General features: G+C 37.4%; 1 protein-coding gene and 2 long non-coding RNA genes across 15 annotated transcripts; 1 reads left to right on the top strand and 2 right to left on the bottom strand.

The window, feature by feature from the left end:
* Nucleotides 1–20,035: 20,035 nt before the first annotated feature.
* On the bottom strand, nt 20,036–88,556 carry LOC147579298 (uncharacterized). Of its 7 annotated transcripts, none has more exons than XR_015253790.1 (8): nt 81,433–88,556; nt 69,342–70,682; nt 34,345–34,531; nt 33,564–33,637; nt 26,217–28,354; nt 24,849–24,957; nt 22,154–24,049; nt 20,036–21,149 (listed from the first exon to the last, which is right to left on the bottom strand). It is a non-coding gene; the product is annotated as an uncharacterized LOC147579298 (long non-coding RNA). The 7 variants fall into 7 exon arrangements; XR_015253789.1 differs by having other exon boundaries at nt 24,849–24,974; XR_015253787.1 differs by having other exon boundaries at nt 22,154–28,354; nt 81,433–81,565; nt 83,436–88,556.
* Nucleotides 88,557–106,685: 18,129 nt separating this feature from the next.
* MGST1 (microsomal glutathione S-transferase 1) lies at nt 106,686–122,544 on the bottom strand. Of its 7 annotated transcripts, none has more exons than XM_086713998.1 (5): nt 122,376–122,544; nt 119,385–119,495; nt 116,233–116,379; nt 113,916–114,010; nt 106,686–107,291 (listed from the first exon to the last, which is right to left on the bottom strand). In XM_086713998.1, exons 3-5 carry the CDS (start codon nt 116,356–116,358, stop codon nt 107,045–107,047), a joined length of 468 nt encoding a protein of 155 aa, XP_086570124.1. In that variant the 5' UTR covers nt 116,359–116,379; nt 119,385–119,495; nt 122,376–122,544; the 3' UTR covers nt 106,686–107,044. The 7 variants fall into 7 exon arrangements, with proteins under 7 accessions (XP_086570124.1, XP_086570122.1, XP_086570121.1 ...); XM_086713996.1 differs by having other exon boundaries at nt 119,380–119,495; XM_086713995.1 differs by having other exon boundaries at nt 122,345–122,477.
* LOC147579299 (uncharacterized) lies at nt 122,516–130,129 on the top strand. Its single transcript, XR_015253792.1, has 2 exons — nt 122,516–123,553; nt 129,951–130,129. It is a non-coding gene; the product is annotated as an uncharacterized LOC147579299 (long non-coding RNA).
* Nucleotides 130,130–144,179: the final 14,050 nt, after the last annotated feature.

The raw sequence follows: 144,179 nt of genomic DNA on the forward strand, positions 1-144,179 counted from the left end.
TTAATAGTTTCTTTCAAAAAGCAGGTTTTTATTTTAATGAAATTTAATTATCATTCCTTCTTTTAAATTTTCTGTGTCCTATCAAAGGAATTTTGCCTAATCTAATGCTACAGAGATTTATTCATATATTTTCTTCTAGTAGTTTCAAAGTTTTAACTCTTACATTTACTTTGTGATCCATTTTGTGTCTTGATTTTTGTTCATAAAATCATGGGGGTTTTAGGTATTTTAAAATATTTAAACTATTATGTAGCAGGATTATATGAGAAATCTGTGCTTTCTGTTCAATTTTGATGTGAACCTAAAGTTGCTCTAAAAAAAAAAGTCTAAAGGAAATCCTGCCATTTGCAACAATATGAATAAACCTGGAAGACATTATCTTAAGTGAAATAAGCCATACATAGAAAGACAAATACTTTATGATCTCACTTATATGTAGAATGTAAAAATGTGAAACTTACAGAACCAGAGAATAGAATGGTGCTTACCAAGGATTGGGGAATAGGGCTAATATTGGTTAAGGGTACAAACTTTTAGTTATAAAATAAGTTGTGGGGATCTAATGTACAGCATAACGACTATAGTTAATAATACTATATTGTATTCTTAAAATTTATCAAGAAAGAAATCCTAAGTGTTCTCACCACACACACACACACACACACACACACACACACACACACACAAAGATTTTAAAAAGGTAACTGTGAGGTAATAGATATGTTAATTAACTTGATCATGGTAATCATTTTGCCTTATATATATATATTTATATATATATAGTTACAAGATAATTATGATTATATTATATAATCATAATATGTATATAATATATATAATCATGTTATCCATCTTAAAAATCACATTGTATGGCCTAAATATATGAAATTTTAATTTGTCAATCATACCTCAATAAAGCTGGAAACAATGTTCAGTAATGTCTGTTAAAAAATTTGTGGTACATTATGAAACACTATATGCCAACAAATTGGACAAACTGGAAGAAATGGATAAATTCTTAAAAATATATAAACTACCAAAACAAACAGGAAGAAATAGGAAACTTGAATAGACTGTTAACCAGTAAAGAAATTGAATCAGTAATCAAAAATATCCCAACAAACAAAAAGTCCAGGACCAGATTGCTTCACAGGGTAATTTTACCAAACATTTAAAGAAGAGTTAATATCTATCCTCCTCAAACTATTCCCAAAAATAGAAATGGAAGGAAAAATTCCAAATTTATTCCATGAGGGCTGCATTACCCTGATACTAAAACCAGACAGTGACACCGCTAAGAAAACTACAGGCCAATTCCCTGATGAACATGGATGCAAAAAATCTCAATAAAATACTGGCAAACTGAATCCAACAATACATTTAAACAATCATTCACCACAATTAAGTGGGATTTATTCCTGGGCTGCAAGGGTGGTTCAATATTCACAAATCAATCAATGTGAAACACCACATTAATAAAAGAAAGAATAAGAACCATATGATCCTTTCAATAGATGCATATAAAGCATTTGGCAAAGTACAACATCCATTTATGATAAAAACTCTCAGCAAAGTAGGGTTAGAGGGAACATACCTCAACTTCATAAAGCCCATTTATGAAAAGCCCACAGCTAATATCATCCTCAATGGGGAAAAACTCAGAACTTTCCTTCTATAGTCAGGAACAAGACAGGGATGTACACTTTCACCACTGTTATTTAACATAATACTGGAAATCCTAGCCACAGCAATCAGACAACACAAAGAAATAAAAGGCATCCAAAGGAAGAAGTCAAACTTTCACTATTGGCAGATGACATGATACTCTATATAGAAAACCAAAAGACTCCACCAAGAAATTGCTAGAACTGATATACAAATTCAGCAAAGTCACAGGATACAAAATCAATGTACAGAAATCTGTTGCATTCCTATACACCAATAATGAAGCAACAGAAAAAGAAATCAAGGAATTGATCCAATTTATAATTGCACCAAAAACCATAAGATACCTAGAAATAAACCTAACAAAAGAAGTAAAAGATCTGTACTCTGAAAACTATAAAACATTGATTAAAAAAAAAATTGAAGTGGACACAAAGCAATGGAAAAACATTCTATGCTCATGGATTGGAAGAACAAATATTGTGAAAATGTCTATATTACCCAAAGCAATCTACACATTCAATGAAATTCCTATAAAAATACCACTAGCACTTTTCACAGAACTAGAACAAACAATCCTAAAATTTGTATAGGCCCACAAAAGACCCCAAGTAGTCAAAGCAATCTTGAAAAAGAAAAGCAAAGCTGGAGGAATCACTATTCCAGACTTCAAGTTATATTACAAAGCTGTAGTGTTCAGGACAGTATGGTACTGGCACAAAAACACACACATAGATCAGTAGAACAGAATAGAAAATCCAGAAAGGAACCCACAAGTATATGCCCAACTAAGGTTCAACAAAGCAGCAAAGAATATCCAATGGAAAAAAGACAGTATCTTCAGCAAATGGCTTTGTGAAAACTGGAAAGTAACATGCAAAAGAATGAAACTGGACCAGTTTCTTACACCATACACAAAAATAAATTCAAACTGGGAGAAGACCTAAATGTGACACAGGAAACCATCCATCAAAATCCTGCAAGAAAACACAGGCAGTAACTTCTTTGACATCAGCCATAACAACTTCCTACTAGATATATCTCCTGAGGCAAGGAAAACAAAAGCAAAATAAACTATTAAGACTTCATTGAAATAAAACGTTTCTGCACAGCAAAGGAAACAATCAACAAAACTGAAAAGTAACCTTCAGAATGGGAGGAGATATTTACAAATGACATATGTAATAGTATTCAAAATATACAAAGAACTTATAAAACTCAACACCTGAAAAAACAAATAATCCAGTTAAAAAATGGGCAGAAGACATGAGTAGACATTTTTCCAAAGAAAGTGTACAGATGGTCGACAGACACATGAAAAAATGTTCCACATCACTCACCATCAGGGAAATACAAGTCAAAACTACAATGAGATATCTCCTCACACCAGTCAGAATGGCTAAAACTAATAACACAGGAAACAACATATGTTGCAAGGATGCAGAGAAAGGGGAACCCTCTTACACAGTTGATGGGAATGCTGCTCTGGAATTTCCAGACTACAGCCTCTCTGGAAAACTGAAATTCCCCCAAAAAGTTAAAAATAGAGCTTCCCTACATCTCAGCAATTGCACTACTAGGTATTTACCCAAAGGATACAAAAATAATAATTCAAAGGGAAATATGTAACCCAATGTTTATAGCAGCATTATCAACAATAGCCAAATTTGGGAAGAGTCCAAATGTCCACTGACTGATGAATGGATAAAGATGATGTGCTATATATGCAATGGAATATTACTCAGCCATAGAAAGAATAAAATCTTGCCATTTGCAATGACATGGATGGAGCTAGAGAATATTACGCTAAGTGAAATAAGTCATAAAAAGACAAATAACATACGATTTCACTCACGAGTGGAATTTAAGAAAAAAAACAGATGAATATGGTAGGGAGGAAGAGAGAGAGGCAAATCATAAAATAAACTCTATAGACAACATACGGATGGTTATCAGGGGGGAGGCTGGCAGAGAGATGGGTTAAATAGGTGATGGGTTTATCAAGGGCACTTATGATGAGCACTGAGTGTTTTATAAGGGTGATGAATCACTAAATTCTACTCCTGAAACCAATATTACACTATATGTTAACTAACTGGAATTTTTTTAAAAATTTTTTTTAATGTTTATTTATTTCTGAGACAGAGAGAGTCAGAGCATGAGTGAGGGAGGGGCAGAGAGAGAGGGAGACACAGAATCAGAAGCAGGCTCCAGGCTCTGAGCTGTCAGCACAGAGCCCGATGCGGCGCTCGAACTTACAAACCATGAGGTCATGACCTGAGCCGAAGTCGGTCTCTCAACCAACTGAGCCACCCAGGCACCCCTACTAACTGGAATTTAAATAAGAATTTGGGAGTGAGGTGGGGAGGAAACTTGGAAGGAAAAAAATGTGATATATACATATAATGGAATACTATTTGGCCAGAAAAAGAAATGAAATACTAATATATGCAACAACATGAATAAACACCAAAAAATTGCTAAGTAAAAAACCCAGACACAAAAGGTCACATATTGTATGATTCCCCTTATATCTACTTATATTCCATGAAAACATCCAGAACAGGTGAAGTCTGTAAAGAAAGAATGCTGATCAATGTTTATCAATGTTTGTGAGGGGTTGGGCGCAGGGGTGAATGGGGAAAACTGTTTAATGATACAGTGTTTTCTTTTGGAACAATGGAAATGTTTTGGAACTAGATAGAAGTGGTACATTCACAATGCACAACACTGTGAATGTACTAAATGTTACTGAGTTGTTCACTTTAAAATGAGAAATTTTATGTTATGTGTATTTCACCACAATAAATTCTTTGAATGTTTATTTATTTATTTTTGAGAGAGAGAGAGACAGAGAGAAAGAGAGAGAGAGAATGAGTGGGAGGGGAGCAGTGAGAGAGGGAGAGACACAGAATCCTAATGCAGGGCTCAAACTCATGAACCTGAGTTGATCATGACCTAAGTGGAAATCAAGAGTCAGACACTTCACTAACTGAGCCACCCAGGCATCACTATCACTGCAATAAATTTTTAAAAATTTAAGAATCAAGGTGAATTCCTTATAAGCTTAATTCTTTTTAATGTGGCCAAATCTATAAATTTATAAATTTTTAGATATTATCATTTAACATCTATTTTATATTTAAAGTATCTTTCCAACCTTCTGAAATTTGCAAAAACAAAACAAAACAAAACAAAACCCAATCACCAGAATTTTCTTCTACTAGCTTTATGGTTTAACCAGTCTGAAACATATTTTGATATAAAATATGTAATAAAATATAAATATAGTAACAGCAGGCCTTCACAGGGAAAGAATCATGTGGGTTTGGAAAAAGTGTTTTGGAATGGAAAATATAACCGCAAGGCTATGAGTTAATGAGAAACAAGAGAGTATCCAATTGTCCTGTATCATAAAAATGAGAAGAATTTGTTTTCATTTTGTTTTATGTTGGGCTTTGAAATGAGTGAAACATAAAGGAAGGCTAAAACCTGATTTTCAGAAGACACCTACAAATGGACAGTTTAGGAAATGAAATGTTTGATATTCAATTTTTATGTTTATAATGCTGCATTGTCAATCCCATTTATTTCCCCAAAGAATCCTTAACCTTGGCTAACACCAAAAGCTCTTGAAAGCAGATGAGCAAGGTGAGTTCCATCTCCAGGACAATGTAGTGGAACAAGGTAGCAAAATGACCTGGGGGCTGAAATACCTCATAAGAAGCAGAAATCTCAGTAGGATGTATTCTCTCACACTGGACTTTCTACTGGACATAAAATAAGGGTTCAAGTTCATCTTTCTTAGATTTTTAAGAGGCAGTATGACTTTAGCTAATAGCTGAGCATTAGGTATAGACAAGAATGAAGACATTTCTAATCTATTCTACAATTATGATTGTTCAAATGCACTTTAATAGAAAAGTAATTTAGTAAGTTTGTCAGGGGAAAAAAAACACCCTCAAGTATATGCTTGAAAGAAACTTGTTTGTAGTAGCCTTTTTGAAATCGCTAAAATTTAAGTTAGGGAAGATCCAATTTGTATTATGCAGATAGGAAAAACAAACTCAAAACCAAAAATTATTTCATGCATTTAACTCATTTTGGAATGAAATTTCATAAGTTTACTTGTCACTTTTTAGGTTATAAAAAAACAGATGCTATTTTTGAACTCTATGTGTTCAAAGAGAATGGCTGATAATCTACTTTGCTAAGGACAATAAATTTTATCTCATGATCAGAAAAAATCAGGAGGACATTTTTACCGATTTTACCAAACCAGCAGGATTAACTTCCAACTAATCTTTCTGTTTTAGCAAAACCACATATAAAAGTGAATGAATATAAGATTTTAAAATAATTCCTTAGATATGAGTAATATCTTAATTCCAAGAGCTCAAAGCAATTTGCTTTCTGTTCTTTTTCAGTCAAGAAACACTTCTGTGAAGACGATATGCATTACGTGAGAGATAAATATGTATTTTCACTCTCATTTTATAAATAGGAAAATTAAAACTTGATAGACTAAGTTGAGATTAAGTTTTGAGATTAAAACTTGATTTTGAGATTAAAAATTTGAGATTAAGTTTTGGCTCAAGATTACAAAGCTAAACTCAGATCTCCTGACTTCCTGACTTAATCTCTCTCCAAAGACTACTTACTCTCTGAGCAATGCAGAAATCCCCTTATCTCCTGCTGGATTTCAGTGAATGACCTTGTCAGGTCAGGCAGGTACCATGTTGTATTCCCAAAACTAGTTTCTTTTTTGCTTCCATATTTCCATCTGTCTGGAATGTTCCTTACCCCTTTATGTATTCAAATACATCCTTCATGTCCCATCTCATCTAAAAATTATCCTTGGACTAAGGAGACTCAATTTCAGTTGGTTTAACCCACAAAACGAATATATTTAACCAATAGGTTTAACCAATCATGACCATGATTCTGCTGTAGATATCAGCACCTTTCAGAAGAAAATACCCAGTTAGTTTGTCCTCTTTGAGGGCAGAAACCATGTCTTAGTCATCTTTGTTCATTTAGTACCTATATAAGGCCAGATACAGTAGACAATGAGAGTAAATCTTACTGAGAAGATTGCTATATGTAGCCATGTTGATATATTTTATATATATATATATATGTATCAACTTATACTAATGACATATTAATAACTTAGATTAATTAACCTGCATACCTTATACTAACTATTCTATTAATAACTTCTGAAACATATTAATATGTTTAAATGACAGAGCACAGTACTGATTTAGTTGATGGCAAATAAAGCTGGCAATGACCTCACAACCACTATTGGCTCCCTATCCATGCTGCAATGTCTTTGATGTCTGTCAACTAGATTATGATTTTTTTTTTTTTTTTTTTTTTTTTTTTTAGATTATGATGTTTAAAAATATGAGGAGTCTTTTTATTGGTGCTCTTTACATCACACCATTCTTAGTCTCTAGCTGCAATCACTATGGTTATTCCCCTTTGCACTCTTGGCTTATTCTTCACCATTTACTCATATATTACCAGGTCCTCATAGGGTTTGGAACATGGTTATGAGAGTGGGGGGTGGGTGATGGCAGATGTAGGATGGCAACTGAGTGATCAGCTTCCTCTTTCTAGCCATGGCCACATTCCCTTTTAACATGTCTCCAACTCTTTCCTGAACTTCCAGACAGACATGTTTTCTAGATGGCTATGGGCTTTCTGCTTTACTAAATCATTTTACCTGTGGCTCTCTAGGTACTTAACAATGAATCAGGCACATAGTAGATGCTCAGTAAATACTAATTAATTCATCAGCCACCTGGAAAGGGAGTGCAGCAGAGGCACTTCTGAAATACCAGAAGAGCCAACGTGACTGATCTCAATAAGAATTACTATTCATCCCAAGAATCAGCAAAAGAACTGCTATTGCCAATAATGCTCTTAACTAACACAAGCCCAATCCAGCAAGCCATATTGGTATTTAGTCCAGTTGCCATCTATTCCCCTCTTGTCAAAGGAGGATAAGAAATGCCTTTTAGTTAAAATAACAGGACCATAGACTTCCTACTTTTCCATCTTCTTGGTTCACTGGAATAAGCAAAACAGAAATGTAATGCTATTGACAACAGAGATATGTAAGAGATTGTGAGATCATCAAAGAACTGGGATTCATTTATCTATGAATAATTAAGAATATGTATTAAAAATATGTATTAGGAGGAGGAGCCAAGATAGCAGAACAGCATGGAAGTTTTTTGTGTGTCTCGCATCCATGAAATACAGCCAGACCAACACTAAACCATCCTACACACCTAGAAACCTGATTGGAGGATTAACACAACAATCTGCACAACCTGAACCACAGAATTCAGCAGGTATGCAGAGCGGAGGAGTGAACTTGGGGAGCAAGAAGCCGCGAAAGGTAGGGAACCGCTTTTGAGGGCAGAGAGAGGACGGAGACTGGGGAGGCGGGAGAATACAGGAAAAGCACCCCTCCTGAAAAGCAGTTGGAGAATAAGTGGAAAATTGGAAACAGCTGCAGGCACCACACTAAAAAGGGAGAAAGGAGAAAGGAGAAAGGAGAGGGCTTAAATTCCATTAAGACTCTAAACAAGGGGAGAGCAAAGGCTGCAACTCCACAGCTCGATACCTGGTGGTGCTCTGGTGGGAAGGGCAAATCCCCAGGAACAAAGTGGAGTCCGGGAGGTTCTTGGGCCACATGGGGAAAAGCGGTTCCACTGCTGGAAGGACATTTGGTAGAGACTGTTGAAGCCACCTGGTCCCAGCAGACTCCAGAGGGAGGCCACATTCGCTGGTGCTGGAACAAGGTCGTTAAGCGTGAAGCCTGGTGCCAGATGTCTGCTGTGATTTTCCATAATCCCTGAAATACTGCTGCTACACTATCTCGCAAACTTTTTCTGAGGCGGGCTGGCACCTGGCTGCCGTCTCGGGGCACCGGCAGCAGCAAGCGTTCCTGGCTGCAGCTGACATTTGGCCATTGCTCATTCGGCCATTGCTCGGTGAGACCCTCCTGCAGAGGGGCGGACCAGGTCAAAGCCGCAGTCCTTCAGAAGTAAGGGGCCGGGGAAAACAGCCACATCTGAGACAAAACTCAGGAGTGAGGTACTGCCTGAGGCCTGATCACGGAGAGTGGAAAAGCGGGATGTAGATGAGAGCTGAAGACAGAGGATGGCTGCGCGATTGCTGATCCAGGAGAACAGACTGGGTGGCTGGATGGCGCCATTTTTCACCACTCCCGCACATGCGCATGCGCATGCGCACGCGCACTGAGGAGCACCACAAGAATCCACCCCAGTAGGCTAGCAGCACCATCTAGTGGAGAACGGAGCTATTACACAGAGCCCCACCCAACTGGGCCAACTTCCCTCTTCAAGAACACAAGTCTCACCACCAGCTTAATTTATGGACTATAAAGAGCTACGTAGACTGATTTCTAGGGGAAAACGAAGCAATTTCAGTCCTACTTCAATCTGTTAGCAGGTTCATCTATTCAATTTTTTTTCTTTTTTTTTCCTTTTTCTCTTTTGCAATCTTTTCTTTTTCTTGAATACAGAAAGAGAAGAAATTCATTTTTATTTTTAATGTTTATTAAAAATATCTTTCTTTAATTTATATTACTATATTTTTTTACTTTTGTGTAAATTTTTCCAAATTCTACTTTACTTCCATCATTTTATTTTAGTATACTTCAGTGTACTCACCTTTTCAAATTTTCAAACAATTTCCTTTTTTCTTTCTTTTTCTTTTTCCTCTTTTTCATTTCTTTTCTTTCTCTTGAATGCAGAAAGAGAAAAACTTCATTTTTACTTTCAATTTCTATTAAAAATATTTTTAATTTTTATTACTATATTTTTTGGCTGTTATGTAAATTTTTTCAAATTCTATTTTACTTCCATCATTTTATTTTAGTCTACTACAGTGTATTCACTTTTTCAAATTTTCAAACACTTTCTTTTTTTTCTTTTCTTTTTTATCTTTTTTCTTTTTCATTTCTTTTCATTTTTCTTAAATACAGAAAACGAAAAAATTCATATTGATTTCTAATTTCTATTAAAATATTTTTCTTTAATTTTTTTCTACTATATTCTTTACTTTTGTGTATATTTTTTCCAATCCTATTTTACCTTCATCATCTCATTTTAGTTTACTTCAGGGTATTCATTTTTCAAATTCTCAAACGATTTCCTTTTTTTTTCTCCCTCCCCCCCCCTTTTTTCCCCTCTAATCTGTCAAACCAATTTCAACACCCAGACCAAAACACACCTAGGATCTAGCATCACCTATTCGATTTTGTGTGTGCGTGTTTTTAATTTCTAATTTTAATATTTTTTTAATTTTAATTTTTTTATTTCACTTTTTCTACCTCATCAATTCCTTTTCTCCCTTCAAAATGACAAAACGAAAAATATACCCCAAAAGAAAGAGTACGAAGAAACTACAGCCAGGGTTTTAACCAACACAGATACAAGCAAGATGTCTGAACCAGAATTTAGAATCATGACAATAAGAATATTAGCTGGAGTCAAAAATAGATTAGAATCCCTTTCTGCAGAGATAAAAGAAGTAAAAAATAGCCAGAATGAAATTAAAAATGCTATAACTGAGCTGCAATCATGGATGGATGCAGCAGCGGCAAGGATGGATGAGGTAGAACAGAGAATCAGCGATACAGAGGACAAACTTAGAGAATAACAAAGCAGAAAAAAAGAGGCAAAAGAGCACGATTTAAGAATTTGATAAATCAGTGACTCATTAAAAAGGAACAACATCACAGAGCGCCTGGGTGGCTCAGTCAGTGAAGTGGCTGACTTCTGCTCAGGTCATGATCTCACAGTCCGTGAGTTCGAGCCGTGGGTCGGGCTCTGTGCTGATAGCTCGGAGCCTGGAGCCTGCTTGTGTTTCTTTGTCTCCCTCTTTCTCTGCCCCTCCCGCATTTGCTCTCTGTCTCTCTCTGCCTTTCAAAAATGAATAAATGTTAAAAAAAAATTAAAAAAAAAAAAAAAAGGAACAACATCAGAATCATAGGGGTCCCAGAAGAGGAAGAGAGAGAAATAGGTGTAGAAGGGTTATGTGAGCAAATCATAGCAGAAAACTTTCCTAACCTGGGGAAAGACACAGACCTCAAAATCCAGGAAACACAGAGGACCCCCATTAGATTCAACAAAAACCAACCATCAACAAGGCATATCATAGTCAAATTCACAAAACGCTCAGGTAAGGAGAGAATCATGAAAGCAGCAAGGGAAAAAAAGTCCCTAACCTACAAGGGAAGACAGATCAGGTTTGCAGCAGACCTAACCACAGAAACTTGGAAGGCCAGAAAGGAGTGGCAGGAAATATTCAGTATGCTGAATCAGAAAAATATGCAGCCAAGAATTCTTTATCCAGCAAGACTGTCATTCAAAGTGTCATATACTAGGGGCACCTGGGTGGCGCAGTCAGTTAAGCGTCCGACTTCAGCCAGGTCACAATCTTGCGGTCCGTGAGTTCGAGCCCCGCGTCAGGCTCTGGGCTGATGGCTCGGAGCCTGGAGCCTGTTTCCGATTCTGTGTCTCCCTCTCTCTCTGCCCCTCCCCTGTTCATGCTCTGTCTCTCTCTGTCCCAAAAATAAATAAACGTTGAAAAAAAAAATTTAAAACAAAGTGGTATATACCAAAAGCAACAAAGATTAGAAAGGACCAGAGAACATCAAAAGAAACTCCAACTCTACAAGCATCATAATGGCAACAAATTCATATCTTTCAGTACTCAGTCTAAATGTCAATGGACTCAATGCTCCCATCAAAAGACGTAGGGTAACAGAATGGATAAGAAAACAAGATCAATCTATATGCTGTTTACTAGAGACCCACTTTAGACCTAAAGACACCTTCAGACTGAAAATGAGGGGATGGAGAACCATCTATTATGCTAATGGTCAACAAAAGAAAGCCAGAGTAGCCATAATTATATCAGGCAATCTAGACTTTAAAATAAAAACCATATTAAGAGATGCAGAAGGGCATTATATCATAATCAAGGGGTCTATCCACAAAGAAGACCTAACGACTGTAAACATTTATGCACCAAATGTGGAAACACCCAAATATATAACTCAATCACAAACATAAAGAAACTCATCTATAGTAATACCATAATAGTAGGAGACTTCAACACCCCACTCACAGCAATGGACAGATCATCTAATAAAAAAATCAACAAGGAAACAATGGCTTTGAATGACACACTGGACCAGATGGACTTAGTAGATATATTCGGAACATGTCATCCTAAAGCAGCAGAATATACATTCTTCTCCAGTGCACATGGAACATTCTCCAGAATAGACCATATACTGGGACACAAATCAGCCCTATGTAAGTACAAAAAGATCGAGATCATACCATGCATATTTTCAGGCCACAATGCTATGAAACTTGAAATCAACAAGAAAAAATTTGGAACGGTAACAAATACTTGGAGACTGAAGAACATTCTACTAAGGAATGAATGGGCTTAAAGAGGGAATTAAAAAGTATATGGAAGTCAATGAAAATGATAACACCACAACCCAAAACCTCTGGGACGCAGCAAAGGCAGTCATAAGAGGAAAGTATATAGCAATCCAGGCCTTCCTAAAGAAGGAAGAAAGATCTCAGATACACAACCTAGCTTTAGGCCTTAAGGAGCTGGAAAAAGAACAGCAAATAAAACCCAAAACCAGCAGAAGACAGGAAATAATAAAGATTAGAGCATAAATTAATGCTATTGAAACAAACAAACAAACAAACAAAAAAACCCAGTAGAACAGATCAATGAAACCAGAAGCTGGTTCTTTGAAAGAATTAACAAAATTAATAAGCCACTAACCAGTTTGATCAAAAAGAAAAAGGAAAGGACCCAAATAAATAAAATCAAGAATGAAAGAGGAGAGATCACAACCAACACAGCAGAAATAAAAACAATAATAAGAGAATATTATAAGCAATTATATGCCAATAAAATGGTAATCTGGAAGAAATGGACAAATTCCTAGAAACATACACACTACCAAAACAGAAACAGGAAGAAATAGAAAATTTGAACAGACCCATAACCAGTAAGGAAATCGAATTAGTAATCAAAAATCTGCCAAAAAACAAGAGTCCAGGGCCAGATGGCTTTCCAGGGCATTCTACCAAACATTTAAGGAAGAGTTAACACCTATTCTCTTGAAACTGTTCCAAAAAATAGAAATGGAAGGAAAACTTCCAAACTCTTTCTATGAAGCCAGCATTACCCTGATTCCAAAACCAGACAGAGACCCAACTAAAAAGGAAAACTATAGACTAATTTCCCTGATGAACATGGATACAAAAATCCTCAACAAGATATTAGCCAACTGGATCCAACAATACACTAAAAAAATTATTCACCACACCAAGTGGGATTTATACCTGGGCTGCAGTGCTGGTTCAATATCTGCAAAACAATTAATGTGATTCATCACATCAATAAAAGAAAGGACAAGAACCATACGATCCTCTCAATAGATGCAGAGAAAGCATTTGACAAAATACAGCATCCTTTCTTGATAAAAACCCTCAAGAAAGTAGGGATAGAAGGAGCATACCCCCAGATCATAAAAGCCATATATGAACAATCCAATGCTAATATCATCCTCAAAGGGGAAAAACTGACAGCTTTCCCCCTAAGGTCAGGAACAAGACAGGGATGCCCATTCTCACCACTGCTATTCAACATAGTATTGGAAGTCTTAGCCTCTGTAATCAGACAACATAAAGAAATAAAAGGCATCCAAATCAGACAGGAGGAGGTCAAACTTTCACTCTGCGCAGATGACATGATAGTCTATATGGAAAACCCAAAAGATTTCACCAAAAAACTGCTAGAATTGATTCATGAATTCAGCAAAGTTGCAGAATATAAATCAACGCACAGAAATCAGTTGCATTCCTATACACCAATAATGAAGCAACAGAAAGTGAAATCAAGGAATTGATCCCATTTACAGTTGCACAAAAAACCATAAAAGACCTAGGAATAAATTGAATCAAAGAGGTGAAAAATCTATACACTGAAAACTATAGAAATCTTATGAAAGAAATTGAAGAAGACACACACACACACACACACACACACACACACACACACACAAAGATTCCATGCTCCTGGATAGAAAGAACAAATATTGTTAAAATGTTGATACTACCCAAAGCAATCTACATTTTCAATGCAATCCCTATCAAACTAACACCAGCATTCTTCACAGAGCTAGAATAAATAATCCTAAAATTTGTATGAAACCAGAAAAGACCCCGAATAGCCAAAGCAATCTTGAAAAAGAATACAAAAGCAGGAGGCATCACAATCCTTGACTTTAAGCTATACTACAAAGCTGTAATCATTAAGACAGTATGGTACTGACATAAGAACAGACACTGATCAATGGAACAGAATAGAGAACACACAAATGGACACACAAACTTATGGCCAACGAATCTTTGACAAAACAGGAAAGAATATCCAATGGAATAAAGAGAGTGTTTTCAGCAAGTGGTGCTGGGAAAACTGGACAGCGACATGCAGAAGAATGAACCTGGACCACTTTCTTACACCATACACAAAAATAAACTCAAACTGGATGAAAAACCTCAATGTAAGACAAGAAGCCATCAAAATCGTCTAGAAGAAAGCAGGCAAAAACCTCTTTGATCTTGCCTGCAGCAATGTCTTACTCAACATGTCTCCAGAGGAAAGGGAAACAAAAACAAAAATGAATTACTGGGACCTCATCAAAATAAAAAGCTTTTGCACAGCGAAGGAAACAATCAGCAAAACTAAAAGGCAACCGACAGAATGGGAGAAGATATTTGCAAATGACACATCAGATAAAGGGTTAGTATCCAAAGTCTAGAAAGAACTTCTCAAACTCAACACCCAAAAAACAAATAATCCAGTGAAGAAATGGGCAAAAGACATGAATAGACACTTCTCCAAGGAAGATACCCAGATGGTCAACTGACACATGAAAAAATGCTCAACATCCCTCATCATCAGGGAAATACAAATCAAAACCACAATGCAATACCACCTTATACCTGTCAGAATAGCTAACACTAACACCTCAGGCAACAACAGCTGTTGGCGAGGATGCAGAGAAAGAGGATCTCTTTTGCATTGTTGGTGGGAATGCAAGCTGGTACAGTCGCTCTGAAAAACAGTATGGAGGTTCCTCAAAAAACTAAAAATAGAAGTAGCCTATGACCCAGCAATTGCACTACTAGGCATTTATCCACGGGATACAGGTGTGCTGTTTCAAAGGGACACATGCATCCCACGTGTATAGCAGCACTGTCAACAATAGCCAAAGTATGGAAAGAACCCAAATGTCCATCGATGGATGCATGGATAAAGAAGATGTGGTATATATACACAATGGAGTATTACCCAGCAATCAAAAAGAATGAAATCTTGCCATTTGCAACTATGTGGATGGAACTGGAAGGTGTTATGCTAAGTGAAATTAGTCAGTCAGAGAAAGACAAAAATCATAAGACTTCACTTCTATGAGGACTTTAAGAGACAAAACAGATGAACATAAGGGAAGGGAAACAAAAATAATATAAAAACAAGCAGGGGGACAAAACAGAAGAGACTCTAAATATGGAGAACAAACTGAGGGTTGCTGGAAGGGTTGTGGGGGGGGATGGGCTAAATGGGTAAGCGGCTTTACGGAATCTACTTCTGAAATCATTGTTTCACTATATGCTAACTAATTTGGATGTATTAGTTTAAAAAATAAAATTAAAAAAATTTTCAATGGCAAAAAAATATATATATTAAAACATGGCAGATCCCCAATAGCATAGAGACTCAAGCACTTGCATTTTAAAAATCATGTTCATCAGCTTTAATTTATAAAGCAAAGCTTTCAAACTGAGAATTAATTGATTCTCTTACTCTTCCTTTTCACTGTTCATTAAAAAAAAATAGGTGTGGTACTCTCTCACTTATTTTTTTCCTCTCACCCATTTTTATTAACATTATTTAACATTCGTTGAACAACTCACGTATATACTAGTCCCTGTTAGGGATATAGAATTGGTCTTCTGTTTTACATTGTCTTGCAAAGGCACCTTCTGAAACATGATTTGCTACTGTAATGCACAAATGGAACATGATTGTACCCTTTGTTTCACCTTAAGCCAAAAGCAGCTCAAGTTAAATGCCAAGCTTCCCTGAGTTACAAATTTAGAATCTCTCTGAGGTGCTTGTTCACATGGTGCATTAGCCTACTGCACTGGTTGATTAGCAATGCTCTCTCAGAGTGGTATATTGACTTCCATGTGCGCTTATCATTTATCATACTTATGTTCATTTTATTCTTATCCCAATAATGACAGCTTTCATGTAAAATGAAAGGAGAAAATAAGATTAATACCTTCTTAGGACACCTTTCACACCATGCACAAATACGCAGGCTTCTGAATCAAACACATCTTCTCTGAATTTGTATTTTTGTATCATTATTATTATTATTATTACTCTCATTCAAACATGATCTGAAGATAACCATTTGTCATTTCTTCAGGAATGGTCGAGCAATAAAAGTGGCAGAGGAGTATAGAAAGCAAGAGAAAGGGGATAGAGAGGTTATATGATGTGCATGTTCAGTAAGGAGAAAAGCAATGACAACGGAAAATCAGACCAGTCGTCTGAGACAATACTCATTTTTAAACTTAATCATTTGAGAGTTTATTGAAGACATGTATTCAGCTTTGGAGCAATTTTGAAAGTCTGTGTTGGTGTTGATATCCAAGAGCTGCAGCAAGTTTGAATGAATTCCAACAACTGTAAACTTTTTTTTATAGGTACTTCTATCAGTTCAGAATTAACAGGATAAATGACAGCTGATTAATGCACCCTATCCTCTAGAAAAATTTAAAATTAAAAATATCCCTACTCCTGGAACTGCAAAGATACCTTTGCATGTTCTGTCACTTTATGACATTTTGTCTTTTTTGCTATTGGGCATGAAATGGTTAAAGAGGGAAAAAATTGAGTAGTTGCAGCAAGTGGGGTCAAGAAGTAAGTGGATTTTTACTGATGTTGTACAGGAATGTCATAGTGTTTATATTTACAGTCAATGAAGGGTGCCTTTCCAAATGGAACTTCCTCAGGAAGTGATCTTTTCCGTGGAAGGTTGCAGAACAAATCTCTCACTCTGTCTCAGTATGGCACAGAATGGTCAGTTTAGACACAGAGCTGCTGAGCAAGCAAAACTCCCATAGGAATAATAGGACAAAGGCTGCTGCTTAAAATTAATCTGAGGCCATTGCATTCTCAGTGATTAGACTTGTTTGCAAATAGCAATGCAGAGCATGAAACAAGGACATGACCAAACAAAACACAGATGACCTAGTGAATTGCGTGGGAGACAGGCACGTCAGCATCACCAGAAAACTGAGGAACTGACCAGAAATATATAGAAGGGCTCTTCCTAGTTCCTTAGAGAGGAGCACTAAAAATGGGTATCAGAAGCCTAGTGTATTACTTTGAGAATTGTATATGTTTATGTTTAACTTAAGTCCCAGTCTATGCCTGCAATTCTCATTCCCGAATGTGTGGGCCAACATTTTAACTTTCTCTGGTTGTGTTCCTAACGCCCTTTATTTGGAACAGGGCTTCTTAACCTCAGCACTATTGACATTTTGGACCAGACAATTCTTTATTGTGGGTGGAATGCCCTCTACGATGTAGGATGTCTAGCAGCATTCCAGACTGCTACCCATTTTATGCCAGTACCAGCCCCACGGTGGGGACAATAATAATGTCTCCAGACATTGACAAATGTTCTGGGGCAGGAGTGATGTGGAGACAAAATTGCTCCCTTTGAGAATCACTGACTTGGAGAGATATATAAACCTTATACTAAAGTCAAGGTTCTGGCTAACAGATTTAAAAATTGTCTAGTAGAATTATGGATTGGAGTCTTGGCCAGGTTTATTTCTGACTGGATATGCTCCATGTAAAAGGCAGGGACTGATTTTGCTGGAAGAATTTTTTGCTCTGAAGGAGTTCTTTTTGCCTCCATGGAAAGACTAACCTACAAAATGCAAGGAGCTAAGGAACTGATTCAAGGATTTCCAGATGTCTTTAGAGCTGGGCTCAATATCAGCATTCCACCTCTTATTGGAAGAAGGCAAAAGGTTTTCTGATTTGGTTTTGGTTTGTTTTGGAGTTTTTGGGTTGTTTTTTTTTTTTTTTTTTTTTTTTTTTTTTTTGAGCCTCTTCTTTTACTGTCAGTAAAGTACAAAGCCAATGGAAATAAACTGTTTCAACTACTTACCTATTAAAGGAGCACTTTAAAAGCTCATTCACTACCTAAGCATATTCATTTGGATATCTTTAGTCATCCATGGTCATATATGATTTTATTATCCCTCAATATGGATAACAACAAATATTGAAAAAAAATATCTCCAAAGGAATTTGTCATTTCAGGAAAAAGAGTTTATTAAATTAGTAGCTGATATATCAGCACTTTGGAGGGTGGAAATGATGTCTGATACTAACTTCAGCCACTAACACTCACCATTTTTCAGCTCAGCCGAGTAACCAGGTGTGCAGGTGTTTACCCAAATTATTTAAAACTCTTGATTTCTGAACATTAAGGAGGTCTTGTTCAAAACAGGTGGTCTCATCATTAGTGGGACTTGTCGTTTGGTCAGTACTGCTAATTAACAAATATTCACTTTTGACCCTCAATTTTTTTTTCTGATTGTGAAGATCAGAAAAAAAGCTGTTTTATAAATATATTTTATTGGCCAAATGAAGAGTTGACTGACAGAGTACACACATTTTATGCATTTATAATTCCTTGAGGGATTATAGCAGTTTATGCAAGAATGTACATAATGTATATAATCTCAGAGGAAAGTCATGTATATTCACTTGGGGAGAGGTAAGGAAGGGATTAGCAGAGGGTAAGGTGAAGGCAAGTAATGGGTTTGGGGAACACCAGGAAGTTGATGATTGGCGCATTGGAGAGATCGTGTATGAGTGTGTTTGAGGTCTACAGTTGGTAAGTATTCCGTTTGTTGCATCTGCCTATAACTTCAGAGATGGATCAAGATGCCTCCATAGCACTTTCTTCAACAACATTAGTGAGTTGTCAAGGAAGATTAAAATATGTAGGTCTATATTCTGGTCAATTCATTAATCACTCAGAATAAGATTTTTCTGCTACTATCTATAGTAACTTTTCTATAAAATTAGATAATGTTAAATTTCTGGACCTGAAAGCTGAACTTTTGTTGTAAATACATCTTTATGTAGACTCTGCACTATTCACTGAAATTAAATGGCACTTTTTTTTTGCTTTGTAGCTGAAAGTCCTCATATTTTCCTCATGCTCAAAAATCATAGCATTAAAATACCCAGTGTTAGTGCAATAAGATTATTTCATATACAGAAATACAGAAATACCATACAGATTATTAAGTATAATTCAGTACAATAATTTTAACAGAACTGGTTAGTTTATCGATTGATAAAAATATTAATAATGTAAACAGATGGGGGTGTTTCAATTCTAATATTCCATAGTCTAAGATTACCAACTGAGAAAATAATTATTCCCCTAAAAAATGGCTTGTGCTCACATTGCATAATTCTGCTGTTCTCCATTGTCTTCAATATTGGCCACCGCCAGAGGCAAGTGTTAGACAAGACAGACAAATGGTCTGATCTAGAATGGCAAATTCTATGTTTCCTTAATACGGTCTCCTGGAATGACAGCAGTTATGTATTTTTAAGTCTGCTCTTCCATTATGGCGATAAATGGTTATTTAAATACAGTCAGGTTCAAATTATACTAGTGGAAAATGCAGTAGGGAAAAGTATCAAAGACAAAGAACTTTTAAATAAATCTCATCTCTCCTCCCACCATATGAGTTAATTTCTATGCCAGATGGCAGATGTTTATGCTGGTACTTAAAAGAAGTAAAAATTAAATGGATCTCAAAACTTAATTGTTTTTAGTTTAGAAATGTTCTCAAATAAAGGGAGGTTGGTAGAAATTTTACTTAAAATGATCCCCCAATCTCAGGATCTTAGTACATAATTGTAATTTGGAAAAAACTGGGTAGCTTTCAAGTAATTGATTATTTTTTCAGTCCATTATTGAATTTTGCTATTATTTTTCAGGTAATTTTAAAAAATGCAACCAGTTATTTTTTTCTAGAAGTGATTGCTAAAAATCTTCAAAGGACTATATTTAAATGTATAGTGATTCAATTAGCTCTTTAAAATCGAGCCATAAATGAGGTTTTTAGACACTCTCAATCATCATCTGTCAGTCTAAGTCACAAAGTTACCTATCCAAGGCTATTTTATTTTGATGTGGATTAACACAACACAAATAACAGAGAGTCTTCCTGAAACAAGTAATTGCTACATGATTAAGTCCTGTTTACCCAGACAGAACTGATCAGCTTAACAACAAGAAGGCTTTTCTTTTCTCAAAAGGTTAGTATTATGGAGAAAAATTATGTTATTATAACATCGACATTTATTGCTCAAAATAGCAAACTTAACCTAAGTGTTATATAGAGATTTTCTTTCCTTTTCTGCAAATACATTGACCCTATCAGAAATAAACACTGCCTTCTTAATCTAAAATGCAGAATAAAATTTATGGCAGATATTTCTGGAAATCTCAACTGAAGGACAGCTATAAGCTCAAATAACTCTAGTAATCACTTGATTTTTTTGTGTTCAGTAAACTCCCCCAAACATTTCCTTTTGTACTAGAATAATGGCCATTTTGTATTTGGCCAAAACAAACAAACAAACAAACAAACAAACAAACAAAAATGACCAAAAAATAGTATTTTGATTAGTAAATTATAATGAAACTTTCTGTAATATTCTTGAATATCTGTATTCTGAACAATCAATTAAGCAAGTCTCAATTGAGCCCCAAAGTTAAGTTTACTGTTTTACTCTGTACAATAATATGATTTCTGTGTAAGCAGAAATATAAAACAACTTTTTTCTTCCATTTTTTATAATGTGTGTGTGTGTGTGTGTGTGGCCACAAAGAAGCTTTTAGAAAAAAAATAGTTTCATCATCCAAGGCTAAGTTTAAGCTTTGTTTTCAGTTATTTATAAAGCCTAAAAGAAATTCCTGTTGATTTTATTTGAGGCAGAGTTACGGATTGCATAATTGATGAAGGTAGCCTGGTCTGAGGATCTGTGTGGTGCTGACTTCTCAAATGTGCAGCACCTCTTTACAAGGAAGACTTCAACTCCAACCAATTTTGCCCATATTTTACTTGGGAGCTGGCATTCTTAACAGAGTCCTCTTCAGTCTTCAACATGTAGGACACAAACCCTCTTGCAAGGGTCCGGTCTAGCTGCTTTCTCAGATTATCATAGACCTACTAGGGGACAACAGGTGAATCCATGAAATTCTAGAATGGCACCTATGGAAAAGAACATTATGCATTTATGTAAAAGAGGCTGCTAGTGAAGGTGCAGTGACAAAGATACTCCAAAATACAATCACTCAAAAAGAAAATAGAACTTTATTTCTTTCACATGTAACAGTGCAGCGATAGGGGACAAGTTTCTAACACATAAAAAGCTTTACTTTATCTAGATTCCTTCTGCCTCATTTTCTAGCATTCCCTAAGTGTTGCTCATCTCACATGAGTGAAGATGGCTCACCACCACCCCTGAAAAGATGAAAGAGATAGAAGGTACCAGTTTCATTGTTGAAGAAATGAGCTAGACATTGAACATATTATCTATCTGCTAGCCAGATGGAGAAATGTAGTCCCTAACAAGACAGCCGTGTGCCCTGCTAAAACTGGAGGATGGGGATAGGCATTGTGTTCCTACAGGAAAGAAGAAGTGAGTAGATATTAGGGGGCAATTAACAATCTGTACTTAAGCATTTAATAGATAGCTTATAATATAATGCTTTTGATTAATTTATCTTCCAACATATTTTTCCTGAGTGCCTACTTTGTATACAGCACTTCACTAGGGCCCGCAAGGGATTTTAAATATATACCAATTTTTACTCAAAAGGAAGGTCTGATATTTTTAGGGAAATCAGCTATATACACAAATTCCATCAATAATAATATGAATTATAATGCTGCTGATAACGGAACATATGAAGGATGCTAAATGAGTGGCGTGGAAGATGTGTGCTATTCGTATTCAGTGTTCATTTCCTGCTGGAAGACGGAATGAGAGGCATTAGCTGGCTCATGGGTGCCCACTCTTGTTTTGCACTTTTCACCCAATAACAAGGGCCCAATACAAATAAGGGCATTTCATACCATGAGACCCATAATTTCTATCTTTAAAAATTATATGTATCTATGTATAAATTTATGTGTATCCATATCTGTATATAAATTAACAAAGAGCCTGCTATTTTTCTAAATTCTGACGTAGATGTTATGCCTATACTCACCTTTTAGTTAAACAGCATCCGTTCGTATTGTTAGTGAGGTTGAATCAATCAACTGCATTCTCTAATGATGGAAGCAGATGGAAATAGAATGAGCTTCTGAATCTTCCTCAAGGGCATTGTAGAGGATGCTGCACCCTTGACTGAAAATTGCTCAATTTTGCAATAGAGTTGGCCAATGTAGACATAGTCTTATATTTTCACTAATTTTGAATTAATACTCTAGAAACCAGCAGCTGACAATGAGCCTGAACAGTTGGTTTCACACCTGAGGCCTCTTTTAAAAGACCATTCTCATCACAGTCAAACAACAGGAGGATATATTAGAGGGGAAATTAGCGCATTTTCTCTAAGACTACTTAAGTAGAGTTTCTCTTGAACTAATTAAGATTCGATTCTATTTCGGAAACTAATGTCTAAAGCAGACATTCTGTTTGGGAGTTATTAATAAACGAAAGCAGGAGGTTCCAGAACACTCGAAATGGTACATTTTTGCCTGGTGGATGTTCAATAAAAGCGCTTGTTGGAAACAATTAAGTAGAGAATGGCATTTTAAACGTATTAGCAAATGTTCAAGATGAATGATTATGGTATATAAAATTATTAATGGGAACTAAGAACTTTGAAAAAGTAGAATGAGTGACACTCTTGACTATTGAAAACATCCCTGATGCTCTCCACATTAAGCTTGTAGACTCTTAGAATTTTTAGATGTGTGGAGGGAACAAAGGACAGCAACCTGACTTTTTATTTTTTTTTCCAGACTATATTGGCTATAATATGAATTCTGTTTCCAATTTGAAAGGAAAAATATTTAAATATACGTATGAAATTTACATACTGGATGTGATGATTCATGCAGCCCAATTCAAAAAGATCAGCTGGTCTAAACCAGAAAATGCTAATGTAGCATGGAGGAAAATATTTTTGCCTGGCAACTTCAATAAGTGCTCACAAGTTGTCTGAGTTGCACTCTGCATTTTCATATAATAAATTGCTACACGTGTAAGTACTGGGCCAGAAAGCACTGTCTTGCCTTTCGCACAATGCATCTTTCACGGAGACCTGAAGGTGGATGTTACATTTACCTTCCAGTGATAACCATGCTACGTGAGGTTAGTGACTGCCAAAGCCCTTAGATTTGTATTTCACATCATATGACAACCCTCATTTTTTTTTCAAATAAAAGAAACTTCTGTGGTGTTTCCTGTCATTTTATTTTAATAGCAGAAATAGGCATTCACGAAAGCCATCTGCCACCCACTATGAAGTCTCAGGGTCAGACTGCCTTTTACAAGTTGCATGGAACTGAGATTATCAGGGGACAGGAATGATAGTTATCAGTGCTACAAAATTGTGGGAAATGTTAAATTCTTAGAAAAAAGGGAGGAAACATCAAAATGCTCAATTTTCAAGATTTTAGGGCAGGCATGTTTTTTAGTGCCTGATACAAAAGAGGGGGTGTGTCAAGAGAAAGAAAAATAAAGAGTTCGTTATTGGACTCCTTTATCTTTGTTACCAGTTTCCATCCAGAGGAAAAATTTGTCTAATTGGGATTCTTGTAGTTTTCTGAGGCGGCTCATTCTGTTCCATGCTGATACAAACAATATCCTCCGCTGTAGCCATTTTAGACGACTCATTTTTCTTTCGTTCAAACGGTTCATGTCTAATGACCTCAAACTAGAAATTTTTTCTTCTTCACTGTGGTATCAAAACCGTTCTTAAACCAAGGTTGATGAATTTAAGACTAGATGACAAAAGTAAGCTGTACCAATTTCTTTGTCATGGCAAAGTTTCAATAATAACCTTCTCTTTATGCAAAACTGTTCTGTCAAAGTCCAATTACATACAGTAGAATCCTTCACTTTTCATCAGAATCATTATGCTTGACCTAGACAGCTGTTTAAAAAAATTCAGGGTTCTGTGAGAGGAATAGTAGTACAAAAACCTCAAACCATTCACAAATCCATTCCTTCTTTTCCCAGGGCACAAAAATACACTACCTACTGCCGGGTTCAGTATGGCCATGTGCCTATTTGCCAATAACTATGCGCAGAAAATGCAAATGGTATGTGTGTGTGCGTGCGTGTGTGTGTTTAAATATAATTACTGTACTAATCAGCTTATTATACAAATTAATAATTCTTGAATAATCAAGCAATTGAGTCTTTAAATAAGTACAGATATTTCCATAAAATAAATGTTCATTTTTACCTCCAGAGAAACTTCAATACTTAAAAAAAGAATAAGAAAAGTAAGACCTATAAGTTATGTCTTAACTGAGAAACAACATGCAAGCCAGAGAATATGAACGACAGGCCTAAAGCGAAAAGGCTGAAGGGGTGGGAGATGTAAAATTTTGGGGAACATAGCCCATCACACTTTCTGTACTAATAGCCCCAATCCATTTAAATGTTAACTAGTTAAATTTAGACCTTAAAATACAGGATGTGAGCAGAGTTGAATCTGGTTGGTCACACATTCCCATAAGATGTATGCCCTTCAGAATAAAGTGAATTAGAGAAATGGTTTCATATTCTTCACCTTGTGTTTCGTAAATGTTTTGAATTCAAAGGGATTCTATTTAAGAACAAGCCCCTACTGGTCTGTGGAGCGATTCTTCCCTGTCCGAGCACACACCATACCACCCCCCTTCAGGTGGCCACTATCCATATTGAAGTCAATAAAGGAAACTTACAGTCTCACATCTAGGATGCATCTGGAAAACGGGCTGCTCATACACACCATTCTTTGCCGAGAGGCAGTCTTGGTACAGAGTACGGTATTTCTAGTTTGCTGTTCCAAGTCTGTAGAACACACAGCCCTGCTGGTGTCAGGTAAACATGTGCACAGGGGGAAATGAGGCAAGGGTTCTTAGAAAGCAGGCAGATTGGAAAGCAAAAGGACTTTCTCTTTGAGAATTCCCTTCTCTTTATTTGTAGAGGTTATCCAACAATTTATTGAATTGCAACACATTACACCCGAGAGGACTACAAAGCTGTAGGATATAGAGGGGCCCCAAGATGGAAGGCTGCTCGGTGTCACAGTCACTACATAAAGCCTTGTACTGACTCAGGAACACGGGACTGACTGTCATTTGAGCAGAAATGCGTACCTATTAGGTTCAGGTTCTAAACTGTTGAAATTATGTGTCAGGGTAATGCCCGTGAGTGCCTGTGAGTAGGAAGCCAGGGCATACAAACTCCATGGCTCAGGAAGGAACCTTACTCTACACGTAATTCCAACAACTGGTAGCTTGTTGGTGGGCATGACACTTGCCCTGAAGCAAAATACACACAGCCCTTGCTTAATTATTATCATAGACTCTTGGATTTAAATTTTTAATCATACTACGATCTGAAGCCAAATCACTCTGGGGCAAAAGAAATCATTTACCAGAGAAAGTACCCATTTTACCAAAGAGGGAAAAAAACCTTTTCTCTAGAGGCTACCAGTCAGGAAAAAAAAACAAAACAGGAAAATATTAATCATGAAAGCTTTTCTTGTTTATGGCATTCGATAGATTAAAGTAGGAAGAATAGTGTGATGCGAGAAATGTTACTTTGCATTTCTACCGCATTAAGTGTTTCATGATAACCACTATCGAGCATTCACTAGGTGCCAGGCTGCATGAGAAGTATTTTTACACAGATTCTTTTACATAATTCTCATGACCTATAAAGTAAATAGTATTTTTATACCCACTTTACAGATGAAACTTGTAAGTCACAGTCACATAGTCAGTAAGCCATGAAACTGGCATTTGAACCCAGGACAATTCATTGAAATAACTTATCATCCCCTTAGCTTCGGTTGTCTCCAAAGCAACCCCACTTTATTTTCCTTGTTTTTTTTTTCTATTACTTTATCACTTCTATTTTGCTTTACTGTTAGTTAATTTGTGTAACATTCACTTCATCCACTTATTGTGTATCTTCCTCTGCATCTTCTCATAAATTTTCTCCACCATGCAAGTAGGTTAAATATATGATTTAAGGGTTGCTTGGAAAGCTTCTTGCTTTATACTATCTCCTTTAATGGCCTGCTATGGAACCTAGAAATTTACCTTTTAAGAACAGTTACCTGTTAAGAATAGTTTGTTAATGGGGCGCCTGGGCGGCTCAGTCGGTTAAGCGTCCGACTTCAGCTCAGGTCACGATCTCACGGTCCGTGAGTTTGAGCCCCACGTCGGGCTCTGGGCCGATGGCTCAGAGCCTGGAGCCTGCTTCCGATTCTGTGTCTCCCTCTCTCTCTGCCCTTCCCCCGTTCATGCTGTGTCTCTCTCTGTCTCAAAAATAAATAAACATTAAAAAAAATAAATAAATAAAATAAATAAATTCGTTAAAAAAAGAATAGTTTGTTAAAGTTCAGGTACGGCATCACCAGACATCTGTTAAAACACAAAAACCCCTCTGAGTGTTCATTCACTCACTTCATCACCCACTCCATAAACAACTTATTTGAAAAACAAACAAAAAAACCCAAGCCATTGCAATTTAATCGGAATTTAAATGTGAAATCATTTACCAAAGATGGAGTATAAAGAATGGGTTAAAAGTGAATAGGGTGGAGGCGATTAACAACAAAAACAACACCCAGAGCATGAGCTATTTCTCCAAAGAAGGTTACCCTGAACCCACTGCCATCCTAGGAAGTATTAGGCAGCCTCAAACAGTGAGGGAAGTCACACTAAAGAAGAGATGCCTGGGCGGAACAGAGACCACTTAAGGTTGGGAGCAGAGCTCTCACAAGGAAGGTGGGAGTAGGTAAGAGAAAATGTTTAGTAGTTTTTCATTTTGTCTAGGCCTACTTAAGTTCTTGGCAGCCCATATCACCTTGTCCTGCATGAACTCTACCTCTCTAACTGACCATATGGCTCCTCGAGTTCTCTCAATTTCTCATTCTGTCAGGAGAAAATGTCCATGCCATGCTTTTTGACTCACAGTTTCATTGAATGATAATGATAGCTCAAGTAGACATTTAGTTTTTCATCCAAACCGTTGTAAGGGGACACTACAAGAAACCACGGCTATCCTAGGCAACCCAGACATGTGTCTTCCTATTATAACCTTTATTGAGAATACACTGTAGCAAGCACTATACTAGATTCCTTACATGGACTGTCTCAATTAATCTCCACATCAACCCTAGATATGAAGTGTCCTCTATCATCTTCCTGAAACTACTGAGGAAACTGAAACATAGAAGGATTGTATAACATTTCCAATCCATTTAGCTCTATTTCCATAATACAAGTGGGTAAAAAATGTGATATTCAGATCCATAAGGTATGCCTCTTCCATAGCCCATGTCAATCCTCGTTGCTGTTTGAGATTGTTGAAGCAAAGCCACTATAGAGACCTTCCCCATAAAGACAGACATGACCCAAGGCCATATTTGAAGTAAATTTCCACTGGGCTTTACATGTACCATCAAGGTCATGAGGGCAAAAGATGTAGTTGAGAAGCTGAGTTCCAGAATTCTTTGAGATATTCTAGCAGAAACCTGAAGCACATCCTGAATCAGATAAGATTCTCTACCTTGATCTGACCCTTGATCTGACATTTCCTTCCCACCTCTTCATTCCTGACCTTGGTTGAATCAAAAAATAAAAGTTGGCCGTACGTACTATTGTTGAATTAACCTCAAGTAATAAACATTAGACAGAAACGTTTTTGATCTCATTTTCTTTTTCCTTTACTATACTATGCCACATTAGAGAGCCCCATGCAACAGGTAATTCAGACATCCCAAAACTCATGGGATGAGTAAGAAGTTTCTTAGATGTTGGTGTTCTCATCCCCATGCTTCTTTGGGTTTAAAATTCCAAGAGGTGGGGAATCTTCTGGAGTTTACTATTCATAATTTGAGAGGGAAGCGAATGAAAGAGAAGTTAACTGATTAATTTTGGAAAAACAAATAATGCCCTATTGTCATAAAGCTTTAATAGACTTTTGCAGTTTTAAGCGTTTTATAATTTGATAACAATATGTAAGCCAGAGTTGTCCCTAAAGCTCAGTAGTGCTCCAGGTATAAAATGCTGTCCCAAATTGCCTGGACCTGTTTGGATTTCTGTTAGAATTCCCAGCTTTCTCACTCTAGCTCAGCAGGATAGGTCATATAGCTTCCCTAACAAGCCACTACTTACCACTGAACATGGAGACTTCGAGATGTACTTAACCTTGATGGAGGGAAACCTTGTATCTAATAAAGAGGAATAAAAATCCCGAATTACTGCAAAGCACTGCAGCGGGCAAGCTGCAATTCCAGTCATATGAAACCTCTGTTTACAGTAAAATGATGATATGAATCACAATGACTCTCATATAAGGACTCAACTGCCTACCTAGTCATATTCCATATATTTATAATATATAATTTCATTTTCATACAAGCTTATTATACATATTAAAGCAATACTTTTCCTTGTACAGCCAAGATTCATTGATAAAACAATGAAGTGAACTAACACCCTTCCTAAATAAAGTTTCACCAATAGCACCGTATGTTAATGGACCTATTTCATTGTTAATGTGACTGACTGCTTATTGATTCTTGCAGGAATCCAGCAAGGGCTTCAGAGTACAATTTAGTTTGGAGAGCTCTGGGTCCAACATCTATGCTCAATTACAACTTTCAGAAGAGGAGATCAATAAAATTTAAATTGCTTATGGTAATCACAACTTCAAATCATTGCGATCAGCATAAGCAATCTGCTGACCCCAGCCAAGCTCCTAAATTGAAACTTGTAATGAGTGGTCATTTAGTTTGGGTCCATTCATATTATTTTGGAGGCAGGTGATGAACAATTAAAGATCAGCCAGCACCTTCTCTGCACAACATTCCCATCTTTATTCCCAAAGTATTAATATGCAGTAACCCTCGGGTTCACGCTTTTGCACTGCTTTAATGGGTATTCTGTATGAATAAGCAATTATATTTTCTATTAAACAATTTCAGTGTAATTGAATTAGCAGTTATAATATTGCTAGGGCAAGCAAAAGCTTTCCTAGGGAAAAATTAAGTGATATTGGGTAGTGCAAATTAATTTATAGAACTGAAAAATGTAACCAATTAAATAGAATTGCCTTTGCTCCCCCCCCTCCTCCAAAATACAATTAAGCAGCACATTGTTTCAAAGAATATGTTTCAGAGCAATTTGTTTTCAATCATAATAGCTGTTTTTCATTCATTATGAAAAGCTGTCTATTATAATGAAAATTTCATAGGCAGTTTTCCTTGACAAAGCAGGTTGCAAGTTTAAACAAAGATAGCCTGCAGATTACTTCCTTGATAAGGAGTCACCTTAGAATTACATTTTAATAAATCATTGAAAATAAATCTTCTGCATTACAGCACGAAGGTTTAGAGAAAGAAAAAGCAAATAGAGAGAAACTAATCAATGAAAATCTCCTGCTGCCAATATAATAACAGATGGACAAATGCGAATATATAAACTGTATTACACTCACACACACAGCCAAAAAGAAAAATGTAAGATAAATATCACGGAAGTCAACTGTCACAAATGAGACTTGAGTAATAACCCCATCTTTACTATTCATCATCTACTGTGCCTCCTCCAAGCACTTTGCTGAATAATAAACTAGGGTATTTAGGGCACATTTTTTGCAACCTAATAAGGTGGCCATCTTTAGATTACTACTACTAAGGTTCAAAGCATCTTACCAAGTTTTTCAAAACAAAGTAAAATGTAAACATATACATCTATGTAATGCATATACATAATACATACAACATATGATATGTACATATGTATTTGAAGGGAATTTAAAACTATAGCTGGAATCATTGTAAATATTTAATAAGTATACATTAGTTAAGAATTTTGTAGTAAAACTATTTAGTAATACCAATGTCATTTCTTTTATTCATGCTCAGCTCTGAAAAGACCGGCACAGAAGCCATAAGTCTCTCAACATGAATTCCATAAAAAGAATGGTTTAGATTCTTTAGAATTCTTTGGATTCTTTGGCTAGAACTTACAAGATTTTTATGCAGGGAATGACAAGTCAGGTCTTTAACTTGGGTGAAGTGAAGACTGACTGGAGGGCAGAGCGGACCAGAGGGAGGTAGGGCTTTAGTGACTCCTGCATTAGTCCAGGTTAGAAGGTGGGCATTTGAATTAAGGAACAAGTGGAGAAGGAAATGAATGCCATCAGTTTTCGGAAGCTGAACTGACAGAATTTCACATTTGATTGGCTGTGGAGAGGGAGAGGACTTGAGAATAGCTTGAGGTTTCCATTTTGGAAAACGTGGAAGGCTAATAATGCTATTTATGAGTTAGAGAACGTAGATGAAGAAGTATGTAGGGGAGGTGATAAAGTTCATGTGTTAATTAAGAGTATTTCCAAAATACTGAGTTAGATTAATGTTCTTTCTGGGCCCTTTGCCTCTAGTGAGGTAGTGGTGATTGAAAATGGCATTTATTGCAGAAATAGCTACCGATGTTCCTTAGGTAAGTTTATCTTTGCATATTCCCATTTATTTTTTATTTAGTATGTAGGTTAGGCCCATTGTCTGAGAGGGTATGGCTTCTGCACCTGAATAGAATTTTTTTTTTTTTTGCAACTGACTGAAATAGCTATCTTTGGGTTAGTACCAAGGCTTAAAGGCATACTAATAATTTTCTCAAAAAAGATGGAAAATATAAGTATATTTTTAAATTCAGCCTCTGAATCTGATAAACATAGTGAATAGTGGTTTGAGGCTGCAAAAATTTTATCTAACATTCAGAAAATATTTGTCAAAAATTTATATTCATTTATTTTTAATTATTATTTTTTATTTCATTTTCTTTAGAGAGAGTGAGTGCAGGTAGGGGAGAGGGGGAGAGGGAGAGAGAGAGAGAAAGGGAGAGAGAGAATCTCAAGCAGACTCCATGGTCAGCATGGAGCCTGAAGCAGGGCTTGATCCCACAATGCTGGGGTAAAAAACTGAGCCAAAATCAAGAGTCGGAGGCTCAACCAACTGAGCCACCCAGGCACCCGTATATTCACTTAAAAGATGTAGAAATCAAAATTCTCTAATTGGGGAAAATTAGTAATGCCAAGTGTTTCCACAGTTCGTAAACAAAAAAAAAAAATTTAACAAATGGTAGTTATTTTTTATTTTATTTTGTTTTATTTTAATTTTTTTTAATTTTTAAAGTTTTTAAAATTTATTTATTTTGAGAGAAGGAGAGAGAAAAGTGCACGCATGCAAATGGGGAAGGGGCAGAGAGAGAGGGAGAAAGAAAATCCCAAGCAGTCTCCACTCTCTCAGCACAGAGACCGACGTGGGGCTGGATCCCACAACCCTGGGATCATGACCTGAGCCTAAATCAAGAGTTGGATGATCAATTGACTGAGGCACCCCAGTAGTTTTTTTTTTTTTTTTTTAAATATGAAGACATTCTGGAGCCTGGCACAATATTTGGCATATAACAGAAACTCAATAAATGTGAAATAAATCTGTTTATATTTGAAATGTAAATAGTGGCTTATATATTTTAAGTAGTCCATATCTTGAGGCAGTTGTTCATATATTTTAGCATCAAACTATTTTGATGCTAAATAACTCAATTATTTAGTTATTTTCACATTGACTAATTTTGGCATTTTTTATTTATTAAATAATTATTAATTAACTATTTAAATATGTATTAATATTAATTAAATATTATTTATTTTAATAATTTAAGGCATTTTGCCATTTAATAGTTCAATATAACTTTCCATACACTCATAAACACACTCCCAAATAATTCACCTATCATCTATTTTGTTTTAATAACTTACTGCTGAGGGGCTGGCTCCTGAGTGGCTCAGTTGGTTAAGCATCCGACTTCGACTCAGGTCATGATCTCATGGCCCGTGAGTTTGAGCCCTGCTTGGGGCTCTGTGCTGACAGCTCAGAGCCTGGAGTCTGCCTTGGATTCTGGGCGTCCCTCTCTGCCCCTCCCCCTCTCGTGTTGTGCCTGTCTCTTAAAAATAAATAAACAGTAAACAAAATTTATAAAAAAAATAAAATAACTTACTGATGAGATTTTTATGGTTATACAATATTAATAATATGGTTCATATTTCAATTTTTTGAAATAGATAATTGCAAAATATATAAATTTCCCAGGGAAATTCTTTCCATGGGTTTCATGACCATTAACTTAAACTTAACTTTCTTATATTGATTTCTGAAATTCAAGATCTGATGAAACACAGCAATATATAGCAGAGTATTTCCCTTTCTACACAAGGTTACCCTGTCTATCCATGCTTATGCATAGATTACTTTACTTGATGAGGCTTCTTGGTTCGGATGTTTCCTCTCATTCTGTAGCATCATCTGCTTTATCCCCTGAAGACACCCCTGTACTATTCAGCATTTCCATGCACCCAATCCTTAATAAAACATAACTTAAAACTTCAGTGCACTTTATCCAACATTTATTAAATACCTGCCAAGTGCTATGATAGGTGAAAAAAAAGCTGAATTAAATTCCTTCATGTATCATTTCTTCTTCCTTGGTGATATCAGTGGTTAAGAGTGATTGCTCTGAATAATCCAGTGGGTCCTTTACTCTGTGACTTCTAAACCTCATTTTCCTCATTTTAAATGGAGATTGTAATAGTACCCGCATCATAAATTTGTTGCGGGGAAAAAAGCAATATTGATAAACTATTTGCAACCGTCCCTGAAACATAGTATGTGCTCAGTTAATGTTGGCTATTACTCTCCTTTGCATGGATCAATTTTCAAACCAGTAGAATAGATTATTATGGAATTATGTACATTTACTACACTTATATCTAATTATAATCCTCAAAATTCTATGGAAAATGTCTTCCTATAGACATTTTCAAAATTTTAATTCCAATATATTTATATATACTTACTAATCATTTCTTGCACACCAGACAGTGGTGATGCAAATATCAAAGTAAGATTTGTTTCCAGTATGGGATTAGGTTCAATAAACTGTTTTCATTCACATCTTTCCTAATGTAAGATATCTGGCTGCAGTCTTTCCTGGTTCTCTTCAAATCTCCCAGGTCTTTGTCTATTCAAATTTATTGAACATTTTTCACATTAACTACAAATTTCATCAATGATTCAATTTTGACACCTTGAACTTCTCCTTTTCACACTCTTACCTAAGGAGTGCTTTTACTTATATGGTGGCCATGTCTTCCAGCAGGAAAATTATGTCTAAAATGATTCATCTTTGATCTCTTCTTCCTGTATACTTTTACAGGCTGTTTTGTGCTACCAAAAATCAAATATATGGGACAGCACAGTGATAGTTGACCTTTTTGATTTCTACTTATACAACTTATTATCCATGTGACTTTAGTCAACTTATTTGACATCTTTCTGTTTTGCTCATCTTTCTAATGAGAATAATTGCACTCACCTTTTGAAGTCTTAAGATACATTGAGATAGTGAAGTACAGTGCTTTCTGCAATGCCTTTGATACCTAAGTGTCCCTGAAAAGAGAATTCGAGATTAAATTATTGTTATTTAACTATTTAGTATATTGTTCTTGTGAAGCTTCCATAATTTTCTACATAAAATGTGTGAAACATATACACTCTCACCTTTAAAATCTTATTTAACAATTTAATTTTCCTATCAGAAAAAAAAATCAGTTTTTAGGAGTAGTACCTGGGGAGTGCAGATGGTTGGACAACAGATTATTGATTTCGGCTCAGGTCATAATCTCACAGTTTGTGTGTTTGAGCCCAACATCAGGCTCACACTGCAACATGGAGCCTGCTTGGGATTCTCTCTCTGTCTCTGCCTCTCCCCCAGTCTCTTGTGCACACACACTCTCTCTCCCTCTCTCTCAAGATAAATAAACAAATATTAAAAAAGAAAAGAAAAGAAAAAATCAGTTTCTAAATGAAATAATTTATCCCAGTACACTCTTCGTAAGTTGCAGCCTAGGCAGTGGGAAACCACATTGTGTTTATATATTGGAATCTGAATTTCAGTCCCAGTTCTGCCACTGATTGTGTTCAGTAGGTAAGCCACTTAATTTCTCTGGGCTGAGGTATTCTCATATGGAAGACAGATGGATTTCTAAAGTTTCTTATAACTCTATTCTTATAACTCCTTTCAAAAGTTAAAGCTTATGTTATGAGGTGAATTGGGTCCCTTCAGAACCCATATTTGAAGTCTTGATTTCCGGTACTTCAGAATGTAACCTTATTTGGAGACAGGGTTATTGCAGATGTAATGGTAAGATGATGTCATATCGCAGTGGAGTAGGCCCCTGATCCAATATGATTGGTGTCCTCATAAAAGGGGAAAACTGGAGACAGAAATGCACCCAGGGAAACTGTCATGTGAAGACGAAGGCAGAGATCAGGCCAATATTTCTGCAAGTCAAGAAACATCAAAGATTGTCAAACTACCAGAAGCAAGGGGAGAGGCACAAAACAGATTCTTCCTCACAGGCCTCAGAAGAGACCAATCCTATGGATGCCTTGAACTTGGACTTAGAGCCTCCAAAACTGTGAGACAGCACATTTCTATTGTTTAAGCAATCATTTTCTGGTACTTTGTTATGACAGCCTTGGGAAACTAATAAATCGTATTCCGTAATTAACTAAAAAATGCTGAGTGTCAATTATGATATAAATATATATGCATATATGTGTATCTGTATGTCTGTATAAATAATATAAAATACACTATCGGAAGCTTTGTTTGATTTATTGTATCAAGTAGACTGTTGATTGAAATATTGAGCAATTAAACATTGAATTCAATTACTGAACATTAGAGTTTCAAATTGAGAAAGATATATTTTAAGGAAAAGCTTCAAAATTATAATGGCTTTTTATATCAGAAAGGTCCCTAAATATATTTCCTCCTCTTTGAAGTCTAAGAGGATGTTGCTATCTCTAAATTGCCTCTCTCAGTTTTTAACAACTCCCTAAATGGGTTTCCTGAGCAAGTAAGAAGAGTAGAAGCTTTCCCGGTCAGCAGTCAGCATTCTTGGTTCATATCACACTGGTTAGTGCTTCTGAGGTATTTTGATTTTCTTATGAGACTGCTTTTCCCATTTGCCCTGCATGTCTTTCTGTTGCCTTTTATGAGAATGTGAGCCCTGTGAACTTAAGGTTCGGAGCACTTTCATCCAATCTGAGAACTATCAATTTGACCATTGCCTAAATAATAACCTGCTATGTATCCTTTCATCCTAAAGAAAGACCATAATTGATAATTTGGGCACATTCTATCACAAACCTTCTTCCACAAAGTAACGAGGGGACCACTTCTAATTCAAAAGATTTCAATATAGGCCAGGAAATTATAATGCCCTGTCATTCACTGAAACATAGTCATAGATGCTTTTGTTAGGGGAATATCTTAGGAATATTTTTAAAAGATTTTTTTAGTTTTTATAAGTTTATCATAATGATTAAGAAGACCGGCTCTGGGGGTGCCTGTGTGGCTCAGTCGGTTAAGTGTCCAACTTTGGCTCAGGTCATGATCTCACAGTTCGTGAGTTCGAGTCGCGCGTCAGGCTGTGTACTGACAGCTCAGAGCCTGGAGCCTGCTTCGGATTCTGTGTCTCCCTCTCTCTCTGCCCCTCCCCTGCTCATGCTCTGTCTCTCTCTGTCTCAAAAATAAATAAAAACAAAAAAAAGAACATCAGCTCTGGGGTTAGACCTAGACTGGTTTCAAATCCCAATTTTACCACTTTAATAGCTTGTGGCCCTGGGATCGTGATGTAACCTTCATAAACACATCTCATTCCTACGACTAATACCAACCTTGAAAAGTTATTGTGAGGATTAATGAGATAGTACTTAACACAGCACTTAGAGCATAGTACTGACTACCAAAGGCTCAGTAAAGGTTCTCTGTTGGGTTCTTCTTAGCAGTGACAGTAACATCAACAGCATTGCCAGGTTTCAGTCATTATGAACAATGGAAAATTTCAATGGGGCAGACTGAGTGCCTCCTAGGTGATTACAGGCAACTAAATAGGTTCATTTGTATGGCCACTTCTTATAGATACAATCTAACTTTGGCCTCTGAATATTAGGACGTAAATCTGAAAGCGTTCAGTCCTATGTGACATGGGTTATCTACATAAACATAGGGTTCTCTGTGAGAAAGACTGATGTAGGACACGGAGATATAATAGAAAATAAGGACATAGACTGTAAATGATTGCTTTTAATTGAGTATGTCATCGGAAGGCAAAGTAAAAACTTTGAAACTCTCTACAAGTCTCGGGATTTTATACACTGCCCACGTTTAGTTCCTCTGTCAGACCTGCCATTTTATGTGTAATATAATACTGCTTAAGGTTATCAATCTTTAAAAAAGTATACCATTGCTTTATAGCCACTCCTGCTTTGCAATACAAATGACATAATTACTTGTTCTGGCTGGAGGGGGTCCAGTTCCTCTAGTTCATTTTTTAAATGCAAATCTTATTAAGTATTTTATCCTAAAATGGCTAATGCAAAAAGGGCAGTCCTAGACTAAGATGGACAACATGCCTAAAAAATAAATACTAGGCAAGTAATGAAACCTGAATTAAATCAGCGTAGTGGAAACCAAATTGATTACTTATTGAAATATGTTAACATGGTGTAATGGGTAACTGCCAAAGTCAGATATACAATAATATTACATGAATCATTGTCAGATAATCACAAAGGTTTATAAGAGCAATAAGAAATTTTAAAATCTTTTCTGCCGAAATCTAGAGGCTCATAAAAAAAATTACAGATAGTGATCTGTATATTATGTAGTTCAGTTAAAGAGATCCTTTTGTTTTTAAGGTTCTCTTTTTGGTTTTCTTCAAAATTCATAAGCTTGTTGTCAAATAGAATAATGGGCAGTTTTTCTATAAAATCTTGCAAGAAACTTTTAAGAATGCTAAATGCATTGTCTCTGCTCAATTCATTTTAAGATTTCAGCTATGCAACAAAGTCTTTTTGAAAATTCTTTTTTTATTTTGAAATGTGGAATACACATTAAAAGTATATATTGTATATTTTTGTGTGTACAGTTTAAAGAATTAAAAAAAAAAGAAACACCCAATGTACACACCACTGTCCTAATCTAAAAAAATATAGTTTCTGTCCTTGGAGCTACCTGGAACAATGCCTTTGAAGAGATTGCTTTCATTGAAGCTATTCTGAAAATAATTGAATTAAATTGTTTGGTTGCTTTAAATGTATCCATTGGTTTCTAGAATGTATCCATTAGTACTTATAGGCTTTTTTTTTTTAACCCAATTGTTTAAATGTCTAGTTTCACACAAACGATTTGCAATGTAATTTAAAAAATTGAAATGTAATACTTCATACATTTGTTCAGTGTTTAACAATTAGAGAGCATTTCACAGCTATTGTTACTCTCCAAGTTGTTAACTTAAAAGATATTATACCTGAACAGCTCTTATTCATTTCACAACGTTTAAATAGCAGTAGGGAAAAGCTGGAGCAGAAAATCCATCCAAACTCAGATAATTGTACTACCTTTAAATTTTAAATTTGATCCTTTACGCCTCAGTTTCCCCTAAGATACATTTGAAAACACACTGCCTGCCAGGATTGACAAGGTATTTGAGTATTTTGTTTGCCTGATCAAAGAGAGCTCAACAAAGAAGGGAAAGCCCATTGACTCCTGCTGGGAAGAAAGTGACTTCATTAGCACATCATAGGGGTGCCCCTTTGAAAGTGTGTTAAACTGTGTTAACAGTTTGGTTTAGAGGTGGGAGTGTGACTGGTTTAAACTTGTCTCATTAATAGACTAGTGTGATTCTGAGTTGGATTTTGCAAGCCTGTTACAGTATTGCCCCATTGCTCTCCCTAGAATTCCTTACAATTTCTACTTCTCCGCGGCTGACTGTTATCAAGGCTCTGTTCTTGAGTGATTTCTAGCCCTAGGACTCTTCCTTTGTTTCAGTCATCAAGAACTGTTAGCAGCTCATTTTCCCAAAGAAGGGCCATTTCGATGTATTCTGTTGTTTCAGCAGCCCTTTGTCTTCCCCTGGAAGAAGAAATGAACCCCCATGCTTTCCAGAGAGGCTGGCACTCAGAGAAGCATATTGCTTTATGTGATGAGAGATGTAGGAGGAGGCCCAAGTGACTGGACACACACACCCTAAGGGTTATCCGTGCAACCAATAATTAAGTTCTTAGAGGCTGATTACTTTCTGTTGCTTAGATGCAAAGCAAACAGAAGTGTCGTACACAGGATAAAAGCCAAAGAGCTGAGTATGTGTAAACCTCTTTTGGAAGATTTATTACATGTCACAATGTGGCTATAACTTATTCTCATCTGTCCCTCTTGGCACTTACCAACAGTGATGAAAATGGAGAGTCTTTACTCAGGGAACTCTTGACTGCATTACTATTAAATTATTTGCATATTAGTAGCACAGAGGAATCCTGGGATGGCATTTTTCCAAGTTTCATTACCCTAACCCTCACCACTCAAAAAGAGTTCCCACAATCCCAATGAGGTGGAGAGAAAGCAGTGGAGCTATTTGCCTTCTGAGTATTTTCACCGTTAACTAATGAAGAATTGCAGGTAAATGACACTAACTGAAAGAATGGAAGGATGGAGGGATAGATGGATGGATAGAAGGCCCCAACAGTTTATTAACAAAGCAAAGTGGTTCTTTGGAGGGGGTTGGGGGGGCATTTAAATGAATGAGCACAATTGTATTGCAAAGCCACAGAGCCCCCTATTGGTAATACAATATAGTTTATCTTGGTTACTGCCGTTCTGTTTTGATGAACAGTTTCATCATGGAGTATTTGTTATGTCACAGACAGGCAGATGATCATGAATCAATCTTTCTCCATCCAATCGCGTGCCTTTTGCTAACTACAAAATGTCCACCTGCATATGCACTACGGTATACTCACCTCAACGACTAGACTTACAAAAACTTCAGCACAGACCCCATAGCATCATGATTTTCTCCATCTTACTAGGTTTAAAATTACCAGTATTTTTATGAGTTATTTTTAACAGTGTTAGCTTGACTTTTAAAGACCTAACCTTCCCCTACCTCACTTACAAATGAGATCTAATTTAAAGTGAATTTCTGCCTTTCAGACCAATTAGGGTAATGTTTCCTGCTTTCCTCTTTCATTTAGAATCTTCCACCTTGTTCTTCTATCAACACATTAATGCATTTCATTAGCAGAATGGAGATAGTTTGGGATAGGATTGGAGAGAACTAAAGGTCTTCTAAAATCCTTAGTAGCTTCCCCAAACAACCCCAAGTTAAATAATCACTTAATTATTTAAATGACAAGAGAATTAGCAAATGTGTGTTTGAAAACATCAACTCAATATTATTTGCATTGATCTATACCACAGACTTTAAATTTTAAGTGTATTTACTAGGGAAATGCGGCCTCCAGACAAGTGCCCTGAATCTGCTCTCAACTACATTGTTGCTCCGAATCTCCATCAACATGAAAATTCTGGAGCCATTGTTTTGTTTTTTTCTACCCTGACATGTCTCTTTATTTCCTCGTGTGCATTACAGCAGCAAAGTCTTAATCCTGCTCATGCTTAGCTGAGGGCAGAATTAACCCTATTCCCTACATCTATCCCATTTCATCATGCTTTGATCCAATTAGTCTTTAACTCAAAACTTACTCTTCTTAGAAATTCTTCCTCATCGAACCCTAATCCTTGATTTACCCACAAATTCATATGATCTCTTCCTTGTTAATTATACAAATTCTAGAATATTACAGCAAAAATTTGTTAATTAACTGAAGCACAACAGAATGCCTAGATAAAATATTTATGTTCCCGTCACTTTTTCAGTCTTTTCTGAATTCTCATAATCTTGTACCCTATAAATACTGTTGTTCCCTAATTTGTTGTTTTAAAATTTTTCCTTTCTTTGGTCTTGTATAATCTTCCTTGAAAACATCAACCACTCTTATAGCCTCTTTTAACTATTGCCGATATACAGATAATTCCCAATGCCTCCTCAATATTTTCATCAGGATATACCAGAATTCCCTTCAACTCAATAAATCTATTTATTCAGCATTTATTAAGAGACTTCTGGTTCAGGCCATGATAGAGTACCTAGTTTTGTAATTAAATTCCCACCATAAACAACTAAAAAACTTAGAAAACTATATATGAGGGAACTGTTTTTAGGCATTTGATAGCAATTGGGACAAGGCTACAACCCATGAAAAAAGTCAGGCTCATGGGTGAGCACCATTACCACCTGTCAGAACCTTGGACATCTGAGTTGACCTTATTCTGAGACTGCTTACAGGATGTCTGGCTGAGAGCAGGGGCTGGGAAAGACTATAGAGTGCTTGACGGAGTCAGTTCTGTTATGCCAAGATTAGGGCTCTTGCTGGGAAAGCCTGAAATCCTGACATATGATGATCATCTGAATGTATGTGCCCAAACATTTGGCCTCCTCAAATCCTCTAAATACTTAGATCCTATACAGGTGGCCTTTTCTGCATGTGGGGAAACACTGTAGAGTCCTCTCTCCCACAAGGAAACAAGGTCAGCTTCAGGATTTTCCCCACTATCTTCTTTTCTGCATGTCAGGCCAAACTTTGATTTAAGTCATAGCAAAAGCAAGTCAAAGATCTACTGGGCTTGATTAGTGAGGAAAGAGACTATACTTAAAAAAAGAAAGAACGAAAGAAAAGAAAGGAAAAAGATATTCAATAATTAGCCAGCATTGATGGCGAAAAGCCTGTGCAGAGTACTCACAACTGAATTTTGAAGGTTCTTGATCAAGAGGACAGGACATAACACTAAAAAAAGGAGAGTTTATTAATTCTCCCAGGGTATGACTTTAACACTTGGCAAGGACTTCAGAGAATGATGCAAATTTGTTGCTTTATAGTGGCTTTCAGAAGTTTAGAGAAAGTGATGGCCCATGATAATTGAAGTTGCAATGCTTGAACTGCCATGTGAGACAATGGGGAAAAGGATAAAAAGTCTCAGGGAGGTGGGCAGGCTAGAATGGCTATATTATGTGAGACCAGAAGACCCACCAGAGGATTATGTTCCACAGAAACATAATTATGTTCCAGATTATGTTCCAGAGAAAATGTCATTCAGCAATGCCATCAGGAATCCACTGGTGTGAGGGATACCAGAATCAATAATAAGTTCAGTGGTGGCTCTGTTCCTCAGGCCAAGGTAGATTCTAGAAAATGCTGTCACAGAACTTAGTTTGTAAATGATAAGGTTTTATAAAACACATGAGCTTCTGGGAGTGGAAGACAGATTCTGCAAAGATTCTGGGACCTGCCACTTTAGCAAATTTCTAGTGCTCAATCATAAGGGCTATCCCAGGAAAATCGCACCAACGTAAAGGCTATTTACTGTATCTTTCATCACCCACCACAAAGAACCACAATACCCAATTGGCCTCTTTGGGTTCTGGAAGCAGCACACATTCCACATCTAAGAATACTCTGGCCCATGTAGTGAACTGATAGACTTGAATGGGGTCTGGAATGGAAAAGGACTCTACAGCAAGTCCAGGCTGCAGTAAATAAAACCGGCAGTTTGGGACCTAAAATCCAGCAGACTTTATGATTTTGGAGGTTTCAGCAGTGTAAAATATGCAGTATGGATTTTATGACAAATTCCAGTAGGAAAATCACAATTCAAGCCGCTAGAGAAGTCATGCCATCTGCAGCAAAAATACAAAACAAAACAAAACTATGTTCCTTTAAAAAAGCAGCTTCTGGTATGCCGCAAGATTCTTAGTTTATCCATTTGTTTAAAATTTCCTATGAGCTCAATTATATTGGACCCACCAAGTCATGTAATCAAGTGGTCCCAGCAGCAATCCATCACAAATTGAAACTGCATGTACTAAGCAAAACCAGAAGGCATAAGTAAGCTATGTGAACAGGTTGCTCAGAACCACATGTCACTCACCATGGTTGTTTCACCATGTTTCCTTCAGTTTATTCATACTTATGGCCATGTGAAAGATTCTACCTAATCAGCTGAAGGAGGGAAACAAAGCCCAGTGGATGGGTTGACTAGGTTAATGGAAGGATTGGCTCAGTATGTGGTATAAGCTGAAAATGATATGCCTGCTCTATAGTTATTCTTAGAGGTGGCCTTGAAAGATATTGGTGAGGCAAAATTTTCCCAATAGGTGGAACTTTTAATGCTGTTTATGTCTATGCATGCTTTGGTAAAATAAAAGTGTTCTGAGTGGAAAATGGCTTAGCTAGCTTGCCAAGGAACTTATAGAAATAAATTGAAAGATCAATAACAAGAGAGTCTGGAGAAAAGGTTTCTGAAGGATATATAAAAATAGGTATAAGGTGAATATTTTTTTAATAAAAGCTAATGCCCACAGAAAACCAACTATGGAACAGGCACTGAAAAACCGAGCAGACAAGATAATTCAGAAAGTTGTCTTAAGTCAGCCTTTGTCATTAGCCACTTAGAACTAGCTAAAAAGGCACCCGGAAGGATTGACCACAGTAGCAAAGACTTAGATTATGTATGGGACTAATAGCATGGAATACCACTTACCAAGGCTAATATAGCTACTGTATCCTCTCATCAATTTTCCAGAAATAAGACTGACACAAAATGTGGCACTATTTCTGAAGGAGATACCATCACTCGGTGACAAGGTGACTACTTTTGGCTCCTCTTATCTGAGGATGACAAATGACATTTTTATTGGATGTGAGTTTGAATTCTGCTTTGTAGGACTTCAGCCAAAACTATTATCTGGAAGCCTACAGATGTCTAATTTACAGCTGTGATGGCCAATATTGTGAGTTAAGTTTGCTACACCATGGTACCCAGTTTTTGGTCAAACACCAGTCTAGATGCTGCTGTGAAGGTATTTTTTAGGTACAATTAATTTAAATTAGTAGATTTTGAGTAAAGCAGTTTACCTTCCTTAATGTTGATGGGCCTCATCCATTCAGCAGAAGGCATCAAGAGAAAACACTGAAGTCTTCTTCAGTGTTTATAGAATTCTTCCTATAGACAGTCTTTGGACTCAACACTGCACCATCAACTTTTCTCTGAGTCTCCAGCCTGCTGGTCTTCCTTGAAAATTTGAGACTTGTCAGCCCCCACAATTATGTGAGCCTGTTCTTTAAAATATCTGTCTTTGTCTCTCTGTCTGTTTCTGTCTCTCTCTCTCTCTCCACACACACACACACACACACACACACACACGATATGAAAGTATCCAAATATTGGGATCCATTAGTCATATCGTACAGTGTACCACCCAGAATTAGCTAGACTTAGAACATTGGAATGACCTGCCAGAGGTAATGCTAGAAGCATCAGCTCAGAAGTAATATTCTGTGAGGATGGGCTGCCATCTCTTAGGATGCAGCATCCATATTGAATTAGAGACTTATATAGCACTGTGTCCCCCCAAGAAAAACATGCATGCATACATGAACCAAAAGGTAGAAGTAGAAGTGGGTCTACATATATACCACCATTCCTAATGATCCACTGTAAGACTTTGAGATTTCCCTTACCACAACTCTGGATTCTGTGCAGTTTGAGCTCCTGGTCCCCAATAGGGTCATATTCTTGCCAGTGGACATGTGTAGCAATTGACCTATATTCTTTGATTGCCATCTGGGCACTTTGGAATGCTGAGATCAGGGAACAACAGACAAGAAGAATAGTTATCATCTTGTCAGGGGCAATTGATCCTTACCAGTAAGATGAGTTAGGATTATTCTTAGATAATGGACCAGAGAAAAATATTCATGGAATCTACTTGGATGTCTCTTGGTACTCCATTGCCTGAGAGTACATGTGAATGAACAAATGCAGTAACTCTATTCTGAAAAGAGTTTTGTTACATGAAACTCAAACACCCCTAGGTCACTCCACTAGTCATGGAAACCAGCAGAAATAACACTGAGGATGAGGGTTATTTAAATCATTGTGGAAGAGAGACTATGAACACCAGTTGTGGTCCCAAGAACAACTACAGCAGTGGTGGTTATAGTGGTCCCACTAACCTCATGCTTTTTTTCCACCCTGGAAGAGAGGTCCATCGGAACCCTGAAGGGGCTACAACCTAAATACATAAAAAGTGAATCCATGTAATGCAAGACATGGATCATGTTAGTCATAGAGTTATTCCTCTCTGATCTCTCTTTGAGGAGAATTCGTCATTCAGTTGTATTGAGTATATTTAGCTAACAGCCTCCAACTGCAATGCTTTAAGGATGCACTTCAGTGTTCCAGCCAAGGCTATGTTTTTGCCAGGCAGCACCAAACTAATGATTAAACAGAGCAGGGGTATTATAACCTGGCTATTTCTCACTAACATGGGACTTCTCAAACAGGTAGAATTTGCTTCAGAGCTCTCCAAAGAGTTAGTCAAGGTTGTGTCAGATTTGTATCATGGGATGAGGCTCTTCCTGCCCAGGTCTTTTTCTTTCTTAATTTCTACTCACAGATGTCAGATCAGCCTCACAATCTGACATACCTGCCTTCTGCCTTTTTATCTTTCACAGGAGTTACCTACTCCTCCCATCCTCCAATAAACATTTTGTGCTCCTTAATCTTGCATCAATGTCTGACACACTATGGAAGCCAGAAAATATCTTTAGAGTGCTAAGGAAAACAACTGCTAAAATCTAGCATGCTATCTCCAGTGAAATTATCCTTCAAATGAGAAGCTAAAATAAAGACATTCTCAGACAAAGGAGAAAAAGCTGAGAGGATGTGTCACTAGCAGCCCAACATTACAAGAAATACTAAAGGATTTCCTTCAGCTGTAAGGAAAATAAGCCAAGATAAAAGCAGAGAGGTGAAAAGGAATAAATGGCTCTGGAATGGTAAATAAATGGATAAACATGAAACTATTTACTATTTGGAGCAACAATCATTAATATTTTTGGAGGGTTTTTACATTAGGATGAAAGGCATGACAAAATTAGCAAAATATAAAAAATGAAAAAGAGATGAGAGTGTATTAAGTGGAGTCAACTGGTAGAAAGAGCTTACATTGTTTAAGATGTTCTAAAAGTACTAATTTAAGGTATACTGTAATAAGTTAAAGAAGTAATTTCTTGGATAACCACAAAATAATGATACTAAAAGTTATAACCCCCCCCCAGGAAAAAGCTAATAGAGGAATAACAAAAATATTTAATCAATACAACAGTAACAAATAATATATGGAACAACAAGACCAAAAAGTAAGATGTTAGACTTAAACATAACCATGTCATAAATACACTACACATGAATTGATTAAAACTCCCTATTAAAACACAAGGATTATCAGAGTGGATTTTAAAAGATCTAATTGTATATTGTTTACAAGAAGTGTACTTTAAGTATAAAAGTAAAGGTATATTGAAAATAAAACAATGGACAAAAAGGTTTTCCATGTAAATACTTACCATAAGAAAGATGCTATTACCATATTAATATTAGACAAAACTGCATTGAATGCAAGAAATGTTACAAGACATAAAGAAACACTTTGTAGAGATAAAAGTCTTATTTAATAAGAAGATATATAAGCCTAAACTACTATGGACCTAATAGTAAAGATTTAAAATATATAATGCAAGAGTTAACAAAACTAAAAGAATAAACAAGTATATGCACAAGTTCAAGTGGCAGTTTAACACACCTTTCTCAGTAACTGAGAGTATAAACAGGTAAAAAATTTAGTAAGGATATAAGATTTGAAAAATATAACACACTCAAGTTTTAACTGATGAATATAAAACACTGCAAGATTTCAACCCAGTTGTCTCAATAACTAAGAGAACAGCAGACAAAACCCCCAAAGGTAGACTCAGAATAGCCAATACAATATTGAAGGATTACAAAGTTGGAAGACTGACACTCTCTGACTTCAAGATTTACTAAAAAGCTAATAATCAAGGCAATGTGGTATTGGTGAAGGAACAGATAAAATAGAGAGCCCAGAAGTAGGTCCACATAAGTATAGTCGACTGATCTTTGACAAAGGAAAAAAGGGCATCTCAAAATAGAAAAAGTACTTTTCCAACACATGGTGCTGAAACAACTGGATATCTGCATGCAAACAAAACAAACAAAACAAGGGGCGCCTGGGTGGCGCAGTCGGTTAAGCGTCCGACTTCAGCCAGGTCACGATCTCGCGGTCCAGGAGTTTGAGCCCCGCGTCAGGCTCTGGGCTGATGGCTCAGAGCCTGGAGCCTGTTTCCCATTCTGTGTCTCCCTCTCTCTCTGCCCCTCCCCCATTCATGCTCTGTCTCTCTCTGTCCCAAAAATAAATAAACGTTGAAAAAAAAAATTTTTTAAACAAACAAAACAAAAGCAAAGAAAGAAAGAAAAAGAAAATAAAGAATTTAGACACAGATCTTATGTTTGTCATAGAAATGAATTCAAAATGGATTCTAGACCTAAATGTAAAATGCAAAATTATAAGCTCCTAGAATTTAACATTAAGAGAGAATCTAGGTAATCGTGAGTATGGCAATGGTTTTTTTTAGATAAACCACCAAAGGCATAATTCATGAAAAAATAACTGATAAGCTTGAATTCATTAAAATTAAAAACTTCTGCTCTGTGAAAGACAATGTCAAGAGAATGAAAAGACAAACCACAGACTGGGAGAAAATATTTGCAAAAGACACATCTGATAAAGCAGCATTATATATTTTATAATATACAAAGAACTCTTATGACCCAACAATAAGAAAATAATCCATTTAAAACATAGGCCAAAGACATTAAAAGACTGCTCACCAAAGAAGTCATACAGATAGCAAATAATCATGAAAAGATGCTCCACATGATGTGTCATCAGCGAAATGCAAATTAAAACAATAGCAAAATATCACTCCAGACCCGTTAGAATGTCCAAAATCCAGAACACAAGACACCAAATGCTGGGAAGGATATGGAGCAACAGAAACTCATTGTTGGTGGAAATGCAAAATGGTTCAGCCTCTTTGGAAAAACAATTTGGCAGTTTCTTCCAAAACTAAACATACTCTCACGACACAACCCGGCAATTGCATGTCTTGGCATTTACCCAGAAGAGATGAAAATTTATGTCCACACAAAAACCTGTATATGAATATTTATAACAGCTTGATTCATTATTGCCAGAATTTGGAAGCAATCAAGATGTCCTTCAGTAGGTGAATGGATAAATAAACTGTGGTACATCCAGACAAAGGAATGTTATTCAGTACTAAAAATAAAAGCTATAAAACCATGAGAAGACATGGAGAAACTTTAAATACACATTACAAAGCGAAAGAAGTCATTCTGAAAAGGTCACATACTGTATGACTCTATATAACATTTTGGAAAAGGAAAAACCATGGAGACAATAAAAAAGATCAGTGGTTGGCAGGGGTTGGGGGAAGGAGGGATAAAGAGGCAGAACAAAGAGGATTTTTTAAGGTAGGGAAACTATTCTGTATGTAATTATAATGGTGGGTATATGTCAATATACATTTGTCCAAACTTATGAAATGTACAACGGAGTGATTCCTATTGTAATTTGTGGAGTTTGGATGTAAAAGATGTGTCAACGTATTCTCATCAACTGTAACAAATGTGTTACACTCGGGTGTAGGCTATTGAGTGTGGAGAAGGATGTGCATGTATATGGATAGAAGGTATAAAGGAGCTCTGTAATTTCTACTCAGTTTTTCTCTAAACCTAAAACTTCCCTTAAAAATAAAGGATATTTAAAAGAAAAAACAAGTTAATTGCCTAACCCCCCCCCCACCAAAATCAATAAGAATAAGATTTGAAGAACTGACAAACCAAATTTATCTAGTTGACATATATAGAACATCATATGCAACAACCACAAAAAGCATATTCTTCTGTGGTGCACATAACACATTTACCAAAATAGACCATATTCTGTCCTTAAAATAAGCCTTGACAAATTCCTAAGGATTTAAGTCACATTCTGATCATCGAAGTATTTACATTAGAACTGAATAAAAGATAGACGACTAGAGAATCTATAAATATTTAGACATTAAGCAACATACCCCTGCAAAAGACTTAATTCAGAGAATAAATCACTAGGGAAATTAGAAAATATTTTGATCTAAATGATAAAAAATACAACATGTCAAAATTTATGCAATGCAGCTAGAGCATGCTGAGTAATAATTTTGTAGTTTTATGTGCATGCATTACAAAAGAAGGATCTAAAATCAATAATTTTAGCGTCTTCCTCAAGAGTGAGAAAAAGAACAGCAAACTAAACTCAAAGAGGGTGGAAGGAAAAAAAATAATTAGGTAAGAGTAGAAACAGGCATACAATAGAGGCAGTCAACAAAGCCAAAAGTTGGTACTTTGAAAAGATTAATGAAATTCATAAACAACTAGTAAGATGGACAAAATAAGGGGTTGGGAGAGAATAAGAAGCATAAATTATCACTATTCAAAGTAAAAAAAGGAAAACTATATTGTAAAGATATTAAAAAGGTAATAAGTGATTTTTTAAAGAATTTACATTCACTAAATTTTTAAAAATCATGAAATGGGAAAAAAAAAATCCTTTGAAAACACAAGTTACCAAAACCAGCACAAGATGGAAAATCTAAAGTGTTGTATGTCTTTAAAAAAAATTTTTTTTTAATGTTTATTTTTGAGAGAGAGAGACCGAGTATGAGCAGGGGAGGGGCAGAGGGAGAGAGGGAGACATAGAATCTGAAGCAGACTCCAGGCTCCGAGCTGTCAGCACAGAGCCCAATGCGGGGCTCAAACTCATGAACCATGAGATCATGACCTGAGCTGGAGTTGGATGCTCAACTGACTGAGCCCCCCTGGCATCCCTGAACTGTTCTATGTCTCTTAAAGTGTTTTTCTCCAAGTTAAAATCTATTGATTCAATACCATTCTAATCAATTTAGAACAGTTTGGGGGGGGGGGGTAGTAAGTAGGAAGTGACAAGCTAATTCTAACATTTGCATGAAAAGCTAGCAACCTAGAATATTCAAGACAATCTTAATAAAATTCAAAATTAGAGGGTTTACTCTACCAGATTTCAAGATATAGTAATTAAGGCAAATATACCAATGATATCAAATTAACAAACCAAAAGTAAGCCTACACATATATGGTCCTACTGCAAGCTAGTGACAGTAAAGATGATCTTTTCAATAAATAGTTCTGGAGCAGTTGCATTTGTCTATGGGATATAAACAAATCTCAAAACTTTCTGCACACCATAAAGAAAAATAAGTTTGAAGTGGGTAACAGACCTGAATTTGAAAGTTAACAAATCAAATTTCTAGAAGAATTACAGAACAATATCTTTATAAACTTGGCTAAAGATTTCTTAAAAGTACATAAAGAGATGAAAGAAAAAAAAAAAGAATGGGACTCAGTTAAGAACATCTGTTCATCGGGGCACCTGGGTGGCTCAGTCGGTTAAGCGTCCGACTTCAGCCAGGTCACGATCTCGCGGTCCGTGAGTTCGAGCCCCGCGTCAGGCTCTGGGCTGATGGCTCAGAGCCTGGAGCCTGCTTCCGATTCTGTGTCTCCCTCTCTCTCTGCCCCTCCCCCGTTCATGCTCTGTCTCTCTCTGTCTCAAAAAAAATAAATAAATAAACGTTAAAAAAAATTATAAGAACGTCTGTTCATCAAAAGAAAGGCAAACCACATCTTAGAAACTTTATTTGCAATACATCTGACAAAGGAGTTGTATTCAGATATGTAGAGAACTCCAACAAATCAGTGGGAAAAGACAACCCAGTAAAAAGTGCAAAAGAATTGAAAAGGCAATTAGTAAAATATGATATCCAAATGGCCAATAGGTACATAAAAATATGCTCAACATTATTGGTCAATAAGGAAATGTAAATTTCATCTACAAGGAGGCCACTTTAAAGCCACCAGAGTGGCTAAAATCAATCACTGACAATATGAATTACTGGCAAGGATACGGAACAAGTGGGACTCCTAAATTTAGCTTTTGAGTGTATCAATTGCCCCAGCCAATTTTAGGAAGTAATGAAAGTTGAAAAACTAATCTTGTACCTATCCTATGACATACCAATCCAATGCCTACATATATACTCAAGAAAATGGCATAAATATCCACAAAAAATGAGTACAAAAATTTTAATAGTAACTTTATTCATAGAAATTAAAAACTATAAATAGTCCACATGTTCATGAAGAAGAGAATGGATAAATAAGTCATGTCATACTTATGCAATGGGATTCTATACCATAATACAAAAGAATGAACATAGAACAGCATGGGTGAATCTCAAAAACATTGTGCCAAATATAAGAAGTCAGACACAAAAAAGTAAATACTGTTTGGCTCCACTTATAGACTCCCTATGTAGTTCAAAACCAGCAAAATTAATTTATTACATTAAAGTTAGAATGGCAGTGACCTGGTAGGGAGGAGGTGTTGATTAGGAAGGGGCATGAAGAAACCCTCTGGGAAGTTGGAATTGTTCTATACCTTCATCTGAGTCCCAGTTACATGGAGGTATACAAATGTAACAGTTATTGAGCCCTACACTTAAGGTGTGTGTGTGTGTGTGTGTGTGTGTGTGTGTGTGTGTGTGTGTAATTTCTCACTTTATTTATATTTATCTATTTATACTTCTCAATTTATTTATAATAAAATGAAAACACACATATACAAATATATACAAATGTTATTTAATCATTATTCATCACTTAAATTGTGGTTGCCACTGAATTTGAAGTTAGGACTCACAGAGATGAATGAACAGTGGCGCCTGGGTGGCTCAGTTGGTTACATGCCCAACTCTTAATTTTGGCTCAGGTCTCTGCATTGGGATGCTCCCTGCTCGATCTCTCCCTACCCTTTCTCTCTGCCCCTCCCCTGCTTTCTCTCTCTCTAAAAAATAATAATAATAACAAAAAACATGAATGAACATCCTACCACACATTCTGGTGGTGGGGTTGTGAAGACAGGTATTTAAACAGACAAATCAGAATATCATATCATAAATTCTTTTTCAGAGTCATCATTATGTTGCTGAGGTAATAACTAGGATGACAAAAACCAAGTCTTTGTGGGGGCTGATGGCGAAGGCTTCACTCGAGAACAAATTTTGAGCTTGGAATTTTATATTTTATTTTATTTTATTTTATTTTATTTTATTTTATTTTATTTTATTTTATTTTATTATTTTTCAGCTTGGAATTTTAAATGAAATAGAAATGTTCTGGGGAGAAAGAAAATAGAGTAGGTGGAGTTTGCTTTTCCAGATGGATATATAAAAAGGTGAGATTCAGGAAAAATAAGTGGGGTTCATAATGCTAATGAAATTAGTGACCTGGATTATATCCATATTACAAAAGGCTAAATAATTTAACACTAATGATTCCTAGGCATGAGTTAGGTGTGTTTAAATAACTGTGGAGTCTTCTTTATTTTATTTTTTAAATTTTATTAATGTTATATTTATTTTTGAGAGAGACACAGAGCATGAGCGGAGGAGGGGCAGAAAGAGAGGGTGACATAGAATCTGAAGCAGGCTTCAGGCTTGTAGCTATTAGCACAGAACCCGATGCTGGTCTTGAACTCATGAGCCTCTAGATTGTGACCTGAGCCGAAGTCAGAAGCCCAACTGACTGAGCCACCCAGGCACCTATGGAGTCTTCCTTCTCCTTCTCCTTCTTTTCTTAATGTAATTTATTGTCAAATTGGCTGACATACAGTGTGTAAAATGTGCTCTTGGTTTTGGGGGTAGATTCCCGTGGTTCATGGCTTACATACAACACCCAGTGCTCATCCCAGCAAGTGCTCTCCTCAATGCCCATCACCCATTTGCCCCTCTCCCCCATCCCCATCCATCCTCAGTTTGTTCTCTGTATTTCAGAGTCTCTTATGGTTTACCTCCCTCCCTCTCTGTAACTATTTTTCCCCCTTTCCTTCCCCCATGGTCTTCTGTTAATTTTCTCAAGATCCACATAGGAGTGAAAACATATGATATCTGTCCTTCTCTGACTGAGTCTTCTTTATAACATGCAAGTTACTCCAGAGATCGCCATGCCCCTCTTGTACTTTCCACACCTCCACCTTATCGAACACTCTCATAGGGAGCCACTGTAACTCCAACAGGAGTACATCAAGTACCACCAGTGTTTTGGGGACAGGAAGAAAAAAAGATTGAAAATAAATGTTTTAGGACAAGGCTGTGGTAAGCCAAGAAAGGAAAGATGAGGCTCTCATCAAAGGCAGAAACAGAATTTTCAAGCTATTTCTGAATAAACACAATAGGAGTAAGAATCTGATTGGTGGTTGGAGATAGTCACTCTTCCAATCCTGAAGAATATCATCCTCGTATATTTTTTGTATATTTCTGGTTTCCACCTTGTTACCAAATTGGAGCAGACACTCCCTGAAACACTCGGTTCTTAGTAAAAACAATATTACATGAATTATAAATGTAATGAGAATCTTTCTCAAAGTGTGTATTTTTAATGTTCACTATGTTCCTCTTTGTACCCGACAAATGCAACTCTGAAATAGTCCTCTGGTTTTGTGGCAGGGTTTCATACAATCACAAGGGGATATAAATAGTCTTCTATCTGGCTTTTTTTTTCACATGTCTTACTTTTTCCATACAATTTATGCTATCCTGAGAAGTTGGAGATTCCTCACCTTTCATCTGTAAAAATATTCTGTGTTGTCAGACTGTTTGAGCAGTACATTTGACAGGCTTTCATGTTCCATCTTTCCTATTAAAAATTGCACCATGAATAAATACTGCCCCCAGTAGTTAGTTAAAATAGTATCCGGCCACCTTTCACCCCTTTTTGCTCACAAAGTAATCTAAACCTAGCACATTAAGGGAGAGATCAAAGTGATGTTGCTGTTTTATGTTCAGTAGGTGCAGCTGGCTCATTTGTGAGTTACCCCTCTCTAGGGCAGAGATAAGGCATGCAAACAGTTAGTTGTGGCCTTTCACCCGCAAAATCGAGTTCATAGTAAAATATGTGTGATGCACAAAAGAGATAAATAGGAAGAGATGTAGAAATCAACATAAAGAAGGAAAAGAGACAGATTTAAACATTTTCCAGATATTAAAATGTCACAGTATTTAAAATGAACAATTATGACAGAATCTAAATTTCTTTATGTGTGCTACATGGGGAAGAGGCCATATTATCTCTGTCCAATAAACGCAGGACAGACAGACAAGGCATGATGCAACCTCTATTCACATGTTAACCTCTAAAACTACCCTGCTAAGCAACTTCTGAAAAAGTCTTTTCTAAATCTGAACCTGATTTATCTCCCAAGTTATGAGCTTCGTCACCAGAGAGTCTAGTTCAAACATCAAACATTGTTCTTCGAAGGAAGAAAGTAACTCCCCCACTGTCAATGTAATTTTATCCCAGTGGCTGAGGATCACATTTTCCATTGTGGAGCACATTTTGCTTTTTCTTTTGTCCTCCTCTCCTTTTATAGAAAAGTCACATTAACGCCAGCCAGGATGTGGAATGCAGATGTCCAGCCACTTCAGGGATATTCAGGGAGATGGCAGGTATGACTAACTCAGGCAATGTACTTTTCTTGCCATATTTCTTTTGAGGATGCCTTCAGATTTGCGCCATGTCGTTGATTTTACAAGCTGTGGGACATGGCACTATATTTAGCCCAATATTGTCTTCCAAGAGCAGGCAAAAGGTTTTTTTTTTTTTTAATTCTACTATACCACAGAGGTAAGCCCAGGCATGCCAAACAGTTTTAAAATGTTATGAACCCTGTGAGGACAACCCGGGTCCTAGAGGAAAGACATTCAGGATACTTTAAAACATTTGATCTAGGTCTTTCACTTCCTATGAGACACGTTACCAAGTCACCTTCTGGTAAAACTTGGGGATAAATAAATCTGTGAGAGGTTTATTTCTGTTTATTCTATGTTTTACCGTCACTTGTTTCTGCCCTCAGTGCTCTTTTCCAAACAGAGTTTATGATCTCTTACCCTCAGAGCACATTTGCAAAAGGATGAAAAGGTGTGTTCCTTCTCTTTTGAAAATGCCTAAACTTTTAGGAGTGATCACGCAAAGTGCCTTCCTTTTGGAAGGGAGAGAAAAGAGTGGCTTGCCTTTAAGGTTGACCAAGAAGGAAGTGAAAGCTAGTTCGGTCAGTCAGCCTGAGAAGAAATCTGAGGTCTCCAGAGTAATGAGAACTTGAAAGTCAACTTGTGCCAGCCATTCGTGGAGATAAGACTGCAGAGCGTTGGGGTTTATTCTGGGAAGAATTTCTGGAAGCCACCAAATCCTGGGCACAGGGTGGATTTGTTTTGCCAAAGATTCAGGTGTCACCAGATTTGAAGATTCAAAAAGAGCCAGTGTCAGCCTGTCATTTGCTTCAAACAGATTTTCCTAACCATTACCCTTGACTCTCAAACAGAATCATCATTCCAGACAGCCTGGTCTATACATGTTTCCCAGAGCATAACCGTTTGCTGCTTAGAGTCACACGACTTTGATTCGTGACATGGTTTCTCTCTGGAATATGTCCCACATCTTTCTTCCTGTCTGATCTCACTTTCCCAGGACTCTAATCTGAATTCCTCTTCCTCCAGGAAGTCTTCCCAGAGTACTCCGGATTTCAGTAATCTCCCCTTTCTCTAACGTAATCATGTATGCCCTTGCTTCTCATTTTTGAGATTAGTTGCAATAGCTATAATTTTAATGTATTTATTACTATTTAGCTACTTAAATGATGCAAACATGCACAGTTTTCCCGGTTATATATTAAGTTCTTTGAAGGAAGTGACCATGTCAATATCATTCTCTATATTACCCACAGAGCTTTGAGAAGCATTGTGCAGTGGTTAAGAGCACAGATGCTGAAACCAGATTTCTGGGATTAAGTCCTGGCTTAACCACTAACTAGCTGTGTGATCTTAGACAAGTTGTTTAATTTTTGTGCTTCAGATACTTCTTCAGGACAACATAGACATAACAATAGCAATTATTTCAATACAGTTTTGAAAATTAAAAAACTCAATACATTTAAACAGCAGCACTTAACAAATATTTGCCATCATCATAATTATCATTATACTTATTATTATAATTATTCACATTTTCCCTGGAATACCTTCTTTTATTGCATTTACTAATGTGGATTCAATTAGAAAACATTTCTTGAGTTTCTACTGAATGCAAAGCATTGTTCTAGGCAACATCGAGAGAGAAAAAGACATATACAACATATTTCCTTCTCTCAATACATTTAACATGTGAAGAATACCTATCATTTAAGGAAAACTTATTCCATCTCCTTGTTCAGGTCTTCCTGGAAGCTTTCTCTGAATGTGGCACATCACATGGCATAGCTTGCCTAACTAAATTATTAAACACCTGAGGACAGAGCCTACCTTAAGGTGATTTTATCACTCGTAGTATCCAACAGAATGTTTTTCACATTGTAAGAACTGGGTAAATATTTAGTAATTGATTTAGCTTTATTTTGTCATTGTTTCTTTAGTGTAACTCTCAGGAAAAGCAAATACTAGCCTATTAGAAATACCTTGTTGTTGGAAGAGGTTGAAATTCCATAGTGTTGACCTTTGTGGTAGTACTAATTAGAGGCTCTAAATGATTTCAGTAAAGCCAAGGAATTATGAAGTCAATTTTCAAAAGAATTTGTATACGTGAGATATATACATATATATTATTGTATCAGCATCAAAATAGTTAGTTTCTTTCAAGGATATCACATAGGTTCTATGTTTGAATTTTTCTGCATAGATCTTATGACTTAAGGGCTATTGAAAACTCAAGGCTATCTTAGAATAGTATCTGAAATAACAATGCCCCTAAGTACAACACATTTCATTCTTTATCCTATGAAAAGATAATAAACAACACAATCATGTCGAATTTTTAATTTTCTACACTTTAGTCTGAGTGGTTTGTTTCTTCTATGAGAACTAGGGTTACAACTGTTTTCATAACTTTTAGAATTGTAGCTCTGATTTGGTTATATGCCTTGTCTTTTTATTATTCTATATCTACCATTCAGCATGTAAAAAAGAATTATTAAATATTTGTGGAATGTTGAAAGGGAAAAAAATTCCCTTTTATTAATACTCAGAATGTTGAAGGAGGAAAAAGATGATTTGACAAAAGTGTTTCTAACATAAAGAAATCAAAATTCATAGTCAGAATTTATTGAAATCATATATGTTTTAGCTATGAATTGGAGAAGATAAAATTTAGAATGTAAAATTCAAGGTGTAAGTTTACTTTAGGCACATTTCCTTAGAATTATGAAAACCAAAGCGTTTAATAATATTGCCAAAGTATTGCCTATAAGTTGTAATTATAAAGCAAGGGAATTATGAACAATAACTTACAAATTTACCTGTGCTATTTCAATATTCATTCATTTGTACTTGAATTTGAACATTTCTATGTTCTTGTCTCTCATGACTCTTTATTTGTACATTTAATTAGGACAGGGAAATGAAATCAGCATAAAGCCAATTAAGATAAATAACAAGTCACTGGGTGTTGTATGGAAACCAATTTGACAATAAACTTCATATATTGGAAAAAAAATAAATAGTGATATAGAAAGAGCTTATAAACAAACAAAAAAGACAAATAACAAGAGTATACTGTGAAAAGTTTTTATGTTATCTGTATTCCCAGGTCCTAGAATAGTGCCTGGAATATTGGTATATAGTAGGTGCTCAATAAATTGGAGCTGAATGTTTTTAAATGGACTTTTTGGTAAAAGATGGACATCCTTTTGTTAGATATATTTAAAAGAGGATCCCAGATAAAATTAAAAATAAACAATGAAAGAGTTATATAAACCTACCAGATTAAGTTAACTAAAAATGTCATTTCTCCTCTTTCATTGCTTATGTTCTTTCAATTTCATAAGAAAATTATTTTCTAAGCCAAACTAATATCAAATGTGATCTCTATTTATGAGAAAACCACACAGCGGAAGCTATCAAAGTAGGGTTAAATTTACATTCTGTCAAATCGTTTTACTTTAAGGGTTCTTGGAAGTCAAGCATGCTGGTTAATTCCCCATAGAGATTTGAATGCTCCAAAAACAATTCAGAACTTCCACTCATCTCTGCTAAAAGAAAAAAAGAGCGTAATGAGTATATAGGAGGCGGGATAAGAAAGAAAAAGTAAAAATGAAGAACGGCTGTTTAATTAAGGTGACAATGAATCTTTGAATCATCTAGGGACTTAACTGGTCATGGAATAATTCTCTACGAGTTTTTCCTAGTATCCAGCATATAGACACAAGCCAAATCTAGTTGCAGCATGTTAAAAATGGAACAGAAACATACACACGCACACACGCACACGCACACGCACACACGCACACGCACACGCACACACACACAAGTTGAAATAAAATAAATGAAAATTACTTGGAACTATAATGAGACATAAAAAGTGATCGCAAGAACCAACAATTTCTGTTGTTTAATCTTGTGTTTTAAAACTAGAAAGTGTTTTATAATGCTGTACGCTCAACTGGATGACTTGCTACCACCATTCATAAAATGCATTTCTTTCTTATTTGCATAGTGTTTCATGATTTCTGCATTAAATATTTGTTTTCAGTGATTATTTCATTCATCCATTTATTAGCCATTCATTTATCTGTTCACTCAATAAACATTGACGGTGTGCCTATATGAGGAATATTCTTATTAGTCCAGATAGAATAGAGATAAATACATGCTTACAGATATACATATAAGGTGCTTGTTGTTGCATTGCAATGGAAAATATAATGGAGACTGGAGAAAGAGATGGAAATAGTAGAAGTTAGTTTTGGAAAAAGGAAACAATTTACTCTCATACAGGAAAAAGTATTGATGATGATATAAACAATCTAGGAGTTGCAAATTCGCAGAAAATAGAAAATTAGTCTGAGATAATGGCTTTTATCAAAATCAACCCTGTGGACATCAGAAAAGAGAGGTAGAAGCATAGATATGAGAAAACAACACTAAAACTAACAGAAAGCCTTGGGGACACTGAAGACCATCTTGGATTGGAGGTGTGTGTTTGATGGTTAACTTGAGTAGGTCACAAGGTGCACATTGGTCAAACATTGTTCTGGGTGTTTCTGTAAAAGTGTTTTTAAATAATATTGATATTTATATCCATACACTGAGTAAGCAGATTGCCCTCCCTAAAAGAGTGTTGTTTTATCCAACTGTTTGAAGGCCCGAATAGAATAGAAATATTGGCCTTCCCCTGAGTAAAAGAGAATTAATCGTACCTGACTGCCTTCAAACTCACACACTAGCTTTTCCTTCCCTTGGGCTCAAACTGAAATGTCAGCTCTTCTTGGGTTTCCAGCCTGCTGGTCTTTATTAGAACTGGACCATCTGTATCTTGGTTCTCAGGGCATCAGACTAAGACTGGAGCTACACCATCGACTCTTCTGGGTCTCCACCTTGTCAATTCACCAGCAGGTCTTAGGACAGGTCAGTCTCCATAATCATGAGAGCCAATTCCTTATAATAAATCTCTCTTCCCCATATATATATATATATATATATATATATATATATCTCATATATACATATATAATATGCAATATATATGCATATATATTACCTTTATATGTGATACATATACACACACTCTATTGGTTCTATTTATATATATGTATATATGTATGTATATATATGTATATATGTGTGTGTATATATGTATGTGTATACACACACATATCCTGTTGGTTCTATTTCTCTGGAGAATTCTGACTGACACAGTATATGTGTGTATATGCATGTGTGTGTGTGTATATGTGTGTGTGACTTAGGGGTGAAGATGTATTATCAGGAATAAGACTATAAAGTTGGGGGGGGCAACAAAAACAAAAGTAGAAGTTTAAGATGTTGAATAATTTAAGCTTCATTTTTGGCTCATCCCATCTGCTCTTAAGAGAATCATTGCTTCAACCATGAAGCAGAAAACAACCATCCAGGGTTGACTAGGTAATATGCAGGCTGCTCATAAGTATTTACTTATTTTCTCCCACTGCTCCAAGCCCTAACTAACTTAAGAAACATGGAAGAGTGAAGAGTACTATTTAACAATCTGAAAAGAAGGAAAACATATATCTACATATGGTAATGGACATCAACTAGATTTATTGGGTGATCACTTTACAATAAATACAAATATAAAAATCATTATGTTGTGCATTTGAAGTTAATATAATGTTATATATAAATTATATTTCAATTAAAAAAAAGAAAGAGGAAATTATAGGAACAAAACATCAACTAAAAAATTTAAATAAGAGTTTCAAACTATCAACCACAACACAAGAGTGACTGTAAGAGCCATAGAAAATAGCTGAAATGACCCAGCATACATATGACTTTCTGAAAAATAACAAATATTAAAACAATAAGTTTTTAAAGTTTTAAATTAAAATAAGGCTTGAAACTAGCTATACAATCACTCAAAGACAAGAATACTTTTGTGGGAGTCTTGGAGTCAAGGAGAGCAATTCCAGAACACTAGTGGAACAAAACACCCAAAAATAGATGCAAGAACAGCTTTACTTTATCTGTATCACTCATCTCCCAAGGCAGCACAGTTCAATTCCAAGAGAGATTCCCTTCAGCCAACGATTTCTTCTACACAGAAAAGAGAGCACAGTGAGGGAGAGACTAGTTTTCCTAGCTAGGCAGGATATTGCCCAAAGCCTACCCAGAATGCTGAGGTGATTGGCATGGCCAAGTGATTGAGAGCCTAGGAGCAGGGAAGATATATGTTCTGGGAGTAGGGACTCTGGTTCTAAGCAATCGGGGCTCAGAATTCATCAAAGGGCCAAGGATCCCACCAACCACTTTGTGAATTCCATCAGGAAATCCACCCATGAGCTGTGTGGGATGCCTCACCTGTGGACACCTGAGTGGCCTATGGAAAACCCCAATGCTCTGCACACCTCATTCCCCTCCCAACATGGCAGTTTCCCCATGTGCCCCCACAGAAGATGACTGTGTTCCTTTGCAGGTGGCTTGTGAACTTATGCAGAAAGCCAGCCCAACTCTGCAGGATTGGTAGGAGGCACACAAATTTGAACATTTTCCAGGCGCTACTTTAGGGAAACCAAATGAGAGACTCTCAGCACTCAGCTTGATAAAGAAAAAGGCACGTCATCCAAGAATTCCCTCCCCCTGACCCAAACATACCGGTTTTGCTTTTTTCTTTGGTATATATACATATATTTATGATACGGTGTGTGCGTGTGTGTGTGTGTGTATTATATATATATATATATATGCATATATATATATGCATATATATATATATATATATGAAGAGAGGTAAAGAAGAAGCTTTACTTTGGGGAAGTATGACTCATGTAGACTTGATCTGTATGAATAGGGTAATAAAATAGAGGCTATATTTCCCTTTCCAAGTATGAGGGCTGATGGTAGTTTTAATGATGGTAGGGAAAATGACAAGGTGACAGTTTAAAAGGTGAGAAGTTCAATTTGTGCCAGATTTAGCTTTTATGGGTGGAAGTATATGCACATGCCCATGTCACTCAGGCAGCAGCAGACATAAAACTGGAGCACAGCTGAGAAATTATGCCTTGGATAAAGATTTGGAAACCATCTTCATACTCCATACATGTGGTGAGAGCAAGTAAGTGAAGAAGTAACAGAGCACAGATTTCAATCCTGGATCTCAGAAGGATTAACTAGAAGAAAAGGTAAAAATGGTAACTCAATGCCCAGGAATGAAAAGGTGTCCATGAGAGAGGAGAGTTCGATATTATCAATGGCAATGTACAGATTTCAGAAGTTTTAGATCACTAGATTTTGCAGAGAAGTTTGGAGGTTTTTGCAAAGTGGTACATGAAGGGCTTTACTTCATTCCTGTATACTTTTAGATAGAAAATGCTGTCTATTTCTTCCAAACATTCTCTCAGGAAGACTTAAGTCAAAGTGAAGTTGATTCTGATTGCTCTGTTGGACTGAAAGACTGTGATGTGTTCATGTAAGTAAACAATATATTCTTCACAAGGTAGGTGCTAAAAACATTTAATGATTGATTAAATTTAATACAGCATTTATTTAACATCTATGTTTCTTCTTGGTCCTACAGAAGACAAGAAGATGAATAAATCATGGTTTTTGCTCTCCACTGACTCGTAGTCTAGTTGCATCAAGAAATACGCTTAATAACAATACAAATCTGGGTAGGTCATTTTATTGAATGTAAACAGGAAAATATGTTGGATGAATTGAGGAGGTTTTCGGAATTAATGGGAAGCTTAAGAACCAGGCTAGAGCACTGAGAGCCACCACATCCAGAAAGAAAGCTAAAACGCAAGAACCATCACAGAGGAGTGATAGCAGAGTCTGGTGAGGCTTAGGTAAGTTTACTTATGTGCTTAGGTAAAATGACCATTTTCTTTCCAGGGAAGGAGTGTAGGATTGGCCTATCATGGAGCAAGTGCCTTTAGACAGAAGAGTGAAATGGAAAAGCCGTCATTTCAATAATAGAATTCATAATTCCAAGAATAGTATAGGCAATTAGGAAGGGTCAATGAATGTTGGGCAGAAAAATAACAAATCCTCAGATAATTAGAATCATAATGAATGCACAAACAAAATGCCAAGGGAAGGCCTAGAAGAAAGCACCTGTCCCACAGTAGAAGGATTCAATGGCCATTGAGACGGAATGACCCAGTCAGTTGATGTTAGCCAGGCTTGGCCAATAGCCATTGCATTGTTGGCACAATTGGTGTAAAAGTCTAAGATGGTAGAATGAAGACTATTTATACATGGGTGTAGCATGCACTTACTCACTAAGGTTGAACTAGCCACTGCTCCTAATGATGAATATCAAAGCAGCCAGCCAGAGATCTAAAGTGATGACAGGAATGAATGCTGGGTCCAGATTTGTTACCATCCCTCAGGGAGATTAAAACAGCCACTGAGAATCAGGTTGATTACATTGAACCCTTCTACTCTAGAAGGTGGTGTTATTCATCTTGACCAAAACGGACACACATTCCAAGTACGGGTTGCTCTTACTATGATGGGGCTTATAGAGTATTTGACTCATCAGCACAAAATTCCATCTAAGAGTGCTCCAACTAAGAAACCACTTTACAGGGGTGCCTGGGTGGCTCAGTCAGTTAAGCGTCCGACTTCGGCTCAAGTCATGATATCACAGTCTGTGGGTTCAAGCCCCGCATTGGGCTCTGTGCTGACAGCTCAGAGCCTGGAGCCTGTTTCCGCTTCTGTGTCTCCCTCTCTCTCTGCCCCTCCCCTGCTCATGCTCTGTCTCTCTCTGTCGCAAAAATAAATAAAAACATTAAAAAAATTAAAAAAAAAAAAGAAACCACTTTACAGAAAAGGAAGCATGGCAGTGAGTTTATCACCATGGACATAACAATGGATCATATGCTGTACCATCCAGAAACTGTTGGTTTGATAGAGTGACAAAAGAACCATTTGAAGGCAGAAGTGAGGTAACAACTAGGAGATGATTCCATACATAGAAAATACCGTTCACATGAAAAATACATTTTAAGTATAAAACACTTATAATATGCTATGCTATTGAATATGCTATGTATTCAATAAATAGGATACATAGATCTAGAAGCTATGAACTAGAAGTAGAAGAAGACCCACTTGGGAAATTTGTGATTCTCATTCTTGGAACTCTGGGCTTCATAAGTTTAGTGGTCTAGTTCCCAAAGGGGAAATGCTTTCATCAGGGAAGAAAATAAGAGTCTCATTAAACTTTAAGCTGAGGCTATTTATTACCTCATCAGACAGAGAGTCGTCCTTCCAAGAAACCTGCAGGAAAGGAAAGGAGCAGCCCTACTGTTAGAAGGAACAGACCTTGATCAATAAGTGATAAGGTTACTTTTAAACAATGGGGGTGTATGTTTGGTACTCAGGTGATCCACTGTTATTCTCTCACCCAATTTTATTGGTAAATGGACATGTGCAGCAGCCATGGGTATAGCAAGTCCTCAGGACTGAAGTCTGGATCATTTCATCAGGTCAAGTAATGTAGACAAAAAGAGGTGGTAGTCACGAGGCAGGGAAATTGGTAGCAGAATTTAGTAGAGGAAGGAGACAAGGAGCATCGACTGCAGTCTTGAGAACAATTGTGGAAATGGGCTAGTAAGGCATCCCAGTAACCTTTCTCAGGCAAGTTTCACCCCAAAAAGGGACCTATCAGAATCCTGGAGAAAGTGATCCTAGAACTTATCATGCAAAGCAAATGGATCTGATAAGCTCAATGGGTAGACTGTAATAGATGCTGAGGCACTCATTGTCTCAACTGCTGGGAACCTCAGCTAATGCTTAAAGATTCTTAGATGAGTCCTTTGGCAATTGACAGGAGACAGCAGTGTTTCCCAGGTCACCTCCCCTTCCCACTGACAGCCCAAATCCAATTGCTGTTTGGATAAAGGTCCAACTCTGAAGAATCATCCCAGTTCCAGAATTTTCTATAGGATCCAAGGAGGTATTGTCATGATTGCATCACAATTCAACTTCCTTCTGCTATTCTTCTTTCACTCCATCACCAGTGTTGATCCTAAGAGCACACCTCTAGAAACATCCAACATGGTAACCTCAGACTCAAAATTTATTTCCCAGGAAACCTAAGTTAAGACAGTTTTCTATTTAGATTTAAAAACATGTAAAAAATTACATAGAGTCTGGGAAAGTTCATTACAAGAGCCTTTCTAATGACAAGGGAGGTGAGTTTTCCTTAGATTATGAATATGCTCAATGTTGCAGAATCAAAATGCAATTAGCATCCTCAATGAAAAGACCTGAATCTGCAGTTAGGGTATTTTGCCCCTTATGGAAGTGGGCACCTAGATGAGGTGGTCTGGGATATCAAAATGTGCCTGAGTGTAATTATTTTAAAAGATTAACATTTTTAGTCACCCGTGAAAGAAATAGGAAAAATTATTTTGCATGATTGATTCTTAAAGCCAATACATAAAGACAAACTTTAAGGAAAATAAAATCAGAGTAGAAATAAATTGTTAGCATAAACATTTCCTTCTAAATCACCCTTAATCCTTACACTGGATTCAAACTGCTTTCAGCATTAATATACTTTGGTTTTTCACCAAAATCCCTCTGGACAGCCTTTATCAGCTGCCAATATGTCTCCATCACAGACCCAAGTAGTCTGTTCACTCTGATTAGACTGTTGGAGCTAATTTAAAGTATGGCCTTTGTTATGTCTACAGCAGTCTAATCAGCTAGGAAGATTCTCTGACACCCTGGCATCCAATCCGTCTCCATGTCATTGAAGCAGAAAGGCAAAGATTATGGCCATCAAAGTATATCTTCAGGCAGAGATATAGCTTTCCAAACCAGTGCTTAGTTAAAATTGTCATGTTTTAAAATCACTTTAAAATCAAAGATATTCAGATATTTCATAGAAATTCCAGGAAGCTTAGAAGTGGCTCAGTTGTTTTGTCTCGGCTAGGTCTCATTTCCCTAACTAGAGGGTAAGCTCCTTGAAGGAATAGATCATATTCTTCTCAATATTTCCTACAGTATCTTATAGATAGAATGGCTTTATACACATTTATGTAACAAGATAATTTACTGGAAAGTTCCTTGTTACTTTGAATGTCTCTGATGCTCTTTCAGCAGAGCACTCACTTTGGACTAGACCCAATGTTAGGTTCTTTATATGTATCATCTTATTTACTCTCTACAACCTTAGGAGTGACATTATTATTATTATTATCCCTGTTGAGACAACCAAAGCACAAAAAGGTTAAATATTTGCCTACATATATCTAGTTGGTGGGAAAAGTGGTATTTAAATACAGACTCTCTGTCTTCAAAGCCCAGAATTTCATCTTCTTGCTTCTTGATGGTAGTAGAACTGTCAGAATATTCTCTGAGTATTAGAGTGTGCTCCTGGGTACAGAACAAGTGAGGGAACTGAACTCCTGTTCCTGGCACTCCATGTTGAAAGTCATTTTGATCAGAGAATAACAAGGATAATGAGCTCAGCCCTTCTGATGATATATTTGTTAATTCAACAAAAATATAAATGATAGCACTTCCTGATTTCCATCTTCCCTATTTCACCTTCAGGTGTTTTTTTTTTCCTCTCATTTGAACCTTGCTTTCATCCTTGAAGGTGGACTGGTATGCTGCAAAGAACATGAACCTTGGAATTAAACTAGCCTCATTCCATTTTTGCTTACCATTTACTAACTGCATCCTTGTGCATAGTTTTTAAAATATTTAAATTCAGTTTTCAATAAAATGAAGACAATAAACCCTGTCACATAAAGTTGTTTGGATGATTAAATGACATGACAAACATAACATTCGGAGCCTATGGATGATACTCAATAATCATGAATTCTCTCTGCCCTGCTTTGACTACTTTATTTTCTGATGAAGGGATACATGTGCAATCAGCCACCAAGTCTTAACAGTCTTTCCCTATAGCAAGGAGCAAGGAAGAGCTGCTCAAGCTGGCAATTGAAGATTTCCTATCTTCCATATGTCGAATTGCTTTAATTGAGTAATTAAGGAAGGACCTCAATTACATTTAAATACTTGTCTTGATACTTTAAATACTTGCTTTAGTGCTTTTGTATTTTAAAACCAATACCTTTGATGTTTTAGTACTTGCATCTGGGGATGTTTTCTAGGTTCTGAATTTGATCCCTGTTGTACGGATGTTAAGGCCCATTACTTCAAATACTGTAGGTTTGCTTTTAATAGTTCCAAAATAGAAAGGTCTTTATTAACCTGCCATGAGTTAGAGGTACTGATTCATTTACATAACTGCCAAGCATTCTCTGTCTTTAGTATTGGTCAGACTCTTAAACTTCAGAAGTCTTATAGAAAGAGCACTAAACCAGGAGTTGTGACAACCTGAGTTAGCACATTGGCTCTGCTACTATCTGTCGGCAGCATCTTGGACAGATAGCTCTCTGAGCTCCTCAAGCCGGGTACCATTTCTCATTTATTTGTTCTTTGTACAGAGTCTATCAGAGTACCTAGAACAAGGTAAAAACTACAAAATCAAAGTTTGTGGAATCGAGAAATATTTTAATCAATTAGACAATTAGTATAGGACTTGAAAGCTAAAGAGCTTGGCGCATTTTCAGCTGGCTACCTTGTGGTCACCCTTTGGATCTGGACTTGTAACAAATGAGATGAGGAATGGTAATCTACAAATTTCTAACTTCAGTTTTTAACAGTGAACTTCCAAATTTTCAACCAAATCTCTCCAGTCTGTAACAATTCTTTCTACATCTACCCTCTCATCCATTTTGTTTATTTTCCTCTGAAATTCCTCCAAGTTTCCAATCTTAATAGCACTCCAATCTAGTTTAATAGTTATACATTTTTGTATTTCTTTTCTAGGCTGAGTTTGACCCTTACTTATTTGCAACTTTTGAAAACTATCTTCATTTACGTCATTAAAATGACAAGCTTAGCACATTTATAAACAATAGTTTTAAGCAAAAATACAAAACAGTTTTTAAAATAGAGGTGTAAATTGACTTCATAATCAATGAAATCTATAACTACAAAGTTATTTCTTTTCCACATGGTTTCATTTCATATCTTGTTCTCAAATAGAAAACTAAACCTGGGTAGCTCAGTCAGGTGGCTCTTGATTTTGGCTCAGGTCATGATTTCATGGTTTGTGAGCTCCAACCCTGTGTTGGGCTCTGTGCTGACAGTGGGGAGCTTGCTTAGGATTCTCTCTCTCTCTCTCTCTCTGCCCCTCCCCCACACTCTTTCATGCTCTCTGCCTCAAAATAAATAAACTTTAAAATAAACGTATAAATAAATAAATAAATAAATAATAGATAGATAGACAGGTAGATAAAATTAATAGGCCCATCTGACCCTATGTTAAAGGCAACCATTCATTTATGTATATACAAACACACATGAAGGGACTACATATTATTCTTTTTGCTAAAACATATAGAATGTATATAGAGAGTGCAAACCTTTCAATTATTTCTAGAATATTGCTACAAACATTTATAAAAGAAGCTTCAAAGACATTTGTTTGTGAGTTTTCTATTACTGGTACTTGAAGATAAGCAGGTCACCCCTGACAGTGAGAATTTGGGCTTCCCCTCACTTGTGTGATTAGGTATATTTCACTTATGGCCAAGCAAATATGGTGAGTAAATAAGATGATGTCTTCAAATCTGTATACTTCACTATGCACCCCTCTTCACTATGGAAATTAATTAACTGGCATCATGAAATAAACAATATATACTCCAAATGTTAGCGAGAAAAATTCTTGCTTTTGTATTCAAACTGGAAAATGGAAAGACATACGTGAAGAGTAGACTGTCTAAAATCTTAATGTATGGGAAGAGTAGCAGAATATGCTTCCCAAAAATATGCTGGTTTGATATAGTGATTAATCTGAGCTGTAGGCCTTTGGAAAAGAGTAAATGCAGGGATAAGCTTTCTCTTCTGCCTAAAGACAGACCCTCCAAAAAGAACTCAATGGCCATGAGTTCCCTCCCTGACTTTCATCAATGAAGGAAGACTGATTTTTGTCACAGAGGAGAAGACAAGAAGTAGACACGATGTGTGAACTTTGTCACAAATGATCATACCTCCCATATATGCTTCCAAGGACCCATTCACCTTTCTTAAAAATCATTTAGGCTCTTCTAAGACTAAGTCTACATCCTGCCTCTCCTTTCTCTGTTAAAACAGTATTTAAGCCTGAATTTTAAGCAAGCTTAGGGAGTTATTCATTTTCCCTTGGGTATCTACAACGTGTACATATGTATCAATAAACTTCAGTTTTTCTTTTGTTAGTCTGTCCTTTATTACAAAGGTCTCATCCAAGAACTCAGAAGTGTATATTCCTCCTTTATATGTGATTCCAGAAAATTACATATCAACTATGAAATGCAAATTTGGCTTTTAATGTTCAGTTCCTTATAAATGTTTTAACCTACCATAAATACTAAAACATACAGTAATTATCAGAAAATATATATTTTTTAAATAACCATCTTGAGACCTAAAGAAATCAGGTAGTATGGAGGAAGTCATGAATCCTCCACTTTTTGTCAATAGTTTGAATGTAATAAATAGCTTACCAATTGGTTGTGAGTCTCTGACCTGTAGAGTCCACATTTTTAGTCTAAAAAATATCACAAATCTGTGTGCATAAAACTAAAAGGTAGTAGCTAGAATAATTGACATCCCAAAGGGATAAAGAGAGTACAGAAGTTTAGGAAGCCTAATTGTCTTTTTGGACACCAATATTATTTCTCTTGGTAGAACTAGCAACCCACTTTTCCCTTCTTGCAGCATATTCACAAGTGAACCAGCATGTTGTTTTGATTTTTCATTATTCGCATAAGAAAAGTGCAATTCCTAGTAATTTTCAGAGACTTTGAAATCTCAATAGGAAGGAGAGAAGAAATATAACAGCAAAAAATATAAGAAAAAATAATAAATATAAAATTTGATTCATAGTTAGCAATTACAAAGAGTTCTCATCATTTCATTTAATAAAGGTATATCCTTAAATGTTAAGTTGCATACTATAGGCTTTATTGATGCAGGGGTGTGGAGAAGAAAAAGATTAGTATGAGTAGTACTAGTTTAGGAAGCCGTCAGTTCAGAATAGATTTTTAAGTTGGACTTAAAAAACATGAGAGGATAGTGTTGACCTAGAATGTTCACAGCCTCCGAAATAGCTTAACACTGGCAGACATATCTCGTAAAACATTTATTTAGGCACCAAGTCCCAGTGTCTGCAATTGGAAGGACTTTCGAGTCAACCACCTACTGGTCTATTTGGTTGTACAAAACATCTGTGAAATGAGAGACATGATAGACAAATGTTACCCTGAGTACCACTTGGATATGGATAGAATAACAGAATCACTTTAGGAACTTTAAAAATTACAGGCACTCTTTAGACCTACTGAAACAAAATCTACAAAGGGATGAAGAATTTTTATTTTTTCTACAAGCCCCAGTTAATTCTGGCAGTTGGTAAGATTTGAGAATTACTAGATTTGAGTTTAAAGTATATTATTTTGTCAAGACGTTTTTCTTAGAACTGACAATGAGCAATGAAATACTGAACAGTAATTCTAATAGGACTTGCTGAACACGGTAGCAGCACCCTCACAATTAAACTCACCCTGGTTCTCTTTTCTTTACAAAGCTCCATGCACTCTTTATCAGCCTTCAGGAGTGTCCAAGATGAAGGCAAATTCCAGCTCTTCCTTGATAAGAAGATGGAGATCAAAGTGTTTGGTACTATGTTAGAGAGGGCCATTGGGAAAGTGGTATGTGGTTCTAGGAAGAAGGACATAAAAATATGACTAGGAATGAATACTCACTGACTCTACTTCAGTATTATAATTCTTTTTTTTTTTAAAAAAAAAAAGCAATATTTTTTGTTAACAGAAGAATTACAAAATAGAATGATTCTAAAGGAATAATACAAGCACTTTTAACTACTTTTACTCTATACAAAGTACTAGTTTACAACGAGGTTAAACTTGCATCTCATTCAAAATTTATGTTGAAATGTGTGACTCTCTCTCTCTCCCTCTCTCTCTCTCTCCCATCTCCCTTACACCAAGGCTTCCAATCATGATGTTCATAACTTTTCATCTTGGCATTCTTTAATATCTGAAATGTTTGTATAATAGAATTTCAGGTATCCTGGAAGTTGGAGTGAAGAATATTTGGTTACAAAGAGCCTTCTACAGACACAAAAAATTATACCAAGTAGGAAATAAGTAGGAAATACTTATATGGTTATATAAGACCATAGAGTCACAACTCTTACTAGGCATGTATCATGACACTTAACTACTGATCCTACATAAAACTTAAAGTTCACTCTGTTTTAGAAAAAAAAAATGTTGCACAGAGTAAGGCTTACTATTATGTTTACAAGAAGAGAATAATACGTATATACATTCATTCATTCATTTGGTATTTGCTAAGAGTTTTCTATGTGCCAGGAATTATATGCTAGAGATGCCAAGATTAAATGACACTATTAATTGCATAGCCTAGAAGTGGAAATAAATGTAAACAAATATTGGCAACAGACTATGACAGGTGCTAGAATAACAAGATGTAGTGGTTTACCCAAAAGGAAGGGATAATCAACACTTCTTTGAGAATGTGTGGAAAGAATTAAGAGTAGGTGAGACATTTAAGATGTATCTATAAAGATAAGTAGACTTTGCTTACATTATCTGGGGAGAGGATAAAAGGGAATTCTAGTGTAATGAATATTTCATCATCATTTTTCCTCATCCAGATACTCAGGCTGGGAGATTTCTCTCTCATCAAATGCTGCACAACCACTTACTTGCTGTTTTCAGTGTTCACAAAATGTCCCAGCCATTAAAAATTGGATGACCTGTTCATAATGGGATTGCTTTGGATGACAGTCAGCAAAATCTTGGGCAATGAACAGATGTCTTTTCTGCTGAAGAATCCACAGACAACATGCAGGCATCTGTGAATGCAAGACTCTCCCTTAACAACTACATGAGCAGCAGCTAACAGGGCTCCTCAACACAAGTGACACGTGGTGGCCACCAAAATGGCAACAGAGCATCACGGGAATCAACTTGCTCTTTCACATCAAATTGAGGTTGAAAAACCAGAGTGATAGTGGTTCTCTTGATGCTGATTTGCTAGCCTCATCCATTCCCTTCCCTCCTTTCTTTCTCAGTGGTCCTCATTGAGTAACCACACGACTCACCCCGAAATTAATGACCACTACCACCACCATCAAGGGTAGGAAGACCAAGGAGTTCGTTACTTTATTTCTAACTTATTATCATGGCATATACTCTATGTTCTGCTTCTTTCAGAGCCCTCTTCTTGATCTTAAGAACCTTTTCTTCTTTCCATAGAAAGCTGAGTCTTCTAAATTAAAAAAAAATATTGTTTTCAAAATTACTGCTTTTGATGATGGATCCAAAAGCCTATTCTGGAAGAAATGTCAGTTGTTTTTGTTTTTTTGTTTTTTCTCTAAATGCTTCTTAATATTTACAATTCTAATTCTCTTCAAAGTAATGAATGCCTCTGACCAATTCCAACCAGGAAGAGATTAGGACAAAATTAATATTTCTAAGTAATATCTCACTACATTTGTCTGTGAACAAAATGATAAAAAGGAAACCTGGCAGATCGGGGTGGGGCAGTTACTTTAAAGATTATATTTCATAAGTGTAAAACAATCCTCTGAGGTAGATGTTACCATACCTCATGTGATTGATGCAGTTGTTAAGATTTAGGCTGTGCCCATGGTCACAGTTAGTGAGTTGGATTCAAATACAAGTGTTCTGACTTCAAGTCTAATGCACTTTAAGTTTGATCTATAAAAAGAAATAACTAGGAATAGTTTAGCTCCAATTTCCACACTGCATATGCATGACTTCTAAATGCAAAAATTCAGGCATATCACTGGCCAAATAACAAGAATAGCTAACATTTATAAGTAGTTTACTATTTAGGAGGCACTATGCTATGTACGTTATATGAGTTAATTGTATTTTTACCAAAACTTTATGAGATTGGTATTACCATTAATTCCATTTGACTCTTATGTCAAGTAGGGCTTATAGAACTTATGTAACTTTCCAAAGACCACAAAGCTAAAGGTGAGTGAGCCTAAATATGAAGTCAGGCCTGATCCTAAAGTCCATGCTCTTAATGATTACTCTCTACTACTCTTATGGCTAATAGACCTCTTTAGGGAACATACATCATCAAGGAAGTCGTGGTCCTTCCCTAGTTCTATCCTCTGCTTAGAGAATTAGAGAGCAACTTTGTTATGATGCTACTCTTTTGAGGAATTACATCACCTGAAACACCACCATTTGTATATCCCTTTATCATGTCACATTAGCTTTTATTAGAATTAACTGCATAAGCTAAGTCATCCAAAAACATCATATATTATTAAAGAAGACTGACTTTTCAAAAAAAATCTTTGTGGGCTTTTTGAACTGTAACCTCTCACTGTCCCAGTAGTCTGTTAAATTTAACACAAAAGTATCTTAGGTAATATTCTCTATATACTTAAAATCTTTCTTTGACTATCTCACAATTGTGGCTCATATAATAACTCACTTCACAGGATTTAATCATTATAATGTATGAGATATACTCAACATTGTATGTAATTTTTTTATTTATTCAATGAATATTTTTGAAAACCTACAATGATCCAGGCAGTAGTGTTGCACAAGACCTTGAGGACTAGAAGTCATGGCGAGTCCAACAGACATGGTTCTACCCTAATAAAACTTAGGCCTAGAATGAAGACAGCCAATAGATAAAAACAGACAAATATACAACTACAATTTTGACAAGTCGGTGTTGCCTTGAAGGTCTCTTAACAGAAAGATTTTATAGGAGATAGAGGTCTGGGAAAGCATTCCTAAGTACATAATGGCTGAACAGTCAGAGCTAAATAAGCGGGCATGGAGCCAGGAGGAAGTACATTCCAGCCAGAGGGAAAGTCACAGCAAAGGTTCTGTGCAGGACAGCCTAACTGGGTACAAAAGCAAGAGAGTGATAGAATGGTTCTGAAGAAGTTTGAGAGAAAACAAGACCAAACCAATTAAGTGCAGTCTATTCTGTGAATAAGGAGAAATGGATGGGTTAGGAACACTGGTAATATGGCTAATGGATGATTGAATACCAAACTTGCCTTGGAAGCAATGGATATGGTATTGTTCTAGAAAGGTTTAGAGACTTAGTTCCCCAGGAGCCATTTGTTTCATTCCAGGGAGATAAAAATCTGAATATTCCTTTCCTGTCTTCTTAAAGAGAATTTGTTTGTTTGTTTTTCAGAGTAAAGATTTCTCTTCCTCTTTTTCCTCTCTCTTTTTTTTGTGGAGATGAAGAAGGGTAGATGTGTTAGCTCCAATCTTCCTTATTTTCAGAGATTCTTTCCTGTGGTACAACCCCACAGCATGCATTGGTGAACATGTAGCCATCATGACTTCACCTTATTAGATATTGGTTTATGGTTAACAGATGCTAAAATGTTCTATGAGTAATAAATGGTCTGTTTTCTGAACAGACATTTCTGTCAAAGTATATTTGGGAATATATGTACATACATATACACAGACAGACACTGCCTTAACTCCAGGCCTCAAATAATTCTACAAATAAATGTCCTTTATTTTTTTTTAACATTTATTTATTATTGAGAGATAGGAAGAGATAGAGCATGAGCATGGGAGGGGCAGAGAGAGGGGGAGACACAGAATCTGAAGCAGGCTCTAGGCTCTGAGCTGTCAGCACAGAGACTGAAGCAGGGCTTGAACTCACAAACCTAGAGATCATGACCTGAGCTGAAGTCAGATGCTTAACCAACTGAGCCACCCAGGCACCCCAATACATTTCTTTTAAAAAAGCAGTTCACATTTTCTTTGTAAACTATTCATTAAAACTAGACATCATAAACATGAACTCAGAAAGAGAAATCATATCCACAAAGACTTTAAGTGTTTACATTACAAACACAGAATATAAAATACTAATGTCTAGTTGGTTTAAAAATAAGAGATAAATTTAGCATTGTGTTCAGAGAATATAAAACTTTAAAGAATGACCAAGTAAATTTGCACACAAAAAAAGAACTTCCGAAAATGAGAAATACTACACTCAAAATTTTAAAGTGAATACATATAGAATTTAGAGTGGATTATATGGAGTTTTGAGTAGATTAGACTCAGCTAAAAAGAGAATTTGTGAATTAGATAGAGATCAAAAGCAATTATCCAGAATGTAGCACAAATTTACAAAGAATTAGAAAATATGAAAAATGTGAAAGAGAGAGTGAGATGATCTGACACATTAAATCAGAATTTCAGAAGTAGGGAAAGGAGAACAACAACAAAAGATAATATATTAGCTAATAATTTTCTAAAACAAATGAAATATACCAAACCACAAATACAAGAATCTCAATAAATTCAAAGTAGAGGAAAATATTCATAGTAAAATTGCCAAATGCCGAAATAAAAGAAAAGATTGTAAAAGTAGTCAGAGGCAAAGATTAACTTTAAAGGAGGAGCATTTAGACTGGTAGCTTTCATCTCAACAGTGCTAAAGGAAGTGAAAAAGAAATAGAATGATAGTTGGAATGTGCTTATTGAAAAGCATTTATCACACTATAGTTCTATACTCATCAAAATGTCTTTCAAGAATAAAGGTGGAATAAAGACATTTTTCAAAAACTAAAACTGCCACCGACATATCCATGCTAAAAACAAGTCTATAAGATGTACCTCAAACCAAAGGAAAGTAATCCTAGTTGACAGTTCTATATACACAGACATAAGGAGCAAATAAAGTGGCATATGAAGATGTAAAGCTAGATCACTGACTGAATACAACAGTAGTAATATCGCTACAGTTTAAAAATTAAAATAAACAAGGACAATAGCATAAATGTATGGAAAGAAATAAATCAAGCAAAATTTTAATGATCTCTAAAACATCTCAGAGAAGGTTAAAAGTATTGGCTAAATTTGGACTTGATCAGTTAAGGATGCCTGTAGTAATTTAAGAATAACATTTAAAAATATAAACAGAATGGGGTGCCTGGGTGGCTCAGTCAGTTAAGCGTCCGACTTGGGCTCAGGTCGTAATCTTGGGGTAAATGTGTTTTAGCCCTGCGTTGGGCTCTGTGCTGACAGCTCAGAGCCTGGAGCCTGCTTCAGATTCTATGTCTCCCTCTCTCTGCCTCTCTCTCCCTCTCAAAAAAGAAAAAAAAAAACATTAAAAAATATATAAACAGAATATATAGCTTCTAAACTAGTTCTGGGAAAAGAATAAATGATTAATTATAAAAAAGAAAAATAGAAGATTAGGTATAAGCACAAATATATCAGCAGTGAGTAGACTAAAAAGAAACCAAATGCTCCTGTAAAAAGATGAGGATTGTCAGATTGAATTTTAAAAAATAATCTAATATATGCTGTTAATTATTGTAATAATTCAGACAAGTTGAAAGTAAAAAGATAGGAAAAACACTGTGCAAACATTAACTAAAAGGATGCTAGTGTAGCTATATTAATTATCATGCAAAACAGATTTTAAGGCTGAAAGAATTTCTTGGGAGAAAGAGGGACAAAAGTTACAACTCAAATATATATGCATATATTTGCATATATAATTTTGTATCTGCTTAAATCATGACCTCAAACTACCTGACACAAAACTGAACTAAAAGGAGAAATGAATAGCTCTGCGATCATAGTGGAAGATTTCAAGTTTGCTCATAATTGACATTAAAAAATCAGACAAAAATTTTACAGCATAATTAAACTTTGACACATAGAGAACATCATATCCATCAATTGCAAAATAATTTTTTTCAAACACACGGAATATTTGCAAAATTGACTATATGATGGGCCATAAAAACGTTTAAACAAATTTCAAAGGACTGAAATCATACATGGCATATCTTCTTGCCTCGTGAATTTAAGTCAGAAACTAGAAGTAACAATGAAGCAAACAAGCAAAAAAGAGGGAATAAACTCACACATTTAGTATTAAATATAATCTATGGGTCAAAGAAGAGTTGGAAAAAATATTGAGAACATTTTGAATGGATGATAAAAATCCTACATGCCAAATTTGTAGGATGCAGCTAAATCTGTACTTTTAGGAAACTTACAGTCTTAAATATTTATATTAAAAAACTGAAAGAATAAAAATTATTGAGTCTAGCATCCATCTAAAAAGTAGAATAATTTTTAAATGTATAAAAAAGGCAAAAATAAAATCCATAATAAATCCAAAGAAAGTAGAAGAAAGGAAATAGATTAGCAAACAGCAGAAATCAATAAAATAGAAAACACACATAGAAGAGATCAACAACAGAGAAAGTTGGTTCCTTAAAAGACAAATAAACAACAACAAAAAACACATACAAATATCTGTTAGACTAATCAAGAAAAGCTTAGAAGTCACAAATAAATGGAGAATCCAAAAGAATCTATCATATTAAGAGATTTGAGTAAGTTTACTGGATATAGAATGATATATAAAACTCCATTACATTTCTATACCACTGCAACAAACAGGAAAAAAATTAGAAAAAGGTCCTATTTAAGTAAGATCAAAAATAATAAGAACTACTTATAAATCTAACCAAGGATGCACAAAATTGTATAGAGAAATCGAACTATTTGTGACAGATGTCATAGTGCATATAAGTATATGGAGAGATATTTGTGACCGTGAATTAGAAGATTCAATATGTACAAATGTCAATCTTCCAACAGGTCTTCTAGTGACCTATAGATTTAATGTAACCCTATCCCAAATTTTAATGTAGTGCTGTGGGCAGGATGAGGGGGAGGGACATTACACAGCTATTTTAATTAAAATACTGTGCTGTTGATGCTGGAGTAGAAACATAGACTAATGGAAATGAATATAGAGAGGTCAGAGAAGGACATACACATATATGGAAACTTCACATATGTTGATATAAAAATATCCAAAAAATTTATATATGTATATATAGTATAACATATATTATTGTATATATATAGTATATATATGTATAGTATCGTATATAGTATATATTGTAGTATTGTATACTACAATTGTAGTATTGTATAGTATAGTACATAGTATTATAGTATATATTATAGTATTGTATATACTATAGTATATAGCATTATAGTATAGTTAACTATACTATACATACTATACTGTATATATAGTAAATTTTTTGTATATGTCAAAGCATCAACTGCAGGAAAAAAAAATGGCAAGTCTTTTTCAAAGAGACCTCTAGAGGGTGAGGTAGTGAAGGGTATTCAGAAAGTGGAAAGACACTCATAGAAAGAGATGTGATATACTTGTGATAAGAGGGAGATTATGAAACAGAGAGGAAAATGTGAATTGCATTCTCAATGTTTTTCTAGTCAAAATATTTTTTAATTGGATTAAATGGTAATACAAATATTATGAACCTGCCTTAATTTTCTAATGTATTTTACTTCAAATGTACAAAATTTAAAAATATATCATTTGATCTTTTAATTTTTAATGTTAATTTTTAATTGTAAGTTTTAAATTTATAAAACCATACATCCCCCGTTCATGCTCTGTCTCTCTCTGTCCCAAAAATAAAAAAAAAAAAAAAAAAAAAAAAAAATTAAAAACCATACATGACCCAGGTTCTTTCACAATGCATACTATAGGCCTTCAGATTTAATTGTACATGCTTTGAAATTCTCTCCTTGACCCGACTATTATAGGTTTGAAAAGAGAACTGTAGCAGTAATATCAACTAGGCCCTCAGTTATAAACATAAAAGCACAGGAATAAGAGGAGAGAAGGGACTAGGGAGAGAGAAGAGCAGGTTTATTTCATTTAAATGGGAAATGATGGAATTTCAATGAATGGTAATGAGAAAGTGGGATTTCCTACCTTGTACAATATTTTCTTTTTTTTTTTTACAACATTGTACAATTACCACCTTTAGTAAGTTCTAAAATATTTTCATCACCCCCAAAGAAAATCTCATACTCAATAAGCAATCGCCCTCTATTTCCGCCCCCCAGCCTATCCCATGGAAACCACCTCTCTGCTTTCTGACTCTATGGATTTACTTATTCTGCTTATTTCATATGCAATATGTGGCTTTTTGCGTCTGGCTAGTTTCACTTAGCATGTTTTCAAGGTTCATCCATGTTGTAGCATATGTCAGCACTGCATTCCTCTTTATGGCTGAACAATTCCTTTGTATGTATGTATCATATTTTGTCTATCTACTCATCCCTTTACAGACTTTTAGCATGTTTTCTCCTTCTGGTTATTGCAAATTGTGCTACTATGAACATATGTGTACAAGTACTTGCTGAGTGTTTTCAGTTCTTTTGAGTATATAGCTAAGAGTAGAAATGTTGGGTCATAAGGTAATTTTATGTTTGCCTCTCTGAGGAACTACCAAAGCATTTTCCAAACTGGCTGCACCATTGTACATTTTTAACTTGTATGAGGGTTCCAATGTTTCCACAACTTATTATTATTGTTTTAATTATGGTCTTCCTGGTGGATGTGAAATGATATCTCACTGTGGTTTTGATTTGCACTTCCCTAATGACTAATGATGTTGAGTATCTTTTCACATGCTTGGCCATTTTATATACATCTTTGAGGAAATGTCTGTTTAGGTTCTTCACCCATTTTTAAATTGGATTGTTTTTATGTATTCTGGATACTAGACCCTTGTCAGTTATATAATTCACAAATATTTTCTCCCAATCTGTGGGTTGTCTTTTCACTTCATCAATATTCCTTGATGCACAAATGTTTTTAATTTTGAGGAAGATCACTTTATTTTTTCTTTTGTTGCTTGCACTTTTGGTGTCATACCTAAGAATCTATTGCCAAAACCAAGGTCAAAAAGATTTACCTCTATGTTTTCTCCTTTAGTTTTATAGTTTTGGTCTTAGATGTAGCCCCTTTTTAGGTGTATGTTTATTAAATTTATTCTATAGATGACTTTATGTGTTTTATCAATCTGATACTCTTTTCAGTTTTATGTTCTGCTTAATTACTATGTTTAATATTTTTAAAAATTTTAATTCCAGTATAGTAAACATACAGTGCCATGTTAGTTTCAAGTGCACAATATAGTGAGTCAATAATTCTATACATTACTCAGTGCTCATCATAAGTGTACTCTTAATCCCCTTCACCTATTTCACCCATCCCTCCACCTACGTCCCCTGTGGTTACCATCTCTTTGTTCTCTATAGTTAAGAGTCAATTTTTTTGTCTATTTTTCTTTTGTTCATTTGTTTTGTTTCTTAAATTCCACATATGAGTGAGATCATATACTATTTGTCTTCCTCTGACTATTTCACTAAGCATTTTACCCACTAGATCCATCTATGTTGCTGTGAATGGCAAGATTTCATTTTTATGGTTGAGTCCTATTCCATTTAATATATATTTATATATAAATAAATATAAATCACCTCTTCTTTATCCCCTCATCTATCGGTGGACACTTGGGCTGTGTCCATAATTTGGCTATTGTAAAAAATACTATTATAAACATAGGGGTGAATATATCCCTTTGAATTAGTTGCATTTTTGTATTTGTGGGGTAAATACCCAGTAGTGTGATTACTGGGTAGTAGGATATTTTTATTTTTAACTTTTTGAGGAACCTCCATACTGTTTTCCACAATGGCTCCACCAGTTTTCATTCCCACTAACAGTGCACGAGGTTTCTGCTTTCTCCACATTCTCACCAACACTTGTTCCTTGTGTTTTTGATTTTAGCCACTCTGACAGATGTGAAGAGATATCTCCTTGTGGTTTTAATTTGCATTTTCCCGATGATGAGCAATGTTGAGCATCTGTTCATGTGTCTGTTGGCCATCTGGATGCCTTTTTTGGAGGTATGTCTATTCATGTTTTCTGCCCATTTTTAATTGGGTTATTCATTTTTTGAGTGTTGAGTTGTATTAGTTATATATGTATATATATATGTGTGTATGTATGTATATATATATATATATATATATATTGATATTAGCCTTTTATCAGTTAAATCATTTGTAAATATCTTCTCCCATTCAGTAAGTTGTCTTTTAATGTTGTTGATTGTTTCCTTTGCTGTGCAGAACCTTTTTAATTTGATGTAGTCTCAGTAGTTTTGTTTGTTTGTTTTGCTTTTGTTTCCTTTGCCTCAGGAGACATATCTAGAAAAAAATGTTGATATGGCTGATGTCAGAGAAATTACTGCCTGTGCTGTCTTCTAGAATTTTTATGGCTTTAAGTATCACATCTAGGTCTTGAATCCATTTTGAGTTTACTTTTGTGTATGATGTAAGAAAGTGGTTCAGTTTCATTTCTTTGCATGTAGCTGTCCAGGTTTCCTAACACTGCTTGCTGAAGAGATTTTTTTCCCATTGCATATTCTTGCCTCCTTTATTGAAGATTAATTGACTATTAATCATGGATTTACTTCTGGAATCTCTAATCTGTTCCACTGATCTATGTGTCTATTTTTGTGCCCATACCATACTGTTTTGGTTACTACAGCTTTGTAGTATATCTTGATATCTGGGATTGTGATACCTCCAGTTTGTTCTTCTTTTTCAAGATTGTCTCATACTATATTTTCAAATGTCACTTCCCCCTGTGAATTATGGCATATAAAAAGTTAAAACTATAAATATTTTAGAAATACAGGGAAATATTTTTATAAACTCAGAGTATTATCATTCATTTTAGCCAGAAAGCACCAAAACAGAAAAAGAAAAGATATTTTAATTCAATTACACTAACGTTAAAGATTTGTGTTTATCAAAAGACACCTCAAAGAGAAGAAAAAGATAAGCTTATCAGAAAATATTTACTGCATATAAAACTGGTATGAGCTAGTTTTCAGAAAATATAAAGAAGTTTTATGAATCAATGAAGAAAGGGCAGATAAGTCAATAGAAAAATCGTCAAAAGAGTTGAATAAGCACTTGCAAAAAGACAAAACTCCAAGAGTCAAAGATGTATGAAAAGTTGCTTGCCACGATAGACAAAAAGGCAAACTAAAGCCACAGAGAGATACCATTAACCATTCATAAATTTGAGAAATATTAAAAAGTCTGACAGTACCAAGTGTTGATAAAGATGTAGGGCAAAAGGAGTCTCATATACTGTTGGTGGAAGTGTTTCATGAGGCCATGAGGTTGGAAAAACAGTTTGTAATTACCAAGTAAAATTGGAGATGTACATATTCTACAGCCCAGTAATTTGTTTTCTAGGTATGTCTCCCAGAGAATATCTTGTATGTTAGCCCAGGGACACGTGTATCTGGATGTTCCCAGCACAAGTTAGGAAGCAATCTAAATGTTTATAAGCCGGATATGTGGTCTATTAATGTAGTAGATTGTCAAACAAAACCGACAATAAAAGAACTATACCGTCAGGTTGGATTGGGTTTGAGTTGCGTGTCAACTGATAACAATATCCTAGTGGCTTAAATGCATTACAAATGTTTAAGTGTAGCAGATATTTTGGGGCCACTGACCAAGGGAAGAAAAACATAAGGATGTGGGTAATGGAAGTATAACAGGCTGAGCCCCAATTAGCATAGTCTCTGAAATATCAGCCTCCTTTCTTTCCTCAAACCATGTCTCTCAAATCCAGGTGATTGCCAAAGGTTTACAAGCTTTTTCATTACGAGCATCAACTGTTACCTGCTGTTCCTCCAGACCTCAGGTTTGATGAAAGTGTACTCCAAATCTGTTGGTTTTCACCTTTGCTGCTGTGGTAATATCTGAGAGTCACTGCTCTTGTGTGGACAGCCTCTCACTGCGGGTTTTTCTTGCCCTGACAGGAAAAGAAAACAGGAAGGAAACTCCAAGAAGCTAGTGTTGACAGTGCACATGACAGGGGACATTCCTCTTTATTTCCCACATTTTTGGGGACACACTCTCCTGCTCTTGTCTCTTCTCACCAACTTACTCTGAAGCTAATGGACTTTAAGCATCAAGACCCCTTCATTTGCACAGGTGTCTTCAAAAGGTCTGGAAAGAGCCCTAGCAGTGTGTTCACATGATTATATGTCTTTATAAAATTTGCAAAACTAATGTATGTAAACAGGAATGAGTTGAGACCACTCACTGTCTATTTCCTCCCTGACACACCCTTCAGAAAACTTCAGCTCATGTTGAGTGACATTACAACAGCTCAGAGCATTTTTGATACTTGGTTGAGGGGAAGTTGAACTGGGAATACACTAAAAAGATTTTAGGTGGGAGGGGTGCCTGGGTGGCTCAGTCAGTTAAGCCGCTGACTTTGGCTCAGGTCATGATCTTGCACTCCGTGAGTTCGAGCCCCATGTCGGGCTCTGTGCTGACAGCTCAGAGCCTGGAGCCTGCTTTAGATTCTGTGTCTCCTTCTCTCTCTGCCCCTCTGCCTCTCACGCTCTCTCTCTGTCTCTGTCAAAATAAATAAACATTAAAAAAATTAAAAACAAAAAAAAGATTTTAGGTTGGAGACGCTTGGGTGGCCCAGTCGGTTACAACGAAGACCCATTTCTGTTCAGGTCATGATCTCGTGGTGGGTGAATTCAAGCCCCACATCAGGCTCTCTGCTGTCAGCACGGAGCTCGCTTCAGATCTTCTCTGTCTCTCTCTGTCTCTCTATCTCTGTCCCTTTCCCACTTGTTCTTCCTCTCAAAAATAAATAAACATTTAAAAAAAAAAGATTTTAGTTGGATATGGATAAATATCAATTTCTCTCTATCTCTCCATCCATCCATCTGACTAGATATAATTACATAATAGATATAAATAATTATATAATAGATACAGCTAAATAAAGATAAAGATAGAGATGGGGAAGAGACAGATATTGCTTGTAGTCATTTCTGGGCAAGGTTAAGTTATTGCTAAGCATCCATGTGTAGTAATGGCTTGTAGGAATATTCATCTTGGCCACTGTGCTGAGTCACTGGTAAGAACACAAGTGACCGCCAAGAGTTTATATTATGATTCGAACATATATTATTGTGTTAACCACCCAAATCACATAAATACAGGGAGAGAAATCAGGCTGAAACACATGCAACCAGAGCCTGGTCTGTAGAAATCTTTCTGACCGTTCATGTATGAAGAAATCTGATGGAAATGTTCCTAAATTTGTCAACAATCCCGAAAGTTTGCATGATATTACTGATAACATATTATAAAACTAAAATTTCTCTCATAGTATCAGTATGTGTTTAAATTTTTTGACTAAACGTGTGTAGGGGAGGAAAAAGTATTCTTCCACCCTCTTGCGGGCCCCGACGGGGTTTGAAAATTAAATTGACAATGACAGATAAACAGCAGAAGAGCACACAAATGTATTTAATATGAGTTTTGCCTGACACAGGGGCCTTTGTTAGGGAATGGAAACCTCAAGAGATGGTTAGATCAGAATATTTTATGCTAGGTTTGATAAGGGGTGAGCAGTTGTATAGAAATATGATAGGTTAAGAAGTATGGGATAAGTGCAGTGTGCTGGCAAAACTTAACAAAGTGGTTTGTGAGGTTCTCCTTGGCATCCTTTTGTCTTCAGAGATAAGGACACGTCTTTCCTCCAGGTGTTGGGAGGGCACCTCTTTCACGAGGGTTGTATGACCTGTTTCAGGAGAGAAGGGCTGGGAAGGTCAGATTGACATTCTTGCTTCTGCTATTTTTTTAAAGTTTTTCACCTTAAAATACTCCATATGCTGGGGTGCCTGGGTTGGCTCAGTCGGTTAGGCATGTGACTTCAGCTCAGGTCTGGATCTCGCAGTTCATGAGTTCCAGCCCTGCATCTGGATCTGTGCTGACAGCTCAGAGCCTGGAGCTTGCTTCAGATTCTGTGTCTCCGTCTCTTTCTGCCTCTCTCTCTCTCTCTCTCTCTCTCTCAAAAATAAACAAACATTAAAAAATTAAAAAAAAAATACTCCATATGCCAAGGTGCCATATTTTGAGGTAACTGATCCTCAACCCAATCACATGAAAGGAAGAGGCACTCAAAGAAGATGCAATGAAAATATGTAGAAAAAATGACACAAAGATGGCTGGCGATTAAAAATGGTTATGTTTTCTGTATTTTGTGGTACTCGTTAGCTCTTTAAGATGGATATTTTGTTTTGTTTTTATTTTCTCATCTCAATAAATACTTACTTTTATACCTAATTTTATATATTTTTAAATTTGCTTTTTCTCTGAGGTACCCACAAAGTACATATGCTTCAGGCTCAACGAAACCTGTTTGTGTCCCTGCCTGTGTTATATTTTCCAAGGAAGATGCTGCAGAGGTCGGCCCTCACAAGAGGCATCATTCTGGAAGGACATTTTTAGGGCCCCTCTTTTGGAGCCCTTGCCACATAAAGGCAAACATATAAACGTGAGCCTTACCCCGTGGAATTTCAGTCCCTGGTTGATGGACCTGTGTATATTGCCCCTCAATTTCTTTTCTCACGTGCACATTTCTTTCTTCTTCTTTTTCCACTTGTGCAGCTTCCTCTCACTCTTCTACGCACTTCCTCTTGGTAGTACCTGATCCAGAGTTTCTGGTACTCACCACTCTGCATCGTCTGTGAGACATCCCATGCCTAGCTCCAGGCCACCGCTAGAAGATTGTACCGCGCAAACCCCAACCCTCCTCATCGAAGATGGTTTTATACTTCAACTTCAAAGAAACAACTTATGAAACCCTTCTTCCACATTTCCCTTTGTCTGGAATCCTACTGCTATGAGTGTCTCGGGTCATATTGCTGTCCTGATCAGAGCAAGGAAATTCAGAGAAACCCCGTGCCTCCAGCGGCTCTCCTGAGAAAGGGCAGGGAAACCTTCGATCAAAGTGGGGTGTAATAGAGAAATCAATGTTCTCTGCCAGTGGACTTGACCTAACCTATGGAATTATAAAAGAAACAAAAACACTGCTTTGTTATTTTAATTCAATTACTGCCTGGTTTAAATGATATTCTGTGAACTAACAGGAAATTTAACCACCATCCTCGACTTTGTCTTTAAGGCAAATTGTGCTTTTGCATTACGCATAGCTGGCTTAATAAATGACTGTTGGGACACAAACTGTTGGTGCATTGAGTAAACAAACTATTTCTTTCCCGTTTGTGAAACTAAAACTCTCTTCCCCTATTTCTGTAATTGGAGCCGGTTGCTGGGTAAGCCATCACACTATCTATCACCTAGGCTTCACTATGGCTAATTATTAAAATGAATCCAAGTACGTGGTATTTACCATCCCTACCCCACCTTTATTTCTTTTCTAAAGTGCAAGTGAGCCCTTACAAGGCTCACTTAATTTCTGCAAGAAGTTTCAGAAGCTGTAAGAACTCTCATTCGCTCTCCACTGTTGTTGCTTCCAAGGGTCACCCATTGTTTCTGTTTAAAGGAGCCATAATTTGAGGGGCACCTGGGTCTCTCAATTGGTTCAGCATATGACTCTTGATTTCAACTCAGGTCATGATCTGTCAGTTCATGAGTCCAAGCCCTGCCAGTGTGGAGCCTGCTTGGGACTTTCTCTCTCCCTCTCTCTCTGCCCTTCCCCTGATCTCTCTCTCTCTCTCTCATAATAAATAAAAAAAAAAAACTTTAAAAAAGTATCCATAATTTGAGATGCAGTGCAGGAGCTCAGTGGAAGATCCATATCTGACCTAGAGCAGGTGCCCTGAAAAGACAGAGACCACACCCTCCACACATGGCATGAGTCTCCATTCAAGTTTTCCAAAGCTGCCTTTAGTTCCCCATTTCCTCATGGCCCATTGGTTTTAATTCAAGGATGTAGAACTAAGCCTTAGGGTAACACTAGACCAGTGCTGCTCCAAATGTGGTCCTCAGACCAATGCTGCTCTGCAAACTGTTGCCAGTCAATGACAGCAGAAATACAGAAACTGAGAGTTCGCACGAGAAAACACTTACAGTCAGCTTACGCTGCAGTACAATGGCACATCCAAGCACATAATCAGTGAACTCATTTCCTTAAACAGGGAATACCCAGTTTGGATGTTACCAAACTCGCCTGTTGAGTTACATGTGATGTGAGGGGCAAGCTGGCCGGGCACCAGTGAGACTATGCATTGGTCTATGAGAGAGAGATCAGAAGCATAAAAACATATTTTTAAGAGCTAGTTCTTCATGACAGTTTGAAAAGCTTTGGTTCAGGGTACTGAGAGTGGGCTGACAGGCAGGGAAGTTTAATGACTGACAGTTGGAAAGGACCCAGGGACCTCTGTAGAGAGATTCCTGATTTCTTCACAATCTCGGAGTAATTTTCCCCTTTGCCATGCCCTTATGTTTGAAATCAGGGTATGAGAGTAAGGTGTGTCGGGTGCCAGCCTAGATAACACTCAACTGTAAACTGGCTCTTCGGACATTGTAGAACGCTCTCCTGCCATGCAGCAGGGCAGAAATAACTTGCAGGCACACAGCACCGATGTCCAAAAGAAAAGCCACACAGGGACATCTAGTGGCAATGGGAGATCCCGGAAATGCACCCGTGGAGCCCAAGAATTTCCAAACCACTAGCTGCTTGGGGGCTATACATTCATTTATTGAACTTCACCTCCTACCCTAACAAATCAGTCATTGCATTTGAAGGCAAGCAGAGGTCAGAAAGATTTGCAGCGCCTGAAACCTTCACCACTTGATAGACCACACCTAAAGAGTCACTGGATAGCCAAACAAAGCAAAGAGTGAAGACAGATTCTTCAGGCCAGTGTGCTGAGGAGAAAATCCGGATGGGAGACCCTCATTTTACAGATGATTACTTCCATACTCTCGTTCTAGTTGTCTGCAAAACAGACCTGACCCTTGAGAGGTTGAAAAGATGCAAAGCTTCAAAATAAAGTGAATACATTAAAAACAGTCCTCCAAACTTGCTGATCTATAAATTAGCATCAGCAGAACTCTTAATGAGAGTCACTTGTGAGCTTCATGGCAAGATGACAAAGCCAAATCAAAGCCAGCCACCCAGACTGATAAAACAAAGCCCTCAGAAGAGGCAGGCTTCTCCTGGCCTTTGATGGTAGGACTGAAGCTGAAATAGATACAGTTGCATCAGAAATTCATTGTCAAAAGCTGACTCTTTCACAGGCAGACAGATGTGCAAATAAATTAAATTAGATCTAAATTAGATGATAAAAATCACAGTGGATTGTATTATGACAAAACTATTCGAAGTCTGTAAGCACTGATCTTTTTTTGCCTCTTCTATGTGTAGCAAGGTCAATTTTTACATACTACGTGCACCCTAGTACAGCTTTTCAAAAAGTATCTACTTGATGTAATTTCAAAGTCCTCAGTTCCACCCACCTACACCCCCATCATCTAATGACAAGAAAAGTCTTAAATGTGCCCATGCATGCTCATCAACCCTCTTCTCGAGTACAATCATCCATTGCAAGCAAACTCCTACTACAGTTCAAACTAGTTATTTGAGCAATTTCTCTTTGCAAGGTTCTGCTCTTTCTCCAAGTGAAATTTGGGCACATGAAGAAGTTCATATGGGGGAGGTGATCTCCAGTCTCTTGTATTTCTCTCCTGTCTTCTGCTTCTCTGAGCTATATGGGGTTTCTTCTACTCTCCCACCTCAGACTGTTCTGTCTAAATGCACTCTAACAGGTCCACACTCGTGGAATCCCTGGGCAGTTCTCTCAGCACATTTAGTGTGTCTGGTAATACCCTCCATTCCCACCCGACCTCTGTCCCAATGTCTGTCTCTACCATCCACCTGTTCCTGTCATCTCTGCTGTGACCCTCACTAGAGTCTGGCCTCACCGTGGGACCTCTGTGATAAGGCCACCTGTTCTCAGCTATCTCATCTGAAACAGGTCAGAAACTCTGAAAACAGTCTCTGAAAGTGAGCCAGGAGAGACTTGGGAGTCTTATTTCTGGGCCTTTCCCTTCCAAACTATGTGACACTGACATTGCTATTCTCATATTGCCCTGGAGCCCCTGTGAGATGCACTTTTCCCAGAGCCCACCAACAGAAGCTGGGCATATGAGTTTCTTGGGGTTCCTGTGGCAAATTATCACAAATTCAGTGGCTTGAAACAACAGAAATTGATTCTCTTCCAGTTGTGGAGGCCAGAAGTCTGAAATCAAGTTGTCAGCAGGGCTGGTTTTCTCTGGAAGCTCTGAGGGAGAATCTGTTCTATGGCTCTCTTCTCACTTCCCATGGCTGCCACCAACAATTGGTGTTCCTTGGCAGGGGTTGTATAATGCCAGTCTGCCTCTCTCTTCCCATCACCTTCTTTCCTCTGTACCTCAGCCTCTGTTTCCCCTTCCCTTTTCTTCTGAGGATTTGGTATTGGATTTAGGGCCCATCCTAATCCAGAGAAATCTCCAGTCAAGATCTTTAATTTAATTACATCTGCAAAGATCCTTCACATTTATAGGTTCCAGTGGGTTAGGATTTGTACACATCTTTGGGAGGGGGCACTATTAAACCAATTAGATGGGACATGGTTCTTACTGGGGCCTCTATCTTCTCACAAAGGCCAAGGGGGTGTAGGTCCCTCATAGGATCTCAGTAGCAGTTCATTCCTAGACCCATTCTCTCTTTTTGGTGGTTTCCTGTCCCTCTTCAATGAAGAATTCTCCTGTATCATATCTTCCCTCTTTCCTACCAATGGGCCTCTCAATTCTAGAAGGTACCTACTCTCTTCTTGCCTGGGGTGATAAAGTCTCAGGGCATGTACTAATGGCAAAAATTGTGTGGTTTAAAAGAGATTAAATTGTTTGAGAAAATATTATCTCCATTATATATGTACAGATGCACATCGAGTCTGTTATATTAAGATATTGGCCCCGCATGGCAATATCTTTTTTTTTTTTTTAATTTTTTTTTTTTCAACGTTTATTTATTTTTGGGACAGAGAGAGACAGAGCATGAACGGGGGGGGGGGGGGCAGAGAGAGAGGGAGACACAGAATTGGAAACAGGCTCCAGGCTCTGAGCCATCAGCCCAGAGCCTGACGCGGGGCTCGAACTCACGGACTGCGAGATCGTGACCTGGCTGAAGTCGGACGCTTAACTGACTGCGCCACCCAGGCGCCCCTCCCGCATGGCAATATCTTAACAGAGATTTTAAAGGAGAAATCCAAAGTTGGAAAATAATATAAAATTTTACTGTGGATAAAAATGCTAATCATAAGCACCAATTAATGTACCTCAGCTTGTCTATAATTTTCTTCTATAGAGTACAGAACATTTTTCCCTTCAGTTGATCATTTATTTTTATCAGTTTTTATTCCAGTATAGTTAATATGCAGAGTTATATTAGTTTCAGGTGTACAACATAGTAATTCAACAATTCCATATATCACTCCGTGCTCATCAGAGTACAAAATATTTTTAAAGTATTAGTTCAACCGACAGCATCTAATTTATTTAGACTTTGATAAAGCTATAGTTCTAGGTCTTAGAAGACTTTGTTCACCTCCCCCTTTATGTTTTAATGTTTTATTTTAAAACATTTCAAACACAAATAAGAGCAGAGAGAACAGTATAGTGATTTTCCATGAACTTATCACTCAGCTTCAACAGTTCAAAACTCAAGACCAATGTCGCTTTCTTTACACCGACCCTTTCTTGTCCTCTATCCCATCCCTGCAGTTTGAAATTATCTCAGACACCACATCATCTGTAAATATTTCAGAGATGTTTCTAAAAGATGGAGACTTTTTTGCATATTCAATCTCATTATCACACCCGAAAAATGTTAAAAGAATTCTTTTCTAAAAAATATTCCTTTATATCAAATATTCAATCATGTTCACATTTCCCCAATTGTTTACTGGTTTTCACTTTGTTTCTTAATTTAGAATCCAAATGACATCCATACCTAGACAGATGATAAATCTCTCAAATTTCTTTTATCTATTGGTTCCTTCTCTGTCTGTGTCTTTCTTTTTCTCCGTTGCTTTTATTTTCTTTCTTCAAGCTTTTGGTGAAAAAATGGATTGTTTGTCTTTTAAAGTTTGCTTCAGTCTGAATTTTTAATCTCATCCTCATGGTGACTTTTAATCCTTTGTATTTCCTATAAGTTTGTATTAAAAATTAGAGACTTGTGGAGATTCATGCTGGCTTTTTTTGCCCAGACAACTTCATAGGTGGTGTGTATACTACCCTCAGGAATAAATTATCGCTGGCTGTCTTCTTTTTGTGATGTTAGTGGTCATTAAGAATCATTGTTTGGATCCATTAATTCATAAGGTATTGAAAAGACAAATTTTTTTCTTCAATTATTAGCTGGCATTCTTCTACAAAGAGACATTTCCCTCTCAACAGCAATTGGTAACACTGAGGTACAGTTTGTAAAAGAGGCAACATAAATGCTTGTTTTTTTTTAATCAGTTTTCAAAAACAATGGGACCCCTAACATCCTTCAAAGAAGATAATATATGTGGTCTTTTATGTATATTAGATGTATAATATGCATGCATGTACACATATGTATGTGTATGTATTTGTAAATATTTTATCAACTCATGGATTTAAACATCTTTGATGTTTTACAATTTACTGCAATTATTCCTCCTGATACTCAAGTCATCCTGTATTTGACACAGGAGTCTATTCATTTAGGCCCCTGAGTCCTTTTCAAGATGACACTAGTGGTGTTGAATAGCATCCTTATTTTCTGATGTGACAAGCTATATACCAGGTTCATCTTACATTTCCTGCATCTGGCTGTTAGTTCTTTTCAGTGAACGTAGATAGAAAATAAGGTTATCTCTGTTTCATTTTAGATGAAACACATCATAAGTTCAAACTAATACTTCCAATTCAAAATCAGGAGTACAGGCTTTTCACTCTACTAACTGATTTCATATTTGTATCTCCTTTCTGCCATGCCCCTAAATCCTGATTTTCAACGATGCAGGATAACTACTCATTTGCTTTATTTCACACTAAATACACAAACGTCTTAGAATAATATTGACACTACCACCAGTTATAGCATCACAGAAAAGAAGATTTTGTTTGTTTGTCTTTTTATGTTCTTTGGTCCCACTAAGGATGTACAATCAATCTGTTACGCTTTAAAGTCACTTGGGATAGTTCCTCTGTGGGAGGTTATGCCATCAACACACACTCTGAGGATTCTTTTTCTTTTGACTTTCAGTGTTTAGGAATTGCTCTTTGTGTTTAATTTAATTTTATTATTATGTAAAATATTTACATTTCCAAAGTCACATCTTCAAAACAAGGTATTTAAAGGAAGAAAAGAACAGTTTCTATCCTTCCCCCTTCCACTCTACCTTCTTTTTCCCCTGCAAAAAAAAAATAGTTATTTTTTTGAAACTTATGGTTTGTCTTTTTATTGATTTTTAAAATATAAGCACACACCGGCATGCACATACACACACACACACACACATGCATGCACACACATACATTCTTACAACCTGGAGATTATTCCATAGTTAACATAGAAATTTTTCTCATTCTTTATAGCTGCATAATAATACATGTGTATCATAGATAATTCAGCTATTCCCTATTGGTGGGTATTTGGATTATTTTCAGTATTTTGATATTCATTGGTGCTTCAGTGAATTCAGGTGCTTCAGCTTTGTTCACAAGTACTTTCATATTTTGGACTGGTATATCTTTGGGATGGATTCCTAAAAATGGGTATCTGTGCAATTTTGCTAGTTCATATTTTGAAATAATTTTAAAACTCGAACTCAGAATTCCAAATGTAATGGTTAGTGTTTTTGTTTTTGGTAAAGGGTTTGGGGTGATTTTTGAATTCGTGAATTTAAAATTCGTTTGTGTGGCAGAGCAATGAGAAGTGATTTTTTCTAGTCGAACAATATCCTATTTCTCCATAAAATAGTAATAAATTTAAATCCATCAAAGAAACTAGGAACAATTTTAAAATCAATAACCATGACTATATTATATGTATGCAATATAAAATCACCACCGTGAGCATAAATGTCCCAGGAAAAAACAAAGATGTTGAATTAAACCTCGTCAATGGTTTCTGAGTCTCCCATTCACTTTCATTTGCCCACAGTTTATTCTGCTCTCTGTTAGTGTAAACTACCTGAAGTGATTAAACATTAATGGTTTTAACTACTGTGTCTGACATGTGAGTGAATAATAGTGTTACACTGGAAGTGTCATGATTTCTGTACGTCTAATCCAAGCAACACGAAACTTTTACAGACAAAAGGCCTTCAAAACTTCAACATCCCTCTTATAACATCAAGAGTACTGATCTCAAGGAGAAAATTCAGCTACCAGGGAGCACTCATCCAGATTCAAAACATGCTGGTAAGAAGCTGTGTTTTCACAGAGGTCAATTCACAATATCTCAATCCCTTTAACAATTGAGCGAATGCTTAAAAGATTACCAAATATTCCAGCATACGCCATATCATGTAGGACATAATAATTTGTAACAAAAATAGATAATTTAAGTCAAACATAAGAGGATCAATGTTGAAATGAAGGGTTTTTTTAAATTTTTTTAATGTTTATCCATTTTTGAGAGAAAGAGAAAGAGGCAGGATGTGAGAGAGGGAGGGACAGAGAGAGGGAGACATCGAATCTGGAGCAGGCTCCAGGCTCCGAGCTGTCAGCACAGAGCCCCACGTGGGGCTCAAACTCACAGACCGTGATATCATGACCCGAGCCAAAGTCCGACACCCAACTGACTGAGCTACCCAGGTGCCCTGAAATAAACTTTTCTTAGTTGCTTTGATTAAATTCTGGCATAAGTTATTTAGTGAAAGAGAACTAGAGACATTGCTGCATCCATTTGTGTCCTTTTGATTCAGTTGTGTAGATCAGGAACCGACAACATTTTTTTCTGTAAGAGCCTGCATAGTGAATATTTAGACTTTGTGAACCAAAAGCAAAATTGAGTGTGTTACGCAGCTACTTTTATGACAAGAGAGAAAGCAAATTTCCACATTTTTAATTGAGGAAATTCAAAAGACAATTATAATGGAGCCCAATTCTGTTTTTGTAATTCAGATCCACTAGAGAGAAGAATGGAATTTTATTCAAAAGATACCATTTAGCTTATTTGGGGTTCAGGGTGAGTGTGCTCAATTATCAACGTTAGTGCAAATGCTCATTAGTTAAAAACAAAAAAGAAAAAAAAAATTGTAGCTTATGGATCTAACAATAACAGGTAGCAGGTCAGATGTGGCCCACAGGCCACAGTGACCTGAACTCTGGCATAGACAATTCCCATTATAGCTTAGGTTCAATCAGTTGAACAAATCCTTTTGCTTTCCTTTGGCCTTCTTTACAAGTCCTAAATTAAAGGATCCCCACTAGAATGCAAACTCTATGAGGCAAAGATCTTCATTTGTCTATCATTAATGTATACCAAGCACCTAGAGCAGTGCCTGGCACAGAAGAGGCCCTCAGGGAATATTTATTTCTTTCATAAAACAATGACTAAAACCTTTTCTGCTGTTTTACATGTAGATATTTGGACTAGATGGAACCTCGCTAACTCTTAGAGTCAACATTCTGGAAGCCAAGAATTAAAAAAAAACAAGGAATCTTATTTCGCTCTGTCCCACAAATGATCACCGCTACTAGTGACTGGACTACTGCAGTGATAGTATGTTTAATGTCTGAAAAAGTTTAATAGAAGGAAAGCTTAAAAGTGGGAGCAATAATGCATTTTTTTCCAGAAAATTAACAAATGATCATTTGGTTTTGGTGACATCACATTGGATACTCAGAGAAAATTAAAGATTAATATTCTAAGACATTAAACCACAAGTTGATATGTAACTTACAAACTTATCTTTGACGTCATTAATAGATGCTACAAGCTTTCTGCTATAACGATTCCCACATCTTGCCATTCACGTTTTACCACTGGAAAAAGAAGAGTCCAATACCTGCCTTCAAAACAAATAGAACTTCTAGAGTCAGAGAATATGTCAAATGTTTTTCTTTTTTTTTTTTTTTTTTTTTTTTAATTTTTTTTTTTTTTCAATGTTTATTTATTTTTGGGACAGAGAGAGACAGAGCATGAACGGGGGAGGGGCAGAGAGAGAGGGAGACACAGAATCGGAAACAGGCTCCAGGCTCTGAGCCATCAGCCCAGAGCCTGACGCGGGGCTCGAACTCACGGACGGCGAGATCGTGACCTGGCTGAAGTCGGACGCTTAACCGACTGCGCCACCCAGGCGCCCCGTCAAATGTTTTTCTAATTCAACCTCTTTCTTTTAAGTGTGAAAAATGGAGAGAGCAAGGGTAGGTGATGTGCAAGAGTGTCTCATGCAAATTAGTGGCAAAACTGTTGTTGGAACCAGTTCTTGGTTCTCAAGTCTAATTGTATTGTCATGAAATATGAGTTATTAAGGAAAAGTAAGTTATATACCATTAGTTATCAAGTTTATAGATTTAGTAGCTCAGAGAAGAATTTAGCACAGTTCTTACTTTCATGATTAATACAATGCATAGAAAGATAATATACAATTATTCCAGCAAATACTAAAACAAGAATTTTACATTTGGGCCAGTAATATTGTCTATTCTATATTCTACACACCAATAGTCAGAAATTGATTAGATTTGAGGAAACACTTGGTTGGGAGCAGGGTGCAGATCATAATTCAAGAGAACAGACTGGGCACAGTTTGGGAACCAACTTGATTATGGAGGCAATAAGGCTATCCAAATATTTGTTCCTTGTCCCATATGTCTCCCTAGGCAGCACATTGCAAATGAGAGGGAGAAGGCCAAGTTCACACACCCAGTATCATATTTTTTATTTAGTTACAACTATTGCTATCATACTGAGTCTATAACAGATTACCACGAATCTGAAAAGAATTATTACACATTAGAATGAATGCTGTTTTAATGTGGTAGAGTTTATAAGATGCTTTACATGTGTTCGAACTGAACCTTACACAACAACATCATAACATGGGCAGATGTGGTAGACTGCTTGCATAAATAGCCTAAACTCTTTCTCTCTCTGTGCATCCATGCCTTTTTGCCATGTGACTTTGCAGTTCTCACTAATGAGGTTGAGTCTATTTCCTAGCATTTTCATTCTGCAGTTACACATGTGACTCTTTTTTTTTTTTTTGCCAATAGCGTGTTAGCCTATGTGATGCATGCAGAATGTTGAAAACGTGCTTACATTTTTCCATTTCCTCTATTGCTCTTTGCCATGGCCATGGTGACACATCAAGCTAGCCTACTAGAGCAAGAGTCAGCAAAACTTTTCCTGTAAAAGATGAGATCGTAATTTTTTGGGTTTTTTTTTTTGGTTTTGTGGGCCATGTGGTCTCTTTTGCAACTCTTCAATTACTCATCTCTGCCATTGTGACAGGAAAGTAGGCGTAGAAAAAATGAAATTCAATGAGCACAACTGTGTCCCAATTAAACGTTATTTATAAAAATAGCCAGTGGGCCAGATTTGGCTGAAGAGCCATCCATGGTTTGCTGACTTCTGCCTTAGAGGAGGAGACACATGGAATAGAGGTGAGTTGCCCCAGTAATCCTAGTTGAGATCATTTGGAATCAGCCAAGCTCCAGCCAGTTCCCAGAAACATCAGACAACTAGACACACGTCCAGCAGCACTGCCCGGCCAACGCGTAGCTTACAGCAGACACGTGAGCAAACCCAGCCAACATCAGCTCAACTCTGCAGAATCATTTGCAAAGCCACTGAGTCATGGGTGATTTGTTATACAGAATTATCGTGGCATGAATAATCATTCATATAGTAGGTAAAGTATTAATTTTGCCATTGGAGAATTAAGGATGGGGCTTAAGGAGGTTAAATACCTTGGTCATTATCTCAGGCAGCCAGAAAGTGTCAGAGTCAAGACTTAGATATAGATGTTTTCAAATCCAATGTTCTATTCACTATACAAAACTACTTTGATCCTTCTCTTTTCTCTCTTTCGTTTTGTTTACATGGAGATACAGATACAGATATGTACAATGTAGGCTAAAAAATAAGAATTTTAGGCAGTTTCAAACTCTTCCCTGCTTCCGCTTTTAGCTTTTAGCTGTTAAAAATCCTATCACGTCACTCAGGTTTAACGTTTGGATTATTTTCCTTACATTGCTAACGCCGATCTCCTCGTGGTGTCTCATAGTCTATGTTGTCCTGGTTCGTATTTTCCAAAACTCCAGTAAAAGGAAATAACTTAAATGGCCCACTCTTGCACACAGCTCCTATTTCTCCATTTTACTGCTCCCATTTTATGCAGGGCTGTCAGGGCTCCCTGAATTAAATGTGACTTAGGGTCTGCGCACGCTGACTGAGGGGGCTCATAGGTTCTATAGCTCATCCGCAACCCTGTACTTGAGCTGTCAAGTGTGAGAGATTGGTGCCAAATTCAACCCAACATAGCCCCTTCCCAGTAGTCTGCCTTTGACAACTCCTCCTTGTCAAATCCAACAGTTTACATAGGATATAGAGTGAATAAAATACTCTGGAAGATACGCATGTAGAGGTGCTGCTTCCGCTGATAGCAGGAACACCTATCAGCTTCCCACAGGGCTGACATTTCAGGCTGGCAGGGGGGAGACGATCATGGGACTTTTGTGCCGCCGTTTCTAAATGGATTGTGGCGACTCCCGAGGCAAATTGCCTCACGTCTCACCAACTGCCTTCAAGAAGAGTCAGTGTGATGCAACTGTGCATCTCAAAAATTTATTATTATTTTTTTGTATTTATAAAGTAGACCCTTCAGGTGAATGGCTTATACAGCCCATGCAGGATTCCGTGGATTTGAGTCTCTTTGCCTTAAAGTTTCATGCTTTAGGCACCAGAAACTCCATGCTCTTCACACCGCCTGGGGAGACATCTGGCCTTAGAATCATTGAATGTTAGAGCGCTAACTGCTGTTAGCAGTGCTTAGGTGTTTCTGGAGGTTCCCCTATTACTAGGAATCAAAGGTTGAACAATTAATTTTTGACAGTCTCCTAGCTGAACATAGTGTAGGTATAAGTCATTAGCTTCCAACTCATTAAGACTCAAGAGGTAGACTCTCAATCGGAAGAAGGATCAGATAGCTAGGGAAACGGGAAAAGAACACAAAGATACGCATTGACTGTGCCTGTCTAAGCACCCAGGTTGGAGAGGGGCTCGCATTGTCAGTGTTGTTCTTGCTAGTCCCCACTTGCAAGGCTGTTCCAAGTGTGGAGACGAATGTGAAGTGCTGTAGCCAGGGGACTATGAGTATTTTTAATCCTGTTCAAGAGATCATCTCTATTTTGAAATGGATGTATCAGATTATTTCAGTCTTACGCCATTTAACATTTGATTCATCTAACTCTCTTGGGTCTAAACCCATGCTCACCAAGTATGATTTTTTTTTTTTTTTTTTTGCCACATAAGCCTACCTACAACGTGTAGAGTGTTAAGGGGTGGAGTAACTTTAGTACTTTTGGCAGCACTCCTTCAGATAAAATCAACAGAGGCTTTCTGATCATGATTTTAGCTTCTAAGTTACTGTGACCATGGGGACACAATGGACTGGTCCCTGGGATTTAGACCAGAACATGGGACACTTATAAGACTGACTTTCAATGAATTCCCTGCCATTCTGGTTTACACTGCAGTCTCATTTATACTTTGGTTCTTACGACTTTGCATCTCAGGTCCTAAGGGCACCTATGCAATGAAAGAGTAAATCTCTGAGCCTTCAAAACAGATGGACTCCTTCATTCGGCATTGATTGATAAAGTATTCTTAACCTTTTTTAAAGCACTGAGCCCTTTGATATTCATGAAACTCACCATCTTTCACAACATGCCCCATCCAAATAAGTACATCTTATAAATAGATGTCCCCACCTGCTCAGAAGATTCTATGCAATATCATAAGATAAAACAGTAGGGCTTATATTCTAAATAATATAGATTCAATTTTATATATAAAATTGTGTGTAGGAGAGAGGGAAGATGGCGGCGTAGGAGGACGCTGGGCTCACCGCGCGTCCTGCTGATCACTTAGATTCCACCTACACCTGCCTAAATAACCCAGAAAACCACCAGAGGATTAGCAGAACGGAGTCACCGGAGCCAAGCGCAGACGAGAGGCCCACGGAAGAGGGTAGGAAGGGCGGCGAGGCGGTGCGCGCTCCACGGACTGGCGGGAGGGAGCCGGGGCGGAGGGGCGGCCTGCCGGCCAAGCAGAGCCCCCGAGTCTGGCTTGCAAAAAGCGGAGGGGCCTGACGGACTGTGTTCCGACAGCAAGCGCGACTTAGCGTCTGGGAGGTCATAAGTTAACAGCTCTGCTCAGAAAGCGGGAAGGCTGGAGGACAAAGGGAAGGAGAGCTGCTGAGCCCCCGGACGACAGAGCTCAGTTTGGTGGGGAACAAAGGCGCTCGCCAGCGCCATCTCCCCCGCCCATCCCCCAGCCAAAATCCCAAAGAGAACCAGTTCCTGCCAGGGAACTTGCTCGCTCCGCGCAAACACCCAACTCTGCGCTTCTGCGGAGCCAAACCTCCGGCAGCGGATCTGACTCCCTCCTGCTGCCACAGGGCCCCTCCTGAAGTGGATCACCTAAGGAGAAGCAAGCTAAGCCTGCCCCTCCTGCCCCCGTGCACCTTGCCTACCCACCCCAGCTAAGACGCCAGATCCCCAGCATCACAAGCCTGGCAGTGTGCAAGTAGCCCAGACAGGCCACTCCACCCCAAGTGAATCCCGCCCCTAGGAGAGGGGAAGAGAAGGCACACACCAGTCTGACTGTGGACACAGCGGTGGGCTGGGGGCAGACATCAGGTCTGACTGCGGCTCCGCCCACCAACTCCAGTTATACACCACAGCACAGGGGAAGTGCCCTGCAGGTCCTCACCACGCCAGGGACTATCCAAAATGACCAAGCGGAAGAATTCCCCTCAGAAGAATCTCCAGGAAATAACAACAGCTAATGAGCTGATCAAAAAGGATTTAAATAATATAACAGAAAGTGAATTTAGAATAATAGTCATAAAATTAATCGCTGGGCTTGAAAACAGTATAGCTGACAGCAGAGAATCTCTTGCTACAGAGATCAAGGGACTAAGGAACAGTCACGAGGAGCTGAAAAACGCTTTAAACGAAATGCATAACAAAATGGAAACCACCACAGCTCGGATTGAAGAGGCAGAGGAGAGAATAGGTGAACTAGAAGATAAAGTTATGGAAAAAGAGGAAGCTGAGAAAAACAGATAAAAAAATGCAGGAGTATGAGGGGAAAATTAGAGAACTAAGTGATACACTAAAAAGAAATAATATACGCATAATTGGTATCCCAGAGGAGGAAGAGAGAGGGAAAGGTGCTGAAGGGGTACTTGAAGAAATAATAGCTGAGAACTTCCCTGAAGTGGGGAAGGAAAAAGGCATTGAAATCCAAGAGGCACAGAGAACTCCCTTCAGACGTAACTTGAATCGATCTTCTGCACGACATATCATAGTGAAACTGGCAAAATACAAGGATAAAGAGAAAATTCTGAAAGCAGCAAGGGGTAAACGTGCCCTCACATATAAAGGGAGACCTATAAGACTCGTGACTGATCTCTCTTTTGAAACTTGGCAGGCCAGAAAGAATTGGCACGAGATTTTCAGGGTGCTAGACAGAAAAAATATGCAGCCAAGAATCCTTTATCCAGCAAGTCTGTCATTTAGAATAGAAGGAGAGATAAAGGTCTTCCCAAACAAACAAAAACTGAAGGAATTTGTCACCACTAAACCAGCCCTACAAGAGATCCTAAGGGGGACCCTGTGAGACAAAGTACCAGAGACATCACTACAAGCATAAAACATACAGACATCACAATGACTCTAAACCCATACCTTTCTATAATAACACTGAATGTAAATGGATTAAATGCGCCAACCAAAAGACATAGGGTATCAGAATGGATAAAAAAACAAGACCCATCTATTTGCTGTCTACAAGAGACTCATTTTAGACCTGAGGACACCTTTAGATTGAGAGTGAGAGGATGGAGAACTATTTATCATGCTACTGGAAGCCAAAAGAAAGCTGGAGTAGCCATACTTATATCAGACAAACTAGACTTTAAATTAAAGGCTGTAACAAGAGATGAAGAAGGACATTATATAATAGTGACAGGGTCTATCCATCAGGAAGAGCTAACAATTATAAATGTCTATGTGCTGAATACCGGAGCGCCCAAATATATAAAACAATTACTCATAAACATAAGCAACCTTATTGATAAGAATGTGGTAATTGCAGGGGACTTTAACACCCCACTTACAGAAATGGATAGATCAATTAGACACACGGTCAATAAAGAAACAAGGGCCCTGAATGAGACATTGGATCAGATGGACTTGACAGATATATTTAGAACTCTGCATCCCAAAGCAACAGAATATACTTTCTTCTCGAGTGCACATGGAACATTCTCCAAGATAGATCATATACTGGGTCACAAAACAGCCCTTCATAAGTTTACAAGAATTGAAATCATACCATGCATACTTTCAGACCACAATGCTATGAAGCTTGAAATCAACCACAGAAAAAAGTCTGGAAAACCTCCAAAAGCATGGAGGTTAAAGAACACCCTACTAACGAATGAATGAGTCAACCAGGCAATTAGAGAAGAAATTAAAAAATATATGGAAACAAACGAAAATGTAAATACAACAATCCAAACGTTTTGGGACGCAGCGAAGGCAGTCCTGAGAGGAAAATACATTGCAATCCAGGCCTATCTCAAGAAACAAGAAAAATCCCAAATACAAAATCTAACAGCACACCTAAAGGAACTAGAAGCAGAACAGCAAAGGCAGCCTAAACCCAGCAGAAGAAGAGAAATAATAAAGATCAGAGCAGAAATAAACAATATAGAATCTAAAAAAACTGTAGAGCAGATCAACGAAACCAAGAGTTGGTTTTTTGAAAAAATAAACAAAATTGACAAACCTCTAGCCAGGCTTCTCAAAAAGAAAAGGGAGATGACCCAAACAGATAAAATCATGAATGAAAATGGAATTATTACAACCAATCCCTCAGAGATACAAACAATTATCAGGGAATACTATGAAAAATTATATGCCAACAAATTGGACAACCTGGAAGAAATGGACAAATTCCTGAACATCCACACTCTTCCAAAACTCAATCAGGAGGAAATAGAAAGCTTGAACAGACCCATAACCAGCGAAGAAATTGAATCGGTTATCAAAAATCTCCCAACAAATAAGAGTCCAGGACCAGATGGCTTTCCAGGGGAGTTCTACCAGACGTTTAAAGCAGAGATAATACCTATCCTTCTCAAGCTATTCCAAGAAATAGAAAGGGAAGGAAAACTTCCAGACTCATTCTATGAAGCCAGTATTACTTTGATTCCTAAACCAGACAGAGACCCAGTAAAAAAAGAGAACTACAGGCCAATCTCCCTGATGAATATGGATGCAAAAATTCTCAATAAGATACTAGCAAATCGAATTCAACGGCATATAAAAAGAATTATTCACCATGATCAAGTGGGATTCATTCCTGGGATGCAGGGCTGGTTCAACATTCGGAAATCAATCAACGTGATGCATCACATTAACAAAAAAAAAGAGAAGAACCATATGATCCTGTCAATCGATGCAGAAAAGGCCTTTGACAAAATCCAGCACCCTTTCTTAATAAAAACCCTTGAGAAAGTCGGGATAGAAGGAACATACTTAAAGATCATAAAAGCCATTTATGAAAAGCCCACAGCTAACATCATCCTCAACGGGGAAAAACTGAGAGCTTTTTCCCTGAGATCAGGAACACGACAGGGATGCCCACTCTCACCGCTGTTGTTTAACATAGTGCTGGAAGTTCTAGCATCAGCAATCAGACAACAAAAGGAAATCAAAGGCATCAAAATTGGCAAAGATGAAGTCAAGCTTTCGCTTTTTGCAGATGACATGATATTATACATGGAAAATCCGATAGACTCCACCAAAAGTCTGCTAGAACTGATACATGAATTCAGCAAAGTTGCAGGATACAAAATCAATGTACAGAAATCAGTTGCATTCTTATACACTAACAATGAAGCAACAGAAAGACAATTAAAGAAACTGATCCCATTCACAATTGCACCAAGAAGCATAAAATACCTAGGAATAAATCTAACCAAAGATGTAAAGGATCTGTATGCTGAAAACTATAGAAAGCTTATGAAGGTAATTGAAGAAGATTTAAAGAAATGGAAAGACATTCCCTGCTCATGGATTGGAAGAATAAATATTGTCAAAATGTCAATACTACCCAAAGCTATCTACACATTCAATGCAATCCCAATCAAAATTGCACCAGCATTCTTCTCGAAACTAGAACAAGCAATCCTAAAATTCATATGGAACCACAAAAGGCCCCAAATAGCCAAAGTAATTTTGAAGAAGAAGACCAAAGCAGGAGGCATCACAATCCCAGACTTTAGCCTCTACTACAAAGCTGTCATCATCAAGACAGCATGGTATTGGCACAAAAACAGACACATAGACCAATGGAATAGAATAGAAACCCCAGAACTAGACCCACAAACGTATGGCCAACTCATCTTTGACAAAGCAGGAAAGAACATCCAATGGAAAAAAGACAGTCTCTTTAACAAATGGTGCTGGGAGAACTGGACAGCAACATGCAGAAGGTTGAAACTAGACCACTTTCTCACACCATTCACAAAAATAAACTCAAAATGGATAAAGGACCTGAATGTGAGACAGGAAACCATCAAAACCTTAGAGGAGAAAGCAGGAAAAGCCCTCTCTGACCTCAGCCGTAGCAATCTCTTACTCGACACATCCCCAAAGGCAAGGGAATTAAAAGCAAAAGTGAATTACTGGGACCTTATGAAGATAAGAAGCTTCTGCACAGCAAAGGAAACAACCAACAAAACTAAAAGGCAACCAACGGAATGGGAAAAGATATTTGCAAATGACATATCGGACAAAGGGCTAGCATCCAAAATCTATAAAGAGCTCACCAAACTCCACACCCGAAAAGCAAATAACCCAGTGAAGAAATGGGCAGAAATCATGAATAGACACTTCTCTAAAGAAGACATCCGGATGGCCAACAGGCACATGAAAAGATGTTCAGCGTCGCTCCTTATCAGGGAAATACAAATCAAAACCACACTCAGGTATCACCTCACGCCAGTCAGAGTGGCCAAAATGAACAAATCAGGAGACTATAGATGCTGGTGAGGATGTGGAGAAACGGGAACCCTCTTGCACTGTTGGTGGGAATGCAAATTGGTGCAGCCGCTCTGGAAAGCAGTGTGGAGGTTCCTCAGAAAATTAAAAATAGACCTACCCTATGACCCAGCAATAGCACTGTTAGGAATTTATCCAAGGGACACAGGAGTACTGATGCATAGGGGCACTTGTACCCCAATGTTCATAGCAGCACTCTCAACAATAGCCAAATTATGGAAAGAGCCTAAATGTCCATCAACTGATGAATGGATAAAGAAATTGTGGTTTATATACACTATGGAATACTACGTGGCAATGAGAAAAAATGAAATATGGCCTTTTGTAGCAACGTGGATGGAACTGGAGAGTGTGATGCTAAGTGAAATAAGCCATACAGAGAAAGACAGATACCATATGGTTTCACTCTTATGTGGATCCTGAGAAACTTGACAGGAACCCAGGGGGGAGGGGAAGGAAAAAAAAAGAGGTTAGAGTGGGAGAGAGCCAAAGCATAAGAGACTGTTGAGAACTGAGAGCAAACTGAGGGTTGAGGGGGGTGGGAGGGAGGAGAGGGTGGGTGATGGGTATTGAGGAGGGCACCTTTTGGGATGAGCACTGGGTGTTGTATGGAAACCAATTTGACAATAAATTTCATATATAAATAAAAAAATAAATAAATAAAATAAAATTGTGTGTACAGATGCTAGCTGTAGAGAGTTTAATGAAACATGTCCTACCTTTCACCCTCATTTGAGAGCCACTGCATCCTCTCCAACAAAACTCCCATTGCTTCCCTACATACGGCATCTATAAGAATTACAGATAAATATCTTCTGATTTCTGCAGAAAAATCTTGACTTACGATAGAGCTGTTTTAGGGTAGGTGAGGGGATAGCAAGGCATGAGTGAAGGGAGATGGCGAAGTTTGAAGAAGTAACATGTTACCCAATCACTAAGTATCCATAACGGTTGGTACTGGTGATGGTGCTGGTACCGGCTGTGTGTGTGTGATGTAGGGTTTGAGAATACGATGTGTGTCGGTGCGAGTATTTATATGCATGTCTGTGTACATGAATGAGAACACGTATACGAAAATAAATAAGACACAATCCTCACTTTCAGAGTTCCAATTAAGTGGCAGAAACATGAACATATCCACCATATGCCTCGCAGATAACAGTGTGTGTAAACTGTGCACTCTCTTTTCCATGTCTGTCCGATCACAGGTGAGTTGCTCACTGTGCACTTTGCTCTAAAGCCCAGGGTATCATGCGGTCAAGTGGGGAATCCTTGGTGCAGGAGAGACTAGACCAGTATTTGTCCCCTTCATCCATCTGCTTCCATTAAAACAATTCCACTGGGGCACGTAGGTAGTTCAGTCGATTGAGCCTCCTACTTCAGCTCACGTCATGATCTCATGGTTTGTGAATTTGAGCCCTGCATCAGGCTGTCTGCTGTCAGCACAGAGTCCGCTTTGGATCTTCTGTCTCCCTCTCAATGCCCCTCCCCATCTCTCTCAAACATAAACATTAAAAAAAAAAAAAAAAAAAATGATTCCACTAGTGAATCTCCCAACATCTACAGCTTCTCTTGTAAGGGAAAATAGAGTTGGAAACCATTTAAAATTGTCTTTACAGGGCGTCTGGGTGGCTCAGTCGGTTAAGCATCTGACTTCAGCTCATGTCATGACCCCGCAGTTTATGACTTTGAGCCCCGCGTCGGGCTCTGTGTTGACAGCTCTGAGCCCGGAGCCTGCTTCAGTTTCTGTGTCTCTTTCTCTCTCTGCCCCTCCCCTACTTGCACTCTCTCTCTCTCTGTCTCCCAAAAATAAACATTAAAAAAATTGTTTTAAATTAAAAAAATAAAATTGTCTTTACAACTATTATTCGAACTTGGGAATTAAATGAAGTAGGTTACTTCTGGACATTTTCATTTTTTTCTTAAGTGTTTTCTGCACATACACATAGTTCTTATGCCTCTGAGAATATAAAACTTAAACGTCTTTTTTTTTGTCCTGACAGTTTAGTGATGGGTATCAAATATTAGTAACTGAATGGATAACCATTATGATAACCACAGTCTACTCAGCTAATACTCTGAGAAGCATTACTAGGGAAATAGAAATTTAAAAAAAACAAAGAGAAGAATGACCATGGTTAAAGATCTCACATGAAGCTAAGAAAACTTCAGCTAACTGAATCGTTAAGCCTGATAGATTACTCGGATAATTTTTCACATGGAGAACACTTAATTGTTTAGAAAGTATTTTTTTATAGGCTCCACACACAGAGATCATTAGACCTTTAAAAAATCTCACAAAAAGTTTGAGGAAAATGAAGCTCAGACAGGGTAAATAGGTTATCCAAATCCAAAGAGCAGGGAGAGAGAGAGAGAGAGTGTGTGTGTGTGTGTTTATGCAGGTAGATCCAATCCTTGAACTTTGGGCCTTTCACTTCTAAGCTCATGGACTTTTCCATTAATTACACCACAAGCTTTTCTGAAGCCAAGACCCATGCTATGCCCAAGCTGCTTTTAAATAGAAAAAAAAAAAAGTAAAAAGAAACTTGTACAGAATTCTCTGTAGGCCAACAGTTTCTGTTTATGTACTTAAGAGTTGCTCAAATTATGAGACCTAAAATATTACACAATGATATTCTCTTGTGCAGTAAACCTGAATGAACAATTATGAGAGCCACTAAAAGCACTTTTTTTAAGAAATATGTATTTATAATTGAGACTAATCAAGAGATAGCAAAACTAATAATATAAATTTAGTGGCAAGTGTAATATTGATATTTTAGAAGTTCATCCTTTATTATAAGATATTAAGTACACATAATTCCATTTAAAAATCTAAATCTGTGTGGATTTATATGTGTTTATATGTTTGTATACTTATATATATTTCATGAATTTTTATACATATATATTAATATTTTTATGTGGAAACCAAACAGCATTATTAGAATGCTCAACCCATTGGGTGAAAGTTTATAGGAAAACAGGATTTGGGTAGTGTCAATTTGTCCCCATGTATGATTACAAAAATAAAAAGATATCTTTACAATGGACAAATATGGTTGATACAACCTTACTAAGTTGATCAAATTGAACAACACCAATTAACAGGGCAAACTGACATCATATGCTTATTGATATGTTGTAATGTGGAAGACACAGCGTCACCAAAAATGTTTAATCTGAATATAAAAACAAGAAAACAATAGAAAAATAAAGTCAGATTAAGGTTCATCCCATAAAACGAGCATTTACTCCTCAAAAAAATGTCAATGTTATTAAAGACAAAAAAAAAAAAAAAAGAAAGAAAAGAAAAGAAAATGAAAGAACTCTTCAATTTCATTGAAAACTAAATAGAAACAATAACAAAATGCTTGTGTGGTCCTTGTTTGATTCCTGGATCAAAACTAGGGCAGTTATAAAGGACGTTATTAGGAAAATCAGGGAAATTTAGATATGAATTATATATAACATTATTATATTAATGTTAAATTTCTTGTGTGTGATCATGATATTGCACTTATTTGGAGATTGTCTTATTCATAGGAGATCCATGTTGAAGTATTTAGAAGTGAAGTATCATGATTTCTGCAACCTACTTTGAAATGATTCAGAAAAAAAACATTGAGAGAGTGAAAGCAAGTAAGAAAAATGTTAACAGTTGGTAAACTTGGGTGAAACATATATAAAGGAGCATTGTACTACTTTTCCACTTTCCTGTAGGTTTAAAACTTTTGAAAATATAAGATGGGAAAAATTAAACCAAATTAAACTATTCTTCAAATTCTTTATTTCGTATGTCTGTTTCAGCAATATTGCGATACAGGGGTATCATACATACACTCACCCTTTTTATAGATTTAAAATATTAAATGTTGAATGAATGTTACAAATTATAATCTGAATTATCACAAGGCACTTAAATAGGAAATCAAAAGACTTAAGAATTGTGTTAAAATTTCAGTACAAGCATAAGAATAAAGGATATTGGTCATGTTAATATTCAGGCTGTTTGCCCCATCTAAATTTCTCTGCTCCCCTCCCACTTAAAATCTAAAAAAAAAAAAATCATCATAAATTGGAAGTACAGAATTCTTAGAAAATAACTGGATGATGAGTTGTAGGATTCTCCTTACAGGTACAATCTACTCTTTAGCAACCTGTAAGCCATTGAAAAAGTAACTCCATAGCCAAGAAAGAAAGCCAAAGCACGATTTGGCTGGGGAAGGGGTGTCAAATACGCGACTGTGTGGTAGATCCGTGCTCCAACAAAGAGTCTGAAGTGCAGGATGGCTGTAGAGAGATCTGGACCACTCAAGGAATACAGAAGGCCAATACCAAGAAATGGCACAATGTTTTCAAGGTCATTCAGGTGAGCTCTGTGGGAAATTAGCAAAACACTACTTTCAAAATCAGTAGACATATATTCATTTTTCCATTTCTTTTAAAACTAAATGGATTTTTTAAAATGCGTATTTATTTCATTTTTGTTTAAATTGCCTTGCTCTTTAACCATCTGGCTTTTATTTAACATATCATTATTTTTGTTTCTACTATTAGTGTATCTCAACATATAATAACGAAGACACTTTGCACTTTCAGGAATATCAGTCTTAAAGCTCTTTTATATTACCCCAATAGAAGCAGTGACAGTGATACACACACAATAATGTCTCAGTGAATGCTTTGTTCATGCACTGGGGCCAGAAGGGAAGCCATCTAGTTCAACTCCTAGCCCATGCATCAGTCCCTTAGCAGAATCCCCAGTGAGTATCACCTAGACTTGATTAAGCACTCTGAGGGAAAGGGGATTCTCTGCCTTTGAAAGTAGTATATTCTAAACATCTCTCCTTTCCCTATATACCAAAGCCAAGCCTTCCTTCTTTTCCTTTTGAATGGTACCCTTTATTTCTCCAGCTGCTCTGATTACCTTGCAACTTTCCTTTTATCTTGTATTGAATGTATGTATGGCCTCAAATTCTTTCCAGAACATGGTGAGAGAGGATTAAATAAACACATATGTAAAATGTTTTCTAATCATCACTGATTTCTGTCTCCCCAAATGCAAGTAACTTACTTTAAGCCATTCATTTATCTTAACATTTCCAAGACATATTACTTTATGTTTTTAATTATTTGTCCCACATGTCATCGATATCAATTTTTTCAGTATTGCATACTGAAAGCATACTTCATTTCACTTCATTTGTAGCCCCACTCAGTCCCTGACATTGGATTTACATGTGGAAATTTACATATTTCTATACTAATAGAAATAGCTTTACATGTGGAAGTAATGAAAAGAAAAAAAAAGTCAAGGTTAAAAATGAAATGGGGAGATTCCGGAAAATCTTTATCTGCAAAGTATCTCCAATGGCGAATTGTTACTAGAAACTTTTTGGTGGGGTCGATAAAGTCTCAAAAATTACAACAGGAAACCCGACAGTCTTTCTTGGAGACTCTTTCTCCTGTCTCCACACTGAAAACCCAGTGTCTGATCACCAGGGGGCGCTGTGCACACAGTCGCTGCATCTCTAAGGAAGGATACTGACTCCTTTCAGAACTAAGGTCAATGGTTATTGACAACCTGACTAGAAGATCAGCTTCAATAATGGCTTTCTCCTCTAGAAGTACAATGGGCATGGGGGGTGGGAATGGGAAGGGAAAGTGGGGAAGAATCTAAAATCTCATAATAAAATATCTTTTATTAAGCTTTCACACATGACACTTGGATCCTCCCTTCAAACTTACTAATGCTATTGAGAGTCTAATTGTTATCACTTTCAAGTCCCGGGCAATGTTATGAGTATAGGGTCATGATTAGCATCATGGATGTGATTACCTTCTCTAGAAGGGAGGTACAAAAAGGTAAAGACAAAGTTTTAAACTGCTTACTGTCTTTTTGGTGGTTTTAGTAACTCCACAAAGCACTACTCACCTTTTCTAAAGTTTATTCTTTTTCACCATAACACTTATAATTTTCTGATACAGTTTGAAATTTTCACATTGATTCTCTGTCCTGAAACTATTTTAGATCCACACGCTTGACACAGTCCATTTTTAAGACTGGCTGATTTACTCTGCAGGACTGCTAACTTAACAAATATATAACTAAGTGAAGCAGAGGCTAAAATTTTATTCACGCTATCTAGCACAGACTTCTTAGAAGAAAACATTCTTGTTTAATAAATAACTTGGGATTGAATTTTTGCATAAGAAAAAAATGTGAATTTCATTTTGATACTGGTAGAACAAGAGAATGCATGGGGCAAAAGCAGAGCCTGCAAAATGATGTCCTGCTGGACATCATCCAAAGCAAAGAAGGTACAGTGCAACTTCCCAGGGAGAGGCCGCTGAAGGACACCGTCAGAGCTCTGTCTAACCTACAACTTGAAATGTTTGCGTTGCCGTAACGTGACTCAATTTAGTCAAGTCTATTTTAGCCACATTTCTTAAGTTGGTTTGTCGAGAGTTGAGGAAAGAGCCAAGTTTATGCTAGTCTCACAAAATGTAGACAATGGAAACATGCACAAATGTAGGGACCAGACTGACAGGGAATCTGCAGAAATCTTGGGAGAGGTTTCAGACTCTCACTGGGAATCAAAAATGTGATAATGTAAGTATGATCTAGATCCTAAAGGGACTAGAGGCTCTAACTGATACCTGAATTACAGAAGTAAATTTTTCTTATTTCAGTATCCATTTCATTCTTCATATTCACCAAACAGAAGTGGTGCCATCAGCTATACTCATGATGTTTCCTATCTTAACTATTCGCCACAAAACTAACTATCTGTATGTTTGAGTATGGTTGTGAAAACACTTCATTGTTTCTTTAATTTTATATAAGTTTACTTATTCCTTGAAATGTACCTAGAATTGCACCATGTGTGGATGAGCATTAGAAAATACTAGATGTGGGGCGCTTGGGTAGCTCAGTCAATTAAGCATCCGACTTCAGCTCAGGTCATGACCTTGTGGTTTGTGAGCCTCAGCCCTGTGTTAGGCTCTGTGCTGACAGCTCAGAGCCTGAAGCCTGCTTCAGATTCAGTGTATCCCTCTCTCTGTCCCTTCCCTGCTCATGCTCTGTATCTCTCTCTCTCAAAAATAAATAAACATTAAAAAAAAGAGAAAAGAATACACTAAATGAGAAATTGATATATAACTTTGATGTTTCAGTGTTAGGACACGGTAATTAATAGATCAGTAATAGAATCCCAACAACAACAAAAATTCTGTGGGTGAAAAAGGGACAGCCAAGATGGTGACACAGGAGGCTCCTGAACTCCCTCCCTTCCACAGCCACATCAAATGTAGAGCTCCACACAAAGTAATTACATCTGAAAGAAATCCAGAAAACAACTGCGTGACTCCTAGACATTGAACAATACCCATCTTTAAGGCTGAGACACAGTCTTGCCATAAACCCTACCCCCAGCTTACTGTCACACAACTGAGAGGGAATTTCCAACTCCCAGCTTCTTCCTGAGGAGGAGTGGGTTTGGACTTCACATTTAGTGCCCAAACATTTAAGACTCTCACCCCAGGACAGAACCCCCAAAATATCTTGCTCTGAAAATTACTGAGGATTGCATCTCAAAGACCCACGAGACTTACAACAAATAAAATAGAGAAGTTAAGGGATGTACAAGACTTGTGTGTCAGCACAGAGGGAGCAGGCAAAATTGTCCATCTCCCAGTCTTTCTCTTAAAGGTCTGCAACTACATACTTTGAAATCTACTGCCTAAGCATCAGCATGCTTGTATCTAGGTTCAGTCTTTGATCCTTTGTAGAAACCAGGGAAGCTGGCGGATACTTCCCTGGCCTTCTCTCTCTAGCTTGATCCCAGTCACCACTATCTCCCTGGAAGGAGTTTATACACATGTATGCACTCCAACCTTTATGGCTGCAGTCCTAGGGAGGGGTCCCTGGGTCACCTGGCCCTGATCAGCACTAACAGTCATGAGTTAGTTAGTTAGATTTTATTCCCACAAAACATAGCAAACAAAGAATCAGTTCTCCACAAGCTCAAGCAGTCACTTCGACTATCTGTTCACATGGCTATACACAGGCCCAGCACAGATGGAGTTGACAAAAATGCCCAAACCCCAGTGTCTCCTTAGAAGGGGCATAACTACATACTTTCCCAGCTGTTACTTAAATGTCCAGCTTCCAATTAGCCTATATTTAAATGTTGACTGTGATCCTCCCTTTGGAACACTTGACAAATCTTGACATACCTTGAACTATTGGGAGCCAGTAAAAACAAAGATGGCAGCTTGGACTGTCACGAAGGTCTGAGAGACAACAGGGCTCAGGCTAGGATAATTGACAAGGTTCATTTCCTACATGACACCACTCTGTCAAGACTGAGAGAAGTGGTTGTTCTAATGCACAGAAACCAACACAGTGCCAAAGAAGACGAAAAAACAGAAGAATATGTTTCAAACCAAAGAACAAGATAAATCTACAGGAACAGATCTTAATGAAACAGAAATAACTAGATTTACTTAATACAGAGTTCAAAATAATGATCATAAGATGCTCACTAAGGCCAGGAGAGAAATGCATGAACAAAGCGAGATTTACAACAGAAATAGAAAATATTAAAAAGTGCCTAAAAGAAAACACAGAGCAGAATACAGTAACTGAATTTAAAAATTCAATAGAGTGGTTCATCAACAGACTAGATCAAGTAGAATAAAGGATCAGTAAACTTGAAGACATAGCAGTGGAATTCATCCAATTATAGGCACAAAAAGAAAAAAAATAATGAAAAAGTAAATATAGTTTATGGAACTTATGGAATATAATTAAAAAGATTAATTGTATGTATGTATGTATGTATGTATGTATGTATGTATTATGGAGGTCCCAGAAGTAGAAGAGGGTGAAAAGGGGGCAGAAAGCTTAGCCCAAAAAATAATGGTTAACACCTTCCCTAACCTGGAGAAATAAACAGATATCCAGATACAGGAACCTCAGAAACTACAAAAAAATATGAATCCAAAGAAACCCACGCTGAAACACATTATAAGTAAATTACCAAAAGTTAAAGACAGGAGAGACTCTTAAAACCAGCAAGAGAAAAGCAGGTTGTTTTATACAAAGGAACCCTATAAGACTATCAGAATATTTTTTACCAGAAACTACAAGGCAGAAGGGAGTAGATGATATATTCTACCGTTTTAAAAGAAAAAGAAAAAAAAAAAAAACAACAATAAAAAACCTGCCATCAGGAATCCTATACCTGACAAAGTTGTCCTTCAGATTGAAGAAGAGATAAGAGTTTTCCAAATAAAAGCTGAAAGTGTTCATCACCACTAAAGCAGCTAGAAATATTAAAGGGTGTTCTTTAAGCTGAAACAAAAGGACAGCAATTAGTAAGAAGAAAATGTATGAAAGTATAAAACTCATCAGTAAAAGCAAATATAATTAAATTCAAAATATACTAATGTAATGATGGTGGGTAAATCACATAACTCTAGTATAAAGACTAAAAGACAGGCACCTGGGTGGCTCAGTCGGTTAAGCGACCGACTTCAGCTCAGGTCATTATCTCATGGTCTGTAGGTTTGAGCCCCACATCGGGCTCTGTGCTGACAGCTCAGAGCCTGGACCGTGCTTCGGATTCTGTGTCTCCCTCTTCCTCTTCCCCTCCCCTGCTCGTGCTCTGTCTCTCTCTCTCTCTCTCTCTTTCAAAATTAAACACTAAAAAAAAATTAAAAAAGAAAAGACTAAAAGACGAAAGTAGTATAAATAACTATAACAAAAGATACAGAATGAATGGATAAAAAAAAAACAAGATAAAACTAGATGCTGCCTACAAGAGACTCATTTCTGCTTTAAGGACACAAAGACTGAAAGTGAAGGGATGGAAAAAGATATTCCATGGAAATGGAACACAAAAGAGAGCAGGAATAGCTACACTTATATCAGACAAAACAGGCTTCAAGCTAAAGATTATAAGAGATAAAGAAAGCCATTATATAATGATGAAGGAGGTCAATTCATCCAGAGGATATAACATTAGTAAATATTTATACACCTATCATAGAAGCATCTAAATATATAAAGCAAATATTAACAGACCAAAAGGGAGAAATGACAATATAGTAATAATAGTAGGGGATTTTAATACCCCACTTTCAACAATGGATAGATCATCCAGGAACACCTGGATGCTTTAAGTATATTATAGATCTAAGTATATTAATTATCTATCTATATATAGATATGTATATGTATATATATTTTAATTATATTAGGAACCTGTGTGAATGGTATCTTGGCTTATTGTTTTTCATTGTTTATTGAATTCTCAGTGCATTAAACATAATACCTACAAAGGACAGAGAGAAAGAAGGGCAAGATTTCCCATGTTCATATTCTGAGTCTTATTTTTTCAATTTTTATTTATTTATCTTGAGAGAGGGCTAGAGAGTGAGTGAGTGTGTATGAGACGAGGAGGGGCAGAGAGAGAGAGAGAGAGAGAGAGAGAGAGAGAGAGAGAGACGGAGGGAGAATCCCAAGCAGGCTCCATGCTGTCAGTGCAGAGCCCGACATGGGCTCCATGTCACAAACAGTGAGATCATGACCTGAGCCAAAATTGAGTCAGACACTTAACTGACTGAGTCACCCACCCACATTTCGAGTCTTATGCAAAAGTATCTTCAACCTTTCACACAAGCTGACACTCTCAACTCTAGAGAAAGATGACAAAACACAAGAATCTACTATCCTCATTTTACCTCCTACCTGTAACTACTTTCGAAAAATCCCTACACAGAACAAAGTTATTAACCCCAACAAAGTAGGAAATTGGCAACATGTACAATTGCAGTGAGAGTTGGAGACTTCTACATCCCAATTTTCCATAATTATTATATGGACTATATAAGATGACTGCTTTTCCCTCTTCTTAGGACCCTCAACATCTCACTGAGCTCCTTGACCAAAACTCTTTGATAAAATAGATAATTTCAGGAGGCAGTGTGTTTACCTTCGCACACGTTCCACTTTGTCATCTGTCCGAAGATATTTCTTGGCATTTTCTCCTTTGCCAAACCCTGCACAGTCTTCTGGGTTGGCAAAAACCTATTCCAAATACCAAGGAATAAAAAACGCTGTTCAAATACCAAATAACAGGTGAGTATTCTACCTGATAAGTTATTTGGATTTTAACAGAAGAAATACAGGCATCCAGATTGGCCCTTCGGAAAAAATTCAGAGCTCAAGCACAGGTAAGGGTCTATACTTTAAATCTTCATTTTTATTAACAGTCCAAAATGTTTTTAAAGAAAAGCATAAATAGGGACTTAAATAAAACCAATGTATAAAAATAGCAAAAAGGAACCAAAAAGGGAAAAGAGCATAATTTTAAGTTATCATTGACTATTATTATGGTGAATTGGCATTTTTTTTCACAGTGATGTTGATATAACTTCTCTCAAGGGTATTAACATTTCCAACTGACTGGTTCATAGGAAAGTTGTAAGTTTACCAGCCAAGGATGTTAGAGAACGGGCAAGAAACATAAAAGAGTGAGAGGCGGGAAATGTATTTTGTACTTTGTTAGGATATGTGTATCTCTTTTCTTTTGCTGAATTAACACTTTGGGTTCAAAAATACAGTGAAATATAAGAAGTTGAATTGCATTCCTATAAAGGACATGTTCTATGGCATATATTCATTTATTTCTTCCTGCAATGATTATGCTCTTTGATATGATTTCCCCATCCCTTGAAACTTGAAAAATGCATTTAAGAAATATTTAAGTATGCTCCACTGCTTAATAATTCAAAGCAAAGAAAAACATGAACTACAAAATTAGCCTAATTTACACTTAGAAATCCATAAATATTATAATATTTTTCTTAATATGATACAAACATTTATTTCAGATTAAGATGTTGAAGAGAACTGATGAGAAAGGACATGATACAGGATCAGCTCTTGAAGTCAGCTCTGTCTGGCACACACTAGATGTTCAGTAAACATGTTTCAAACAAGTAAACAAATGTATTACAATGACAAGTGCATGAGATTTGAGTTTAAAGCAGTCTGAATTAGAATCTCAGCATCACCCTTTATTGGTGCATAACGTCTCTGATCTTCAGTTCCTCAACTGTAAAATGGGGGGGCTAACCCTCATTTCCCGTGATAATATGAACGATGATGTAAAATGATCCTGTGATTTCACACATACCAAGAGCACCACACGGCTACATATCATTGGTATTCCACAAATCTGAGTTCCTTTCTCCTTTCCTGATAAGACGGGGAACATTTCTGCTATGCTGCGTGCCATGTTTCTAGAGGACACTGTGGAGCTGGTGGTAGGCAACTACCTTACTGCTTGCTGCTCTAACACCTGGACCTATTAGAGCCTTAAACGTGTCTGTGTATGCCCGTGTTAAAATGTAAATCTCCTTGGGAAGGAATTATACCTCAAGACAGTAACAGGGAAATATCTTAAGGATGACTGTGAGCTCTGGACAAAAGCAAGTCTCTGGGCAAAAACTCAGGACAGGCACTCCTAGAGAAATAGGTGTTTCCAGGAAGTAGTTGCTGACGAGGGACGACACCAATGAAAATAGTTTCTGTGTCAAGGTAGCTTTGCTCTACCCCCCTTACTGTGTTAGAAACCCTGCTTGAGTACAGGATATATGTTCCAAAATCTTTCTAATACCTTCCCCAACCCTCCATTTTAGGAAAAAAATCACATTCTTATAATGCTGGGCAGAAATAGCATCTACTTAAGAAGTTGGAACTACACAAAATTCAAATGTCTTGTCCCAGTCATAAAAGACTCTATTGATAATCATAAGAACTTAATTCTGTCCCCAAAGGTATATCCTTCTCCTGTCATAGAACTGAAGACACCAGTTAACTGTCTGGAAAATGACTATTTTCTAAACTCTAGCAGGCAAAATTAACTCCAAAATTATAGAACGTTTCCTTGAAAACTTTGATACTACAGGAATCTCATATACTAATATGAGGAACATACAGGAATCTCAGGAATCTCATACACTAAGAAGCATGGAATCTGCTTATAGAATGCAGGAATCTCATATACTAAGCAGCATGACAAAAGGTAAAAGCCACAATGAAAACAACCACTTAGTCGTTTCCAGGAGAAAGTGCCTGTTCCATAAATATATCAGATGCATCTGTACCAAATGACTGCATAATGCATTTGCAATATTAAACAATGTGCCATTGGGCTTTACCAAAAAAAAAAAAAAAGTAAATTAAGAAAATTGTTTCCCCAAATTTCAAGTCTTAAAGGAAAATATCGCCCCTAAATGTCTTACCTTTCTTGTCAATCTAAAGAATGCAGTTGCAGTACTCATAAACATCATTTTTGAAAGAATAATCGTTGTATAGGAAGCAAAGGCCATGAATACTTCATTTTCCATAAGCTCAGTGAGGTCAACCATTTTTCAATTTTGGTCTGGAATCTTAAAAATATTTTAGACAAGATAGGAAAAGCAGACATAAATACCCCAAATAACTTGACAGTCACATAATGTTCTTACATTGCAGCATTAACTATATTGTTCTTAAAAAAGGATCTTAGGTTTATTCACAGAAGAAATCATCTCTTTTTCAATTTCAAAATAAATAGTATCAGGTTGTTTTCTAGTTCTATAACATTAAGCCTGAAGATATCAAAAAGGCATGGAGCGAAAATGAAAATGTAGGGGTATGAGAAGCAAAGATAAATGGGCAAAATTCTATAAAGAGAGACTAAAATCATATTTCTGCATCAAACTGCAAGCTGGACCCAAAAGACCAGAGTTCATGGACTGATCTCATTAGAAACATCAAATTATATACATAGTAGCACCATTAATGTTTGATTGGGAATGCCTAAATTCTAATACATGTCCTGCTTTAGAAACCCAGCTTATAGCTTTTTGCCATTTCAATAGTGTTTAGGATCCCAGGCTACAAGATTTGAATTCCAGTCCCACCATTTGGTTAACTTTGGTTCAGAGATTCGACCTCTCTGAAACGAAATTCTTCATTTATAAGATAGCAATAGTAATGGCTCCTAACTTACTGGTTTGTTGCCAGGATTTAATTGAGATAGCATGTGGAATAAATTTATACTTAGCACAGCACCTGGCCCATGAAACACCCTCAGTAAGGTTTATTATATTGTTATGATCATCATTATCAGCATGATTATGGTCATCATCAATACCAACACAAGTGAAGAAGGGGAAGCAGGATATTAGAAACAAAATGCTAGGCAAATGCAAAGTAAGGAATTGGCATTGATGGTACTTTCATAGAAGGAATAAGGGAAGAAAGATTATCTTTAATTTTTTAAATTTAATTTAATTTATTCTATTTTATATTATTTTTGAGAAAGAGAGCGAGCACACGAGTGAGGAGGGGCAGAGAAAGAAGGGGACAGAGGATCCTTAACGACAGCAGGGAGCATGACTTGGGGCTCGAACTCATGAACCGTGAGATCATGACCTGAGCCAAAGCCAGACGTTCAACTGACTGAGCCACCAGATGCCCCAGGAAGATTATCTTTATATAAGTCTTCAGGTTACTTCACATTGCAATGAATGTTACTGTCTGGAGTTGGAAGTATAATTGGGAATGTACTCAGAAGGAGTAGACTGGTGATACTGAAGTCAAAGTGGGTAGGGATTAAGTAAAGCTTCAAATTTAAATTTCCTACCCTGTCCGGTAGCCATTCTCTTTAATGTCCTCTCATTCTATGATCAGCCCTGCTATCTGCTTCTTCTATCTTGTCCACATAAACACACATCTTTTCTCATATCCACCCTTGGCATGTAGTACTGTCTCATACGCAATGTCCACTCCTGCCTTTAAAACTCAACCCCTGAATGCCACCTTCTTAGAGTGACATCTATCAAATTCTGATCATTCTATCCATCTACCAATAATCTATAAATTTATATCTCTTCTTATACTGTGTTACTGGTCATCCTGTGTCTACGCATTGCTGTTAGTGTGATCGAAACAACATACATATACGCTTAATTTTGTAAGAGCTCACTAGGTGTCCAATTCTGTCATGTACTTTATATGCATTATTTAATCTTTGTAACTATACCATTACAGTCCTTATAACTATATCCATTTCATAGATGAAGAAAATGTGACTCCAAGATGTTAAGCAGCCAAGTTAGGACACAAACCCATGCCTACGACTTCATATCTTGTACACTAACTACACTGTACTATCTTCTTCAAGAGACTGCAAACTGCTGGGGTGCCTGGGTGGCTCAGTCAGTTAAGCACCCAACTTCAGCTCAGGTCATGATCTTGCAGTTCACGAGTTTGAGCCCCGTGTGGGGCTCTGCGCTGACAGCTCAGAACCCGAAGCCTGCTTGGGATTCTCTCTCTGCCCCTCCTCTGCTCACACTCTATCTCTCTCAAAAATAAAAAAAAGAGAGACTGCAAACTGTTTAATTCTCATTCAACTAACATTGTTGAATCCCTGCTCTGTGGCCAGCTGGCACATCTTACATCTGTTATCTTGTTTCCTCTTCCAATGACGCTACAGGGTAGGTACTATTATTCCCATTTTTCAGGTAAAGAAACCAAAGCTTCCCAAGTAACCCCTGTTTTACAAGGTAGGCTGAAAAGGTACTTTGGATTTAAGCAAACAGAAACTATATGTCCCCATTTAAGAAACAAAACCAAATACATACAATAAACTAATCCACCTCCACAGGTCAGTAGTCTTGAAAGCACAGAATGTTATATAAGCTCTCAGTGCAAGACAATACTTTTAGTGCCATTTAACGTATCTGATCTTGTTCCACTAGTGGGGGCAGGGGTGGGGAGGAAGTCATGAATAAACTGCACTATCCCTCAGAGTTCATGTAATTAGCTTAATAAGGGATCCCTAAGCCTCTGGACAGAGATCTGAAGAAACATAGCAGGAATGTTAATTTTAAAAAATTGAGAAAAGTTTATCAAGCAGGATTGTTGTTATTTAACAATAATTTTACATCTAAAACAGTTTCTGTAGGTCTCTACGAATGTTTGCAGAATGAAATTTATTTAGCAGTGGAATGCCCAGAGAATGGTCTTCCCTTTGTGAAAACTGGTATTGAAAAAGTAGAGGGGTGCCTGGGTGGCTCAGTTAAGCGTCCGACTTCGGCTCAGGTCATAATCCCACAGCTCGTGGGTCCGAGTCCCTCATCCAGCTCCGTGCTGACAGCTCAGAGCCTGGAGCCTGCTTCAGATTCTGTGTCTCCCTCTCTCTCTGCCCCTCCCCAGCTCGCACTCTCTCTCAAAAATAAATAAACATGAAAAAAAAATTTTTTTTTAAGAAAAAGTAGAGAAAAAGTGGAAGCTTTCCAGAACAGCTGGTGGTAAAAGCACACAAAGATGTCAGCAGTTGGAGGAAAAGGGCAATGAGAGGTTTTTTTTCTTTAAATGTGAACAACACATTGGAAGTGCACCTCACACAAAGTTTTTCCAACACAGAGAATGTGGCTGAACTCCTCAGGTCTGTGGCTTGGGGAAATGGGCCAATGCCAAGCTTCTGATTTCATACCACAAACCACCTCTCAGAGACCTGAGGGCCAGGTGAGGAATAATGAAGGTAAGACATTAAGAAATAGAGAAGGGATTCATGGCATGGAATAAAATGATGCTGGACTAGACTTCTTTTCAAAGCTGATTTGTCAGTAAGTTGCCTTGAGCCCACGTCATGGCTGGACACTGTAGTCAAAATGCAATTACTGAAAGGTTTTTACTAGAAAAGGTTGCCAGGAGGGAGGAGAGCAATATAGTAGTACTAATAATTAAAAGAGTAAAATGTTAGGTGTTTTGAGTATTCTAGGAGTGAGGTACAAATCATCGAAGAAAAGACAAAACATGCAAGTTGGTTATGAATTATGGAAAATAAAATATTACGGGGCGCCTGGGTGCTTTAGTTGGTTAAGCCTCTGACTCTTGATTTCGGATCAAGTCATTATCTTACAACTTATGGGATTAGGCCCTACATTGGGGTCTGCATTGTCAGTGCAGGCCCTGCTTGGGATTCTCTCTCTCCTTCTCTCTGTCCCTTCCCCACTCTCTATCTCAAAATAAATAAATAAACATTAAAAAAAGAAAATAAAATATTACAATGATGTCATATTTGTATAGTGTACTGTTCCTTTCATTGTCCATCATGGGTCAGCACAGCAGAGAATACCTCCATCATTTTTGCCAGAGAGTAGGGCTCAGTCCCCTAAGGTGGAGGTGACTGCTTCTCCTCTGAAGGGACAAGGAGAAGAGTGTTGAGCACACAGAGACTCTGGAACTAGACTAGAGTCCAGGTGAATTAGATTCTGCCACTTACTGGTGGGGATTTAACTTCTCGGGGACTTACCTCTCCTGTATAATGAGGTTAATACTTCCTTTCTCACGGGATTCTTGTGAGTGTCAAATGAGTAAAGTCTGAAGACCTTGGAAAAGTACTCGGACCTGGTAAGTGCTATATAAGCATTTGGTAAATAAGTTCCTACTTTGGTACTGTCCTAGGCACTGAGGAGATCATTTTAGAGTTTTCAAAAAGCTTTTATATGATGTCACCTGATCTAGAAAACTCTAAGGTAGTCGGAGCAAGTAATATTTGTCTCTGCTTTTAAGGTATAAGGAAACCGAGGCCTGGAGAGGTAGAGTGAGTAATCTGACCCAAATTCACAGTAGAGGGACCAAGACTAGAATCCAGTTTTCTTAAGTGTTCAGCTCATCATGGGCTATCCACCATCAGGGCTAAGAATTCTAGACTACTTTGGTTTTCTGGGAGCCTTTTTCTGCCCAATCTCATCTTCCTACCTTGCCCTCCCCACCCAGCACCATGCCTACCCCCACTGTATCTATTACAGTTGAGTCTATCTCTCAACTATGGACTATTCCTCTTGTCTTTACAGGCTCTTGGCCAAAAAAGGACAAAGTTCTTATTTATGGTGGCCTTGTCACATCAATATTGCGAAACACACAAAAAATCTGGGCACACATCTCCGGAGCCATGACTCTGCAACTTTTCACCTTCTAAAACAAATAGAACGCTACCACAAGATAAAGAAAAAAGATGATTCAATGGCCTTTTTGCTGGTTATCAATTCTAGAATTTCTGGGCGGGTTGAGGCGACTGCAGCCCTGGCCTCCTATACTTCAGAACCCAGGTGCCGGGAGGAAAATGCTGAGGGATCTGAGTGGATGTGAGGTAAGGCTGTTCTCAGGGGCCAGTGCTGACCTCCCTTCCCAGCCTCAGTGACTAATCGAGTCCTCTCTCAAACAAACCCTTAGAAAAACTGTACTTGTCCACCACAGAGCAATATTCAAATCTGGGCTATTTGTCATTTTAGAAAATGACCAAAGGTGGTCAACGAACACACATAGTCCTCTTATTTTGGAAACAGGACAGGACCACAAACCCTATTATAATCTAAGCTAACTCCCAGGGCAGGAAGCCGCCAGGGGAGGCAAAAGGTGTGTGTAGCTTGGTTCTAAGGCCCTAAGAACTCTAGTCTTACATGGCTGAAAGGCTGTAACCTGAGGGTCTGGGGGAATTTTCCATCTGCCGTACAACAATGCTTGATTACAACCCACTTGGCATTCCCTTGGAGAGAAAACAGGCAGAAGGCAAAGGAGAAAATAAGAGTGCCCAGACTACCAAGAGGCCTTGGGACTATTTCAAAGGAAACAAGGAGATGGGAGATTTACATGCACCCTTCTCTCCACTGCCCCAGTCCAGTGATAGCAATACTGTCTGAGGCCTCAACTCCCAAATCAGAGTTTCCCACGGCTTCTGCCTCTGGACTGGGGAGCTGGCTACAATATTACAAAGTTTAACCTATGTCCTCCTGCACTTTGCCGCTGCTGTGGCCGTTGTGGTTATCTCATTATCATTAGACTTGCTGGTGTTTTTCTTGCCTGTGAAAGTGAACCACGAGGAGGAGCAAGTTTTTCCTGTATTTCCGGAGGTGGGAAAGCCAACTTGGCCCAGGGCTGCAGGAATTCACACTCTCAGGGTGAACAGACGTTGCTTCAACGGTAGCACCTTCACATATGACTACAACTTGCACCTCCTTTTTATTCTCCCTAAGTTCCGGGGGGCCCATTCAAAGTGGACGTTCCTCTGGCTTGAGAATAAAACATGAGGAACGCACCACTTAAACTCAAGAAAGACTGACTCTCTCAAGTTTCTTTCCCGGAGTTTGACAAAGGGGAAAACTTACCTACAAGGGAGGAGGGTCTCAGCTCCCTTTCGGAGGTGACAGATTGAAAAGCCAGCGCGTAGCAGCTAAATGGAGCCAAGGAGTTTCACGCGGGCAAAGACCACTCCAGCCCACACCCGCCTCCTGCAAGGCTCCTGCCCGCCCACCACCCTCTCGGTGCCCTCTCCTTCCGCATCCCCTGCCCGGCACGTACAGTGAATCCGAGTAGGAATCCAGCCACAAACCTGTCCCCAGCGGGCGTGTCGCGCTGCCACCGCGGGGCGTTCACAGCGCGGGCAGACGGGACAGCAGGCAGGCCCCCTGCCCACTCTGCTAATTTCCTGGTACTCGCGCTGCAGCTCCAGAAGCAGGACTCCCAGCCCTGAGAAGCACCTCCCCCAAATCACCCGATTGTTGTGCGAGGGAGGAACCGTGGCCCACGCGTTCCCCGCTGGGACCTCCTCCGCTGAGCTCCAGCTCTCGGGTCGAAGCCCTGCCCCCCCCCCGCCCCCCGCGCTGTGTCCCCTATTCAGGGGGGTGGGGTGTGAGCGGTTAGTATAGGACCTTGGTCTGCTCGGACTTTTCCAATGTGGAAGTGGAAAGCAAGGAAAAGGCAGGTGAGTCCTAGTTAGCTGAAAACAGTTTTTAAAGGTTTTACTGTAGCGTTTTGAAAGTTTTAAAGCTTTATAGAAGATTTAAATCTCTGAGGGAGAAAACAAAACCTGATTAGAAATCATTGATAAAATTGCCTTCCAGTGAACTTCGCTTTGCCTGAGCACGTGGCAAGGCAAAAGCTGGCAGGGACACGATATAACATTTAGTAAAGAGCACCTATAGTCTTCCAAATCTGGGATCCCAAGCAACTTGCTTCCTCACTCTGTCCCCTCTTGCTCAGGGTCCAAACTGGATTTAGAGGAGATTATATTGGATCAGTTGATTACACAATCAGCTTAGTACGGTTTTTCAGGGACATTTAGGGAGTATTTTAGGGAGGCATGGTTATTCTAACGTCAATATCTAGATTAGGGATATTTCCAAGCTTCCTAGTCCCCACAAAAATATTTATGGATCTAGCTTCCCTGGTTTTATCTAAAACCATTTAAGGATTTATGTTTGCAATCTATGTTACTTCTCTCCTGGTAATACTTCTCACACATTTACCACCTGCTGTGTAGTATACTGCCTTTTCTTTTTCTTTTTTCTTTTTTTTTCATCCTAATTTTACCTACTTCAGGTTCTAAGGAGTGCCCTCAGGACTCGCTGTCCAGGATTTGATGGACAAGTCCTTGTTCTACCAAAAAGGGAAGTAAGACTTACCAGTTTGCTCTAGGAAGCAGAAATTAATCACAAGCCTGAGAACAACTTCTGTACAAGCATCTCAGTAGGAGTATTTGGGAATCTAGCATCAGTGCTTCATTTTCAGGTCTGCATCTTTGAAAATTATACTTGTTTACTTATCTCAGTAAAGGGTTCTGGAACCTGTCTATAACACTAACAGGAGCAGGACGGACTTTGAGATGAATTCTCGCCATAGGAGGTTAGTACTCTTTTCATCTTTTGCGAGGTGATACAGCCCAAACCATAATATTACAGACAAAGGCACAGAGAGCTATTACTGAGTAACTTTATCTCTAGAATTCCAGTTGAGCAGTTCTAACATGTTTTTGAAAAGAAAGGAGCAAAAGGAGCACCTGACTCATCTGATGCTCTAATTATAAAATGTATCCAAACTTAACTAATCAATGAAGAAACCGTGAGCTCCTGCTATCAATAAACCATGAGCAATTATTGCCTGTTATATATATGACACTGTCTTTAGTACAATGTCAACCCTTGGCACTAATTAATTTAATTCAAAAGCCATTTATGAAGTGAATTCAAAGCACTTCGCTTGATGCTAAAATCTGAAACTAAGATAAATAGCATCAGATAATTTTGCTCAAGGAGTTTATAATCTAGAAAACAAAGACAATGGCCAAAAATGTAAGAAGGTGACCAAACTTGAGGAAGAAAATATTTCCGTTTAGAAATGAGAATGATAATTGGGGTATGAACTAGGGCAATAAAGAATTGACACCTTTGGGGCGCCTAGGTGGCTCAGTCGGTTAAGCTTCCAACTTTGGCTCAGGTCCTAATCTCATGGCTCATGGGTTTGAGTCCCCCTCATGTTCTGCACTAATATCTCAGAGCCTGCAATCTGCTTCCTATTCTATGTGTGTGTGTGTCTCTCTCTGCCCCTCCCCTACTCACAAATATACACATTTGTGAAAATAAATAAACATTTAAAAAATGAAAATAAAGTTTTTATCCAATTTGTTTTACCTTGGGTAAAGGGAGGGGTTCAGACTTTGAACCCTTCTCTTCATCATTGTTTTAAGTCTATAATAAAATCTTTCAGGGAAGTCCTATCCAAGCTCCAGGACAAGTAATTCCCTAGTAAATATTAAAACAGTTTAAAAGGTCAGTGATTTGGGGGTGGGGAGAGCAGTGGTCATTCAGCACAGTAGCTGTCACAGCAAAGACAAAGGAAATCAAATCAGAAAGGTCTAGAAGAATAAAGCATTTGCAATCTTGCAGTTCTTGCCTTTTAAAAAATCCACAGAGGAGAAATATCAGAAAGGACTGACATCACTACAAGACATGGCTTACTGTAAGTGGAAGGGATCAGGTGCCCATCATTTCTTGTAATTATCTTAGATTTTTTTTTCTAAATCCACAGAAAACGTGTCCCTATAATCTGAAACTAAGGGGGCATATCCTTCTTGAAGATTGAGTAAACATGCCTGAGAACTTTTAAGAAAAGTGAAATAAAAATAAGCAACATTCTAAGCATACAAATTTTATTTTAGAATTATAATGTGCTTTTTAAAAGTATACTAGAGGGGTGGCTCAATCAGTTAAGCATCCCACTTCAGCTCAGGTCATGATCGACTCTTGATTTCAGCTGATGTCATTATCTCACCATTTGTGAGTTCAAGCCCTGTGTTAGGTTCTGCACTGATAGCTCGGAGCCTGGAGCCTGGATCATGTTCTGTGTCTCCCTCTCTCTCTGCCTCTCCCCTGCTCGTGTTCTCTCTCTCTCAAAAATAAATAAATAAACAATTAAAAAATAAATAAATAAAAGTATACTAGATTGTTTATTTCTTCCAACAATCCTGTAACAGAGTTCTTATTTTTTTATTTTTCCTACTATATATATATATATATATATATATATATATATATACACGTATATATACATATATACGTGTATATATATATATATATATATATATATATATATACTGTGAGATAATTCCAGAGCATTTTGGGTTTTACCAACTTCTGAAATAAACTCTGAATCTACTACCTACATAAGGTAAAAGTAGCTACAATGGGAGAAACAGGACTAAAGAATAACAAAACTCATGAAACTAATCAAGAGAATATGGCAAAGGTATAGGATAGGCAAGTAGGTCAAAAGAACGGAATACAGTCCAGAAATAGAATCACACTGAATCAGCCAATTGATTTCCAACAAGATGCCAAAGCAATTCAATGGAAAAAGGGATGTTTTCAACAAGTGGAGCTGTAACAACTAGACAGCCATATTTAAAAAAATAATGTACTTTAACTCTAGTTCACACCATACACAAAAATTAATTCAAGATGGATCATAGACTTAAAGACTAACACCATAAAACTTCTAGAAGAAAACAGGGAAATACCTTGGGGGTGAGCAAGAATTTCTTAGACCAGGCACAAAAAGCACTATCTATAAGAGAAGAAAAATTGATAAGGTGAACTTCATCAAAATTAAAATCTTCTAATCAAAAAATATCATTAAGAAAAATGAATAGGCAAGCTATAGGCTGGAAAAAAATATTCTCAAAACATTTATCTGATGAAGAACTTGTATGCAAAATATACAAAGAATACCTATAACAATAATTAAGAGACAGAAGTATACAATTAAAACTAGAAAAATGTGCAAGAGATTTAGATAGACAATTCACAAAAGAAGTTATATAAATGCCCAGGGTCATATACAAAGGTACCTGATGTCATTAGTATTCAGAGATATGCAAATCAAAACCACGATGAGATACTTCTTCCCAAACATTAGAACAGCAAGAATTAAAAAGACAGAGAAAATAAAATATTGATCACGGTGTGAAGCAAGTGAGATTTAAAAATTTTTTTTAATGTTTATTTATTTTTGAGAGAGAGAGGCAGACAGAGAGGAGCAGTAGAGAGAGGGAGACACAGAATCTGAAGCAGGCTCCAGGCACTGTGCTGTTAGCACAGAGCTCGACGCGGGGCTTGAACTCATGAACCATGAGATCATGACCTGAGCCAAAGTTGGATGCTTAACCGACTGAGCCACCCAGGTGCCCCAGCAAGTGAGATTTTTATAAATTGACTGTGAGAGTATAAAATGTAACACCCGCACTAGGAAAACTCTTGTAGTTTCTTATAATCATAGATCCAGGCTATAATCCAATAATTCCATGCTGAGGTATCATTCAACAGAAATGAGGACATATAGACACAAAAAGAATTGTTTAAGAATTTTTTTGCAGCTTTATTTATAACTGCTGAAACTTGGGGAAAATTAAATGTCCATCAGCAGAAGAATGGAAAACAAATTGTGGTAACATTCACATAAAAATACTAACTAGGTCAATATAAAAAAAATAAAAAGAAACAACTGACACACAGAAAAAAACACATTGGGGTGCCTGAGTGGCTCAGTCGATTAAGCATCCCACTTCAGCTCAGGTCATGATCTCATGGTTCACAAGTTCAGGTTCTAGCCCCATGTCAGTCTCTATGCTGTCTGCACGCAGCCCACGTCAGATCCTCTGTCCCCCTCTCTGCCCCTCCCCTGCTTGGGCATACTCTGTCTCTCTCTCTCTCAAAAATAAATAAACATTTAAAAAAAGAAAGCAAAATACAAAAGACTATATCCTGTAAAATTTTATTTATGTGAAATTCAAAGAAAAGGAAAGCTAATCTGTGACAATAGAAATGAGAAAAGTGGTTATTTGCAGTCGGATGGGGTACCAATTGACTGAAAAAGAACCTAAGAAAACTTTCTGGAGTGATGGAAATGTTCAGGATATCTACATGAGAGTACTCGTTTATCAAAACTCAATGAACTATACATGTAAAATCTATATACAAATTATATATAATTCTCTGTGTACAAATTATACTTCAATAACGAATTAATTTTTTAGGTTTTTAGTGTTTATATTTTTGAGAGAGAGACAGGGACAGAGCACAAGCAGGGGAGGGGCAGAGAGAGAGATAGACACAGAACTCGAAGCAGGCTCCAGACTCTGAGCTGTCAGCACAGAGACTGATGTGGGACTCACTCACAGACCATGAGATCATGACCTGAGCCGAAGTCAGATGCTAAACCTACCGAGCCACCCAGGCACCCCTCAATAACAAATTAATTTTTAAAAAAACTATGAATCTTGGGGCACCTGCGTGGCTTAGTCAGTTAAGTATCCAACTCTTGGTTTCAGCTCAAGCCATGATTTCATGGTTTGTCGGATTGAGCCCTACGTTGGGCTCTGTGCTGGCAGTGTGGAGCCAGCTTGGAATTCTCTCTCTCCCTGTCTCTCTGTCCCTCTCCCCTACTCGCACATGCATTCTCCCTCCCTCTCTCTCTTTCTCAAAAAAAAATAATAAACACTTTTTAAATTTATGAATTCTACAAAAGGCGGCAATGAGCTAAACGTAAAATAATTGCATTTTCACCTCTATCAGTTCCTTCTTAATATTGGTTTGAAAGTATTGAAGGAAAATGTAGGTAAATATGTTACAGAGGAAACTGTGAACTCCTTGTTTATTTCTGTGCTTCTCCCTCCTCCATAGAAACAGTAGGTATTGCTTGTTTTTCCCAGAAAAGGGATATTCTTAAGTGCAATTGTCTGCCAAGGATTAAGCAGGACATCATCCCTTTCACTGAAGCAGTCAAATAGCAACACCTAATCCCGCCAAGATTCTCTGGCAAATGTGGCCGGCAACATGGAGACATAATTCTTCATTTGTAGGATTAATGTTAACTTCTCCAGCACATACCGCTACACTCATTCATGGATGCTTCTATAAGTCCAGGGAAGGCATCCTGACACTCCAGTTTAGTTACGTAATTTAGGTTAATTTAACTAAGCCCTTCAGTGTAGGTGATATTTTGGAGACTTTAAAACACTGAATTCCCAGAAGCAAACCTGAAAATATTTCAACTTTAGAAAATAAGCACTATGCACCACTTGCTAATATCTCCGTAATTGCTCTTGCTTCTTTCACATCATATAAGCTTACTGACAGCAATAACCAGAATGTACTAATCCCATCATTTCTACCATGGAGCCTCTGTTACAAATATTAGAGCCTTCCATGTGCTGAGAGAAATCACTTGGCAAATCTCGTAGAGCCTACATTTTTTTCCTGCCAAACCTGTTTAAAAGTCTTCTTTTTCTCAGTTTTGATTTAGTAACTTTAGATCTCTGCATTATGTTGTGTTTTGCACGGAGCTATTGACTTCAGCTAAGGAACCGTGAACAATAATTATTTTGCATGACTAAGCTCTGGTACACCATTGTCAGACAGGCACTTTACGGTACCAGTAGTTTCAAAATTTAGAACAGAACTGTCAAACAAGCAAATGCCTACACCAAAGACTTCTATTTTCAAGTTACAGGCATGAGTTCTATGATGTGCGGTAATAGAGTGAATCTTTGTGCTCTTGTGAACGCTCCTGATTTGACAGTCCTAGAAACGAAAGCTGGTTTCTTTCTAGAACAGATATATCAGTGGTAGCAACAATACAAAGTTTCAAGCAAGTCTCAGGTATGGCATGAGTGCTGGAAACGGGAGACTCGGGCACTGAGATTATTAAATGCTAAGAAGTACTGTATTTATGATGAGCACAGAACAACATACCTCAAACTGGGAACATCTGATTTGGCTCATCTTAGTTGGACATCTTTCCAACCATTTCAGAAAACATTCATAGGGTTACCAGTTTATACGAACTAAAATTTTTATCCTAGAAATAATATAAATCTAATAGAAATGTTTCTCAACATTTTAAAAAAGCCCAAGAATGGAGCACATTACAGCAAATATTCATAGACAGGGACATAGATTTTGTATAAATTAAATGTATTTTACTCTTTCAGCACAGCCAGGTATGACCCATCAGGAACACAGGCCAAACAATTTCTGTTTAAAAGTTGACATTCTACCCTTTACACTTTTACAACACTTCAATTTTTTTCCAAAGGTCTTTTCTTCCACTGATAATTCGATTCTTAAAACAGCACTTTAGGACAAGTATTACCTTCTTGGCATAGATTTAAAAACTTAAGAACAGAGGTTAAATGACCTTGAAATGTGCTATGATCATTGAAAAAATAAAGGGAAGGATGGGGAACATGGATAAGATGCCTCTCAGATGCCTCTGTCTTTAAATATTTCCTTTTTATTGACCCAGGCCAGTGTTCAGGCTCTCTGAAATAAATTCATACTAATCTATTTTTGTTGATTTGTAAATCAGAATTCTTATATTAAATAAAAAGAGGAAGTTCTGCCTTCCCTTTGGCCAGACTAGTCCTACCTACATTACAATGTACTCCTTTTCTAAGTGGGAAACCAATGGAGAAATAACAAATTGTCCAGAACAAAGGAAATACTTCACCAGGTTGTAGTAACACTTGGAAAATGATCTCAGGTGCCCTTCAGGGGATACCTTCCACGTGACCACAGAAATATTACCACAATTTTTTAACTGGATTCTCCAATTTATCTTATGTCCCCACCAGTGTAGCCTACCCAGCTCTGCTTATTTGGACTTTCTGGAACACAGCTCTGATGAAGTCACTCTCCTATACAAGAAATTCAAGATAGGATTCAAGAAACAATGATTTCAACCGGCCTACCTTTCCAATCTCATCTGTAGGATGCATTATATTACAGTAAAAGTAAAATGTTGGGAAATGGACTGGACTTTCTTACCTCATTTGGTCAACTTCTGGGACATCTAAATCTTGATGTAATACGGAAATAAGTTGGACCTGCACCCAGCTATAATAGTAACCAAAGTAGCTTCTCTTTGAAAAAAGCATAAAGGACTCATTGGAAATTGCTAACGAGACATTTTGAAAATAGACAATAAATCTTAGTTATACATATGCGAAACTATAAAATTTGTCTTATGGAAAATTTTTAGGTTACTAAAACTCATGCCTTTCCTGACACCCTCAAAAGGAGGTGGCAACTAAAAAAGAGAGATTTTAAATAACTCTATAGAAGATAGAAGAGAGATAAAAAGAAAAAAGGGTTGCTAGAGCAGAAACTTTACAAACCAGAGCCAGTAGGTCAGCAGGAGCTATTGGAGAAAGGATTGAGAAGGGGATAGGTGGCTGGGGAAGAGAGGAGCTTCAGAAGAAGAACAGATGTGATCAATGAGGATTTTCATCAGGATTTCAGGCACAATGTGTAATGTAACCTTCCTTCTCTTTCATTCCCCATATAGTCCTTAGTAAAGTATCCAACTCTCTCCAAAGTCTTAGGGAGTTGATTTTCTTTGTGGAACTCCTAAGAGGTGCTGAGTTGGCCTCCAACAAACAGATTGAGAATGTAGAGGGCCCTTGAACACAGCCATATCTTGGTTAAACCACTAACGTACAATGAATATACAGCGACTCTGATGACAGTTCCAAGTCCTCCTTGGGGAGAAAATGGCAATCGTTGGATTCAATCACTCAATAACTGGCAATAAGTTGATCCAGAATGATTTTTCCCCCTATATATTCTACTCTACTTTTGTCCAGCAAAACCCATGCTGCATCTTGCTTTAGAAATTTTACTGTGATATATCTTGATCTTTACTTGGGCACTTGCCCCTAGTGCAGTCCATATATACAGAAATCTATTTATAGCTTCTATGGAAAAGTTTTTCTTTTCAATATGATCTTTAAGTGCTGACTGGCTGCAAACAATGATATTCTCTACGTCTGCCATCTCTTTGTAATATCAGTGACCATCTAAGCTCTTACTCACAATGAACAAGCAAGTTAGAGACGGGGTTTAAACCCTCTAGTAGGATACAGTTGCTTCCTGCTTCACATGAGATCTGAAAATAGATTGCTCTACATTGACAGTGACAAGACCCTTTCTGTCAACACTGTGAAGCTTCTATCCTTCCTAATCTCTGTCAGCGATGGCTTAGGAATGCCAAAATACTTTAATAGCTTATGGGGCCAGTGTACAAATGATTGATATCTTAACTGTATATGAAATTCCAGGACAGGCAGAGAAATCAGAAGACTGGGGGAAAAGAGTCTAAATGCATTGCTTACTTTGGGGTTGGTTAATCGACGTATGTTCTACCAGTTTCCATTGTTGTACCTCTCCTCTGTTGTCTTATCTGAGAATATCTTCTTTTTTCACTTCAGTCTATCTAAAATTCACATAGCTTAACCTAACTTCTATTTTCCCTTAATTTTGAGGCTTTTGCCAAATTAAAAGTGATTTCAGGGGCGCCTGGGTGGCGCAGTCGGTTAAGCGTCCGACTTCAGCCAGGTCACGATCTCGCGGTCCGTGAGTTCGAGCCCCGCGTCAGGCTCTGGGCTGATGGCTCAGAGCCTGGAGCCTGTTTCCGATTCTGTGTCTCCCTCTCTCTCTCTGCCCCTCCCCCGTTCATGCTCTGTTTCTCTCTGTCCCAAAAATAAATAAACGTTGAAAAAAAAAAATTAAAAAAAAAATTAAAAAAAAAAATAAAAGTGATTTCATTCTCTACTGAACTTTCGTTTTACCTTTTTTATGGTATGTTTACATTATCTTATGATTTGATTGCTTTCATAACATTATAACACTCCCACTAGACTACCCATACTCACCTTTAAATACACAGTGAATATATAGGGCTCTAAGCTCATTGAGAAACAATGTGCATGTGTGTACCTGCATGTGGACACACACACGCGCGCACACACGCGCACACGCACACACACACACACACAAACTAGAAGGAAATAAACAAAATGGTGATAATTGTACTTTCTGGCCTATAGGCATCTGTATGATCTCCATTTTCTTCCTTTTACTTATCTCTATTTTTGAAAAATGTCCATCATAATATCCATTACTTTTTTTTTTTTTCAACGTTTATTTATTTTGGGGACAGAGAGAGACAGAGCATGAACGGGGGAGGGGCAGAGAGAGAGGGAGACACAGAATGTGAAACAGGCTCCAGGCTCTGAGCCATCAGCCCAGAGCCTGATGCGGGGCTCGAACTCACGGACCGCGAGATCGTGACCTGGCTGAAGTCGGACGCTTAACCGACTGCGCCACCCAGGCGCCCCTCCATTACTTTTTTTAATGTAAAATACAATAATAAACATTTTTGATCAGAAATTCAAATATCTGAGTACTCCCTTTTCCAAACTTTTTTTTTCCCCCCAAAATACTCTCAAATGATATCAATAAAATACAAGCCACTGACCATGTAGGGTTATTTGCAGGAAGGATAAATAATCTTAGTTCTCATGTTCAATAATGAAAACAAACTCAAGTAGCACCAGTTCAAGTGGTTTTCAAACTACTTTTTTAAATGTTTATTTATTTATTTATGAGACAGAGAGAGAGAGAGAGGGAGAATGCGCAAGGAGTAGGGGAAGACAGAGGAAGAGAGAGAGAATTCCAAGCAGGATCCACACTGTCAGTGTGGAGACTGACAGGGCTCAAACTCATGAATGGTCAGATCATGACCTGAGCCAAAATCAAGAGCTGGATGCTTAACCAACTAAGCCACCCAAGCACCCCTCAAACTATTTTTTAAGTATAATTCTGTTTTCACACAAAATCTTACACAGACTCTTAATATATAAATAATTTACACCAAGGTACAGGTTTCTCAGGTGGTCCTAAATCTCTAGTGGTTGGAGCAAATATGCATTTCCTTGGCTAGGAAATCCCTAAATCACTTTCATGGAATCTTGGGGTTCCTCTAGTCCAATCCCCTTATTTTTACCATAGAGGAAAATGAGATGCAGAGAGGTTGTAATATCTGTCAAGATAACTCAGCTGGTAACTAGAGCTTACACTTTCTAAGTCTAAGGTTCTGGCTATTATGCCATAATGTCCTAATTCCTAATTGCAATTATTTTAGAGCATTACATTTCTCTGACTCAATTCTAGATTGTGACATACACGTGATTTGAATTCCTGGCTCCTTACCCTTTGCTAGTCTTCAATGTCTAGAGTCCTGCTTTCATTTGAGACCTCAGAGATGGTTTCCCTGCCAAAAATCTGATACTCAATAGCTTTTATCTGATTTCCCAGGGCTTGTCTTAATGCCTGGCCTGTTATCTGACCATATGCTCATTGCTACATTGTTCCTCTTTTGACAGACAGGATTTGTTTGAACCTGAAGGTTCATCTTTTCTGTCTATTACACATTTGGGCTGACCTTGCATTTTGAAAGCACTTCAGCTTCCATGTGCCTTTCTCTAAACTTACCACTGCCAAGCTGAGCAACACATTTAGATTTTTCTGCGATTATGCTTTCTCTTTTTTGCCAAGCCCATAGAGAAAATCCTTGAGTACATTCTGTCTTGGTCTTCTAAGAAGGATTGAAGTGATATAGAACTTCTTTTTTTTTTTTTTTTACATGCACACAAGTCTACAAAGTAATGGTATAAGACAACAAATGACTAAGCTTTTCTCTAAAATCAGGAACAACACAAGGGTGCCCACTCACACCCCTCTCAACATAGTTCTAGAAGTCCTAAAGCAATCAGGCAAGAAAAAGTAACAAAAGTTAACAGAATTGGAAAGGAAAAAGTAAAATTGTTTCTATTTGCAGATTATATGATTTTTATAGACAAAATCCTGAAGACTCAACCAAAAAACTGTGAGGTCTAATTCATGAATTCAATAAAGTTTCAGTATACAAAATTCATATATTAACATATAAAAATCAGTAGTATTTCTCTACACTAACAACAAATTTTCTGAGAAAAAAATTAAAAAGTCAATACTATTTATACCAGCATCAAAAAGAATAAAATACTTAGGAATAAATTTAACTAAGGAGGTGAAAAATCTCTATGCTGAAAACTAAGACATGGATGAAAGTAATTGAAGAAGACACAAATAAATGAAAAGGTAGCCTGTGTTCATGGATTGGAAAATTAATGTTAAAATGTCAATACTACCAAAAGGCATCTATAGATTCAATGCAATCCCTATCAAGATTCCAATGACATTTTTTTACAGAAGTAGAAAAATTACTCCTAAAGTTTATAAAGAACCACAGAAGACTCCAAATAGCCAAAGAAATCCTGAGAAAGAAGAACAAAACAGGAGAATTCACACTTCCTGATTTCAAGCTATACTATAAAGCTACAGTCATCAAAACAGTGTGGTACTGGCATAAAAACAGACAAATAGACCAATGAAATAGAACCAAGGGCCTAGAAATGAACCTAAGCATATAGAGTCGCTAATATTTGACAAGGAAGCCAAAAATAGTCTAAATATATGATGTTGGGATATTTGCGTACTCCCACATACAAGAATGAAACTGGACCCGTATCTTACACTACTCACAAAAATCAACTCGAAATGGATTAAAGACTTAAATGCAAGACCTGAAACTGTGAAATTCCTAGTGGAAGGTATAGTAATAAGCTCTTCACCATGGGTCCTGGTAATGATGTTTTGGATATCACACTGAAAGCATAAGTCACAGAATAAAAATAAACAAGTGGGATTATGTCAAACTAAAAGGATTTGTGCAGCAAAAGAAACCATCAATAAAGTGAAAAGACAACATAGAGAATGAGAAAAAATATTTGCAAACCATGTATCTGATAAGAAATTAAATAAAAATATATATAAACAACTCCTTAGACTCCATAAGGAAGTAAGAAAAATAATCTAATTTAGAAATAGGCAAAGGGACTGAATAGACATTTCACAAAAGAAGATATATGAAAGGCCAGCAGGTGCATGAAAAGATGCTCCACATCATTTGTCATGAGGGAAATGCAAACTAAAATCACTATGAGGTATATCACCTCACACCTGTTAGAAGGGCTGTCGTCAAAAAGACAACAGATAACAAACGTTGGTGAGGATACAGAGCAAAGGGAACCCCTGTGCACTTTTGATGGAAATGTAAATTGGTGCAGCCACTATGGAAAACAGGATTGAGGATCCTCAAAAAAGTATGGGGCGCCTGGGTGGCTCAGTCCTTTGAATGTCTGACTTTGGCTCAGGTCATGATCTTGCGGTTTGTGGGTTTGAGCCCCGCATCAGGCTCTGTACTGAAAGCTCAGAACCTGGAGCCTGCTTCAGATTCTGTGTCTCCCTCTCTCTCTGCCCCTCCCCTACATGTGTTCTGTCTCTCTTGTTCTCAAAAATAAAAATATTTAAATTTGTATTATTATTTTTTAATGTTTATTGTATTTTTGAGAGAGAGAGAGAGAGAGAGAGAGAGAGCAAGCAGGGGAGGTGCAGAGAGAAAGGGTGACTCAAATCCGAAGCAGGCTCCAGGCTCTGAGCTGTCAGCACAGAGCCTGACACGGGGCTTGAACTCACAGACGGCAAGATCACCCAGGTGCCCAAAGGCTGTATGCTTTAAACTGGTACAGTGATGTATGTCAGTTATTTCTCAATAAATTTTTTTAAATTGTTTACAAATACATAGAGATTGACCTGATTGAAAAAAAAAAAAGTAAAATGTTGGCAGAAGGATTCATGCAAGATTATTTTTCACTGGAGTTTAAGATGAATAATTTTGTAGAGTATATTAAGATAATTATAGTCATAAATCCTTGCATGTATCTGCCTTTGATTTAATTCATGTATGGCCACATCCTTCTCTTTGTTTATTATTCATTAAGTGAGCCTTAGGTGAAACCATAAGGTAGGCAAGAGTTCATCTGGCAGAAAATGTCATCCAGTCTTTTCTCTGCACCTAGAAATATACGAAAATGTCTGCAGTGCTGTTCCAGATCTAAGAGTCAGCTGTCCTGATTCTTTTATGGAATAGCATGGCAGTTGCCTACACTCTAAGGTTAGTGTTAAAAAGTTTGGGCTCATCCCCCTGCCCAAGTTCTCTCTCTCTATTTGTTAGAGGTTTTTTTTTATTATTATTTATTTATTTGTTTGTTTGTTTTTTACCTTCCAAGTATCGGAATACCCAACCCAAATTCAATTAAAAGAGATTTATTAACTCACGCAATTGGTTAGTCCACAAGTATATTCAGTTTCTTTAAGGACTTAGATGAAGTTTTATAAAATGAATTTGGAATCTCTCTCCATGACTCAGCTTTGCTTGCTTGATGTTGGCTGCGTTCCAGGCACCCTCTCCCCTCATGTTTGCAAGGTAGTCCTGTCCCCAGAAATAGATCAAGTCATAGAGGTAAGCTTTCCTGAACCTATTTGGTGTTAATTAGGTCACTTATGCATCTCTGAAAAGGGGTAGATAAAATAACTTACATTGAAATACTTACACTGTTGTGGTGGTTAGTTGGTCATGCGTGTGGTGGTTAAATGGTCCATGTGTCAACATGGAAGGTGTTTTGAGATGAGATTAATATTTAAATTTGTGAATGTTGAATAAGCAGATTGTCCTATATAATGTGAATGGGCCTCATCCAATCAGTTGGTGACCTAAATGGAACAAAAAGACCAGCCTCTGAGAACAAGAGGGAATCCTCCAGCAGACTGCCAGTGGTGTTCGTCTACACCATCAGCTCTCCTTAGTGTCCAAGCTGCCAGTCCATACTGAAGATTTTGGACTTTCTAGCTTCTATCATCACACAAGCCAATTCCTTATAATAAATCTATTTACCTCTTTGCCTATCTAATTTAACTATCTATCCATCTATTCATCTATTTATCCTACTAGTTCTGTTTCTCTGGGGAACCCCAGGGACCCCTGACTAATACAACTGGTGAGTGACTCTACCTCCAGAGGTGGGGATAAGAGAGAGCTTCATCCAAATGTTGATTGAGAGACTGGGAATGGTTTTAGGAAGGGAGTAGGGAGGCTTGGCTTCTAGTAAGACAATGAACAAATATCCACAAAGGCCTAACAATTGTTTATGACTTTTTGTCCTCTCTGTTTCCTTTTGTAGCTCATTCTTTAGGACAAGTGATTAGGTTTGAATCTCAGTTCAGCCACTTATCAGATAAATGACCTTTGGTAAGTTACTTGGCCTCTGTCTCTGTTCCTCATTTTTGTCTCTGTTTCTCATAGAGATAATAATAGTTCCTACCTCATAGGGTTTTGTGATGATTAAATAAATAAATACATGTAGGGGTGCCTGGGTGGCTCAGTTGGTTGAGTGTCCGACTTGGCTCAAGTCATGATCTCACGGTCTGTGAATTCGAGCCCCGCGTCGGGCTCTGTGCTGACAGCTCAGAGCCTGGAACCTGCTTCAGATTCTGTGTCTCCTCTCTGTGCCCCTCCCCCGCTTGTGCTCTCTCTCTGTCAAAAATAAATAAACATTAAAAAAATAATAATAAATAAATACATGTAAAATTATTAAAACAGGGCCTGGAACAGAGAAAGTATGCTATTGTAATTATCATTATTATTATTATTATTATTATTATTATTATTCATTATAATCTCCTTTGATCCCTACTTCTCCCCTATGTATTGAATTCCTAGTTTTTCCACATTACATTTCTCGCTGCTCTCAGCTGAACTTGCCTGGCCTAGTTTTTCCAGGTTCTTTCTGGCTCCTCTATCATAATTTACCCATGGCTGTAAGATTTTTATCAGTGCATTCTTTTTATAGTTTACAGAACTGAACAGACAACCTAAAATCATAGATTTTTAGAACTTGCGGAGATCATCTAGTCCAGTAGTTTCCAAAGTAGGGTGCACAGGAGTCTTGATTCATTCAGTTGAGGGAGAAATATATTGGGATTTATATTTTTATGCATTTTAAATGTGTAATTTAAGAGGGCGCCTGGGTGGCGCAGTCGGTTAAGCGTCCGACTTCAGCCAGGTCACGATCTCGCGGTCCGTGAGTTCGAGCCCCGCGTCAGGCTCTGGGCTGATGGCTCAGAGCCTGGAGCCTGTTTCCGATTCTGTGTCTTCCTCTCTCTCTGCCTCTCCCCCGTTCATGCTCTGTCTCTCTCTGTCCCAAAAATAAATAAAAACGTTGAAAAAAAAAATTTAAATGTGTAATTTAAGAAAGAAATGAGCTTGCTAAAGAATGGGTTCATAATGGTATATGTATATGTATATATGTATATCTTATAATACACATATGCTAGAGAGTAAATGCCCATTTTTTTACTGATAGGATAGTGTAATCAAAAAAGTTGAGATAGCAGTGATCTCACAGAAGAGATCACAGAGGAAGCAAGTGACCCCAAAGAAGGAAACAGCTTACCCAAGATCTCAACTATTATTAGAAGAATCTGGTTTTCAATGGGAGACAGTGTGAGATGACCATAGCTAAATTATTTAAGCCCATGGGGTCTGAGTTTCCTCATCTTTAAAGGGGAAATTATGGGCCCTACGAAGTAAACTTGTTGTGAGTATTAAATTAAGTGAAAGCGTATTAAAGAGGGTAGCACAGGGGAGCCTGGGTGGTTCGGTCAGTTAAGTGTCTGACTTTGGCTCAGGTTATGATCTCATAGCTTGTGGGTTCGAGCCCCGCGTCAGGCTCTGTGCTGACAGAGCCTGGAGCCTGCTTTGGATTCTGTGTCTCCCTCTCTCTCTGCACCTAACCCACTCGCATTCTGTCTCTGTCTCTCTCAAAAATAAATAAACATTTAAAAAAAATTAAAGAGGGCAGTCCAGAGGATGACCCAATGTCAGGACTCAATGTGCGTTCTCTTCCTTTCATGTCTCAGGATAGAGATCTTTCCATTGAATGACAGTGCCTTTCAAAACCTGGAATAAGTAGTACTGGATTATTTGGTACTAATAAAGATATATGTTGGGGCGTCTGGGTTGCTCAGTTGGTCAAGTGTCCAACTCTTGACTTCAGTTCAGGTCATGATCTCAGGGTCGTGGGATCAAGCCCACATCTGGGTCTGCACTGAGCATGGAGACTGCTTAGGAGTCTCTCTCTTCCTCTCTCTCTGCCTCTCCCCTGCAGCCACGTGCTCTCTCTCTCTCTCTCTCTCTCTCAAAAAAAGATATATTTTACTATGGAAAATTTTTGCAATTCAAAATATTTTTAAAGGATTCCAACATTATAATAATAATAATAATAACAACAACAACAACAACAATAATAACAACAACCTCAGTACCACAGTAGAATGGTAACTGAGGGATATAGAGGTAAAGGTTTCCTTTGCTACCTTCCTCACGAATCAAACTATATGGGTCAACTCTGTTTTTGGTACCAGAATTCTCTATTGGAGGAGTTTAGAAGCAGTGATCTGTTTGGTATAGGAAACCAAAGACTTGTCCTAAAGCTGACTGCATGGAAAGTACACTGTTTATTTCATGTATATTTATTTGCTGTAGCATTTTTAAAGGGATTGTGCTATTGTCCCACCCTCACCGCAGTCATCACTGCTTGTTGTCACATATGCCCTTATCCTTAGCCTAGCAGTCCTTCCATTCCTTCTCAAAATCCCATGCAAACAATAGTAAATCTCTTTCCTATTCATATGTGTTCTAAATAGCCGCCATCCTATGCAAACTCTTCACTTTCAACTTAATAAGTTTTCCCATCCCTAAATCAAAACTAATTAGCTTTGTTTTTCAAATTGCTGACACTGGGGGTCTTCGCTATAACAAACCTGTGTGTGATTAGTGATATAACGGCTGGTGCTGAGCTTGGGCAAATATTTATAGAGTAATCATATTGGATAGGGTTGAATAACCTCTTGGATTAAGCGTGAGCGTCTGCCAGGCAATGCTGCAAAATTGTGCTAATTTAATGGTACAGTCCATTCTTCCGTCTGCTGATACAACCTCTACAGACACTGCTACAAATATAATCAAGGATATTAGGGCACAGCATGGTTCCTTTATTGGCACCCGTGACAGTAATATGCCAGAAGAATCCAAATATCACTTTGCAAATATAAATTATGTGGTAGGTAAATGGAAGTTCATATAGGGAGAAGATTAAATATACACACACCTAACACATTGACGAAGCAAAGGTAAGTAGTCACTGGATAAACAGTTGCCACATTATTTGTCTATTAGATACCAAAGGGACAATTTTGCTTTTATTTACTATCAGGGACAGTAAACAGATCTGAATTAGGCAAGCCAGTTTTAGTGCCAAAGGAGAATTTCTTCTATATCAAACTGTACTGATATTAATGTCAACTTCTCATGGGGACACAGCAAGTAAATCTGAAGATATACAGTTAATTCTTAATAGTAGTCCTCAAAACCTGTAGTGTGAAACGAGATTCAGACCTTGGGGAGGAAGAAATGAAGGCAGTGGCTTTTAAAAGCCATGAAGTTAAGCAGTGGCCAAACGGAGACTAAAAATCCCATCCCAGTGTGTGAACACACTGCCCAGTGCTTTCCTAACCAGGGCATAGGGACCTATTAAAACAAAACACCATAATATTGACATACAAATGACCATAGTAAACTGGGTCATTTCCTTACAAATATTCCTCACTCATAGTGTTGTACAAATTTTAATTTAATAAAGATTCTATATTCGATACATATAGGGACAAAGACCTTGAGTTTCTTCTTTGCATTGATTAATTGTAATTACACCATTTTTTAAATACAGCTTAGCTATCTTTCTCAGATACTCCAACTGGTTAGCTATATTTAGATGTGAGGAGGAAGCAGAGTAATTCTTAAAGAGCTCTATGTTTCTTACAACTGACTTGACTGACAGTCCTTAAGTGCTATTTCTTTCAAAGCAAATATGACTCACAGCCCTTAGGTAGAGTGTGTGCACAGACTAGAAATATTGATCTGTCCACATCCTAGAAACATTAAGACACAATAAAAAGAATTTTTAACTTAATTCTGAATAATGCAATAGCAAAAACATATGAACGGTACACAATCGACAATGGTAATGTATCTGTAATGTTTTATAATGTCAAGGATTTAATTTAAACTCAAAAAACAGAAACTGTCTTCCCAGCCCAAACTCACCCCCCTTCAGCTTCACTGTGACAGTTCTTAGAACAGTAAGTACCTAAAAAAACTTATTCAAAGATATAAATAAATATGCATTATTTAAGTCATTGGGTACCAGGTACCCACCTTGTAGTAACTCTAGTCAGCAGCTCAAAATTTAGAAATGAGAGCGCCAGGAGGCAGTCTGGTTAAGTGGAGTGAAGAAATGTTCCCAATTACTCCACATCAATACTGGCCAGAGGTAAATGGAGGAAGAGGCAGGTTGCAAAAGGCAGCCTGGGACCAGGAGATCCCAGTCGATAGATACTCCTCTCCCTGGTGCTTCTTCAACTACTTGGAAACCTCTTTTTCTACTTGCCCCTGGCCAGCCTTCTTGCTGCAATTATTTCTGGTTCCCACAGAAGGCAGCAGAGAATAATCAATACTGCTGTGGGTTACAAAACGTGAAGTTTTCTCAGTTTTGGCTCCAATGGTTCTCCCAGCCCCGCGGAGGTGCCAGCTGCTAGATTCTTCCTTCCAACAGTAATTCAATGACAGGGTTGCAGGCTATACTGCTGTCACTACCTTAAAAGTAGTATTTTCAATTAAAAAAAACCAGGTTTACTTACTACATATAGTTCTGTCTTCATTTAATAAATGTATATAATATTTCCCCAGGGCAATGGAGATATGCTTCCACAATTACATTATTTGGGGAACAAATGTCCAATAGATGAAAGAAAAATTGGTGAGAGGCAGACAGAGCTGGTGACTATAGGAAGAAAAAGACTGATGTGTCACCAAAAGACAGTTTCCATGCCTGCTGACTACTCCTGTTTCCCAGGCCTGTCTTTCTTCAAATCATTGCCATAGTCTCTCACGCATTCCTTCCTCGGTACCTCCCTGGAGTTTGCAATGATGTCTTTGGCTCTCACCATGTAGATCAGAGTATTGCTTGGGAACATGTACACTCAGCCTTCATCTATAGGCTAAGACTTACCCCATACAATACAATCAGCCCAGTCCTTAGGCAGAGGAGTTTAAGGGTTCATATTTGAGAAGTTTTATCTCCATGTTAAATCAAGTTGTTTGTTTTCATGACACTGTGATTAATGCAGCCAAGTTTCTGCAAGTCTGGGTTCCTGTCCCTGAGCCATGTTTATTACCTGGTCTTTCACCTAATTTATGCCCCATCTCTGCATCTAGGCTCTTGACATCTACTCCTGAATGTCTGAATAGCTATTTCCTTGGATCTTTGCCAGATCTCTCTGGGGGCAGACAGTTCCCATAATAAGTCCCTGCTCTGTCTCTGCTTAGGGTGACACATGAGATTCATTCTAACCCCACTTCATATGCCAGCTGTTCTTTGTTCCCGGAGTCATCTCCCAACTTCGAATTCCCTTTTTATATTCACATCCTTGTCCCCTCAAGTCTAGATCAATAATACAGTTGCAATCCTGTTCTAGAAGCCCTGGCGTGTCTATGGACTCCTGGGTCTAACCTTCTTTGGTCAGGTTCAACTTCGTACTCCAAGTAGAACAGGTGCCATATAAATAATAAAAAAAAGCATGACTGATAATAATAACTTCTATTTGTTGAATACCTACAAAGTACCGGACACTGTGTTTTCAAGCGTTATTTTACTAGTCACAATGTACATACATTTTCATGTCAATAGGGCTGATAGTCTGCTGAAAGGCAAATGAACATAACCTTCCCAATTGTGAAAGTCCTGTAATACTTTTTAATGGATTAGTAAGTAGCTACTTCTTCAGTCTTCCAAGTGCCCCCGCCTGAGTCCCTGGCTATCCTGGTTCTCTTGCCACCACTTGCCCTGGTCCATGGTCCATGATCCAGCAGTTAAAGAGTTGGTGCCCTGCCCAGTGCTCGGGACACTGTTGATGCTGATTGGTTGCTGCCATCCCATTCTAGCTATCAAATATTTTTAACATCAGCTCTTGACTCTTAGTATTACCCTTAATCTACAGATTAGATAACTGAGATTCATAGAAGTTCACTCATTCAAGGCCATGTAATTAGTAAATGATGAAGCAGAGGCTTAAACCTATGTCTGCTGTTCATAGATCATTCTCTTTCCTCATAGTAGCTCATAGACACAGAAGCATTTCCCAAACTTGTCTGATAGTAAGAACAAACTCTTGTCAAAATCACAGCTTCCTGAGACTTTCTTCTAGAGATTCCGATCTAAGCCAGTCTAATTTTAGGCAGGAATCTGTATTTTCAAGAAGTTGATTCTTATGGTTATTCAAGCTTTGGAACACCGCTCTAGGGCAATTTTTCCAGAACAGAGCTGGAGACTGACTGGAATTACTGTGATGTCTCCATGTCTCCAATGAGCAAGTGAAGACTTTAACACAATTTCTGGACTGTAAGAAATGTTTTTGAACAGAACAGGATCTGTGTTTCAAGTGGTGGGCTACTTTGCTGATTGTTTTTGGTGGAGTGGCGCAATTCAAAACTAGAATCATGCTTTGGCGTCTCTGGAAACATCATTAGAGGCAGCCAATAATTAGAATGAAGGAAGAGTACAGTTTAAAAATAGGTCAAACGAAAAGGACATAGAATGAGAGCCAAAACAAAAATAATTCCAGGAAACCTGGAAAGGGGGCGCTGAGTTCACGAAGATGAATGTTGTGGCTCCAAAAACTATCAATTTGCCCAAAGAGCATTCCAGAATATGTTTTGCAGAACCATAACCTGTAAATAAAGAGCTTAAAGGAAATTAAATGTACTCTGTTGTCTGTGGTGGCCATTGGTGCATTTCCTCCCTGCACGTTGCCACTGTTCCGCCGTGTGTTTCCTGGTAATGTTTGACAATATGGTTTGTTACAAAAGCCTTTTCAGTCCCTTCTCTCTCTTGACATTCTGTCTCCTATTTCTGCTGTTCACAAAAGCTAATCAGGAAACATACAAAAGGGTCCAGAAAAAAGCA

This window comes from Puma concolor, chromosome B4 (assembly GCF_028749965.1).
Source record: "Puma concolor isolate L17-30 chromosome B4, mPumCon1.1.hap2, whole genome shotgun sequence".
NCBI classification, from domain to species: Eukaryota; Metazoa; Chordata; class Mammalia; order Carnivora; family Felidae; genus Puma; species Puma concolor.

Coding starts and splice junctions, on each gene's coding strand:
- MGST1 (XM_086713998.1), bottom strand. CDS start 116,358: ATGGTTGACCTCACTGAGCTTATGGAAAATGAAGTATTCATGGCCTTT. Junction 114,011..116,232: donor TCTTTAGATTGACAAGAAAG/GTAAGACATTTA, acceptor TATTTGGAATAG/GTTTTTGCCAACCCAGAAGA. Junction 107,292..113,915: donor AAAGTGGAACGTGTGCGAAG/GTAAACACACTG, acceptor AATTTCCCACAG/AGCTCACCTGAATGACCTTG.